The sequence below is a fragment of the Hakea prostrata genome, chromosome 11 (assembly GCF_041222555.1).
Source record: "Hakea prostrata isolate BN-2017 chromosome 11, UWA_Hpros_2, whole genome shotgun sequence".
Lineage (NCBI taxonomy): Eukaryota > Viridiplantae > Streptophyta > Magnoliopsida > Proteales > Proteaceae > Hakea > Hakea prostrata.
The window spans coordinates 6,668,575-6,812,753 of record NC_142610.1 but is presented as its reverse complement, the minus strand read 5'-3'; the positions used below and the strand labels follow the sequence as shown (position 1 = coordinate 6,812,753).

At 35.8% G+C, this 144,179-nt stretch overlaps 5 protein-coding genes and 1 long non-coding RNA gene across 6 annotated transcripts in view; all 6 read left to right on the top strand.

The window, feature by feature from the left end:
* Nucleotides 1-15,947, top strand: part of LOC148999814 (DNAse I-like superfamily protein) — a 16,869-nt gene extending 922 nt beyond the window's left edge. The window contains exons 3-10 of the mRNA XM_089139639.1: nucleotides 687-727; nucleotides 1,205-1,254; nucleotides 10,232-10,301; nucleotides 10,464-10,585; nucleotides 12,980-13,086; nucleotides 13,774-13,957; nucleotides 14,149-14,296; nucleotides 14,739-15,947. Of these exons, the coding sequence (XP_088995765.1) occupies nucleotides 687-727; nucleotides 1,205-1,254; nucleotides 10,232-10,301; nucleotides 10,464-10,585; nucleotides 12,980-13,086; nucleotides 13,774-13,957; nucleotides 14,149-14,296; nucleotides 14,739-15,047 (1,031 nt within the window). The 3' untranslated portion in view covers nucleotides 15,048-15,947. The remainder of the gene's footprint in view (nucleotides 1-686; nucleotides 728-1,204; nucleotides 1,255-10,231; nucleotides 10,302-10,463; nucleotides 10,586-12,979; nucleotides 13,087-13,773; nucleotides 13,958-14,148; nucleotides 14,297-14,738) is intronic.
* A 15,030-nt stretch (nucleotides 15,948-30,977) lies between these two features.
* Nucleotides 30,978-34,380, top strand: LOC148999813 (cytochrome P450 714C2-like). The gene is made up of 5 exons (XM_089140500.1): nucleotides 30,978-31,446; nucleotides 32,670-32,896; nucleotides 32,989-33,236; nucleotides 33,318-33,672; nucleotides 33,773-34,380. The coding sequence occupies exons 1-5, from the start codon at nucleotides 31,146-31,148 to the stop codon at nucleotides 34,220-34,222; spliced, it is 1,581 nt and encodes a 526-aa protein (XP_088996626.1). The 5' UTR covers nucleotides 30,978-31,145; the 3' UTR covers nucleotides 34,223-34,380.
* Nucleotides 34,381-52,860: 18,480 nt separating this feature from the next.
* Nucleotides 52,861-60,739, top strand: LOC148999812 (cytochrome P450 714C2-like). The gene is made up of 6 exons (XM_089140463.1): nucleotides 52,861-53,114; nucleotides 56,321-56,999; nucleotides 59,138-59,364; nucleotides 59,457-59,704; nucleotides 59,787-60,141; nucleotides 60,242-60,739. Exons 2-6 carry the CDS (start codon nucleotides 56,702-56,704, stop codon nucleotides 60,668-60,670), a joined length of 1,557 nt encoding a protein of 518 aa, XP_088996589.1. The 5' UTR covers nucleotides 52,861-53,114; nucleotides 56,321-56,701; the 3' UTR covers nucleotides 60,671-60,739.
* A 3,036-nt stretch (nucleotides 60,740-63,775) lies between these two features.
* Nucleotides 63,776-71,428, top strand: LOC148999811 (S-adenosyl-L-methionine-dependent methyltransferases superfamily protein). Its single transcript, XM_089140694.1, has 4 exons — nucleotides 63,776-64,034; nucleotides 67,227-67,686; nucleotides 70,066-70,310; nucleotides 70,713-71,428. Exons 2-4 carry the CDS (start codon nucleotides 67,238-67,240, stop codon nucleotides 70,949-70,951), a joined length of 933 nt encoding a protein of 310 aa, XP_088996820.1. The 5' UTR covers nucleotides 63,776-64,034; nucleotides 67,227-67,237; the 3' UTR covers nucleotides 70,952-71,428.
* Nucleotides 71,429-81,907: 10,479 nt separating this feature from the next.
* LOC148999810 (uncharacterized) lies at nucleotides 81,908-82,628 on the top strand. The gene is made up of 3 exons (XR_016170875.1): nucleotides 81,908-81,992; nucleotides 82,223-82,295; nucleotides 82,394-82,628. It is a non-coding gene; the product is annotated as an uncharacterized LOC148999810 (long non-coding RNA).
* A 19,147-nt stretch (nucleotides 82,629-101,775) lies between these two features.
* On the top strand, nucleotides 101,776-102,920 carry LOC148999809 (uncharacterized). Its single transcript, XM_089139096.1, has 2 exons — nucleotides 101,776-102,189; nucleotides 102,231-102,920. Exons 1-2 carry the CDS (start codon nucleotides 101,776-101,778, stop codon nucleotides 102,918-102,920), a joined length of 1,104 nt encoding a protein of 367 aa, XP_088995222.1.
* Nucleotides 102,921-144,179: the final 41,259 nt, after the last annotated feature.

Sequence of the window (144,179 nt, the reverse complement as noted above, 5' to 3'; positions counted from 1 at the left end):
ACTGTTATCTCACAAGCTTGCCATTGCTGAATCATATTAACCGCAACCAATATCTACTGCATACTGGGAAACATCTGGAACATATCCTTTATTTGTTGACTTTCATTACTTCTGTATGGGTTTCGCTTTGGATGGTTTGTACTCCTTTCCACCAATAATGGGTTTTTTGTTAAGCTTTTGTAACTATTACCATTTCTTTAATCCCAACACTTTATGGAACGGGATTACACCATGTCAAACTAATTTTATCGGGAAAAAAATTTGCTGTTAACATGTTATAAATCTTTTAATTCTGATATTGTTATATATTTGGATTGCTTTAGCTCATCTTGTTTCTTATTTTATTTGAACAATTTTATCTTCTTCTTTTTTTCCTTCCAACTAGGTAATTCTGATTTAAAAAAAATAAAAAATAAAATTTACATATTCTGAATTAGTTAAGTTTTCAGTAACCAGAAAGTGGCTATTTACTGGTTTAAACATATATGTACTTCTCCTGAGTACTCTCTCATGATCCATTTTTACTCAAGTGTACATTTCTTGTTCAATATTTTCATTTGAACATGGAGATGTTAACTACAATGTATTGAACACCATGTAAAATTTAATTTGGGAATGAAGTTTAACAAATGCTGGAGCTTATGATGTATCTCTGACTCTAAGTGCATTGAAATTTTATGTTCCAGGCTTCCGATTCCGTGTTGTGTCATATAACATTTTGGCTCAGGTATGCTAGATTTTCAGAATCATATATGTGATATTATTTAATTATTTTGGTGCCTTTTCAGTATGTTGTTCTTCTTCGTCTTCATTCTTTATTTTTTTCTTAAATTGTTTTTAGAGACATAAATAGCATGATTGGTAGTGTTTATCTCATTTACCCTTCTTGAGATCTGTACTGAGTTCTCTGCTGTTTTTAAACATCTTTACTTCCTTTTACATTTATCGTGCCAATTATTTAGTTTTTTAAGGTTGAACTGACACCAAACATATTTTATACCTAGTTTTTATTAAACTTTTAATAAGATATATGTTCCAAATAACCTATGAAAGAAGAACAATGATAAAATAGTGGAGGTACTGTAAGAAGCTGATCAGTGATCACATTTGGTGAAATCCAGGTTCTTAAAATATGAGTCTTCAGAGTTATATAACATTTCCATTGAGAAGTGATGGTAAAATTTTGGGTAATTCTAATCCGCAGGTTTATGTGAAGAGCTCTTACTTCCCACATTCTCCATCTCCTTGCCTCAAGTAAGACTTCTAATCGTTTGAATAAATATTATCTGTCACTTCATGCAATTTTAAGCTTTGAATTTCATTCGACATTGATGTGCTGCCTCACACGTAAGAGTGGTATATTCTGAGTGTAGGACTGCAGACATAGTTGGAACTGAGATATCAAGATCAATTATTTTCCATTGTTTAATTGAGACATTGAGATCAGGTTTCAGACTGCAAGCAAAACCCTGCCTCATAGATAAGGTTGCCACAACATAGAGAACTGTTTCTAGTGCTTGATGTCTAGATTGATTAGCTCTGTTATTTCAAGTTCAGGTTCTTGGTTGCACTTGGTGTGGTATTTCAAGTTCTGGTTGTTGGTTGCGCTTGGTGATTAAAGCTCCAAGTGCTTTAAAGCCTCTATTTAATACCCCATCATGGGCAATACAAATCAGATCAAGTTATTTTTAATTTTGCTGAAGCAAGTATTGGCTGCTGCATTCTTCTCCTATGTGACCTAAAAACCTATAGCAAAACCAGAATCTCCTACTGAGGTGTGGCTGCAGGTTAGAAGAAGAAACCGGAGAACCAGAAGAGAAGAAGAGAGAAGAGATTGAGAATGAGGCGAAGAAGAAGAAGAAGAAGAAGAAGAAGAGGCAGAGACGATTCTGCAGTAGTGTCATATCTGCCCTCTGATATGGTATACCTTTATTTATAGTCGAATGCTACAGCCCTAAACCAGACCTAGAATCAATGGGAATCCAACTTACTAATTCTAGATACATTCCAAAAATAAACCACTTCTAAAGTTCTAAATCTGTTCTAAAAAAGGAAACACAACTTGCTAGAAAATTTGTGACAGAATCTGCACTTCTAATTTTGTAGAGCACCTAAGCTTTTTACTTCTGTAATAGGGCCAAGTTGCTTGCTCTCTAGATTCCTTACTTTCCCTTTCTATCACATAAGAATCACAAACACCCCCCCTCTAGTTGGAGAGTATTGATCTCCAACTCCCAGCTTGCAGCATCCTTCTACAAAGGCTAGATAAAGTAAGGACTTAGTGAAGATGGCTCTAACTTGTTCAACTGAAGCAACATAGGGTGTAGCTATAACTCCTCTCATGACTGTGTCTCGCACAAAATGCAAATCCACCTCCACATGTTTGATCCTCTCATGAAACACTGGTTTATTGGCAATTTAGATTGCTATCTGATTATCACAGAACATCAATTGGCTTTCAACTTCAATGCCAACTGCTTTCAGGAAGGATCTAACCGAAAAATTTTCTGACACCATGTGAGCTGTAGCACGATACTCTACTGCAACACTAGGCCGAATTACTTAATTTGCTTCTTACTCCTCCAACTGACCAAATTCCCTCCAAGGAAAGTACAATAACCAAAGTAGATCACCGATCATGTGACCTTGCCTAATCTACATCTGAATAAGCACACGACTTTAGATGATAATTTCTCTTATACGCAAGCCCTTTTCCTGGAGCCTTCTTCCACTATTGTTAGATACGCATCACGACATCTGAATGAGGCTTTTTAGGTGAGTGCATGAGCTGGCTAACTACACCTACTGCATATGATAAGTCTGGACGAGTCACAGTAAGATATATAAGCTTTCCTTCCAACTGTTTGTACCTTCAGGGGTTCGCAAAATCCTCTCCTCTATCCTTGGTGAGTTTGAGATGAGGATCTATGGGTGTATCAACAAGCTACACCCAAGCATACCAGTTGCAGTCAACAAGTGCAGCACATACTTTTGCTAAGAATGGCTATCTCGTGAACACTTCGAAGAATTTCAATTCCAAGACTTACAGATGCCCTAAGTCCTTTATCTGGAGCTGGTGGGTACTAAGAGATTTCTTTACTTCATCAATGCCTGCATTATCACTCCTAGAAACAATGATGTTATCCACATAAATAATTAGTATCACAATTCCAAACTTTGCCTTTCTTATAAAGACATAATGATCCAAATAACATTGGGAAAATTCCACTTCAGATATTACAAAATTGAAATTTTCAAACCATGCTCTTGGGGATTGTTTTAGTTGCATAAATAGATTGGGGAAGTCGACATACTTTAGTAGAATTCCCCCCCTGAGCAACAAATCTAGGAGGTTGCTCCATATATACTTCTTCAGCCAAATCTCCATGCAGAAAAATATTTTTGACGTCTAATGGATGAAGAGGCCATTGTAAGTTTGATTACGCTTAGAATTCAAACGGGCTAGGGGGATAAAGTAAAAAAATTTTTACACCATAAGTTTGATTACACCCCTTCGCAACCAATCGCGCTTTAAGGTGCTCTACATATCCATCAGAGTTATATTTAATTACAAAAACCCAATGACATCTAACAATGATAATAAAATACACTTAGAATTGAAACGGGCTAGGGGGATAAAGTAAAAAAAATTTTACACCATAAGTTTGATTACACCCCTTCGCAACCGATCGCGCTTTAAGGTGCTCCACATATCCATCAGAGTTATATTTAACTACAATTTACAAAAACCCAATGACATCTAACAAGGTCCTTATCTGGAGGCAAATCCACAAGAGTCCAAGTATTCCTAGAATGTAGAGCCTCAATTTCACTCCATAACAGCTTTCCAACCTAAATTAGAGTGAGCCTTAGAGTATGTAGATGGAATAGTAATATAAGACATATATACCAAGGCTTTAATACTGAATAGACAAGCAAAAGGGTAGTAACATAATGAGAAATAAGATAGATAACATTTAAATGTTGAGAACGAGAATGCTTACCTTTCCTTAAAGCAATGTGAAGATCATCAGGATTATCAGACGTTGGAGGAGGATCTATAGAAGAAGTGATATCAACTGTTGTACCATCTGATTGTTTTTGTTTCTTTTGCGGATGATAGACTTGTATCAGTGAAAATTGAACTGGTACCTCATCTGAACTAGGAAATACAAGGAGGTCTTCAGGAGCACCACAATTTGGTTCTCCCTTAGGCAACTCCTTCGATCCTAGTATCTTAAACAACACCACCATGAGTAAATGGGGGGGGGGGGTCAAACTTATCATCTTTAGATAATTGATAATCATAATATGGGGTATCTTCAAAGAAAGTAACATCAATTGTAATAAGTTGACGCTTAGTCAAGGGGTCGAAAACTTTGTATCCTTTTTGGTATTGAGAATAACCTAGAAAATTGCACTTATGAGCTTTGGCTAGAAACTTATCTTTTGGTTGAGGTAAAACATGTGCATAACATACATAACCAAAAACTTTGGGTGAGATAGAAAATAGAGGTGACTTCGGATAAACAACTCAAAATGGTATTTCATCTTGCAAAACTGAGGATTGCATTTGATTTATCAAGGTACATGTTGTAAGTTTTGCATCACACCAATATTGCTTGGGTACACTTACATGGAACATAAGAGACCTTGCTACTTCCAACTAATGCTTATGTTTCCGCTCGGCTAAGCCATTTTGCTGTGGTGTGTACGAGCAATTAAATTGATGAAGAATGCCTTTAGTTGAACATAAATAAAAAATTGCATTTTGCATATACTCTAAAGCATTATCCTACGAAAAATTTTGACAGACGTATTGAATTGATTAGAAATTTCATCAAATAATAATTTTTAAAACTTCACTTTGATCCTTTATTAAAAATAACCAGATAAATAAAAAAAAGTCATTTACAAAAATAATAAAGTATTGAAAACCAAACCGATTGGGAATACGACCAGTCCCCCAAACATCATAATGAACTAAAGAAAATAAACTTGTCCTTTTAGGTTCAGTTCTAGCAGGAAAATTTGTCCTATGATGTTTGCCTAACTTACATGCCTCACACTTTATTGAAGAAATATTGTTGCCATTAGGAACTACCAACCTAAGCCTACTAAGAGAAAGATGTCCCAAATGATAATGCCACTCCAATGGAGACTCACTGTATGCCTTTGCAGCAGAAGTATCAAAATCGGTCAAATAGTCTAGCTCATCTTTCTCAATTCCTACACCAATCATCCTTCTATTATGTAGATCCCACAATTTAAAAAAGGATGAAAAGAATAATACATGACAATGTAAGTCTTTAGCAATACAACTGACAGAAATAAGATTCACTGTAAAGTTGGGAGCAAATAAGAAAGAGGAAAGGTTCAATATGGTAAAGGAGTCACACCACCATTATTTTCACTATTAGTCATAACAATAGGAGTAGGGTTAGGAAAGTTAGAAAAATATGAAAGTAGAGTTGTAATACCAGTTGTATGTTTGGATGCCCCAGAGTCTACAATCTAGGAATCCGAAGCATAAGACGTAGTAGATATACCCGTTTGGGCAAGATTGGAAGTGGATGTACTTTGACTCTACTCTAACTGTTGTAGGAACTGTAGGATTTGAATGAGGTCAACATTAGGAGACAAGGAGCTTGTAGAAGCCACAAGAGCGAACCTAGATGAGTTGTCAATGGTGTTTTCTCTAGTGGATGCTGTCATATTAACATAATTTTCTCCCCACTCAGGACGCCCATGTTTGTCCTAACAACTATCGTTTGTATGATTTTGTTTGCCACAATAAGAACAAAATTGATTACCTTTGGATAAGTTTGGAGGGGGAGTTCGACCTCCTCCCCTTCCGGTTCCTCGGCCATTGCCCCTTCTATGTGTGGATAAGAGCCATGGCCACGGCCAACAACCATTGCTGCATTCTTCTTGCTTCCTTGAGTACTTTTCTGTCCACTAATGTGCAATAATCTGTAGAAGGCATCACTCGAAGTAGGAACAGTTTCAGACTTCAAAATTTGACTTTTGCCTGTAGAAAACTCTGTATCTAAACCGGCCAGGAATTTTGAAACATAGAATTCAGCCCTATGTGTCTTTGAAGTTTACAGATTGGTTGTAAGGGGCTTATGTTGCTGCAACTCTTCAACTAATCCTTTAAATCCACTGCAATACTCCATCAATGAACGACCATTCTGAGAGCAACTAAATACCCGATCATATAGGGCATAAGCATGTAAATTTTTTTTTATTGACCAAAAGAATTGCACAAGTCCTCCCATATCTGCTTGGATTGTCATAAAACATAATGTGATCTGCAATAGGAGAATCAACAGTATTCCAAATCCATACCTTGATCACAACCTTTTCATGGGTCCACGTTTCATGTGCAGAAACAGCAGCTGCATCCTTCAAATCAACATCGGCACAATCTTCTTTTAAGTACTTTGATTTTCCTTGGGCATGGATAAATGCATACATTCCCTTTGCCAAAAGAAAATAATTTTTTGGCTCTTTTCAACTTAATACTTGTAAGTTGGAAGGATATACCTTCCTTGGATAGATTTTCAAGGGATTAGCCATCTTGGAAGCTCACAATAATAATTATGGACAGTATGAATGACAACAAACATGGGAGATGTAATTGTCTTCTTAGAATCTAATTCGTGTGAACATCACAATTACTGTTGCAGCTTAAGGCTGCTGCTGCCACACATGAATCACACAGAAAAAACACCAACAGATGGAAACTCAGGTGACCACAACCTCTGTAGAAAGGCTCTGATTCCATAAAACAAAACCAGAATCTCCTACTGAGGTGCAGCTGCAGGTTAGAAGAAGAAACCAGAGAACCAGAAAAGAAGAAGAAGAAGAGGCAGAGACGATTCTGCAAAAGTTTCTTCTCTGCACCCCATTACCTTTATTTATAGTTGAATGTTACAGCCCTAAACCAGATGCAACATCGATGGGAATCCAACTTAGTAATTCTAGATACATTTCAAAAATAAACACCCATCTTTAAAGTTCTAAATCTGTTCTAGAAAAGGAAACAGAACTTACTAGAAAATTAGTTACAGAATCTGCACTTTCTAATTTTGTAGATCACTTAACTTTCTAACTCTGTAACAGGGTCGAGTTGCTTGTTCTCCACTATTCCTTGCTTTCCCTTTCTATCACATAAGAATTGCAACAAGACCCCTTGTCTAGTGTTTCAGGTTTAGGCTGATTGGTTCCTTGATGTTCAAAGTCCAAGTTACTGTTGGTGCTTGGTGTTTGAAGTCCAAATTCCTGTTGTGGCTTTGGAATCAGTTGAGTGATTGAAGATTCATCATCGCCACAGGGTCTGAAAACATCAGGATCATTGGATACCAGGGAGCCACAGATCTTCCATACATGCTGTTGCCAGTGAGGACTGCTGCAGGAAGTAAGGAGATCCAGAGAACCCTAGTGCTCCCTGCCACTCTTCTCTTCCCTCTGTCCCCCTCTTTTAGTTTTCTTGATCTCCATTCAACCCCATCAAGTTTCCGAAGAACCTGACCTGCAAATCCACTGATCCAGCCTTTCACCCGTTATTTTCTGGTCCAATTTTACTCAAAGATCCCCCTCATTGAGATAGATACTCAATCCCACTTAGCAGCCCCTTCAAAAACCCAAAACTCTAGCCTCTTTCTAGATTTCGTTCCAATCATGAACCCGAACATTGTAACCTATATCTTGATTTCAATCCAATCATGAACCCAAACATTGTAACCTATATCTAAAGCTATCTAACAATTAGATTCCTTTCAAACTTTGATCACAGCCTCCCTATACGACTGCCTAAACTCAGCCCAGGTTTCATATCAATACAACCATTGAAACCCTAGTCCTTGTTTATCCCAACAAACTCCCGATAACACTAAGTGTTTTGAAGAGTCCTATCTCTGGTCACCAAAATTGTTTTAACTGTGAAACAGCCTCGTTTTACCCAATAGCCTATACAGGCTACCAATTTTAGCTAGAGAGGATATCCATCCCTAAACACTAAAAGACAGCCCTCATTGCAAATTCCAGTGTCCTAAGACAAATCTTCGTAACCTATATTTTTTAACCTCCTTCAATTTGGTTCTTTAAAAGATTCTGCAGCATTGGCCCTTAGTCTTTCTAGAGCTACACCATTAGTATTTTTCAACCTTTAGTTTTGATCTAACTGTTCATGAACATATTAAGTGATGAAAAAAGAACATGAAATTATTTAATGATTAAGGCTGCCTATTTAATGAAGTAGGCTAGCTTACAAAACTAGAAAGTAAGAAAATGGTAACTACTATACTTGGCAACTAGTGAGAAACTGAGAATAGAAATTTATGAAAATTTGAAAATAACTGGAATTAAAAACTACTAGGCTTTATAATCCAGCCACACATGAGAATAACTAAAATAGAAACTATTATTTAGTAACCAAGTACTGTTGAGAAAATGGTAATGAATATAGTTGGATCTTCAAGTTTCTGTTGCCACCCTACTTCTGGTCAGAGTTTCGATTCTGATGTGGTCCTCAGTCCTCATCAAGTATTTCACCAAGGTGAAATTAGGGGCTGTCACACATTTCATATGAAAAGTGTTTTGGTTCTTCATGTATTGTCCTACATCATGTTAGAGTTGATCTGAGATCAGTCCATGTAATAATCAATATTTCAGTTAAGTGACAAGGATTCAAAAAATGATTTTCATGAGACCAACTATTGATTTTGGAAAAACATCTGTGCCAAATCTTAAGCATTCTATCTGACAATCAGCACCATTAGGTCTGCATGCAATGAGTGGTCAGATGGGCATTTTTTTTATTTTATTTTATATTTATTTTTATTTATTATTATTATTTTTTAAGATTGTTATAGTTGAACAAAGTTTAGACTGTTAGTTCAGCCTTGCTAAGATCTCTAAGCAGACTGGATAGTCATCCTATCTAGCAAGTTGTTTTTCAATCATGCAAATTTCATGTATACAATTTTAACAATTGTGACCATTGATCATGTGCTCAACACGACCATTAAGTGGCAAAGATTCAAAAAGTAATTTGCATGACCTAGACTATTGGTGTAGGGAAAATCTGTGTGCCAATTCAGTCTTAAGTATGCTCTCTGACAATCAGCACCATTAGTTCCGCATGTGATGAAGGGTCAGATGGACATTCTTTTAAGATTGTTATAGTTGAACGAAGTTTAGACTGCAAGTTCAGCCATATGCTAAGATCCCAAAGCAGATAGAATAGTCATCCTATTTAGCATGTTATCTTTCAATCAGGTAATGAAATTTATATATACAAATTTTAATAATTGTGACCATTGATCGTGTGCTGAGCATGATTATTAGGTGTGTGGGATTATAAACAGCCCAAGTGCAACAATCTTTTTTGTGTTACTTTTTAATGACTTTTACTATTTTACGTAAAGATAGCCGACCCCATTTAGGTTGGACAGGGCTTCTTGTTGTTGTACTATTTTATGTGGAAAAACCCTTGTGTAACTGTATTAGCTGATTACTTAACTTTTGAGGGCTCTGAGCCAAATTGAAAAGTTGAGTTGGTCAATTGTCTTTCCAAGCTTCCAGAAACTTATATCAGGAAAGAATCTTATGGGATCTTAATTGCTGCCATTTAGCATTTGGGCACCAGATTTGGTGGGATTGTCTGCAGCATCATCCATGCGTGATTGAAATATTAGATGATCCTATGCCTCCATGTATCATTGTAGAGGTTTGAGATTCTCTTTTTAGAAGTCTAGGAAGGGAATTGAACACTAACTAGGAAAAAGCCCATGTATGACCAGCGATATGGTTGAGGTGGCCATCATATTTAGTAGATGAGCCTATGGGGGGGGGGTCCCAAATCATTCCAATTGGCAGTCCTTTTTAAATCATTAGTCAACATGCTCATAAATGAAAAGTTTGATGGAAATGTTTTGAAGTACAGGTTTGATGCAAACATTTTTCCCTTGGTTCATAGCTTGGATGTATTTTGACTATTTTCTTGTTGTAATATGGAAATTCTTTAGGAGTTCTTCCTTGCTTTAAATTTCCTTTGGTAACTCAAATGGCTTGGTTGTAATATCAGAAAAGTTTAAAATGGTAGGATTTTAGTACTTCCATATTGTATTGCTTGTGTGGTGGATGATTTTCTATTTCTTACTGGCAATTGTCAAGGTTGTGCTTTATGTAATTAGTTATTGAAGTACTCTTGTTCTTCTAACAGGTGGAAAGCTCGTTCCCAAGCAATTTTGGCTGTTCTTAAAAGTCTTGATGCTGACTTCCTCTGCATACAGGTCGCTACTTTTTTCTTTTCAATCATCATGTGTAACAAAAAACTTAATATTTCCTCTCAATGCATGCTTTTTCATTACTATTGTGTTATGAGTTTGTCCTCTCATTATTCACCCTTAAATTCCTGTTGATATGATCTTTATTAACAACCATATTTTAGCCAGGAATTGGATGAGTATGATAGCTTCTACAAACAAAAAATTGAGAGTCTTGGGTACTCAGGAATTTATGTTCAAAGAAGTGGACAAAAGCGTGATGGGTGTGGGATTTTCTATAGCGGCAATAGGTAAACTCAACTCTCTCTCTCAGCAATCGTGTTCTTATGGCTATGTAATCTGTCATCATTCAACGTGATAGTAGTTTTGAGGCTGGATAGTTCCTTTTTGAACGTCTCACCTAATTGGTTGGTTGTGCCAGATACAAACTAGCCTTAACTTTGGTACAAGTTGATGGGGGTGTTCGTGCCTAACTGTTTGGGATTTTTTGCATGACTGCCTGCCGAGGCTTGAACCCACATCTTTATGCATCTAGCCCAATCGATACTGTTGAACCCAACCCCTGCTACACCTCATTTTAAATGAGAAGCTTATATCTAAAAGAATCTGGCCACTTGTCCACTCAATTGTTATGTTAATTTTGCCATATTTTGTACTTATAAGGTTTTAAATATGATTGAACATACTTAAAAGAGGGCCTAGGTATCCTAGGCTAAAAGTATGTGGTGAAGGAAGCACTGAAGATACCTCCATCTCTCTCTCTCTCTCTCTCTCTCTATATATATATATATATGTGTGTGTGTGTGTGTGTGTGTGTGTGTGTGTGTGTGTGTGTGTGTGTGTGTATGCATATGTATATGTGTGTGCGTGTGTGTGTGTATATGTACTCACACACACACACATACTAGCACACTCTCATGTGCATATGCACATGACTTTTAAATTTTGTTATGATAAGACAGGATAACGTGGAATGCAGATTTCTGTTGGTAATTTTCCTTTTTGTCCAAATGCCTGTGGGCTTTTTTGTTTTGTTATGATTAGACAGGATAGTATAGATTTCTATTGATAATTTGTTATTTTGTCTAATAATATTTAGTTCTAGTTACTTTTTAAAGAAGATTTTTTTTGAGCTTTTGGAAGAAAGTGAAGGACAAGAGTTGGCGATGGATAGACAAAGCGAGTTGTTCGGGGTCATCCCTAGTTTGATTTGGAATGAGATAGAGAAGTTGGCCGAGAAGAAGAGATGAAAGATTATGAAGTAAAATAGTAAAAGCAGGAGATGCTCGAGTTAGATATTAGAAGGTTGTGTTTGTATGTGTTCATTGGAGTAAATAAATTAAAAAGAACTTTTTGGAAAATACATAATGTATTATCTCTATCTTAAAATAGACATGTACATACTATCTTAGTCGCATATACAGTGTTCACTCCTTTGCATTTAGGATATTGGTTCATCTTCCCTGGCCCCTCAGTTTGTGGTTGAAAAAATCTTGTTTTTTGGGAGTAATTGGTTTCCACTTTCAACTTTCTAGAACTTAAACCACCTATATCAACAATAACAAATCACAATCATCGTCCTCTTTTGTATCTTTACAAGGTTAATACTTTCTTTGTTACCATAAGATTTCTGAACCTGAAGTTCTGCTCCAATGGGGGATCATGAAGTGCCAACTCCTTCATAAATAAGTCTCCCAATTTTAGTGGGCTTTCTCATTGACTTTGACATTTAAATTTTAATAAGATTTGCATTATTATACCCAATCAAGAGTCATCAGCTTACACAATTTTAAAAAAAAAATCTATTCAAATTGGGATCTAAATTTAGTTCTTTGACCCTGAAGGCCTTCCCTGGTGAAGAAGAGTCCAAGTTTCTAGTTTTGATTGGTTATATTGTTGTGCTACCTCAAAAGTCTGAATGATAGGCCCAGTTGTTAATAGAAACTTAACATCTCATCATTTGCTTGAATTGGCGACAGACCTTACTGTGGGAGCCTTAGTAAATAACAAAACCACAAAAGAACCATGGCTGTTTGATTTCCATCTTCCTTCCCCCCTCTCTCCCCTAAAAGTAGATGAGAGAATATAAGAGAGAGAGAGAGAGAGAAAGCATGAAAGAAGGAATAAGAAATTGATAGCGACAGATAGATGACCGAGGACATTACTGTTACTGTAGTTGAACAGCCGTCGGACATTATTGATAACCTATGGCCTCAATTGGGTCCATTCCTCTCAAGCTACTGTATTGAGACCTTAACCAATGGAATAGGATCAATCCAGGCAAGCCTTGGATCAATCTACTTAAGATACCTCTTGGTCATAAATATCTGAATAGGATAATGAACTGTCCCCTGTGGATATCTTTGCTTTGTAACAGAACAATTAGGGGTTGGCTTGGTGCATTTTTGGAGATGCTGTCAAAACAGAGAAACTTTTTCTTCAACAATTGAAGAGCCAGTATCATAAATGACAATCATGACATGAATTATTTTCAGAATTATTATATTTTTCCTTGTAATTTGAAAGTTTTGAGCTACTTTGGTCATGCAATGGTATGTTATTGTTTTCGTCTTAAGGAGAAAAAGAATCATGAAGCGGTGACTTAGTGTTGCTCCTTTTGAAAATAGGGAGGAGAACTTTCTTGCTGTATCTGTTATCCAACTTTTAACTAGTCTTTCATTCAGTGCAGAACTGCTTTTAGAGGAGAAAATAGATTACAATGATCTTGTGGATTCAGTTACAAGTGGAAGTACAGTTGGCATGAATAGATCTGATGCAGTAGTTGATGGGAGTGAAGCAAGCTGCAACCTATGCTGAAGGTATCTATAGAGCCCAATGCTACTCTCTTGCTTTGCTTCTTTGCTTGGTTGCCCTTAACTTGTACATTGTTGTTTCTTTAAATCCTGGAGTTCCAACACTAAGGTGGTAACACAAAGCTGACATCACGCGCTTAACACACTGCTTTGTTCTTTTCCTATAATGGGATCAATTGAACACTCTCTCTCTCTCTCTCTCTCTCTCTCTGTGTCAATGACTGCTTGTGGTTGAGATGGAACTAAGGGTATCAATTTGGTACCATTATCCTTGGGTTTAATTACGAAAAAAATAAGTATATGAATAGGTGATTTGATGCCTTATTTTGTATTATTTGGACTAAGCAGCGTAAAAATGTTTTGTACCATTTAATACCGTGTAATATCGTACACATCCTATTTAGAGATACCATTTTCATACTGTACTGAAACCGTACTATAGCAGTGCCGGTACAGAAGTGGTTGGACAGAAGTAGATGTTATGTGGTGCGGTATGGTTTGGTTTTGGGTAGGCATTTTCTATACCGTACTGAAACCATACCATAATATCAAAATTGTACCACTTCACACCTTTAAATGGGGCTTACCGTGAACTCTTTCTTCATTGCTATCAGTTAGAATTTTTTGATTGCTTGCTGGCTATGTTATAAGTTGTCATGTTAGAGTACTTGTTTATTTTTGTCATGAACTTTTGTCAGGTTCACCAAAAAAAGATGGACTGAGCGACTCTGTTGATCCTGATGATCCTCGCGTAAGACTGAAACGTGATTGTGTTGGCTTGATGGCAGCATTTAAACTTAGGGATCCTTCTAACCATCTTGTTATTGTGGCAAACACCCACATTTACTGGTAAGTGTCCCTGAATCATAGTTATCATTAATCATTGTTTTTGACTTTTCTTCGTGCACCCAACTGTTTGGCAACCCTCCTTTCTGTAAATTCCAAACTTAATGAGCTTTCTAGCAGAGCTTTGGATACAGATGACTCTTCTTGCCATTTATCTTCTGCATTTTAGTCCCTTTGAATTTTTCATGTTGCAGGGATCCAGAATGGATTGATGTCAAGCTTGCTCAAGCTAAATATCTTCTATTTCGGTTGACACAGTTTAAGAAAGTTGTTTCAAATAAATTTAATTGCACACCTTCAGTTGTTCTTGCTGGTGATTTCAATTCTACCCCTGGTGATATGGTTTGTTTTCTATCAACATTTTCATCAGCTATTTTGATTTCCAAATGCATGCTTGTTTTTTTTTATTTCATATATTATACTCATTTCTATCTTCCTCTTGAAATATCCTGATACCATAAGCAACTACATAGAAGTTCCACAACAGAGTGTGCATTGGTGTGTGCAGTCTACTCTAGATTATTATGGCATTATTTCCTCAATGCAATGAGTCCCATGATCTGCAAGGCAACTCTGTATATATGGAAGATAGAAAGTATTGCTGAGTTATGTTCTCATTGTTTATTGTAAATCTGTAATCTTTATTTTAGTGGAACTATATTTTTGGTAATACTCCAATGCTGTACAAAATGAGGATTCCTTGCATAAATTCTCTGTAGAATCACTTGGAAAAGTATTCCTGGAAAAATAACCATCCTTATTTTTATTTATTTTGGTCTTTCAGGTGTATCAGTTCCTGATTTCCGAAAACTCATCAACCAATTCAATCCCAGAACATTCTGAAGAGGCATCAATTCCCTTATCTAGTGTCTATGCATTTGTTGGAGGAGAGCCACCTTTCACAAATTGCACTCCGGATTTCACTGATACTCTTGACTACATATTCTTTTCCCCGAAAGAGGGCCTGAGGCCGGTCAGCTTCCTCGAACTTCCAGGACCAAACTCTGGTGATGTAATTGGTGGATTGCCAAATTATCAACATCCAAGTGATCATTTACCCATAGGCACTGATTTTGAAATTATCAGGACTTGAAATTATTAGGACTTGAAACAGCCAGCAGTCATTCACTTGCAATGAATTATGGATAGGATCCAATTTTATGTATGTAGGACTACTGGATTTACCTTTTTTCAGGTGATCTCTTTAGCTTGGTAATTTCAATTCTTTGTATCATCAATTTTCTTAAACATGATTGATCAATAAACATTTATCTGCTTATTCATATTTATTTCATTGGGAGACAATACAAGTTGTTTATGTGATAAAGTCCATGCATAATTGAAGTTGATCTACCCACTTGACTTTTTATATCTTGCTCTAACAAATGCAAGCAGAGTTGCAAATTTTATGATTTCAGCAGATGGCTGTTCCTCTTGAGACTTTATTCTGGATTCTGGGGGGAAACAATCACAACATCAAGGTAAGAGTACTCATTTACTACCATGGAGTGCCTTTGATTAACCTTGCATCATCTTATTATATTAATGCAGTTTTAGATGGTGTAATTGGTAGCAGTAGAATGGTTGAAAATTGATGCTGGATATGTTTAATGACTCTTTTTCTGCATTCTCTTCCTTTCCAAGCTTGTATGGTGTCACATCAACTAATGGCTTCCTCTCTACCAGCTTTTTGAAACTTGGTCTGCAAGTTGGATACATGATAACTCAGTCATTAATAACTCATGGCTTAATACATTGAGGTTTACACTCCTTGTGGAAGGCAATTACTCCAAAGGAAACCTTTGATTTCCACTTGGGTATAGTGTTCTTGAATTTTACTAATTTGAAGTGCTATTAGAAAGAGAAATGACACTTCAACAAAATGAGCAAATTTGAAAGCTAAGATTAGATACGCACTTTTATCCAAACCAATTGGGAGAGTCAGTTCTCTATTCTTCAACAAATATAAATAAATACTTTTTCAACACCCCCCTTCCAAAAAAAATAAAAAGGAATGTTGTTACTCTATGGTATGAGAAATCGCAAGTTTAAGACTCCACGAATAGAAGTCATAGAACATCGAAAGATAGATGATATATCTTAGATCACGAGATTAAAGAAAGACTTACGGTGAATCCAGAGTTGTTTTAGTGATGAAATCAATACTTCTTAGTGAAGAGGTTGTGGGTTCGACTTTTGCAAAGGCATATTAATATCTCTATCCCGGCTTAGTAAGTCTTATGTAAAAAAAAAAAAAAAAAAAAAAAAAAACTTACAGAATTAATCGGATTAATTAAGTTTTATAATCACTAGTTTGGAAAAATTAAAAAGACCCCTATGTACTTGTCTCATTCTTGACCGCTAGGATTTAACTCTAAATTTGGTAGTTTTATGGATTTAAATCCTATAATAAATTTCCCAACTCCATGAATTATTTTCCTCAGTGGTTTATGATCTAATATCCCATCCCACTAAATAATAAAAATACTTATCAAACTTTGGCTAAATCAAAGAATCAAATCACTACTTTCTGATTACATTTACCATAATAAAACATCAGTGTGGTATGTTTAAAAAAAAGGAGGGATTTCTTTGTTTTTTGGAATGAGGTTCATTTGGGCAGCTTGCACGCACTACATCTTCAAGGTGCTTTTTATATATGTAATTAATATATGCGAGGCTTCGCCCTTGGTCCCGAGGGGATTCGGACTCTGACTTCTTATGTGGAAGCGTTGGTCTTTGTCAATTGAGCTACCCCTCGGGGTTATGTCACTAATTTCATAAAACGGTAAAATCAAAACATGGAAGAATGATTCTAAATAAAGATTTTTATTTTACATTTTCAAAATATATTTTTCAAATTTGCAACAATAGATCCTTGGATTTGGTTCATCCATCATCCCATCCCAAACTTGTCATCTTCCTTAAATAGTAGGAGTCGGACCACATGTTGAAAGGTTCTGTTACATTTATTTTGTTTTGCCGTATTTTAAAATTGAGCATGGTTAGAAAACATTTCTCATTGTTCGCCAGAGGTGGATCATCTCATTTTTTTTTCATTCCACATGCTGTCAGATTTGCTTTTCACCTTTTCATGTCATTTCTGGTTGGTCTTGGCTTAATCTTCTCTTTATTTTATTCATCATCTTCTCATTTTGCAATCAATTAGGGTTTTATTTTGCAATCAATTATAGAAACCCTAGGTCTTCCACTTCTAACCCTCCTCTTTCGAAACCCTAGTTCTCACATTGAAAATGGGTTTCATTCCATCGCATCTCTCTCAAGAATCTTTACGATTGGTGGTGAAGATTTGAGTTTGATAGTCTTTATTTGTTTGTTTTTTTTGTTCAACGGACTTTTATTTCCTAAATCCAAAAAAGAGAAAAAAGAAAACCCTCTTTTCATAGGGTTTGCTTTGTTGACCAACGCATTTTAGTTTTCATGTTTTTGGCAAAAAACACTTCTTAGTGAAGAACTCATGGATTGGTCTCTTCCTAATGGTATATATAATATCCCCTCTCCCTGTATGTAAAAAACTATCTTATACGAAAAAAATAAAATAAAAATTCATATACATTGAAGAAGATAAGGGGTATTTTGGTATTTTTAAATTATAATATGTAGAATAGGATATAATCGTAATTTTCATGTTTAGTATAGAAATCAGGGTACTATCTTTTGCCGAAATTTGGGTGAAATTTGCCAAATATCGCCCGGTTCGTAGAACACCGAATTTGTTTTCCAATCGAAACCGAAAACAACAAAAAATCGCCGAGATTTCGGCAATATATCGCAATTTCAGTGACTTTTTAGCGAGATATTGTTGAAATCTAAAGATATTTGCTGACACCAAAATATGCTTCCTAAATATTTTGCTAAAATTGCTTCTTCTCTTCTCCGGCAAAGGTGGGATTTTCAGTCCATGATGCCATTTTCAACTCCAAAGCACAAAACAAGAAAGAGAGAAAAACAAAAAACTCTATGCCCCAAAGAGAGGGATTTTCAGTCCATGATGCCATTTCTCAGCTCCAAAGCACAAAACAAGAAAGCAAGAAAAACAAAAAACTCTATGCCCCAAAGAGAGGCAGAAGGAGAGAAGAGAAAGAGGAAGAACAAAAAAAGAGAAAGAGGAAGAACAGAAAACGAGAAGAGGAGAAGAGAAAGAGGAACGCCGCAGACTTCAAAGTTCTTCATATTCACCTTCGTCATCGTCAGCAAGGGTAATCGCTGTTGATGCATCTTATTCCAGGTTCCCTTCTTCAAATCTTCATCCATGGAGTCTCGAAGCTTCAATGTTTACTCAGGCAAGATTGATTGTTTAGTCAATCTTGAATAGATAAGGCAAACGTTTCTGAGCAAACATTTAATGTTTAGAAAATGTCAAACAATAAAACAACACAAGTGCATGGCCAGGAAATGACACATAAACAAGTCTTATTCACACAAATATTTAATGGTTTTTTCTGCGTTGGGAGCCGTGTAAGCAGCCCATATCTAAAAAGAAACTGATTTAATTTCTCTTTTATGTCAGCGAATTTCATCTCCATATCGACGAATTCTCGGCGAACTTTCACCGGTTCGTTAGGTGTGAAAGTTGTCGAACTTTTGTACCTTGATAGATATACCACTAAGAATATATTTTTCTTTTTCTCTAATAAATTTAACAATCTAATAGAAAAGATGGTGATTACTAATTCAAAATACTTGTGGGGCATATGTGCTTTTTCATCATTTATTTTGAGGTGTCTAAATTTTTTCCAAAAAAAAAAAAAAATAAACAATGGTATGCAATCTTTGATCTTGACCAATCTACACAAAATTGGTTCTCATAATATTTAATATTAGATGCCTCTGAAAAATCAACATTTAGTGTCTATGGGCCTCCCTATATGTTCAATAGACTTGTATTCCCCTACCATAATTCAATGTACCCCCTCTTTTTTTTTTTCAATTTATAAAAGTGATTCCCCCTTTTATCTGGTCATAGTGAGTTGAAAATATGAAAACTTCTATATCATCCAATACACATTTAAAATACATCAAATGGTGGTCACTTACACTTAAATATGATAGAAGCATCATATGTATTTTAAAGATTATACTAATCTTAAGAGGTTGGTTCAATTGATAAAGATCAATACCTTATAGTATAAGGTCAATAGTATGAATCTCCTTGAAGCCAGGGACAAACCTGCCGTATATTTAAATAATTATAAAGATGCCTCCTTGAGAATGTAGTCAAGGTGCCAGTAAGTTGGCATAGATGAACCTCTTCCAAAAGAAATAAAAAGATTTTACTATTTTTTAAGATATATTAAATAATATACAATATTATAAAAGAAAATTTTTTGTAATGAATCTATATTCTTACTCTAATGGCTACAAGTGAGAATAAATCTCTACCTTTTAGGGGTATAAATTATAAACTAAAGATATGGATCTCACAAGTCACCTAATGAAAGATGGAGAACTATTCCCATTAAAATTATGAAATGAGTCAACTGGACTATCTCATTGATATTAGTTAAATCTCCCAAACCCCAAGGAGTTGGCTTATTTGACAAAAATCAACACCTCATAGTATGAGTTCAAGAGTTTGAATCTCTTTGGGGCCAATGTTAATCTGTATCCATAAAATATTTTTTTTCCTTTCTCCCTTATATAAGGGTTGATATATTTTTCTATTCTACTACATATTTAGAAAGAATGTCTACTTCTGGTCCACCTTGTCAGTGCTTAGAAGTGGAACCCCCTTTTAACTATATAGTCAAAGAGTGTAAAGGGATTAAAATCCTACATCATCTTATGAAAGATTGTCTATCAAAGATTGCAAAATGGGTCAACTTAGTCTGTCTCACTTATATTAATAAAATCTCCTTAAACATGAGGGGGGCGCACCTAAAATCAACACGCTCACTTATATTAATAAAATCTCCTTAAATATGAGGGGCTAACTGAGTAAGTAAATACCAACACCTTATAGTATGAGGTCAAGAGTTTAAATTTTCTTGAGATTAAGGGTTAACCCGATACATATAAAATAGTTATTCCCCTACTATTATTATATAAGAGTTGAGATCATTTAGTACTCCCTCACACCCTCCACATAATTGAGAAGGAGACATACTTTTGATCTTCCTTGTCAGTGTTTAGAGGTAGGTTCCCCTTTTAATTGTGTGGCCAAAGAGTGTGATGGGAACACAATCTTACATCGCCTCTATCTAAGATTGTAAAATAGACCAATTTGATTTGTCATTCTTATATTAATAAAATTTCTTTAAATCCAAGGGGTTGGCTTAGTTGGTGAAAACCAATGCCTCATAGTATGAGGTCAAGAGTTTGAATTTTTTGGGACTTAGGGTTAACCCTGTATATATGAAATAATTATTGGCCCTCAAAGTTAGTTAGACAAGCCCTCTATGTACATGGCACTATAATGTGATTACATATAAACCTCAAGCATTTGTACTTGACATATTTTATAGTCAATTCAATTTTTCTCTTGACTTATAAAAAAAAAAAAAAAAGTTATCCCCCCTTTCTCCCATATATAAGGGTTTTGATATTATAGTAATCCTCTTACACCCCTAATTCAAATTTTCTCTTAATTTATTTAAAAAAAAAAAAGAGTTATCCCCCCTTCTTCCTTTATATAGGATAGTACTTCTCTCACATCCCTCTACCACATATTTATAAGGGGTGTTAGTGCTTAGAAATGGTCGTTTTTCTAAGTAAATGTTAAATGATGTGAGGTGAACATAAACTTATGTCACCTTATAAAAGAGGTCTGTCTAAGATTGTAAAATGGGTCAATTGGGTTAGTCCTGCTTATGTTAATAAAATCTCTTTAAACTCAAGGGATTGTAGCTACTATTCCCTGCCAATTGATTGGCACTATTGATGATGCATGGGCCTTAAATAGCTAACTCCAGGACCCGAATATCAGCCATCTTCAGCAAGTTTGGGTAGATTACCAAGTGGATCACTATGAAGACTTTCTTGACAGTCAGCCTCTAGATAACAGTGACTATTATAGCTCAGATTAGTACTACGTTTTATTCAAAAGTATGAGTATTGTATTTTGGAATTTTACTTAAAAAAAAAAAGGATTGTTGCATTTGCATTTCATTTTGGTTTGATTGTAATTTGAGTTTAATTTTGAAAAGGGGTTCCACCTCTGAGCAATGATAAGATAATTAGAAGTAGACCCCCTTCCTAAATATGTGGCAAAAGATTGTGAGGGGAGCACTAGAAGATCTCAACCCTTATATATGAGGGGGAGAAGATAATTATTTCTATATACGAGACTTACCCCCTGACGTAAGGAAATTCAAACTCTTGACCTTATACTATGAGATGTTGATCTTAATTCAATTAGAACTATATCAAAATAACAAAAGAACTAGTATAACAGAAGATACAGAAATGAAAGCTTTTATTCTTGAAAACTGAACTCCCCAAATACAGAGAAGAGACCTCATTATATAGAAGGGAAAACTCAAATGAAGCTCAAATTACAACCAAACTGAAATGAAATGTAAAGGATGTAGAATGAACATAATCTTAAATTACCTTATGAAAGATGTCTATCCAAAATTATAAGATGAGCTAATTTGGTCTATCTCACTTATATTAATAAAATTTCCTTAGCCCCAAGGGTTTGGCTCATTTGGCAAATACCAACTCCTTAAAGTTTCGAATCTCCTGTAGATTAGAATTAGTTTCATATATATAAAATACCCATCCCCTCTCCCTTATATAAGGGTGAGATCCTATAATGCCCCCCTCAAATCCCTCCACCATATTTTTAGGAAATGTCATACTTCTGGTCCACCTTGTCAATGCTCAGAGGTGGGCACTTTCTCTAAATATGTGGTTGAAGGGTAGAAGGGAGCACAATTTTAGATCACCTTATAAAAGATGTCCATATAAAATAATAAAATATGTTAATTTAGTCTATCCCACTTATATTAATAAAATTTTCTTAACCCCAAGGGGTTGGTTATTTGACAAAGACTAACGCTTCATAGTATGAGGTTAAATGTTCAAATCTCCTTGGGGCCAACCCCACTTTAAGTGTATGCTTGAAAGGCATAGTAAAACATATTGCCGAAATTTGGCAAATTTTGGTCATTTTGGCAAGTAGCGAAGTTTTTTTTGACCAAAATCATGAAATGCAAAATATCGGCAAAATTTCGTGCATCGCTATAAATCGCTTTTCTCACTATATATAGCAAAAAATCGACAATATATTCACAAATTCTCACGATATATATTGTGTTGCTTTTAAAATTTAAGTGCACTTATATGTCGTTGTCAACTTGTCAGTCTCATATTTTAACATTCAATTTTAATTTTTTTTATTACTTTTTGAAAACCTAACCAAACTTTTCACCCTCACATAGTTCCAAACTCCATTTTAAATTTTAAATTAAATGTATTTTGATTTGATAGGCCTAGTAATAGAGGCTCTTATTTATTAATGCCACCAGTTCCCAATTTCCAAACATAGTTCCAAATTCCATTTTAAATTTTCTTCATTCATTGATCTTTGCTCTCTCTCTCTCCAAAAGTGATGGTGCTCTCTTTTGTATTAAGTACTTTCCTTGTGACACTCCTTTGAAGAAATAAATCAAGTTTTCTTAATGGAATGTGGATACTCTCTTATTTCTTAAGTCTCTTAATCTTTTTGGGAAACCCGAAAAGGAACCCAAGCAAGGTAAGAATGTGAGATCAAGGGCTTGTTTTTCTTCTTTTTTACCTTAATTTCATAGAGGAAGGATTTGAGATGGCATGCCTACAGTCGTGCCTCTACCATCTCCTAGGCCCTTCTATACTTTTTTGCATAGCATGCATATAGTTTAATACATAGATTAACATTTGTATATTCCTTAATCTTTCCTTAAGGAATAAGGCAAAATTTTAGGGTAAATATCAGCCGAAATTTCGGTGGTATTCATTTATTCGACAGTTTCTTCAAATGACGAATCAACAAATTTTGGCAAAAGTTCTCACTATGGTGAAAGGTGTAAATGGAGCAAAATCCTACGTCACCATATGAAAAATGTCCATTTTGCAAAATGAACTAACTTGGTCTGTCTCACTTATATTAACAAAGCATCCTCCAAATCTGAGGGGTTGGCTAAGTTGGTAAAGGCCAACACCTCATAATATGAGGTCAAGAATTCAAATCTCCTTGGAGTCAAGGGTTAGTCACGTATATATAAAATAATTTCCCTCTCCCCCACCTATATAAGAGTTGAGATTATTTGGTGCTCCCCTTACACTCCTTCACCACATATTTAAGAGTGGGGTTTACTTCTAATCCACCTTGTCAGTGCTCAGAGGTGGAGCCCCTTTCAAAGCATATGGTCGAAAGATATAAGGCGAGTATAATTCTATGTCACCTTATGAAAGATACCCTTGTAAGGTTGTAAAATGGGCCAACTTGGTCTATTCAACTTTTATTAATAAAACTATTTAAACTCGAGGTGTCGGCTTAGTTGGTGAAGACCGGTCAACACTTAATAATATAAGGGTTAAGAGTTTGAATCTAAATGGGGCCAAGAATTTGGAGTTCGAATCTGCGACCCCGACGGCTTTTCCACCCCAAAATACAGGGGGCCCAAAGGTGGGTGATGGGAGTTTTTTTTTTTTTAATATTTTTCAACTGTGGGGCTCACCAATTTTGTGGTGGTAAAACCGTCGGGGGTGATGATCCGGATTCAAGAATTTGCCCAGCATATATAACATAGTTATTCCCCCCTCTTATATAAGGGTTGAGATTCTCTAATGTTTCCCTTACACCCCTTTACCATATATTTAGAAAGGGAGCCTACTTCTAATTCACCTTGTCAGTGCTTAGAGGTGGAGCTTTATTCCAAATGTATAGTTGAAAGGTATAAGGGGAGTCTAATCATATGTCACCTTATAAAAGATGCTCATATAAGATTGTAAAATGGGCCAATTTGGTTTATCCCACTTATATTAATGAAATCTCTGATTAAACCTAAGGGGTGACTTAGTTGGTAAGACTGGTTGATACCTTATAGTATAAGGTTAAGAGTTTAAATCTACGTAGGGCTAAGGGTTAGCCCTATATATAATATCGTTATCTTCCGTCCCTTCTTATATAAGTGTTAAGATCCTCTAGTACTCCCCTCACATCCCTCCACCATATATTTTGGAACGGGGCTCACCTCTGATCTACTTTGTCGCTATTCAAAGGTGGAGCGTCCTTCTAAATATATCCTTAAAGGTATAAGGGAAACATAATTTTACATCACCTTATAAAAGATGTCCATCTAAGATTGTAAATTAAATGAGCTAATTTATTTTGTTTAACTTATATTAATAAAAGCTCTCCTTAAACGTGAAGGGTTGGCTCAATTGGTAAAAGTATGAGGTTAAGAGTTCGAATCTCCTTAGAGCTAGGTGTTGCTATGTATCCTTAATAGCTATGCATCAGTGAGATATTCTTCTTCACAAGATTTATCATGAAGACTAGGAGGCTAGTGTTATGGTAAAAAATTATGGCTCAAGCTAAGGAACCAGACTAGATTATTGGGTCAAGACTAAGGGCTAAGATCTGGGACAAAAGGATTTGTCCGGCATTTCTCAGACTTGCCACTTCTGCTGGCTTCATATGACTTCTCAGCAGAGAATAGGACAAATATGATACTCAACATATCTCTGTCCAAAGCTATTCACTCAGCATTAAATGGCATGACAAAGCTCTCAACTCAGCATTAATTGATGGTTCAAAGGGGCATTAAATGCTCTTGTTGACAAAGAAGTCTTTCACGTGGTCCAAGCTTGCCTTGGATATTGTATTTATCTTCTTGTCCCCTCAACTATGGGCATGAGTCACATCAAAACCAAATTTGATGTTGACATCTCAAACAAAGTCTCCAACTGATCACACAATCTAGATTGTTGAGCAAGCCATTTCAAGAAGTCATTTCCATCCCTCCATCTCATCAAATAAGCATCTAAGGGCTGTGAAGCAATCACTATCTCTTGAGGTATGGATCAAATATATAACCCATCACTAAGATTGAATGGGGTAAGCTCTGAACACTCCAGCCACCACTCCTTTGCTTTCTAATTCTTGAAGAGCATGATCTTCTTCATCTCTTCGGGTTTTCACTCTTCAATGGAGTCTTTAGTTTGTTGGCCTAAACTAATTCGATTGTCGGAGGTGGCTTCCTGTTCTCAAAGGCGGCCCACTTTCACTTTGTTTTTGTCTCAGGAGTAAGGTCTGGATCAAGAACGAACCATGGAGCTAAGACCATATTTTTCACACCAACATAATGGTACTGACAATTTCTTTGCAATAAATCATGAATTTATTGAATATAAATCCCCTAGGGCAAGAGTTTGGGGGAGGTGTGCGTAGAGTCACATGGGAGAGTAAAACCACACCCACATGGCCAGTTTTTTGCCCGACTGGTGGTGTGCATGAATTTTTACAAAAATTTACAAAAAAATAATTATATGGAGACTAAAAAATATACATATGCTAATCTAAATGCATGTAATGCAAAAAGGTATAGAGGGGTCTAGGAGATGGTAGAAGCATGATTGTAGGCATGCCATCTCAAATCCTTCCTCTATGAAATTAAGATTGAAAAGAGAAAAACAGGCCATTTGATCTCACATCCTTACTTTGCTTGGGTTCCCGAAAAAATTTAAAAGACTTAAGAGGAAAGAAGTAAGGCACTTACCATTAAATAAACTCGCTTTATTAAATAAAAGAGAGATTACAAAGGAAATACTAGTATAATAGAAGAGCACCATCATTTGAAGAGATTTCTTCAAAAGAGCAAAGATGGGAGAAGGGTTCATGCCTTCTTTATAATAGTCATACCTATTTATAGACAAATGGTAATAAGGCACACTTGACATTCTTACAAACAAAGTAAAGACAAATGACTAAATGACATTTTTTAGGGCGAACAAGCGAACAAACTGGGCGAACTTTTAGGGTAAATATCAACCGAAATTTCGGTGATATTCGATTATTCGACAGTTTCTTCAAATGGCAAATCGACGAATTTTGGCAAAAGTTCTCACTATGTTAAAAGGTGTAAATGGAGCAAAATCCTACATTACCATATAAAAAATGTTTATCTTGCAAAATGGACTAACTTGGTTTGTCTTACTTATATTAACAAAGCATCCCTCAACCCGAGGGGTTAGCTAAGTTGGTAAAAGCCAACACCTCATAATATGAAGTCAAGAATTCAAATCTTCTTGGAGCCAAAGGTTAGGCACATATATATAAAATAGTTATCCCTCTCTCCCACTTATATAAAAGTTGAGATCCTCTGGTGCTCTCCTTACACTCCTTCACCACATATTTAAGAATGGGGTTTACTTTTGATCCAACTAGTCAAAGGATATAAGGCAAGTATAATTCTATGTCACCTTATGAAAGATACCCTTATAAGGTGGTAAAATGGACCAACTTGGTCTATTCAACTTTTATTAATAAAATCTATTTAAACTTGAGGTGTTGGCCTAGTTGGTGAAGACCAGCCAACACTTAGTAATATAAGGGTTAAGAGTTTGAATCTAAATAGGGCCAAGAATTTGCCCAACATATATACCATTGTTATTCCCCCTTCTTATATAAGGGTTGAGATTCTCTAGTGTTTCGCTTACTCTCCTCCACTATATATTTAGAAAGGGAGCCTTCTTCTAATTCACCTTGTCAGTGCTTAGAGGTGGAGCCCTCTTCTAAGTGTATAGTTGAAAGGTATAAGGGGAGTCTAATCCTATATCACCTTATAAATTATGCTCATATAAGATTGTAAAATGGATTAACTTGGTTTATCCCACTTATATTAATGAAATCTCTCATTAAACCTAACAGGTTGACTTAGTTGGTAAAGACTGGCTAACACCTTATAGTATAAAGTCAAGAGTTTGAATCTACTTGGGGCTAAGGGTTAGCCCTATATATATAATATCGTTGAGCTCCATCCCTCTTATATAAGCATTGAGTTCCTCTAGTGCTCCCCTCACACCCCTCCACCATATATTTTGGAATGAGGCTCATCTCTGATCTACCTTGTCACTATTCAAAGTTGGAGCATGAATATGGTTAAATGTGTAAGGAAAATATAATTTTACATCACCTTATAAATGATGTTCATCTAAGATTGCAAATTAAATTAGTTAATTTATTTTGTTTAACTTATATTAATACAATTTCTCTTTAAACGTGAGGGGTTGGCTCAATTGGTAAAAGTATGAGGTTAAGAGTTCGAATATTTTTAGAGGTAGGTGTTAGCTATGTATATAATTATTTCTCCTCCTCCCTTATATAATGGTTGAGATTCTCTAGTGCTCTCTTCACACCCATTCACCACATATTTAGAAAGGTGGTTTACTTTTGATCAACATTGTCAGTGCTCAGAGGTGGAGCCCCATTCTAAATATATAGTCGAAAAGTGTAAGGGAGCTAAAATCATGTGTCACTTTATGGAAAATGTCCATCTAAGATTGTAGAATGAGCCAATTTGGTATATTTCACTTATATTAATAAAATCTATCTTTAAACTTGTGGGGTTAGTTTAGCTGGTAAAGACTAGCTAATACATCATGGTATAAGGTCAAGAGTTCAAATTTACTTAGGACTAAGGGTTAACCCACATTTATAATATAGTTATCCCCCTCCTCCCTTATATAAGAGTTGAAATCCTTTAGTACTCCCCCCACACTCCTCCATCATATATTTAGGAAGGAGGCTTACATTTGATTTACCTTGTCAATATTAAAAGGTGAAGCCCCCTTCTAATTATATGGTTAAATGGTGTAAGGGGAATATAATCATATGTCATTTTATAAAAAAATGTTTGTCTAAGTTTGTAAAATGAACCAATTTGGTTTGTCTCACTATGAAAAATCTCTCTTTACACTTGAGGGGTTGGCTTAGTTGGTAAAGACCAACACCTTATAGTATGAGGTTAAGAGTTCGAATCTCCTTGGAGCTAGGGGTTAATCTCATGTATAGTTACCCCTTCCTCCTATTACATAAGGGTTGATATTTTTTAGTGCTCCCTCACACCTCTTCACCACATATTTAGGAAGATGACCTAATTTTGATCCACCTTTTCAATGTTCAGAGGTGGAGCCACATTCTAAATGTATGGTTAAAGGTTGTAAGGAAGCAAAATCCTACATCATCTTATGAAAAATGCGCATCTAAGATTGTAAAATAAGTTTTTACTTATACTAAAAAAATCTCTTTAAATGCAAATGATTAATTGTATTGATAAAGACCTATACTTCATAGTATGATGTCAAGAGTACAAATCTCCTCCGGGCTGAGAGTTAGCCCCATGTATATAAAATAGTTATCCCCCTTCCCTTCCTATATAAGATTGAGATCCTTTAGTATGTTCATTTTACACCTCTCCACCATATATTTTGGAAGGGGGCTTAGTTCTAATCAAACTTGTTAGTAATTTAAGATAGAGCCCCCTTTTAAGTATATGGTTGAAGGGTTTAAAAGGAGTATAATCCTACATCAATTGATAAAAAATGCCTATTTAAAGTAAAATGGACGAATTTGTCTATCCCACTAATATTAATAAAATATATTTAAACATGAGAGGTTAACTTGGTATAGACCAACACCTCATAGTATGAGGTCAAGAGTTTGAATCTCTTTAGGCTCAATAATTTACACTACATATATCATTTTCTCTTATATAAGGGTTGAGATATTCGAGTGCTCTTCTTACACTCTCCCACCACATATTTAGAAATGAACTTACTTTTGATCCACTTTATAAGTGAATAGTCAAAAGGTATAAGGGGAACATAATCCTATGTAACCTTATAAAAGATGCTCATCTAAGGTTTGCAAAAAGTGCAAAATTGATCTGTTCCACTTATATTAATAAAATCCCCTTAAACTTGATGGATTAATATAGTTTGTAAAGACCAATACCTCATAGCAAGATGTGAAAAGTTTGACCTTGGGGCTTGGGGTAGCACAAAGTGCTCCCGGACGGGTTCCCGACCACACAAAACAGTGGGGCCCACGGTGAAAAACACTTTTTGGAAAAAACAAAAAAAATTTTAAAATTTCATCCGTGGGCCCCACTGTTTTGTGTGGTTGGGAACCCGTTGGGGAGCACTCTGTGCTACCCCGACGGGGTGAGGATCCGAATTCTTGGGGTTCATCCCATGTATAAAAAATAGTTACCCCCCCGGGGCGGAACCAGGATTCAATATTGGGGGGGGGCGAAGAATAAAAGTCTAGATAACCTTCCTGTTGGGAAAGCACTAATGCTTTTTCACAGTGTGGGCCCTTATAAGACCCATTGGTAGTCACACTTCTGAATTATTTTATTATATTAAGTAATAAGTCCACACATATTTTGTGGGGCCCACAAACATTTGAGAAAAATAGGAAAATTATTGATAATGATATTTTTCCAGACAAAATATAGGTAAATTAAAGCAACAATACAAAAAATATATATATACATGACTTCAACCTTAAGAAGTTAGATGCACCAAAATTTTCTTTAGTAAAATCAAAAATTTTTTTTTAGGTAGGAGATGCAAACAAATGGTAGTTAGTTGCCTTACTAATTATAGACATTTTATTCACAAAATAGAATCAAATAACAAAAATTGCTTAAGAAATAAAGAAATAAAGAATATAAAATCAAATAAAAAGAATAACAACAAAATGAGAAAAAGAGAAACAATAAATAAATTGAGAAAGAAAAGAGTACCTAATTGTAGAGAAGATTTTTTTCCAAATTTTCCTTAACCCACTTATAGAAATGAAAGAGAATAAATAGAAAGGAAAGAAGAGAAAGAAGAGAGACAAGAGAATAAATAAGGATTGAAGAGTTAGTTTCTAATTAGGAATGGCATTTTAAATATCTAATAAGATTTTTTTTTTCAAAAATTTCATTTAACCGACATTTATAGATAGAGAAGAGAATAAATTGAAAGAAAAGATGAAAGAGAAGAGAGGGGAGAATAAATAGAGATTGAGGAATTAATTTTTAATTAGGAATGACATTTATACCCATTATTTTACTTTTAAAATTGTTCTCAATTTTGAGAGGGGACCAAATAGTGATATGTTACATGTGGGAAGAGAAAATCTAGAAAACTTAAGGAAATTATATAAGAATGAAAAAAATTAAGGGAATTAATATAATTTTTTGAAAAATCCCCCAGGCCCCACTGTGGTTCCAATCTTGATTACCGCTCTCCCCCCTTCTAATATAAGGGTTTGGGATCCTCTACATGCTAGGGTAGAAGATAGTGTTCCTCTTTACACATATTTAAGAAGATGACCCATTTCAAATCCATCGTATCAACATTTAGGCTCCCTCTTAGGTGTGGGACAAAAAGGTGCAGAAAGAGCACAATTTGGATTCAAATTTTTTATACAAAACTATCCATTTAAAAAAGAAAAGTCTCTCATTTCTCCTTTCAACTCAATCGATTCATGAAAAAATAGAAACATAGTGAGGCTACGCCACCTGTACCATAAAGATAGGAAGCCTTGCAATTATTACTTGATATTTTTTATTTTAACAAAGACGCTTTATATATATATATATATAGGAAAATTGGGGATGGGATATTACATATGCCGTCGGTAAGGATTGAACCCACAATCTGTTCACTGAGAAGTGAAGTTCTCAACCATGCGTTATTCTTCCATCGGCTATTATTTGATATTTTTAAAAGGAAAAGTCAGCAGCCATTGAATGTGAAATAAATAGAATTTATCATTTTTTTGAAAATTAATAGAATTTTTTTATTTGAAGAAAATAAAGATAGGTAATTAATTTAAAAAACAAATACAAAGTTCAGTAATAAATATATTCCTTCAATTTTTAATGGTACTGAGAATTTCTTTGTGATAAATCATGAATTTATTGAATAAAAATCCCTTACTTGCGATTTTTAAGGATACAACGTATAAGACGGCTTTGAAAATTTTCTCAACAAAGAAACTCAAAAAGAAGCTTGAAAATCTACTGATGCAAAGAAACAAAATAGTAAAGAAGCGGCCTTTATGACTGAGAATTAAATATTCAGAGTGGATTATGAGCTGGGCAGGCAGAAAAATAACCTGCAAGTAGCAGAGACAGAGAGAGAAACAAGAAGGCGATTAACGAGAAAGGAAGAAGAAGAAGAAGAAATGGAGTTACTGTTGCTTCTGAAGATTTCTTTGTCAATCGGTTTGGTGGGTGTTCTGAGTTTAATTTTCCATGTCTATAATGTTCTGTGGCTGAAACCAGAGAGGCGTAGATTGAAGCTTCGGCAGCAAGGAATCGGAGGTCCTCAACCTTCTTTTCTTTATGGAAATATCCCTGAGATGAAGAAGATAGCACAGGAATCCAAGACGATGGTTGCTAAGTCATCTTCATCATCAACCATATCACATACTGATTGGCCTTTCATTCTCTTTCCCTACTTGGAGGAATGGCGAAACAAATACGGTGAGAATTTTTCTGACATTCTACTTTTTTTTTAAGAACACGAAAAAACTTTCAAAATATGTTTGGCAAATTAAGTCGCTCTATTTTTTTTTAATGAAATGACTACTGCCTCACCAACAAAATATAAGAAAGAAAAGAAACCTAAGGTGACTAAAAATTGATCATTTCTAGGCATGCCTGATTTGGGTTTGCTCATTCATAACCTAAAACTGATTCAACTTGATCAAGTCCAAGCCCTGTTTGACACTCCTACCTAGCAACAGTGGGGGGTGTGCAAGTTTGTCTTTGATTGTCCGAATCCATCCTAATTGTAGTCCGAAGGATGGGTCAAGGTTAGATCTTGGCTGGTTTGGGATGAGTGGTTGACTTAGTCAGACCTGCCCCATCTAGCCTTGCCACCTTGGAGGATATTTTTGATGAATGTTGGGTAATTGAAAGAAAAAATGGTGTGATGGTTGTGAGCTTTATGTGAGCTAAACCAGATTTATTTATAGTGTTTGTATTACAAGAGTTGGTATGAATAATACAAGGATTGAAACTAAGGTTACATTGTATCTTGTGACAATGAAATTTGTGTAGAACTCTGATCATTATCCTCAGAGGCGGATCTACCCCTGGGCTGCCCCCACCCCCTCCTCCTCCTCCCCCCCCTTTTTTTTTTTTTTAATCTAAAAATAAGCCCATTTCAGGCTTTTTTTGACTATTTTTTAGTCTTTGACCATCTTGTAGTGTGAATTATCATTACTTGCACCCGAAAAAAAAATCCCCTACTAACAGTGCACATATATGCCCAATAACTGACTGAGAAAGCAAATAAACTACAAAGCTATTTTGGACTTTTCAAATTTGAAATTAAGTTTTAAATCTTAGCTTATTATTTGGTATAAAAAGTGCATTACTATGCACAGTAGAGAGTTTTTCCCCCTTGCCCCTCTCTCTAAAAAAAAAATATATATATTTTTTTAAATAAAGGCAATTTGTAGAAATGTCATTACCCCTCCTCTCTGAAAAATGTTAAATCTTGGTTCCGTCCCTCATTATCCTTTATAGTAACAAATGAATTTATTATATTGTGGTTATGTAGAATGTTTTTCTTGCTCAACCTAGCTTGTAGGGTTATGGTTAGGCTTTAAAATATGACCCCCGCAAAAATAAAAAAAAAAAAAATCTGAGCTGAACCCAACCCTTGAAACAATTGTGAAAATTAATTGCATCCATCACAGGTAAAATGTTCGTGTACTCAACTGGTAACATACAGTTCTTATACGTGATTGATCCTGATGTGGTGAAAGAGGTAAGCCTCTGCACTGCTTTGGAGTTGGGGAAATCTTCTTATCTAGCCAAAGAACGAAAACCTTTATTTGGAGTAGGCATTTTAGTCTCAAGTGGTAAAGTATGGGCTCACCAGCGCAAGAGCATTGCTCCAGAACTTTACTTGGACAAGGTTAAGGTATGTTGCAGGTGATCGAGGGTAGAAATTAGTTAATTGGGTTTTATTGCATTTGTAGAGATCTAAGGATTCAGATCATAACTTACTTGTAGGGAATGATCAAGCTAATGGTAGACTCAGCTGAGTCACTGTTGAGAGCATGGGAGAGCAGCATTGAAGGAAATGGGGGAATTGCAAACATAAGAGTTGATGAACATTTCAGGAGTGTAGCTGCTGATATAATCTCCAGGGCTTGTTTTGGTAGCAACTATTCCAGAGGTGAAGAAATCTTTTTGAAACTTAGAGATCTTCAAACGGCCATGTCCAAACAAAGTCTACTCATAGGAATTCCTGGACTCAGGTACCATTGGATAGATTGCTAGTCTTTAATTCATTCTTGTAATTAATGGGTAATAATTCTTATACGTATGTTTGATGCCAGATTCATTCCTTCCAAGAACAATAGAGAGATATGGAGATTGGAGAAAGAGATTCGTTCATTGATTCTAAATGTGGTGAAGCATCGTAAAGGAGCAGGATATGAGAAAGATTTATTACAAATGATCCTTGAAAGTGCTAGTAATGATAACCAAGAGTTAAATAAAAGCGAATTCATTGTGGATAACTGTAAGAACATCTACTTTGCTGGGCATGAAACCAGTGCAACTACTGCATCTTGGTGCATGATGTTATTAGCTTTACATCCAGAATGGCAAGATCGTGTTCGTGCTGAGGTTGTAGAAGTTTACAATGGTCACCACCGACCTGATGCTGATATGCTCCGGAAGATGAAAACGGTATGTATTGTGCTGAAACTATATTTATATAGAACTCATCTTTAAAAGCTTGTTGTTGATGAGAAGAAGGTTTTTCTGAATCTTTACTACTGAAATGCAGTTGACAATGGTGATTCAAGAGACACTGCGTCTTTACCCTCCAGCAGCATTTGTGGCAAGGGAGGCCTCAAGAGACATGAAGTTTGGAGAAGTAGATATTCCTGAAGGTGTGAACATTTGGATTCCAGTATCAACATTCCACCATGACGTAGAAATCTGGGGACCTGATGCACACATGTTCAACCCAGAGAGGTTCGCTAAAGGAATCTATGGTGCATGTAAGCTTCCACACGCTTACATGCCATTTGGTATGGGGACACGCACTTGTGTTGGCCAGAATTTCGCTATGATAGAATTGAAGGTTGTTCTTTCTCTTATTCTCTTAAACTTCTCCTTCACGATTTCTCCTCAGTATCGCCCTTCCCCTGCATTTCGATTGGTTATAGAGCCTGGAAATGGGGTGGAGCTTTTTGTTAGGAATGCTTCACATGGAACTATGAAGTTCGACTGAAAAAAAGACATGGAAGTATGAACATCAATGGAAGAGGGGAGAGGAGTTTGTCTACTGTGAAGATTTGGATGTTAATTTTAAGTCCTGATGTAATCTTCTCTTTGAAATAAAATCTTCAACATGGAATGCTGGAAATAGTGCTTTTCTAGCAGATGATACTTTACATGATTATTTATTTCGAATTAGGATAATTTATCCTCTACTCTTTATCTTTGAAGATGGCGGACACCACTACCTTGACGCTCTGTCGATCATGCATTTAGAAAAGAGGTTCACTTCTTGACATTGACAAGATAGACCTTCCTTGAATGTGAGATAGCGAGTGGAGGAGGGGGGTTCAAGGTAATGGTATGGAGGATAGAAAAACATAGTTCACTTTTTTCTGTGTAAACATTTAGTAGATCATAATGGGGTCATTGAATTGGCATTACAGGTGTTGGTCTAAACTGTCAATCACCTTGTGGTTGACACTTGTTACAGGTGACTACTCACTTGGATTTAATTCGCTTTCCATTTAAGCACTTAGATGACCTAATTATGTGCAAGCAACACTCCAAGAGAATGGTCATGCCAAAGATGAGCATATCCTTGTTTGAAGGGGAGGAGAAAAAAACATTAGAGAATTACTAATTTTCTACCATCATTTGTTCAATAAATGGTCCCCAACCATATAGACATATTCACACCCTACCCAGCCGGATCCAGTCATATCCGAATACCCATGGGGGTGATATACCGCAAGACCTAGGTTAAGTGACAATTCTATACAACATATGATATAGCATAATTAAAATGACAAGAATAAATCAAGTTCAAGTATAAAGTTATCAAATCTAAATTATCAATAGATTACAATCATCCATTATAAAGTTAATTGTTGGTGCAACCTAGAGGGGGGGGTGAATCGGTTGCAACTAGTGGATTGTCCCATTTTTTTGGTTTGTGCGGAAATACAATGTCAATTGAAAATTCAAATGAATTTAAACAATGACAAGCAATCACAACACACGATTTATAGTGGTTCGACTTTACAAGTTTACTTTCACTCCTCTCTTGGCCTCAAGAGAGTATTCCACTAATGATTCTCTTTCAATACAATGGGTAGAGATCAAACCCTTACAATAATCTTTGTTACGGGGCAAGAGTACCCTTTACAATCTTTGTTTACCAAGTAGGGTAAGAGCACCAAATCAATCTTTGTTTACCAAGTAGGGTAAGAGCACCCAATCAATCTTTGTTAACTGGCAAGAACACCCAATCAATCTTTGTTAACGAGCAAGAGCACCCAATCAATCTTTGTTAACAGGCAAGAGCACTCAATCAATCTTTGTTAACGGGCAAGAGCACCCAAAGACCAATTCTAATATACCTAGACTAGAATTGAAATAGTTTACAAGAGAATGGTATTACCTTACAAGAAGTGTAACACTTTACCTCTTGTGTGAGTGTGATGCAATGAGAGTATATGCTCAAGATATGAAATGCATGCACCATCGACGCCTTCAATCACCTCAAGCTTGACTTCCACAAGCTTACTTAGTACCTTGGTATTGTTCTTCAAGGTTGAGTGAGGATGAGAGGCAAAGTACAATTGCTTCTTTATGATTTGAGAGCTTGAGATCACTTTGGGGAGTATTTGATCAAGGGTGGAGTTCAACCCTCTCAAATGAGGTGAATTGGGCTTATATAGAGAACCTTTGAGTGCCTAAACTCAATCCCCAACGGGTAGAAAACGGACATAATTTTTGTCCTGTTTTCAACCCAGACAGACATCCATTTGGAAAAGATCCGTTAAAAACTAGCTTTTATGGCTTAGTCAGGACCAGATGGTCGTTCGTCTGGCTTACCCAGACGGAATTCCGTTAGGACGTTTGGCCTTCTGTGACATGCATTTCTGTCACAAAACCCAGGATGGTCATCCGTTTGAGATGGTCATCCGTCTGGTGCACAGTTTTGCTGTCATAGTTTGGGACTTGGACTTGGCTTGGGTTTTTGGACTTTTTGGTCAACCCTAAGCCTCATACACCTTCCTACTATGTCCTAGGTTAGTCTAGTGACATGATATGCACATGATTACATACAATTACATGAGAGTGCATATGGAGGTGTCCTAAGTCCTAACTTCATCTAAGTGTTGATCATTGAAGTTCTTGAGTCTTCTTGTACTCCATTCTTCATGATCATCTTCATGTTCATCTTGGCATGGTTTTCATGTCCATCTTGGCATGATCATCTTGACTTAGACTTCTTGTCCATCTTCATGTCCATCTTTGCATGATCTTGGCTTGGGCTTGACTTGAGCATGAACATATGGCTTTGACTTGGAGTTGGTCCACTTGTTCTCATCTTGAACTAAAACAACCTAACTCAATATAGCCATTAGTAATTCATGTTTGTTATCATAAAAACCAATGGAGGCTGATGTGGCAAATGCTGACATGGCATTTTTCAACATTAATCAAAATGGATATTAGAGTTTAAAGGAAGAATAGTTTGTTTGCAACGACATTTAAACTAAACTGATTCTCTAATGGAATCCAACTCCATAAGAATAGTCCTGGCACGGGCATGAAACTCCATGCGAGTCTACATCTTCTTCAGTCACTCCTTTAAGAAGGTTTGTCGGCGATGAATCCTCCATTTGGAAGGAGTCCTCATAACTTGTAGTATATTCTAATAGAAACAAACATATAAAAGGAATGAGTTCAATAGAACTTAGTGAGGTCAACTCAACATCATATCATGCATTCGTCCACAAGATCCCACACCACACATATAACATGAATATCGATAATGTAATTAATGATAATGATATGATATATGAATTATTATGATATTATGCTCCTAACTCTATCATGAAGTCTCTATGTAGACAAACATTAAGTCGTACACCAGTCTCCTCTGGGCGGTTTCATTCACTCTCCCAATTGGGTTCTTTGCGGTTGTTGGGTCAAGTCAGATCAATCCGTGGCTGGGGTATAAGTCACCACTCTCTCACATCATCGTTTGGCATGAGAACTGGCGCGTGTCAAGGATTACTCTAGGCCCAATGCATAATCATACGGTCTCATACTACATATGGTCCAGATACTTCCCTTATGGCACCAACCAACTCGGTTCAGTGTCCTTTTCCACCTAGAAATGGGATCTTCAACGAGAGGCATCTGTTGGATTCCATTTCTCAACCCTATGGTCATCCACGTATAATGGATAGGATGTTCTCCATGTCCTCTCATAGGTTGGTTATAGGTCTTGAGCGCCCATGAGTCCTTATCTATTATATGCAACCCTATCATCTCATGATGATAGTGGGCCTGTTTGATGCTCATAGGACCTATCCACTAACATCACGAGTTAACTGTTTTCAATTCCCTTTACCGGAAGGGTAGTAGTACTCATGAGGTTATCTAGCCAAACACTTCTAGACACCTAGCATTCATGTACTTACATCTAGATGCATACTCATGTAAGTTCATTAGGGTAATGGGCGAACCCAAAACCCTAGTTGGTAAATAGATATAAGAGAATCTAAGTCTCAAAACCAATCCCACACATATTCTCATATCAGCATTCAAAGAATATTAAAAAATAGAAGCAAACATACTTTCTTACCTTTCATTCATGCAAAGTCACACACATAATCATAGGATACTACTAAAGCAAGGCAAAATATGAATAATGAAAATTAATTTAACATAATTAAATATGCAAGATAAGGTTAAGTATATTCCTCACCTTTCTAGTTAGTATAAACTCTCCAAAGTTCCACAAAATCACAAATTCGCCCACAAGAGTCGGTGATTATATTCACAATAATCCTAATCATATAAGAGAATTAATAAATATCAATTAGAAGTCAATTGGGTTTTAAAAGATATCCCAAAATCATCCCACAAAAACCCAATCTGTCATATGGGTTCAAACCCATCGTTCTCAACCTAGTTTCAATGAAAAGTCCTTATTTTACCACCAATTCGAAGTCGAATCGAAACGAAACTTTGAGAATGTATAACTGTCAACAATAGGGTCATAAAGGTACCACCAATTTGACCCAATTCGTTCTAAATAAAAAAGCCCCAAATTTGGCTCTCGCGAGTGCCCGCGGGGCGTCTCGAGAGCCAAAACGCAAAATCGTTTGCAACGATTCACACAAACTACTCAAAAACTAGAGGGAAGCACAAATACAACTATTTATGAGCATTCAATATACCTAACATGCTTCAACTATCGAAATCCAACATTCAAAGTGAAGAAACCCCACAAACCTATGTTTAAAGAAGAGGGTTTGAAGGATTCTTGCCTTTTCCAATTTCCAACATTCTCACGACGATCCGGGTCACAGTGCAACTTCAAGTGGATGAAATCCATTATTCTCCTTGGTTTCTCCTCCTCTCCAGCCTCATACTAGCATTATAAAATGCGTGTATGAGTGAATTGGAGCTTCAAATAGGGTTTTAAAACACAAAATCCTGATTCTGCCCCGTCACTTGGGAAGGGTTGTTGGGTCACCCAACTGGTCCATGTTTGGACTCCCATCTGGGGTTTGATTCCGGTGATTTTTGGTTTGAATGAAAGGTCTTTCGATTATCTTCATTTGGGTATATTTACCTCGTCGGTCTACGACGTGCCAAAATCGTCTTTTAATTCCTTCATGACTAACCTTCTCTCTCCTTAACCCCGAGGGGTGGCTCAGTTGGAAAAAGACCAACGCTTCCACATAGGAGGTCAGAGTTTGAATCCCCTCGGGGCCAGGGGTGAAGTCCCTTTCTATATTAATTATATAAAAGCTCCCCTGAGGATGTAATCGTGGTGCGCGCAAGCTGGCTCGGATGAACCTCAGATCCAAAAAAAAAAAAAAAAAAACCACCTTCTCTCTCCTTTTAAATTATAGGAGAGGTGTCAAGTCATCACTAGGTCCATCCACCAACATTGGGTCTACTTCTGTACCTTCGGGTTTGATTTGAATTGCCCACAGTTGTCGTTGACTCGAGTTTCGAGTTCGCGATCTTGAAACCATGGGTTAAAGGGTTAGAAATCCGGAGGATTTCACCCATATGACTGCCATCTTCCAGATAATAACCCCCAATGTGCTTAAACATTGAGCGAAAATGGCATATTAGAAATACTACTAAGGATATATTTGTCTTTTTCTCTAATAAATTTAACAATTTAATGGAAAAGATAGTGATTGCCAATTCAACATACTTGTGGGGGCACCTATGCTTTTTCATTATTTATTTTGAGGTGTCTAAATTTTTCCCCCAAAAAAATAAAATAATAAGTAATAATGGTATGCAATCTTTGATCTTGACCATTCTACACAAAATTGATTATCCTAATATTTTTATATATTAGATGTCTCTAAAAAATCAACCTATAGTGTCTATGGGCCCCCCACTATACGTTCAATAGACTTGTATTCCCCTCCCATAATTCAATGTGTCACTTTTTTAAAAAGAATTTATAAAAGTGATTCCCCCTTCTATCTGGTCACAATGTGAGTTGAAAATATGAAAACTTCTATATCATTTAATACACATTTAAAATACATCAAATGGTGGTCACTTACACTTAAATATGATAGAAGACTAATACGCTTTAAAAGTGCATCGTATGTATTTTAAAGATCCTACTAATCTTAAGGGGTTGGTTAAGTTGATAAAGATCAATACATTATAACATAAGGTCAAGAGTCTGAATCTCCTTGAAGCCAGGGACAAATCCGCCGTATATTTAAATAATTATAAAGATGCCTCCTGAGATGTAGTCGAGGTGCTAGTAAGTTGGCATAGATGAACCTCTTTCAAAATAAATAAAAAGACTTTACTATTTTTTAAGATATACCATGCAATATACAACATTAGAAAAGATAAAATTTTGTAATGAATCTAGTTCTTACTCAAATGGCTACAAGTGGGAATAAATATCTAACTTTTAGGGGTATAAATTGTAAACCTAAAGACATGAATCTCACAAGTCACCTAATGAAAGATGGAGAACTATTCTCATTAAAATTATGAATTGGGTCAACTTGGACTGTCTCATTGATATTAATTAAATCTCTTTAACCCAAAGGGGTTGGCTTATTTGGAAAAAAATTAACATCTCATAGTATGAGTTCAAGAGTTTGAATCTCTTTGGAGCCAAGGATAGCCTATATATATATAATATTTATTTTTCTTTCTCCTTTGTGTAAGGGTTGAGATCCTTTACTATTCTTCTCACCTTCTACTACATATTTAGGAATGAGGCCTACTTCTGGTCCACCTTGTCCGCGCTTAGAGGTGGAGTCCCCTTTTAAGTACATAGTAAAAAAGTGTAAAGGGATCAAAACCCTACATCATCTTATGAAAGATGTCTATCTAAGATTACAAAATGGGCCAACTTGGTCTGTCTCACTTATGTTAGTAAAATCTCCTTAAACATGAGGGGTTTACTGGGTTAGTAAAGACCACATCTCATAATATGAGGTCAATAGTTCAAATTTCCTTGAGGCTAAGGGTTAACCCGGTACATATAAAATAGTTATCCCCCTATTATCATTATATAAGAATTGAGATTCTTTAGTACTTTCTCACACCTCTCCACCACATAATTGAGAAGGGGGCATACTTTTGATTTTCCTTGTCAATGCTTAGAGGTAGGCTCCCCTTCTAATTGTGTGGCCAAAGAACATGATGGGAGCACAATCTTATATTACCCTGTGAAAGATGTTTATCTAAGATTGTAAAATATGCCAACTTGATCAGTCATTCTTATATTAATAAAATATCTTTAAGCCCAAGGGATTGGCTTAGTTGGCAAAAACCAATGCCTCATAGCATGAGGCCAAGAATTTGAATTTTCTTGAGACTTAAGGTTAACCCTGTATATATAAAATAATTATTTGGGATTCAAAGTTAGTTAAACAAACCATCTATGTACATGACATTATAATGTGATCACATATAAACCCCCCAACATTTTTATACTTGACATATTTTATAGTCAATTCAAATTTTCTCTTGAGTTATCAAAAAAAATAATAATAATAATAAAATAAAATAAAAAAGAGTTATCCCCCCTTCCTCCCTTATATAAGGATTTTACTTTAGTATTCCTCTCACATCCATCCATCACATATTTATGAGGGGTGTTAGTGTTTAGAAGTAGCCACCCCTTCTAAGTATATGTTGAATGGTGTGAGGTGAGCATAAACTTATTTCACCTTATGAAAGATGTCCATCTAAGATTGTAAAATGGACCAATTGGGATTGTTCTGCTTATGTTAATAAAATCTCCTTAAACTCAAAGGACTAGCTTAAGATCAATACCTCATAATATAAGGTCAAGAGTTTGAATCTCCTTGTGTTTAGGGTAAGCCCCGTATGTAAAAATAATTATCCCCCCATATATAAGGGTTGAGATCTTTTAGTGCTCCCCTTACAATCCTTCGCCACATATTTAAGAAGGGGGCCTTCTTCTGATTCATCTTATCATTGCTCAGATGTGGAGCCCCTTTCTAAGTATATGGTAGAAGGATGTAAGAGAAGCATAATCTTAAGTTACCTTATGCAAGATGTCCATCTAAGATTATAAGATGAGCTAACCTAGTCTGTCCCACTTATATTAATAAAATTTCTTTAGCCCCAAAGGTTTGATTCATTTGACAAAGACCAACTCCACACACTCACATAGTTTCAAATCTCCTTTAGATTATAATTAACCCCATATATATAAAATACACATCTCATCTCCCTTATATAAGGATGAGATCTTATAATGCTCCCCTCAAATCCCTTCACCACATTTTTAGGAAATGTCCTACTTCTGGTCTATTTTGTCAATGCTCAGAAGTGGGCACCCCTTCTAAGTGTGTGGTTAAAGGGTAGAAGAGAGCACAATCTTAGATCACCTTATGAAAGATGTCCATATAAAATTATAAAATAGGTTAATTTAGTTTATTCAACTTATCTTAATAAAATTTTCTTAACCCTAAGGGGTTGGTTAATTTGGCAAAGACTAATGCTTCATAGTATGAAGTTAAATGTTCAAATCTCCTTGTGGCCAACCCCACTTTAAATGTACACAGGCATTGTAAAACATATCGTCGTAATTCGGCAAATTTTGATAATTTCGGCAAGTAGCGAATTTTTTTTTTAATTTTTTTATCCAAATCGCAAAATGCAAAATATTAGCAAAATTTCGTTGATATATCGCCATAAATCGCTTTTCTCTCTATATATATATCGCCAAAAAATCAACAATACATTTACAAATTCTCACGATATATTGTGTTGTTTTTAAAATTTAAATGCACTCATATGTTGCTGTCAAACCGTCAGTCTCAAATTTCAACATTCAATTTTAACTTTTTTAAAACCCAACCAAGCTTTTTACTCTCATGTAGTTCCAAACTCCATTTTAAATTTTAAATTAAATGTATTCTAATTTGATGGGCCTAGTAATGGAGGCTCTTATTCATTAATGCTACTAGTTCCCAATGTCCAAACAATTATATATATAATATATAAGTATAGAACAAAGGGGCGAAATTTCAGGGCAAATATCGGCTGAATTTTTTTGCGATATTTACTGATTCGACAGTTTCTTCAAGTGGCAAACCGATGAATTTTGGAAACAATTCTCACCATGTTGAAAGGTGTAAAAGGAGCAAAATCTTACGTCACCATATGAAAAATGTCCATCTAAAATTGCAAAATTGGCTAACCTAATCTGTCTCACTTATATTAATAAAATCTCCTCAAACCTGAGGGATTAGCTGAATTGGTAAAGGCCAACACCTCATAATATGAGGTTAAGAATTCAAATCTCCTTGGAGCCAAGGGTTAGCCACGTATATATAAAATAGTTATCCCTCCCTCTCCCTCACTTATATAAGAGGTGAGATCCTCTAGTGCTCTTCTTACTCTCTTTCACCACATATTTAAGAATAGGGTTTACTTCTGATCCATCTTGTCAGTGTTCAGAGGTAAAGTCTCTTTCTAAGTATATGGTCGAAGAATATAAGGTGAGTAATAATCCTATATTACCTTATAAAATATACACTTCTAAGGTTGTAAAATTGGCCAACTTAGTTTATTGAACTTTTATTAATAAAATCTACTTGAACTCGAGGGGTCTTCATAGTTATTCTCCCTCCCCTCTTATATAAGGGTTGAGATCTTCTAGTGTTCCCTTTACACCCCTCCACCATATATTTAGAAAGGGGACCTACCTCTAATTCACCTTGTCAATGCTTAGAGGTGGAGCCTTATTCTAAGTGTATAGTTGAAAGGTATAAGAGGAGTATATTCCTATGTCATCTTATGAAAAATACTCATATAAGATTGTAAAATAGACCAACTTGGTTTATCTACTTACGTTAATAAAATCTCTCATTAAACCTGAAGCGTTGACTTAGTTGGTAAAGACTAGCCAACACTTCATAGTATAAGGTCAAGAATTTGAATCTACTTGGGGCTAAGGGGTAGCCCTATATATATAATATAGTTATTTTCCGTCCTTTCTTATATAAGGGTCAAAATCCTCTAGTGCTCCCCTTACACCCATCCACCATATATTTTGGAATGTGGCTCACCTCTGATCTACCTTGTCACTTTTTTAAGGTGGAGGGTCCTTCTAAGTATATGGTTAAAGGTGTAAGGGAAACATAATTTTACATCACCTTATAAAATATGTCCATCTAAGATTGTAAATAAAATAAGTTAATTTTGTCTGTTTCACTTATATTAATAAAATATCTCCTTAAACTTGAGGGATTGGCTTCATTGGTAAAGTTCAACATCTCATAATATGAGATTAAGAGTTCAAATCTCCTTAGAGTTAGGTGTTAGCTAAGTATATAATTATTTTCCCTCTTTCCTTATATTAGGTTGAGATTTTCTAGTGCTCCCTTCAAACCCATTCACCACATATTTAGAAAGGTGGTTTACTTTTGATCAATATTTTCAGTGCTCAGAGGTGGAGCCACATTCTAAATGTATAGTCGAAAGGTGCAAGGGAACTAAAATCATATGTCACCTTACCGCTCTTCGATCCTGATTTGCTGCCTTCGCACAACCGACCCGGCCCCATACCACTGACTATTCATCGACTAAAGTAAGAATCTCTATCTGTGTCCCAACCCATAAGGCTATTTCTTTGGTCAGACTCGATGACGAACAAATCTACTATAGGGGAGTTCTTTCTCATTTCTGTCCAGAACGAAGAGAAGGCGAAAAAGTGCCGCCGAAGCAGCATGAGCAGGCTTCTATTGCTACGCAACAATAGAGCAAGATAGCATTTTGCTCCCACATCTTTGAATTTGAGGGTAAAGAGCTCACTTGTTATACGGGATCCGACACATCCAGCAGAGCTAGAGGCTTTCCATTCTCAGTTCTACCGTATAGCGCCCGAAGTATCGATCACTGACCTGTTTTTAAGTCAGGCAAGCACATCTTTAGCGGTTCGATAACAAGAGAAAAATGTCCATCTAATATTGTAAAATTCGCCAATTTGGTCTATTTCACTTATATTAATAAAATCTATCCTCAAACTCGTGGGGTTAGTTTAGCTAGTAAAGACTAGCCAATACCCCATGGTATAAGGTCAAGAGTTCAAATTTACTTAGGAATAAGGGTTAACCTCAGATTTATAATATAGCTATCCCCCTCCTCCATTAGTATTCCCCTCACACTCCTCCACCACATATTTAGGAAGGATGCCTACATTTGATTAACCTTGTCAATACTTAAAGGTGGAGCCTCCTTCTAATTATATGGTTAAAGGGTGTAAGGGGAATATAATCCTGTCATTTTATAAAAAAAAATGTCTGTCTAAGATTGTAAAATGAATCAATTTGGTCCGTCTCACTTATATTATGAAAAATCTCTCTTTAAACTTGAGGGGTTGACTTACTCGGTAAAGACCAACACCTTATAGTATGAGGTTAAGAGTTTGAATCTCCTTGGAGCTGGGGGTTAGCCCCATATATAGTTATCCCCTCTTCCTATTACATAAGGGTTGAGATCTTTTAGTGCTCCCCTCACACCCCTTCACCACATATTTAGGAAGGGGACCTACTTTTGATCCGCCTTGTCAGTGCTCAGAAGTGGAGCCACATTCTAAATGTATGGTTGAAGGGTGTAAGGAAGCATAATCCTACATCACCTTATGAAAGATGCGTATCTAAGATTGTAAAATAGGTCAACTTGGTCTATTTTTACTTATATTAACAAAATCTCCTTAAATTCAAATAATTAATTGAGTTGATAAAGACTTATACTTCATAGTATGATGTCAAGAGTACAAATCTCCTCTGGGTTGAGAGTTAGCCCCGTGTATGTAAAATTGTTATCCCCCTTCCCCTCTTGTATAAGATTGAGATCCTTTAGTGTTCCTTTCACACCTCTCCACCACATATTTAGGAAGGGAGTTTAGTTCTGATCCACTTTGTTAGTAATTTAAGATAAAACCTCAGTTTAAGTGTATGGTCGAAGGGTGTAAGTGGAGCATAATCCTAAATAAACTGATAAAAAATGCATATTTAAGGTAAAATGGACGAACTTGGTCTATCTCACTTATATTAATAAAACATATATATTTAAACCCAAGGGATTAGCTTAGTTGGTATATGCCCAACACCTCATAGTATGAGGTCAAGAGTTTGAATCTCTTTAGGGCCAATAATTTGCACCACATATAGCATCTCCCCTTATATAAGGATTGAGATCTTCGAGTGCTCCTCTCACACTCTTCCATCAAATATTTAGAAAATGACCAACTTTTGACTGTTTTCTAAATGAATAGTCAAAAGATATAAGGGGAGCATAATTCTATGTAAACTTACGAAAGATGCCCTTTTAAGATTGCAAAAAGGGTAAACTTGATTTGTTCCACTTATATTAATAAAATCTCCTTAAACTCGATAGGTTGACTTAGTTTGTAAAGACCAACACCTCATAGCAAGAGGTCAAAAGTTTGACCTTAGGGCTTGGGGTTCACCCCATATATACAAAATAGTTATCCCTCTTCCCCCTCTTAATATGAGGGTTTGGGATCCTCTACATGCTAGGGTAGAAGACAATGTTCCTCTCACACCCCTCTAACACATATTTAGGAAGGAGGCCCATTTCAAATCCATTGTGTCGGTATTAGGCCTCCCTACTCACTATTTCTTTTCAGTATCGCCCTTCCCCTGCATTTTGATTGTTTATAGAGCCTAGAAATGGGGTGGAGCTTTTCGTTAGGAAGGTTGCTTCACATGGAACAATGAAGATCGATTGAAAAAAAGACATGGAAGTATGAACATCAATGGGAGAGGGGAGAGGAGTTTGTCTATTGTGAAGGTTTTGATGTTAATTTTAAGTCCTGATGTACTCTCCTCTTTGAAATAAAATCTTCAATAGGGAATGCTGGAAATAGTGCTTTTCTAGCAGATGATATTTTACATGATTATTTATTTCAAATTAGGATCATTTATCCTCTACTCTTTATCTTTGAAGATAGAGGACACCACTACCTTAACGCTCTCTCAACCACGCATTTAGAAAAGAGGCTTACTTCTTGACATCGACAAGATAGAACTTCCTTGAATGTGAGATAGAGGGGAGGACGAGGTTCAAGGTAATGGTATGGAGGATGGAAAAAGAGAGCTCACTTTTTCTATGTAAAAATTTAGTAGATCCTCATGGGGTCATTGAATTGGCATTGGTGCTGCTCTAATTTGTCAATCACCTTGTGGTTGACACTTGTTGCAGGTGACTACTAACTTGGATTTAATTAGCTTTCCATTAAGCACTTAGATGACCTGATTATGTGCAGGTAGCACTCCAAGAGAATGATCATGCCAAAGATGAGCATATCCTTGTTTGAAGGGGAAGAGGAAAAAGCATTATAGCATTACTAATTTTCTACTATTCATTTGTTCAATAAATGGTCCCCAACCATATAGGCATAGGATAGCCATCTTCAACATAAGAACCCCAAATGTGCTTAAACATTGAGCGGAAATGGCATATATATGAGCTACAAACATGAATAGACTCCCAATTTGACCATTATGACAAATAGTAATAACTATTTTGGTTTGTTACCTAATTGGTCATGGGCCTTTGTGATACATGTTTAGTAACAAGAGCACTTTTTGAATTTGAGCAAATTGCAATGACACCCCAAAATGGAGGCCTAAAAGCATTGACACCCCACTTTATATTTAAAAAACACAGAGACCTAAAAATTAGATTTTCATTGGATATATTAGTGTAATTTATCACTGAAAACCGTTGAGTCACTTTCTATTATAGAGATATTCTTGGAATTGAAATTAAATAAACAGTGATTTAATGGTTTTCCATGATAAATTGGACTAATATATCCAATGAAAATCCAATTTAAGGATTTAAGGCTTTTATTTTTAAACATAAAGTGGGGTGTCAATGCTTTAAGGCTTCCATTTTTGGGATGCCAGTGCAATTTAATCTTTTAATTTTTAGTCAAGTACCAATAAGGGTGTCAAAACCTAACCCAAACCGTTAAAACCGGACCGAAGCAGCTTGTTATAGCCCGAACCGGCTCAAACCGAAGCTTAATGGGCTGTGTTTGGACTGAACAACCTCAACCCGCACTGGTTTGGGCCAGCCCGTGTGTGGCCCTCTGGCCCAAACCCTTTGGCCCAAAACCAAACTAGCCCGTTAAACTGTTATAAATAAATAAATTTAAATGTAAAAAACAGGAAAACCCCCAAATATCCATTTGTTTTCCTTAATTGTTTTGCTTTGGAATATGCAAACAACAAGCCTGTCAAAGCCTTCGCCATTTGGAAGATGAGCTTGGTAAATATTTAGCAAGTGTATTATCATTTGAAAATCTTTTAATGCTTTATTTTGATCCATTTTTACAAGTGTCAGGAAAAGGGAGGAGAATAAGCAGAGACAACCCACAAAAATTCATCAAGATGCCAGCTTTCTTTTGTATGTTAGTTCTATAATTTTTACTTCTTTGCATAAAAAAAATTTTGGTTTTGAACACCCAACATAAGAGACTTGGAGAGAATTTAATGTTTATATGTATTTACATGCCTTTGAAACCCAACATAAGAGACTTAGAGAGAACTTAATGTTTATAGGTGTTCACATGCTCTTGATAAATTACACATATCAACAAGGTACTCAAAACATACTACTAGTGAACCCGGACCCAAACAATTAGTAAACCCAATTCTAAACCGTTAGTCAACTCGAAATCGTTATTTTCTTAATGGTCCGTGTTTGGGTTGAGTTTTTTTCAGCTGAAAACCGTTAGGCTCAGCCCGAAAGCAGCCCAACCCAAACCGTTGACACTCGTAAGTACCAATGACACTTTTTTCCATGTAACCAACTTTTCTTTTGTAATTTTTTTTACATAAGCTTGCTTCGTTTTTGTTGAAAATATGGCACATGTCCTTCAAAATCAAAATCTTAGATAGCTCAACTTAACATTTCAGTCCATCGTAAAGGTACATAATTAACTGCTTAAATTCATTTGTTAATATAACCATATTACCCATAGAGTAATAAAATGATCATGCAAGTATATATATATATATATATATATATATATATATATCCCTAATTCTCAAATCACATTTTTCATATGATTATGTCAAATCATCGAGAAAATATTAAGTGCGGAAATTTACTTGAATCCATAAGATTTAGAAAAGATTCGATTTGGATCGTTGATCTGAATCCCTGAGATTGAATGATGATCGTTGATTTTCCAAGCCTTGAATGCAAGCCCTCCTTTTTTGAAAAGATCTTTGATCTCTCTATTCTCTCTCTAATGACGGGAGTTAAAGAAAAAAGCAATGCATTTGGCTTGGGGACCATGACCCTTTTTATACTACTCAATATTGAGCAATTTCAATTACTAACTTAACCCATCATAAAGTTTAATAATTATATTGATTTCATAAATAACCTTAACTTGCATTTGGTCTCTAAATATAGGAGGCCACACTTTACGATGTTTTATAACTAACTGATAACTTTAATATGTTATGTTATAAGATAGCATAAATACACATTAATTTAGTTAATATATTGCCCATAAATTAGATTTTATTCTAACACTACAAACACAAATAGACTCCCAATTTGACCATGATGACAAATAGAAATAACTATTTTGGTTCATAACCTGATTGGTCATGGGCCTTTGTGATACATGTTTAGTAACAAGAACACTTTTTTAATTTGAGCAAATTGCAATGACACCCCAAAATGGAGGCCTAAAAGCACTGACACCCCACTTTATATTTAAAAAACACAGAGACCCCCAAATTCAGATTTTCACTGGATATATTAGTGTAATTTATCACTGAAAACCATTGAGTCACTGTCTATTATAAAGATTTTTTGGAATTGAAATTAAATAAACAGTGATTTAACGGTTTTCCATGATAAATTGGACTAATATATCCCATGAAAATCCAATTTAAGGATTTAAGGCTTCTATTTTTAAACATAAAGTGGGGTGTCAATGCTTTAAGGCTTCCATTTTGGGATGCCAGTGCAATTTACTCTTTTAATTTTTAGTCGAGTACCAATAACGGTGTCAAAACCTAATCCAAACCGTTAAAACCGGACCGAAGCGGCTTGTTATAGCCCGAACTAGCCCAAACCGAAGCTTAATGGGTTGTGTTTGGACTGAACAACCTCAACCCGAACTAGTTCGAGCTAGCTCGTGTGTGGCTTGCTAGCCCAAACCATTTGGCTCGAAACCAACCCGAAACCGAACCAGCCCGTTAAACTGTTATAAATAAATAAATATAAATGTAAAGATAGGAAAACCCCCAAGTATCCATTTGTTTTCCTTTATTATTTTGCTTTGGAATATGCAAACAACAAGCCTATCAAAGCCTTCCCCATTTGGAAGATGGACCTTAGTAAATATTTAGCAAGTGTATTATCATTTGAAAATCTTTTAATGCTTTATTTTAATCCATTTTTACAAGTGTCAGGAAAGGGGAGGAGAATAAGTAGAGACAACCCACAAAAATTCATCAAGATGTCAGTTTTCTTTTGTATGTTAGTTCTATAATTTTTACTTGTTTGTATAAAAAAAATTTTTGGTTTTGAACACCCAACATAAGAGACTTGTAGAGAATTTAATGTTTATGTGTATTTCAATGCTCTTGAAACCCAACATAAGAGACTTAGAGAGAACTTAATGTTTATAGGTGTTCACATGCTCTTGATAAATTACACACATCAACAAGGTACTCAAAACATACTGCTAGTGAACCCGGACCCAAACAATTAGTAAACCCAATTCTAAACCGTTAGTCAGCTCGAAACCATTATTTTCTTAATGGTCCATGTTTGGGTTGAGTTTTTTTCAGCCTAAAACCGTTAGGCCCAGCCCGAAAGCGGCCCAACCCAAACCATTGACACCCGTAAGTACCAATGACACTTTTTTCCATGTAACCAACTTTTCTTTTGTAATTTTTTTTGGGTATTTCGCCCTGGCCGCACTTTGCCATAATTCCTTTCAAGGCCCCCGTGGTTAGATTAGTAAGACAAGATAACATACTGTAATTGTGCACCCTTGGCCTTTATTTCTATGTTTACCTAAATAATACTTAATAATATATATATCTCTTTGCGGTCGCGGGGTGGTTCGTCCACCCGGCTTCACCATCATGAGACTCAGATGACCCTGCCCCACAGAAGAGTTCACACACGGATCCGGGCCCTGCTGCTTTCTGGTGGCGTCCCCCGTTTTCTCTCCGGTGCCTTCGTGTTCCTTCGGTTGCTGGTTTGCTTTTTTTGGGTGGTTTCTCCGGGCTTGTGGTGTTTTTGTTGGTTTTGTTCCTTTTTTCTTTTCGGTTTGTTTTTTTTCTTGGGGTTTTTTTTCTTTTTTTTTTTTTTTTGGTTTGTCTGTTGGTTCCTCCGGTCTTTTTTGGTTGCTTTTTTTGTTGGCTTTGTTGTTGTTTTGTGTGTGGTTCTCGTTTGGTTTTTCGCCGGTGTGGTGTTGGTTTGCGTCTTCTCGTGTTGGTTTGTTTGTTCTCTTTTCTTTTGTGTTTTTGGGTTTGGGTTGTGTTTGGTGTTTTCGTTTTGCTTGGTTTTCTTTCTTGGTCGTGTGCTCCTTTGTCCCCGCCGCTGGTGTTTGTTGGGTCCGATTTTTTATGTTTTTTTTACTTTTGTTTTCTAGGCCGGGTTTTTCGTCACTTTATTAACCGGTTTGTTTCTTGTCCTTATTTATCATTTCTTCCCGGGAGGCTTGCGCTTGCTGTGCCGGCCCCTCGGGGTCCGTGTTTTTTACATAAGCTTGCTTCGTTTTTGTTGAAAATATGGCACATGTCCTTCAAAATCAAAATCTTAGATAGCTCAACTTAACATTTCAGTCCATCGTAAAGGTACATAATTAACTACTTAAATTCATTTGTTAATATAACCATATTACCCATAGAGTAATAAAATGATCATGCAAGTATTATTTTAATCGGAGGGAAATTTGGTCATTGTTTTGGTAGAATAAATTTTGATTATTTAATATAAGGTAATATGGTAATATTAAAAATATTATTTAAAATTTTATATGAAGTGTGGATAAATTAATAAAAAATCATATTTACGATATAAAAAAAATTGTAGTGTAAAGTATAGAGGGGTGCTTTATAAGATTTTGATTTTATGAGGGGTGCGAAGTGTTTCTAATAGAAAAAGAGGAGACTTGTGTAAAAAGCTCTTTGTAAAATGATCACTTTTATGTAAGATTCAAAAAATAAATTGTAAATTTACCAAAAAAAAAAAAAAAAATTTTAAAAAAAATTCATCCTCATTGAGAGGCTAAACATTCTAACTTTATGATCTGCTTAACTTAGACTTCATTCGTAGAATCCTCTTATATTATTTTCCAAACACATGCTTCTTTATTTTCACTCACCCCTTAAACAATCCCTTAACAATAATATAAAGGTGGAGTGGGAAAAAAAGGTGGGAAAATTCAGGTGGACGCTGTGTGTGTGATTGAGGACATTCGGAGGATGCTCTCTTCTGAACCTTTATGGTCGGTTCAGTTTGTTTCTAGGTGGGCTAATTCTGTAGCCGATACCCTAGCTAGGAAGGCCCGGTCCATGGCTAGTAGGACTGTCTGGCCTATTTCCGTTCCTTGGCTTCTTAAAGCTTGTATTCATGATGTCTTGGGTTTTACTGGCCCTTCTTCTAACTAAAAATCAGTTCACCAAAAAAAAAAAAATTCCCTTAACATTAATACCACTCAAGGGTTCTTTTTTGGGTGCGTTGTTTGCTGGAATAAAGGTGGAGTGGGAAAATTCTTGAAAAAATATTTTTTAAAATTTTTTTTTATTTTTCTTATTTTTCTTACTTTTCCTAAAAATATATATTGTTTGGTTGCTTGAGGTGAAAAAGTGAGAGACAAACTTCCTTGAAGTGGGACCTACTACTATCATTTTTTTCACAAAATTCCTTTCATTTCCGTTCCTTCTTTCTCACTCTACTACACATAGGGCTCACTAAGTTTTTTTTTTTCTTCTTCCACTCCACCTTTATAAACAAATGCAACATTTGTTTCGTTATTGCTTTTTATGGAATTTTTTTTATTGATAACATTATCAGTTACCACGCATGTGGCCATGTGCCATGGTTCAACAAACGGTCAGTTTGAGCCCTTGTTGAGTAAAATTTTATCACTCCTCATTCAAGTTCGTGTTTTTCCATTTCGCTCAACCCTTCGTCTTCCTCTTCTATTTTTCTCCTCCATTTCCCTCTTCCATCGTCTGCTTTCACCATCTACGGGAAGGAATAATTCCCCTAGCTTCGTCCTCACTCCGGCTGCGTTGAACTAGGAACTTGTCAAGGCCGCGCTCAATCCATAATTGTTGCACTGGAAACACATCTAACAGTTGGTAAGCAGTTCTCTAATCACTCAATGGTACTGGAATTCTCCCCTGGTTCTGCCGACACTATAGATAATCACCATGGTTGTATTAAAGATTTATTTCTTTACCTTTTTGCTGCTTGTATTGTATCTTACAGTTCAGTTATCTGGGAGTGTTAGATTTATTTTTAATAAAAATCTAAATTTATAATATTAAGTTTCAAAATTAGTTTTTATTTTCCTTTGTTTTATTTGATTTGCTTTGTGTCTGACCCATTAATTGAAGGATGGTAATTAGGACCTTGATTATGAGACCCTTCATGACCATGATCATGGGTGGTGAAGTGGTTATGAATATATTGGAATTGATAAAGGAGTTTTAAAGACCTTGATCATGGATGATAGGTGAACTTATTTATTGGGTAAAATTTACTCAAATTTGAGTATATGTTTAGATTCATATTGCACCTCATGACTATTTATGGCCATTACCATGAGTGGTGTTAAGGTAATTGAATAGATTAACTCCAACACCATTGACCCTAGATTCCTATTGCGCCTTCACAACCATTCATGGCCATTACCATGAGAGGGGTCAAGGCAATTGAATAGATTAACTCCAATTTATGGCCATGAGGTGAATGTGATAATTAGTCTCCATTTAGTGAGGAAGGTTGGGTCAAGGTGATTTATTCTTCATTAGTAGAGAATTGGTTCTCCACTTGGTGGGAGAGGTGGGTCAGTTCAATTGAATGGCCCAATTCATTGCTCTAAGGGACTCAAAGGGGGTAAGGTGTGGTCTTGAATCTAAATAAACCTAACCCAATCCTTGCATACTATACAATTGATATACAACATACAGTTTATATAAATTTTACTTACTTTCTTGCAAAGTCTCTTTTCTCTCTTGATTTTATTTTGGTGTTGTGCTGTAACTTTTGGCTACTTTAAGGGACTAGAAGAACTGTTTCATCTTTTAGTTGGAGGTTGACTTATCTTGAAAGTGGTGGTGCAAAAGAACCCTTAGCAATAAGGTGCATCAATTATCTTAAAGGCAGTAGTCAAGGTGTGAGTCAACCTCATCTGTTGGTGGTTCGTTCAAATACAACATCAAGTTCTTTGGATCAGCTGAGGATCTTCAAATCTCAATTGCATTGCATTTTCATTTCTTGCAATTGTAAGAATTTATAATACAATTACCAACAGGGAGTTAAGCGTTGCAACAAAGCGACCAGAAGAATAATATTGTTTACCTGATCTACTGTGCAACATAGAAGAATAGACGTACTGAAATTAAGAAAATGATAGAAGATAAACAAACGTACATGAAATTTAAAAAAAAATGATAGAAGATAGACAATCATAATTCAAAAGGACCGCTCCGTACTGAGTGCTGATTTTTTAGAGAGGCCACCAGAACTCTTATCTCTCTTCGGATCATTAGAAATCTCCCATATTGATGAAGAAACTGTAGAGATGTTTCTGTTTCTGGTGCTGGAGCTGGATTCAAGTTTGGATTAGAATTTAATGTCTTCCGTGTAAGCATCTGTATTGAGCTTCTCAAATCTATTTGGATCTACTATAAATACCTGAGGAGTGTCAGCATAAACTGTGTTGGGCTTAATCACTTGTTTCTGTGGGAATGAAATAGAACTTTCCCTTGCCTACTGGCTCTTCGTTGTCTTTGAATTATGAGAGATGGTTGCTTCGGAACAAGCCATTCATTCCCTTTTGAAATTTTCATTAAAAAGGTAATACAGGGCAGCAGGGGCAATTTGAGGGGGCGTGTGTTAGTACAGGTGAGTGGTAGCAGTGGAAGGGTTCAACATGGCTTTTGGCATATGGAGAAAAAAATGGAAAGATTATCATTCAGTGGACTAGATCGGGCTTAACCGGAGAAGGAAACACAGCCTGCTGAATTCTACAATAAGCTTCATTAGTAGAGGGGACCTTCTCTCCTGGTAATGACTGGTTGAGGATCGGAGTCTTATGCATATTGAGACTCAGCAACAAGGAGTTCAGCGTGTTGAGATCTAGGAACATCAATGTCAGTGGAGAGTGCTTGATAGACATTGAGTTCCTCCCACATACCTTAACCATACTGTAGTAATCAGAAAAAGACACCCCATTCCACATAAAGAAAATCTATTCTTCATACAGATCATAGATCCTGGACATATTCTTGTCCTGCAAAAAGATCTATTTGAGTTCATCCCAGACACCTTTTTAGTTTTCTGAAGCATGGCTTCAATAGGGATGGTGAGTTCCATACTACTGCATCACTAGCACAATACAGTAGCATTCTAGATTCCCAACCCTTATACTTGTCAGTATTTGCAGCATCTGGGGTCATTGTCACATAATCCATCCTGTGTTTTGCTTTAACGTAGACTTCTACAGCCTCTGCCTTGAGTAGAAAATTGGAAGCATCATTCAACTACTTTTTTTGGGTAAAAAAATCATCATTCAACTTCATAGAGTTTATTTGGGCATTGAAGGCATTAACAGAAGGTTCAGAGTGTGCTACTACATGGCATATACGTATATATAATCAATAGGGAAATGCCTTTCTTGATTATAGATTTCTGAACTGACTTGGGAGGTGAAATTATAAAGAAAATAGCTTGAAAACAGGACTGAAACTATATTATCTTTTCCTGCATAAGTACTAGAAACATAGTAATCATGAAGCCAAGCAAATAGATTTGTAAGTAGAGGCCATCAATTGCTGGTTCCTTGAGTGAACCAGGACAAACTGCATCGTCTTGGGGTAACCTGAAAATTGGTTCAAAGTTTGACCCGGCAAAGCACATATATGTTGGCAAGTCTTCCGTTGCTCTACTAGTGACATATGACAAGGTCATTTATTTCTTATCTAGAGTTGTGTCTTAAATGCTTGTTCTTCATCATCTAGACAAAAAGCTATCATGTTGATGAGCATTAAAAGACGGATATGTCCCTTATCCCCTTCACGTATAAAAGAAGAATCAGGGATATTGGTTGTGCTACTGTAATTTTAGTTCTATGATTCACTAATTTTTTATTTTCTCCGGGAGGAATTCAGTTTAATCTTTTTGTAATATTGATCAGTACATTTAGATTGTTAAGCATCTTTCGTTCATGTTGTTGTTCAAAATATGATGTATAATTGTTCCTGAAATCCGAGTTGGTAGTCAGCTAAAAGGTTCAATGAAACTGTGCTTATGTGTGTTTTCTTGGTTTCCGGTGATGAAGATATAACAAAGATGTTGCCTAAGGATTCGACAAAGAAGATTTCCTTTCAGCATTGTATAAGTGAAGGGGATCTAGTAATCGTGTATGATAGGCATGACAACATGAAGGCCGTCAAGTAGAATTTATTGCTTGCCATTTTTAAGGATACAACGTATGAGAGGGCTTTGAAAATTTTCTCAACAGAGAAACTCAAAAAGGAGTTTGAAAATTTACTGATGCAAAGAAGCAAAACAGTAAAGAAGCGGCCTTTATGACTGAGAATTAAATATTCACAGTGGATTATGAGCTGGGCGGGCAGAAACATAACCAGCGAGTAGCAGACAAAGAGAGAGAGAGAGAGAAATAGGAAGGCAATTAACGAGAAAAGAAGAAGAAGAAGAAATGGAATTACTGTTGCTTCTTAAGATTTCTTTGTCAATCGGTTTGGTGGGTGTTCTGAGTTTAATATTCCATGTCTATAATGTTCTATGGCTGAAACCAGAGAGGCGTAGATTGGAGCTTCGGCAGAAAGGAATCGGAGGTCCTCAACCTTCTTTTCTTTATGGAAATATCCCTGAGATGAAGAAGATAGCACAGGAATCCAAGACGATGGCTGCTAAGTCATCATCATCAACCATATCACATACTGATTGGCCTTTCATTCTCTTTCCCTACTTGGAGGAATGGCGAAACAAATACGGTGAGAATTTCTTTTCATTGCCAACTTCATTACCTGCAACTCCCATTTTTTTCTGATGATAAGAGCAATCCAAGGCGATGATGTTTGTTTGGCTTTTAGATTTTAATTTCATTTCCCCTGTTTCATTCCCACGAATTCGGTTTGATATGGTTTTTAGTGCGCTTTCACCATTTCTATCTTTAAGCTTTGAAGTTTTGCTGCACTTATCATTTGGATTCCCAATTCATTTCGTCGAATGCCCCTGTTGAGTTTGTTCACCTTGTCGGTTCCAATGGAACCTGGATCACCTCCCTATATGGGGAGAATAATTTGCTCCTGTTGACTCTTTTCCATCACATGATATTGGTGGAGCCTACTTGTAGATATTAGAAAATTTCAGAAGAAAAAATTTTAGTAGGACTTATGTGGGCCCACTCCCTACTGTATGGTTCAAAGCATCAAGAGAGCACATTGTTATGATGTTATTATTACTTAGTAGTGGGGTGTCAGAAGACCATAAACCTGATCAAATTCAGATGAAGGAAGAAAATTCAGATTCTTAGGGTGCATTTGGTATAGGTTAGGGAATTGTTTTCTGACATTCTATTTTTTTTCAGAATACGACAAAAATACCAAAATATGTTTGGCAAATTAGGTCTCTCTATTTTTATTGTTTTTAATGAAATTACTACTTCCCACAAACAAAATATAACAAAGAAAAGAAACTGAAGGTGACTAAAAATTGATAGTTTCTAGGCATGCCCGATTTGGGTTCGCTCATTCATAACCTAAAACCAATTTGACTTGATCAAAACCAAGCCCTGTTTGACACTCCTACCTTGCAATAGTAGTAGTGGGGACTGCAAATTTTGCTTTGATTGTCCGAATCCATCCTAGTTCATCTTGCACCTAAACAAGTTCTCTGCTTAAAATTGTAGTCTGAAGGATGGGGCAAGGTTAGATCTCAGCTGGTTTGGGATGAGTGTTTGACCTAGTTCGACCTGCCCCATCCAGCCTTGCCACCTTGGAGGATATTTTTGATGAATGTAGGGTAACTGAAAGAAAAAATGTTGTAATGGGCGTGAGCTCCATGTGAGCTAGACCAGATTTAGTGTTTGTATTACAAGGGTTGGTATGAATAATACAAGGATTGGAACTAACGTTACATTGTGTCTTTTGTGACGATGAAATTTGAATAGCACTCTGACCATTATCCTGAGAGGCGGACCTACCCCTCAGGGGGCGGCCGCGACGAAGGAACCACCGCACCTTAATCGGCGGACGGACCCGGTTCGGCGGCCGGATCGGTGAACGGGTATTCGGACTTCTATGGGCTGATAATTGATACGTTTTCAACTCTATTTCTCTTACCTTTTTTTGTGAGGGCGTTGATTTTTTCCTTTGGTACTTTTGGAATCTGAATAATCCTATCTGGTTTTTATAATATAAATCTATGTACTTTCGGTTTTTCGGCGGTTTTCGTGGGGTCCTTCCGTCCTTTCGCGTTCGTCCCCGTGCGTGCTCGGCTTTCGTTTCCATTTACACCCCCAGCTGCGCCCCCCCCCCCCCGTTTAAAAAAAATCTTAAAATAAACCCATTTCAGGCCTTTTTTGACTAGTTTTTGGTCTTTTGACCATCTTTTAGTGTGAAACATTAGTACTTGCACCCCGGAAAAAACATCTGCTGCTGTGCACAACAGTGAACATAGATGCCAAATAACTGGCTGAGAAAGCAAAGAAACTACAAGGCTATTTTGAACTTTTCAAATTTGAAATCAAGCTTTAAATCTCAGCCTGTTATTTGGAATAAAAAGTGCACTGCTGTGCACAACAAATGATTTTCCCCCTTGCACCCGCCCAAGTAAGAAAATAAAAAAATAAAAAAAAATTAAAAGGTAAAGGCAATGTCTAGATGTCATTACCCCCACCTCCCATAAATGTTAAATCTTGGTTCCGTCCCTCATTATCCTTTATAGTAACAAATGAAATTATAGATTATTTTATTATATCGTGGTTATGTAGAATGTTTTTCTTGCTCTACCTAGCTTGCAGGGTTATGGTTAGGCTTTAAAGTCTGAGCTGATTCACCCCCCAAAGAAAAATCTGAGCTGAACCCGACCCAGTTGCAACAATTGTAAAAATTAATTGCATCCATCACAGGTAAAATGTTCGTGTACTCAACTGGTAACATACAGTTCTTATACATGATCAATCCTGATGTGGTGAAAGAGGTAAGCCTCTGCACTGCTTTGGAGTTGGGGAAACCTTCTTATCTAGCCAAAGAACGCAAGCCTTTATTTGGAGAAGGCATTTTAGTCTCAAGTGGGAAAGTATGGGCTCACCAGCGCAAGAGCATTGCTCCAGAACTCTACTTGGACAAGGTTAAGGTATGTTGCAGGTGATCAAGGGTATAAATTAGTTAATTGGGTTTTATTGCATTTGTTGAGATCTAAGGATTCAGATCATAACTTACTTGTAGGGAATGATCAAGCTAATGGTAGACTCAGCTGAGTCACTGTTGAGAGCATGGGAGAGCAGCATTGAAGGAAATGGGGGAATTGCAAACATAAGGGTTGATGAACATTTCAGGAGTGTAGCTGCTGATATAATCTCCAGGGCTTGTTTTGGTAACAACTATTCCAGAGGTGAAGAAATCTTTTTGAAACTTAGAGATCTTCAAACAGCCATCTCCAAACAAAGTCTACTCATTGGAATTCCTGGAGTCAGGTACCATTGGATAGATTGTTAGTCTTTAATTCATTCTTTTAATTAATGGGTATTAATTCTTATATATGTTGTTTGATGCCAGATTCATTCCTTCCAAAAACAATAGAGAGATATGGAGATTGGAGAAAGAGATTCGTTCATTAATTCTAAATGTGGTGAAGCATCGTAAAGAAGGAGGATATGAGAAAGATTTACTACAAATGATCCTTGAAAGTGCTAGTAATGATAACCAAGAGTTAAATGAAAGCAAATTCATTGTTGATAATTGTAAGAACATCTACTTTGCTGGTCATGAAACCAGTGCAACTACTGCATCTTGGTGCATGATGTTATTAGCTTTGCATCCAGAATGGCAAGATCGTGCTCGTGCAGAGGTTGTAGAAGTTTACAATGGTCAGCACCAGCCTGATGCTGATATGCTCCGGAAGATGAAAACGGTATATATTATGCTGAAACTATATTTATATAGAACTAATCTTTAAAAGCTTGTTGTTGATGAGAAGAAGGTTTTTCTGAATCTTTACTACTGAAATGCAGATGACAATGGTGATTCAAGAGACACTGCGTCTTTACCCTCCAGCAGCATTTGTGTCGAGGCAGGCCTCAAGAGACATGAAGTTTGGAGAAGTAGATGTTCCGGAAGGTATGAACATTTGGATTCCAGTATCAGCATTCCACCATGACCCAGAAATCTGGGGACCTGATGCACACATGTTCAACCCAGAGAGGTTTGCGAAAGGAATCTATGGAGCATGTAAGCTTCGACATGCTTACATGCCATTTGGTATGGGGACACGCACTTGTGTTGGCCAGAATTTCGCTATGATAGAATTGAAGGTGGTTCTTTCTCTCATTCTCTTAAACTTCTCCTTCACTATTTCTCCTCAATATCGTCCTTCCCCTGCATTTCGATTGGTTATAGAGCCTGGAAATGGGGTGGAGCTTTTTGTTAGGAAGGTTGCTTGACATGGAAGTATGAAGTTCGACTGAAAAAAAGACATTGAAGTTTAAAGATCAATGGGAGAGGGGAGAGGGGAGAGGGGAGAGGGAGAGGAGAGAGGGGAGAGGGAGAGGAGTTTTTTTATTGCATAAGGTTTTGATGTTAATTTTAAGTCCTGATGTACTCACCTCTTTGAAATAAAATCTTTAACATGGAATGCTGGAAATAGTGCTTTTCTAGCTGATGATATTTTACATGATAATTTATTTCGAATTAGGATCATTAATCTTCTACTCTTTATCTTTGAAGATAGCGGACACCACTACCTTGACGCTCTCTTGACCATGCATTTAAAAAAGAGGTTCACTTCTTGATATTGACAAGATAGACCTTCCTTGAATGTGAGATAGCAAGTGGAGAAGGGGGATTCAAGGTAATGGCATGGAGGATAGAAAAACATAGCTCAGTTTTTTCTCTGTAAAAATTTAGTAAATCCTAGTGGGGTCATTGAGTTGGCATTGGTGCTGACCTAAATTGTCAATCACCTTGTGGTTGACACTTCTTATAGGTCTAAGGCTACTCACTTGGGTTTAATTAGCTTTCTCTTTAAGCACTTAGAAATGACCTGATTATATGCAGAAAGCATTGCAAGAGAATAGTCATGCCACAGATGAGCATATCCTTGTCTGAAGGGGAAGACAAAAAAAAAAAAAAAAAAAAAAAAAACAATAGAGAATTACTAATTTTCTACTATCATTTGTTCAATAAATGGTCCCCAACCATATAGGCATATGACAGCGGAAATGGCATATGAGCTACAACCACCAACAGACTCCCAATTTGACCATGATGACAAACAATAATAACTATTTTGGTTCATAACCTGATTGGTCAAGGGTCTTTGTGATCCATGTTTAAGTAACGATAGCACTTTTTTTAAAAATTTTTAGGTGAAGTAATTATAACGATAACACTTTAATCCAGATAACAAGCTTTTCTTTTGTAAAAGATTTTTTTTTACATAAGCTCTCTTCATTTCTGTTGAAAATATGACTATCTCCTTCAAAATCAAAATCTGAAGAAGCCCAACTTAACATTTCACACCATTAGTGAAGGTACATAATTAACTTCTTAAATTCATTTGTTTATGTGACCATATTATCCATAGAGTAATAAAATGATCATGTAAGAGTTATTTTAATCGGAGGGAAGTTTGGTCATTTTTCTTTAGAATAAATTTAGTCATTTAATATAGGGTAATATGGTAATATTAAGAATATTATTTAAAATTTTATATTGAATATAAATTTTATATGAATTTATCAAGTGGATAAAAAAAAAAAAAAAAAATTCATATTTACAGTTAAAAGAAAATTGATAGTGTGAAGTATGGAGGGGTTCTTTGTAAGATTTTGATTTTAGGAGAGGTACAAAGTGTTTCTAATGGAAATGAATGAGGCTTGTGTAAAAAACTCTTTGTAAAATAATCACTTTATGTGAGATTTTAAATCAATTAAAAATCAATTGAGATCAACTTAAGAAAACTCATCTTCATTCAAAAGCTAAACATTCGAACTTTTTGATCTGCTAAACTCAAGAGTTGATTCTTTAGAATCCTCTAATATAATATTCCAATTTTCAAACAAGGGGAGTTCTCGGGTTTGCACCCATCCGAGGCCACCTATATTGGTAATACCCCCTTAATATAAACTCGTTGACTACAAAAAAACTAAATCCAATCAAGGGTTTCTTTGATTTTCAGTCACCCCTAAACAACCCTACATTACCACCCCGGGTTCTTTTGTTTTGTTTTGGGAATTTCAACTACCCTCTAATTTCTGGTAACTTCCTTGGTGTTTTTTTGATAAATTACCATGCTGGCCTGGTTCAACAAGGTCAATGAGCCGTTGGGTAAAATTTTATCACTTTTTTTTTCTTTCAAAGGGGAAAATTTTATTCAGACAAATGCCTCCAAGCAAACGTTGTTGTTGGAGATAAAACCAGAGTTATCAGTCATAAACAAAGGTGGAGACTGCCACTAGATTCTATGTAAGCCTAAAACCTTGGCTCCTTTGGCTATGAAATCAGTTGAGCCATTCAAAGTTCTATCTACAACTTGAAATCTAATAAACTAAAAAGCAAGAGAGATTTTCTAGATTTATAGTAGAAAGCTGGCTCCCACCCAATTAAATGTAGAAGAAAGGCCATTCAAGGCACCAATGGTGACCTTGCAATTAGATGAAACTTTCAATCTCCGAATGTGAATGGATTTAGCGAGCAGGAGTACCACTTGTATTCTTTCAAACTCTATAGAAAGTGAAGATGAGCTATAACATGTTACTGCTTGAGAAGCTACAAAACACCCAAATTTGGGTCCCATAGAACATAGCCACGCCCTCCTTTGTTATCTACAGAATTCCAACCACCATTTGAAAAAACCAGTATAGCAATTGGTATCTACTTCTTATTGGATCGCATTGTGTGGAGAAAGAGGTGAAAAAGTAGTATCTCTTCGATCAATGAATAATATTTCAGCAACCTGGAAAGCCCACCGAGAAAAGACCTGTGAGATATGTATTTGTAAACCTTTAAAAAGAGCAGCATTTCGCGCAATCCAAATAGTCCAACATAAGGTGGACCACAAAATATCCGCATACTTGTCACTCAAGTCATCATTAGTCTCTCTACCCATAGACTAGTTTCTAAGAAAATAGTTAACAATCTCCCAAATGGAACTCTTAACTTCAAAACTCCATATCTGTACATTTTTCACCACACCCTTATACACCCTTATGTCCTAATTAGTTTGATATCACAAGTTTGATGATTGGAAAAAAAAAAAAAAAAAAAAAAAAAAAAAAAGAAATTATTTGGTGAAAAGAATAAAAGAAGCTCATTGTCTTTCTTTTTGGGCAGAAAAACTCGACAATCTGTTTTTGGCAAGAAAAAAAGTCACTATTATTGGTAACATTTGGGTTTTTTTTTTTTCTTTTTTCGGTAGATTACTAACATAGTTGAGTGATGAACTGATGATGCAAGCAACCCCGAAAGCACTTAAGCTAATAAGCAAGTTATTGCACTGAAAAGACCAAATTACCCTCCTAGATAAAACCCTACCACACGGTTACACGCCCCCTTCTTCTTCGTCCTCTTCCCGTCTTGCATTAACGTCTGCTGCACACTCCTCTTCCAAGTTCGTGTTTTTCCATTTCGCTCAACCCTTTCGTCCTCCTCTTCTATTTTTCTCTTCCATTCCATCCTCTGCTTTCACCATCTACGGGAAGGAATAATTCCCCTAGCTTCGTCATCACTCCGGCAGCGTTGAACTAGGAACTTGTCAAGGCTGCGCTCAATCCATAATTGTTGCACGTGAAAAACATCAAACAGTTGGTAAGCAGTTCTCTAATCACTCAGTGGTGCTGGAATTCTTCCCCTGGTTCTGCCGAAATTATATATGATCACCATGGTTGTATTAAAGATTTTTTTTTTTTTTTTTACCTTTTTGCTGTTTCTAATGTATCTACTGTTCAGTTATCTGGGAGTGTTAGATTTATTTTTAATAAAAATCTAATTTTATAATATTAAGTTTCAAAATTAGTTTTTTTATTGTTTATTTTTATTTTATTCTCCTTTGTTTTAATTGATTTGCTTGTGTGTCAGACCCATGAATTGAAGGATGGTTATTAGGCCCTTCATGACCTTGATTATGAGACCCACCTTGATCATGGGTGGTGAGGTGGTTATGAATGTATTGGAATTGATATAAGAGCTTGAAGGACCTTGATCATGGATGATAGGTGAAGTTATTTATTGGGTAGATATTGAATAGATTAACTCCAATTCATGGCCATGAGGTGAATATGAGAATTAATCTCCATTCAGTGAGGAAGATTGGGTTAAGGTGATTTATACTTCATTAGTAGGGAATTGGTTCTCCACTTTGTGGGGGAGGTGGGTCAGTACAAATGAATGGTCCAATTCATTGCCATGAGGGACTCAAATGGTGTAAGGTGTGGTCTTGGGTCTATATAAGCCCAACCCAATCTTTGCAAACTATATAATTGATGTACAATATAAACTTGCATTCTTTTTTACTTACTTTCTTGCAAAGTCTCTTTTCTCTCTTGAGTTTATTGTGGTGTTGTGCTGTAACTTTTGGCTCCTTTGAGGGACTAGAAGAATTGTTTCATCTTCTAGTTGGAGGTTGATTTATCTTGTAATGGTGGTGCAAAAGAACCCTTAGCAATAGGGTGCATCAATTATCTTAAAGGCAGCAGTCAAGGTGTGAGTCAACCTCATCCATTGGTGGTTCATTCGAACACAACATCAAGTTTCTCTAGATCAGCTGAGGATCTTTGAATCTCAATTGCATTGCATTTTCATTTCTTGCAACTGTGAGAAGTTATAATACAATTACCCAACAGGGAGTTAAGCGTTGCAACAAAGCGACATCAAGAAAGATTGACTTGTAATATACAGCAAAACCTGAACTAGTCTAACTTCAGTAATACACTTGTGGTCATCAGTTATGAATTTAAACCAGAAGAATAATATTGTTTACCTGATCTATCTGTGCAACATAGAAGAACAGACGTACATGAAATTAAGAAAATGATAGAAGATAAACAAACGTACATGAAATTAAGAAAAATTTGTAGAAGATAGACAATCATAATTCAAAAGGTCCACTTAAAGAAAATCCGTACTAAGTGCTGATGTTTTAGAGAGGCCACCAGAACTCTTATCTCTCTTCGGATCATGAGAAATCTCCTAATTGATGAAGAAACTGTAGAGATGTTTCTGTTTCTGGTGCTGGAGCTGGATTCAAGTTTGGATTAGAATTTGATGTCTTCCGTGTAAGCATCTGTTTTGAGCTTCTCAAATCTATTTGGATCTACTATAAATACCTGAGGATTGTCAGCATAAACTATGTTGGGCTTAATCACTTGTTTCTGTGGGAATGGAATAAAACTTTCCCTTGCCTACTTGCTCTTCATTGTCTTTGAATTATGAGAGATGGTTGCTTCGGAATGAGCCATTCTTTTCCTTTTGAAATTTTAATTAAAAAGGTAATACAGGGCAGCAGGGGTAATTTGAGGGGGCGTGTGTTTGTACAGGTGAGTGGTAGCAGTGGAAGGGTTCAACATGGCTTTTGGCATACAGAGAAAAAAAATGGAAAGATTATCATTCAGTGGACTAGATCAGGCTTAACCGGAGAAGGAAACACAGCCTGCTGAATTCTACAATAAGCTTCATTAGTAGTGGGGACCATCTCTCCTGGTAATTACTGGTTGAGGATCGGAGTCTCATGCATATTGAGACTCAGCAACAAGGATCAGCGTGTTGAGATCTAAGAACATCGATGTCAGTGGAGAGTGCTTGATAGACATTGAGTTCCTCCCACATACCTTAACCATACTGTAGTAATTAGAAAAAGACACCCCATTCCACATAAAGAAAATCTATTTTTCATACAGATCGTAGATCTTGGACATATTATTGTCTTGAGAAAAGATCTATTTGAGTTCATCCCAAACACCTTTTAGTTTTATGAAGCATGGCTTCGATAGTGATGGCGAGTTCCATACTACTGCATAGCTAGCACAATACAGTAGCATTCTAGATTCCCAACCCTTATACTTGTCAGTATTTGCAGCATCTGGGGTCATTGTCACATAATCCATCCTGTGTTTTGCTTTAACGTAGACTTCTACAGCCTCTGCCTAGAGTAGAAAATTGGAAGCATCATTCAACTATTTTTTTGGGTAAAAAAATCATCATTCAACTTCATAGAGTTTATTTGGGCATTGAAGGCATTAGCAGAAGGTTCAGAGTGCTACTACATGGCATGTACATATATATATATATCAATAGGGAAAATGCCTTTCTTGATTATAGATTTCTGAACTGACTAGGGAGGTGAAATTATAAAGAAAATAGCTTGAAAACAGGACTGGAACTATATTATCTTTTCCTGCATGAGTACTAGAAACATAGTAATCATGAAGCCAAGCAAATAGATTTGTAAGTAGAGGCCATCAGTTGCTGGTTCCTTGAGTGAACCAGGACAAACTGCATCGTCTGGGGGGAACCTGAAAATTGGTTCAAAGTTTGACCCGACCAAAGCACATACATGTTGGCGAGTCTTCCGTTGCCCTACTAGTGATATACGACAAGGTCATTTATTTCTTATCTAGAGCTGTGTCTTAAATACTTGTTCTTAATTGGGCTTTGATTTTGAATATATGCAATTTCATCATCTAGACAAATGGCTATCATGTTGATGAGCATATAAAAGACGGATATGTCCCTTATTTCCTTCACGTATAAAAGAGGATCGAGGATATTGGTTGTGCTACTTTAATTTTAGTTCTATGATTCACTAGTTTTTTATTTTCTCTGGGAGGAATTCAGTTTAATCTGTTTGTAATATTATCAGCACATTTAGATTGTTAAGCATCTTTCCTTGATGTTGTAGTTCAAATATGATGTATAATTGTTCCTGAAATCCAAGTTGGTAGTCGGCTAAAAGGTTCAATGAAATTGTGCTTATGTGTGTTTTCTTGGTTTCCGGTGATGAAGATATAACAAAGATGTTGCCTACGGATTCAACAAAGAATATTTCATTTCAGCGTTGTATAAGTGAAGGGGATCTAGTAATCGTGTATGAGAGGCATGACAACATGAAGGCCGTCAAGGTCTGCTGTGGCTCTGTGCTTCAGAATCGATTTGGAGTTTTCCAACATGCAGACTGGATTGGAAAGCCATTTGGGTCCAAAGTGTTGAGCAACAAGGGTGGATTTGTTTACCTCCTCGCCCCAACCCCAGAGCTGTGGACTTTGGTTCTAAGCCACAGGACTCAGATTCTGTACATTGCAGATATCAGCTTTGTTATCTCATACATGGAAATTGTTCCTGGCTGTGTGGTTCTTGAGTCAGGCACAGGAAGTGGGTCTCTCACCACCTCACTCGCCAGGGCTGTGGCTCCTTGTGGACAAGTTTACACGTTTGATTTCCACGAGCAAAGGGCTGGATTGGCTAGGTAACTGAGAGATTGAAACATTGGTACTTATCTTCTACCCTTGAAGATATTCATGTATTCAGTTTATTGCATTCTGAGTTCCATTAGCTTCAATTTTTCTCCACAGTTCTACCAATGCCTTCTTTAAATCTGTAGTTTTCATTTACTAATTCAGTTATGGACTCAAAAGGGGTAACAGTAAATCAGTAATTCAGTCTTTTAAGTTTTAAGACCTTCAAAATCGAAGCCAAGCAGTCGTGAATGTCTCCATTGGTTTGCTATATAAACTTGTCTGATACTCTGGTCTCTGTGGTTGCCTTAGCTATCTATTCTTAGAATCTATTCTGGGCCTTTGGCACAGATAGTATCCTAGGCCCAAAAATCTTTTCTGCAGAACTAGGTTCTGAGAATTGGGTTCATAGGATAGGCTTTAAGCCGCTTTTCAAATTTATGAGAAACACTCAGATTTTGTGGTCTTCAAAAGGCACATGAGCTGGTCCAGAGATAAAAGGTGTGGACCCATCATCTATTTGGAACCAAAACTTACTAATCCGTTTACTCGATGCTGCAACTTATCGTTCTCTACAACTGACATGCAGCATACAGTTAAGTCTCCTTCTTCGTCTGTCTGCCACTCTGCGTCCATTACCCATATGAAACAGCAACAGCCGGAAATGTCTTCTATGAATCACTCTCCTTTCCATTCCTCTGTCTTAGTAACTAGTAGCCACTCTCTGTCTCTCTCTGTGTGTGTGTGTGTGTGTGTGTGTCTGTGGTCATGGTATGTGTAAATTTTGAGTTGCACCATGAGTGTCAGCAACAGCTGGCAACAGCTCACCAGGCTGTCACCTCTCTGCAGCTCCCCTCCACCCTTAAGCACCATTAGATGGGAACTATTTTAGCCTTTTAGGTAAATAAAAGCCTTTCAATTGCAGTCTATTAGATGTACTTCTCTTTTCTAATTTTGAATTTGCTACCAAACCTTTTCCATTTCTTGCTGAGAAATCATTCCAAGACTTTATTCTGCAAAATACCATAATAGGTTCTGAGAAATTATACCAAACAGAGCAAGAGTTTAAAAGTCAGCTCATTGTAATGACTGAGATACTGCGTTGGATATTTTGAAGATGGGTTTCTTTCTATTTCATTAGGGCATTCAAATGTTGAATCTTGCATGGGGCTATGGAAATTAATTGGAGAAGAAAAACCATCTGATTTTTCAACGATTGATTTAATCTGGTTGCAACTTGGAACAAATGCTTAGGTCAAATTAAGGACTGCTTCAGTTGTAAGGAACCTGAAGATCTGCTTAAATTTCCCGAGTGCTTAAAATCTCAATAATTAACAAAGAGGGCATTGGACTAGAACACTGGAACCCTATCTGGTTGACAGTTTTTGTCCGTTTGTTTCTTAAGCAAGTGTTTGTTCATTCGTTTCTTGAGCTTAATTGGTAATTACATTGTGTACATTGTGAGATTCTATTTGTGTCCTCATCATTCCTCCTTGGCAATTTTAGATATGTAAGACTTCAGCAAGTTCTTTGTGTCATTAAAGACCACAAAAGTTTGTTTCATTGTTGTGAATTTCATGGTGTCTAGGAATGTGGGATCGCTTTGACCTAGATTTTTTTTTGGTCGACAACGTAAACACTTTGACCTAGATCAACCTTGGAAGAATGAAATACATTGCAATATATCATATTTTTCTGGTCAAGTGGTTTGAAGGCTGAAAAGAAACTTATAGCTATCGACCCACAAATTTGTTGGGATGTGATTTATATTGATCCTCCCTTGCTCAACAAGCTCAATTTCATCTTTTACTGCTCCCCTTCCCTCTCCCACAAGTGCCTCACCTCCAAGAGGTAAAAAAAAAAAAAAAAAAAAGGGAAGTTCCAAAGTGGCCATCTTCTACTACAAAGGTATTCAAGATATAAGGTTTTTTATCTCATTTTTGGATATAAATAATTAATGGATGCTTCCTTGTTAACAACTGGATATAATTTGCTGTTTATCATTTGTCACCTGCACCCGGCTGGTAGAGCCATATTAGTTGGCCCCTGTATTTTAACATTTGAGAGATGAATTTGACTCATAGACACCTGCTTACCTTGATGACCCCTACAATTCCATGTAACATGGGTTTCATATTGTTTAACTATGTTGAATGTACCCATTGATAGACCTCGATGTGTTAATAGCTGAAAGGATTGTCTCCAGCTCATGAAACAAGTTGATCGAAATAAAGTGATTAAGTTCCTTAAGTACCTCATGTAACTTTATGACACCTTGAGATATTTTGAATTGAGGTAGGCGGTCTTGCTGGAGATGAGTTTCTTAGGCATGCAGCAGGCTATATAACTACACCATGATTTCATGTGGTATACTCTGTTTTACTCAACAGAGAGGATTTTGAAAAGAATGGATTGAGCAACTTCATTACGGTTGAAGTTAGAGATATTCAAGGCAGTGGGTTCCCTGAAAAGTTATGCGGACTTGCGGATGCTGTCTTCCTTGACCTCCCCCAACCATGGCTGGCCATTCCTTCTGCTGGCAAAATGTTGAAGCAGGATGGAGTTTTGTGTTCTTTTTCACCTTGCATTGAGCAAGTTCAGCGTTCATGTGAGAGTCTCAGAACAGACTTTACCGGTATGTGCGTTATCTCAGCTTGTTTCTGCAATTTTCGTTTTTCATCTGGGATACTCTTACACAGTGAGAATGGTTGCCCTGGTAGGAGCAAGGTGTTAGAATGAAGATGCATAGTGGATAAATTGATGTAGTTATATAGGTCGCGTTAACATTTTCCAACTGTGTTACTCATCGCATGTGTGATGCCATTTTTATAAATTATTTCATTCTCTCACATTCCATTTTGGGATATTTATGCAGTAAATAGATTACTTTAGCCTTAAGGTATAGTGAGAGGGAAAGAATATTTCCTTTGCCTTTTTATTTTTTTTTTTGGTTTCTAAGTAATTAATTATAAATTTTTCTAACAATACATTTATAACCAACTATTGAGCTTCCTCGTTGTTTTACCTGTTTCTGTAGATATAAGGACATTTGAGGTCCTCCTTCGCTTGTATGAAGTCCAAGAAGTTAAGAGGGAGTACTGTGGAGATGATGATGGTGGTTCTCTGTCATCACCTCCTTGCAAGAGGAAACAACTTTCAAGTGGAAGAAGTAATGGGAAGGAGAAATCTGATGCCAACACAATCATGGCAAGGCCGTGTGGCGAAGCAAGAGGTCACACTGGCTATTTGACATTTGCAAGACTCAAATGCCTATAGTTGGAGGTGAGACTACCATTCCCTTTCCTCTTTTAGCTGGGATGTAGATGATGTTGGTTTCACCTTGAGAATTTGATTCAAGCCTCATGAAAATTTGAATGGATGGAGAAAATGGTCCATTACAGTACCAAAAACACAGGAAGGGCTGAGAAAGAGTAAATTTTGGTTAGTGCTGGTGGGGAATGCCACTTTACCTCTTTTCTCCTTAATCACTAATATTTTGCCATGTGAATTATTTTGAAAACCACTTTGGAACTGTTAATGAAGTGTCCAGGAATTGGAACTATTTCTCCTTGGAAATATTTGCATGTCACATTTTACAGTCTTACAGGCATCTTGTCCTTGCTAACCTCTTTGCCTGCATTCATTAATCATTTACATGAATCGGAAGGCCTAAACATTTTTCTCTCAGTAGAGATTTCCGATCCAAAAACATCAAAAAAGGAGAGTAGGCTGCCCTAAATTCAACAAAAGACCCCTTCAAGTTTACCACATATCCAGGTTTTATGTTTTGGGTTCACTTGGACAAGGGAGTCAGAGAGTGAGGACTCCTATGAACAAATCAACAGAGAATTTAGCTAGTTTACAGTCCCTTGTTGCAATCCCATCTGCATAAACCAGGTTTCTGTTGGGAAGATTATGTAGAACTGGTAAAATCAGGCGAAATTATTGTTCATTTTTAGATCCTCTATCGTTCAATTCCAGATATTTAAAACCTATTATGCCTGGGTTTGGCTCTCCTCCTTAGTAGCATTCAACACTTTTTCAGCAAAAGAAGATTTTGAGGTTTGAGAGATTCTCCATATCCTGAAAGGACATTAGAGATCATTTATGTAAAATGGCCTACATGTCTTTGTAGGATAAATAAAATTAGAAGAACATACCTATAAAAAGAGCACACATATGACAAGCCATGTTTTATTGGGGTTTAACAAACAACCCATAATGGTCTTTTGACTCTCACTCATGCTAGCTTGTATGTGGTCGATTCTGAATGCATTTTCACAAATCCAAGCATTCTTGAGACATAAATTCACATAAATGATTAACAACTTCAATTTATAATGATAGTGAAACACGAACCCACATTAAAATATACATAACACATACATCAAAATATCAAATCTCAGATACAAGTAACGTGCAATTGTGCAAGAACAAAGGCATCCCTTCGTCATAAACTCTGAAAAGAACTGAACATAATCTAGTACTACTGACATGTGTGTTGCATCATCAACAAATTGAAGGTAACACATCGTAGGATATAGGCTACCAAATGATGTACAAGCAACAGTACCCACTAATCCACTATCATACAAATAGAATGGTGCTGCACGTAGGATTATAGTTGCTACTGGTTAGGTTAGAAGAAAATCTCATCAGTAAATGACAATGAGATGTTCGCCAGTGTTTTTGTTGAGGAAAAGCCTTGATTTGAGGTAGAACATGTTCAAAATGATTAAACCCCAACCCCTCCCCCTTGTAGAAATCAAAGAAGCAAATAGCTCTTGGTCAAAAATTTCAATCAGACCTTGCTTTTGTTGTTCCCCAACCTGAAGGATCACCTAGACATAGGGCATACGTATAGGCACCTTAGTGGCCTAGCTTGTTGGTGTCACCCAAGATTCAAAAAGTTGTTCCATGTCGCCGTATCGGTGACTGGTGACACCACCACCAACATGGCTACATATCACGATATGCGGACAATATTTGGAAGGGGTGTCGATGAAAAATTGATCCCTAGTTTCAAGGGGTATTTGGGTCATTTTAGTCTGAATTTTGTTTAATAGACTAATTTGAGGCCAATAAACACATTGAAAGTGTTATTTTGACCTAAAACATCACCAAAACTAATGTTCTTAATTGACACATGTTCAGGTGTATGCGGGTGAAACTGAAAGTCTTGATAACTTGTGAATTTGTATGAAATCCGGCTTGATTGACACAAACAATGTAATAGTCGGTGATAACGAAGCAATAAGTATTCGTAAACATCAAATATCAAAGTAAAATAATGTTAAAATGCAAAAAGCAGGAGAGAGAAGCGACATTGGTGACATATAAGTGACATTGATGAAAGGTCGGAAGAGGGTGTCGTGTCACTCCACTCCGACATGATGATATATCACCAATACATCTAACCATGTTGTCGCGTTGCATCTATGCCCCTATCAACACCTTTGGCCTTCTAGATACCACAACTATTGGGAAAACAAAGAAATAAAGTGCTTACTTCATTTCAATTGTTCTATAATAAAGAAGTTCCTCCTACCAAAAAAAAAAAAATTCCTTTACTTATATATTTTCAATTGGTTCCCTTATTGCTGGTGGATGATTCTGACCATTAGCAGGTAAGAAAGAGGGCCGTTGTTGCCAAATCACGAGCTTGCACATTGTGTAGGGAATGTATTTGTGGCAATGACTGGGAAAAGCGTGTGGCACTAAGACATACTAAAGACCACTTTATGAGTGCATTAATAATTAATTTGACATAATATCATTGTGAATATGTTTTTTTTTTTTTTTATTGAGTAATTTTCATCTGGACCATATGAGGTTTGGTTTATGTCATCTTTAGTCCAAAAAAACTGAGATTTTGCATCTGCCTCCCTTGTATAATAGAAAAAGTCAATTTAAAGACAAATTATCACTTTTATGTATCAATTTAATGATTTATGGTTGGACCAATAAAATGAAATTTCTAGGTTCCGTTTAAAAAATACCCAATTGGTAATATATGTACAATTACCATAAGTGATTACTATTCTAGCTACCATATAATCGAGTATTTTGCATATCGAATATTTGGGAAAGACATGAAATGATTTGAAATAGGATAGTAGAAATAATAGAAAAAGAAGTGGTTTTTGGATCATTTGTTCTGTATGCGCAAATAAAAATCACCTTGACCCGGAGTAGAGCATTAACCTAAAAGACTTGAAGAGGCCCATTCAAGAACAAGAAATTTACATCATTGATTTTGATTGGCTCTCAATGAGAGATTAGATCCATAAGTTAAGTGAATTTTTTTATTTTTATTTATTATTTTACAGTATTTTATATTATAGGGGGTCAAAATTTATCTTTCTTAAAGAATAAAAGAAAAAACCCTTTCATTAGGAGTTAAAACACCTACTATGAAAAAAGAAAGAGGGCTAGAATTGACGCATTGGGTGTTTCTTTTCACAATTTTTTTTGAACTATATGCATCCAAAGGTGTATGTACGGTTCTTAAAGGATATTATATTTGTCATAATCAATTGACTTCATTGTGAAATTTTTTTTTAGGACAAGAGATTAATAGCAGGATCTCGAATCAATCTATTTGTCTCACGTTATCTTTTAATTTTTATTGATTGAGACTTTTTTCCCCTGGAGAATAATAAAACAAGTCAAAGTTGTATTGCTCGAAACCTTCTCAAGCACGAAAATTGAATCAGTTTATTTTCTAAGAATGATAGAATGACTTGATTAGTCAAATGCTTTTGATCGTTTTTCCATACTATGAGATTGTTAGGACGCCAAAAATAGTTTCCTGTCCCGTTAAAACATGTGCATGCGCTTTAGGGCTTTTGATTTGTCCTAGGGAAAGCTTTACTTACTTGCCTTCATCCATTTGTTATGTGCAAAGAAATAACATATCAATGTCCATTTTTTCTTAATGAACAATCATTCCATTATTTGCATGACATTAGGTTATAACAATTAATTGTCCAAATATTTTTCACTATCATTTTCAACTTATATTTCTTTTCTCAATAACTTTAACGTTATGTTAGAATTTGATAAAGAATATGATACAGGAACTTCACCATAGTAAGGCATGGGAGGAAACCAACATTAACCTGCGGTTCTCTTGGTATATTTTAATCTTATGATTATTTGATCTATAAACATAAATATGGGTGTTTGGTATGCTTTATTATCTCCATTTTTTTTAAATAATATAAAATAATACAAAATTCATAATAAAGGTTGTTTATGATTTATTGGGATAAAGAGTTTAATTTTGAGAAATGTATTTAACATGTGTTTTAATGTTACAAAATTAAGGGTAAAAATGTATTTTTATATAATTTTATAAGATTTGTTCACATTTGACGTTCCTTCATTGTTGACAGCAACTATGGCTCTATATTTGCACTCAAAGATAGAGTTGTATGCCTTAAATTTTTTCTCATTTCACAAATCTATATTGTATATCTTCTTAATCTTTCTCGCTTTTGTTTCCTCTTAAGTCTTACCCTTCCTTCTCACTTATTCTTTTTGTTACGAATGGTGAAAGTAGTTGGTGTTGTTGGATTGGGGTTATCTTTGTCAAAGGCTTAGGGAGATTTGTATTTGGGTTTACTTGGGTGAACCGGTTTATTATTTGGACTTGATTAAACTCGGTTTTGACTCAGCGAGTCAACTCGCTGATTTCGGTTCGGTTCGGTTTAATTTCTGATTTCGATTTGATTCAATTTTTGATTTCGATTCGGTTTAATTTTTGATTTCGATTCGATTCAATTTCTGATTTCAATTCGGGTCAATTTTTGATTTCGGTTCGGCTTGACCTAATAAGATTCTGATTTTATCAGACCGTTTTTTATTTCCTGGTTGAACTGATTTAATAAATAAAAAAAATACAAAATAAAAAATCAGAATACTATATGTTTAGTATTTTTTTATTTCTGACTAAACCGTATGGAATTTTGAAGCGTTCTCTTGGGTTTTATGTTTTGGACCCTTCCGAACGCAATGAAACCATTTTGAAGACCCAATTCTACCCCTACATATGTGAAATATGATATATATATAATGTTTTGGTTGAGCCGATAATTTCGAATGCTATTTATTTAGTATTTTTTTTAATTTCTGGTTAAACTGTAAGGAATTTTAAAGCGTTCTCTTGGGGACTTATATTTTGGACCCTTCCAGACACAATGAAATCATTTTCAGGACCAAATTCCACTTCTATATATATGAAACATGATATGACATGTTTATGGTGTGTATGTAACTTCACCGTTGGGTGAATTTTTTAATATGATTTTATCATATGGGTTTGTATTGTGACCATATTTTATATGATATTATACAATTGCAAGATATCTATCATGCATGCTTTTAAAAACTTTTGATTACCTTTTAGTAATGATGGAATTTTTTTCATACAATGTATTAGTATGTGTTGTAATTTTATCGGCACTCCAACTTTTTTCCATTATGTTTAAAATTACAACTAATATCATGTTGTGGGTAATAGAAAGTATATCATAATATGAGAGAGTTATATGGGCTTGATTGTGGGTGACTGCCAAAATGGCACTCATGGTTAGGTCTATGGAATATCAATCATATAATGTAATGAGATGTCACTTTGTGTCAATGTGTCTTTATACACCTTAAGGTAATAATTGCGTATTGACATTAAGAGGGGTGACACATGCAACATTTGGTTGAGAGTTGACTAATCTAATAATTTTATACACCCAAAGGTGGTAAATTTTTGAAGGTTGGAACGTTTTCATGGCCGCTGATGTGTAAGGAAGTATCACAACTGTATGTTATGAATTCTGCCCAAAAGTGTTTTCATGATGATATATGTGTACTCTATAAAGTGATGCACTTATAAGTTATATGTTACCCACATTGTGATAATAAAGTGATGTACTTATAAGTTACATATTAATGTGCTAATAAAGTGATGGAGTATCACAACTGTATATCATGAATTTTGCCTAAAGGTGTTTTTATGATGATATATGTGTACTCTTTAAAGTGATGTAATTATAAGTTATATATTACTCACATAGTGATAATAAAGTGATGTACTTATAAGTTACATATTAAAGTGCTAATAAAGTGATTGAGTATCACAGTTGTATGTCATGAATTCTGCTCAAAGGTGTTTTCATGATGATATATGAGTGCTCTTTCTAGTGATGTACTTATAAATTGCATATTAAAACATATTAAAGTATTCATAAAGTGAGGGAGTATCACAACTGTATGTCATGAATTCTGCCCAAAGGTGTTTTGATGATGATATATGTGTGCTTTTCTGTTAGTCACCTTTTCTGTCTATAATAATATGATTGTTATTGAGATTCTTATAAAGTCAAACTTCAAGAAATTGTAAATGATATGTTGTAGATAACTACATACTCTTGGTTACTGAGAAACTGATGGATATGACTCATAAGAGTATGAAGACAGAAGTTGATTTACACTTAAGAGGTAAAAAATAATTATGTCTACTTTTATTGCCCATTAAGAAATCCACCAATGAACACTTGAAAAATTGTTTAACCACTGAATGCACTGTTTTGAAATTGTTGAATGCAGTAGCACAAAGATACTAAATTTCATCTAGTGTTGAAATAAGTATATTTCTGTAAGAGTTTTTTTTTTTTTTTTTTTTTTTTTTTTTTTAATTTATTTATTATTATTATTTTTTTATATCATAAAGTGTGATGGTTTTGAAGGAGTTAGGGATTATTTCATTAGGATGATTATTTTTCAAGATAAAACTCATGATTCCTAATGTTTCTTTTTATTACCCCTACTATTATCCATCAATGCCCTTTGCATCCTCTACTAATTTTGGAATTATAAAGACCAATACTTTTTCTAAGAAGAAACTTTGTTCTTATGAGCATCAATATTCATAAAATGTTCAGGGTAAAGATAAAGAGTCTGATCAAACTAACAATTTGGGACCTATGAAAACTTCCTTATAAATAGAGATGATTGTTGCTCCATTTTTTTTATTATTATTATTATTTTTTAATTTTTAAAAATTTTTTTTTTTAATGTAAGTAGAAGTTGCATTGAGTATAATGTCTGGTTAATTAAGTGGGAAAATAAAAGTTATGATTCTTTGGTTCTTATTTGAAGATCTGATTTTCTCTTGTCCCATTCGGTCCTGGTGTCTAGATAGTGATCTTTATTCCGCCACCTTGCGTATCAATTATTATTTCATCATATTTATTGATGACCACTCTTAACATGGTTTTTGTACTTAATTAAGGAATAGTCTAAATCTCTGAGATCTTCAAGAATTTTTTTTTAGACTGAAGTTTAGATATTGTTAGATCTGACCGGGGAGGAGAGTATTATGGCTTAAGGACCCATTCGCCAAATACTCCACAGATTCGGACATAGTTGGTCCGTTCACTATTCTTGATAATCCCGAGCAAAATGGTGTAACCGAAAGACTTTATCACACTCTTGTGGACATAGTGAGGAGTATGATAGGAAAACTATTTTGTCTGAATTTTTCTTTATAAGGTGAAACCCTGATAACAGTCTTTATATCCTTGATTATGTTCCTTTCCAAATATGTTCCTTTGACTCCCTTTTCCATTGCAGATTATTCATAAATTTAACTTGAACAATTTTAGCGTTTGAGTTGTTCTGCAAATCTAGGGTTGTATAATCCAGTATTGCAGAAGTTGGAACATAAAAGTTTCGTTTGAGTTGTTCTGCAAATCTAGGGTTGTATATCTAGTATTGCAGAAGTTGGAACATAAAAGTTTCGTTTGAGTTGTTAACTAGCTACAATTTTTTAATCGAGTATTAGTCCCTTCTAACTAGTTTTTCATGTGCGAATATAAACGTTATTGTGTGTGCACCGTGGTAATAAATATATGTATAGATGTACTTGTAAAAGTGTAACTAAAAATTGTAGTAATATGAACAACTTTTTACTACAATATCCAAAACCACAGTAATATATTACTTCTAACGGCAAAAGTATAACTATAGTTATGTAGTGCAGTAATTTAAAATACTTTTAACAACAAAACTCAAAACCATAGTAATAAAAAAAATTGTAACTACGGAAACAAAACTACAACTAAAAATTGTAGTAATATGAACAACTTTTTACTACAGTATTCAAAACCACATTAATATATTACTTCTAACTACAAAAGTATAACTACAGTTATGTATTGCAGTAATTTAAAATATTTTTAACTACAATACTCAAAACCATAGTAACAAAAAAACAATGTAACTACGGAAACAAAATTACAACTAAAAATTATAGTAATATATGAAACTTATTACTATGGAATTAAAAGTGTAACAATATCAATTTTTTAGCTACTAAAACATAACTACCTTTTGGAATTCTAGTAATATAGTTTATATAATAGTTGCAGTATTTAAAATTGTGGTAACAATTCTTTTTAGTCATGAAATAGAACTGCGGTTAAAAGTTATAGTAAATACATTCCCTTTAATTAGAAAAATATAACTACAATTATGTATTGTAGTAATTTAAGATATTTAAGATTATAGTATTAAAAAAAAAAAAAAGTTATAACTACGACAACAACACTGAAGTTAAGAATTGTAGTAATATGAGAAACTTATTGTTGTGGTAATTAACAATGTAGCGACATCGAGATTTTAATGACTAGGATAAAACTACATGTCCAATGGTGGAACCCAAGCCCGACCGGACCCTACCAAGGTCAAGTATTTTGTAACCCTAACTCACCCTTTAGGTCGAATTTGCTTGGGCTTAGGGGGATTAGGGCCGGGTTGGGTCAAGCAGGCTTTCTTGACACCCCTACATTTCAAACATGGAAAGAGGGTTACAGAAAAACTTCAAAATTTTTAGAAGGGGACCTTTTCCATTTGCTCCTGGTTAGGAAAATTTCTTTGAAGGAGATGAAGGGTTTTACTCTATTAACATTCATTATAATCCATCTTTCAATGGAACAAACCTTGAAGATTCGGTGTTTTACGGTCAAGGGATTCCGGAGGTCGGTCATTTTTTGTTATTTTTTCCACATATTTTTAGTCTTTATGTTGGATTCTTCAGCAACTTCATCTTCTCATTCTTCACTATTCGAAGGTTATTCATTTTATAGGATTTCTAATAGGGGTGAAGAATCGAACTCGATGTAGGGTTTTCAGAATTTTTAACCATTCGGGTTTTTTCATATGAGGCAAGTATGGGTTAAATGGGTATTTCCTGGAGGCTTTTATACTTAAAAATTATCAATTTTGATCTCAACCATTAAATTGGTATTTTACATGTGTTGACAAATTATTATTATTATTTTTTTCTAAAGAGACTTCAAAAGTAAAAAATTCCGTAGACAACATTTTGCCTTCCGCGCGCTAATAGTTTTCGCGTTCCGCTAAGGTCCTCTCTCCCACTCCTCCGCTATACACTCGATCGTCTCTCACTACTAAAGCTCAGAAATCCTATTATCATACCTATTGGGAAGTTAGGGCTTTGCCTTCCATTGATTGTTTCTGTCATATACTAGTGAGGGAAGACAAACAACACAAGCTGCTGCGGAACTCTTTCACGGCTCATCAGAGGTAACTCTCCATTTTTTTGTTTGTTGAAACGGTAGAAGTGGAAGAAAAAGAAGAGAGCTTGAAGAACGAAGGGGTTTTTGGGTTAGTATTTTTCGTTTTCAATCTCATTCTTCAATATTCGAATGATTTTTTTCAATCTCATTCTTCGAAGGGGTTTTTTCTTCTTCAATCGAAGGGATTTTTTTTTATTATATTTTTTATATCATCCTTGCTTCATCCATCTTCTTCAATCGAAGGGTTGGTTTTTCATGGTTTCCTGGTATCGCAACAATTTATGAAAAGCAGAAGAAATCCAGAGGCGCATCACCACCTCAAAGGGTTTTTTCCTCTTCAATCGAAGGTTTTTTTTTTGTCCTATTCAGTCTCATTCTCAGTATCATTCTTCAACTCGAGGGCTGTGAAGGTTTAAGAAGACTCTGCTAGCTGCCTGTTGCAAATCCTTACGTGAATGAAAGAGGTTAGTGAATAGAAATGGCAATTTTAGACAAACTAGGTAGAATAATCCAGAATATTCTCTGTTCATTTTTTTCTTTCTGAACTGAAGAATCAACACGACTCTGATTTGTTGTTTGCTGTTCGATCGCAGGAGTCAGAATCTCAAAGCTTCTTCCATTTGCAGTAGATAGTATTGATCTCCTACCAATTCCAACTTTTGCAAGGTGAGTAGTACAAATCTGTAAAGCTTCTTTTACCTGTTCTTACCTTTATTTTATCGTGTTTGAATGCTTTTTCATTCCTCTCTTTACTATTATTTATTTCTTTTTACTTTAGGGTTGTGTGTAGTTCTTAGCAGAAAATAACACATATGAACATAATGCACTTGAGAGGATACTAAAGAACTCAAGGAAACTTGTTTAATCCATTGGATATATAGATGCATCTTCAATTGATAGTTCTGTGCTAGATCTTTTGCAGTGGTACGTATAACCTTCTCAAATGATTATACTTTTAGAAGCTCTCAATGGTTACCACTAATTTAAATTTGGTGGAACCCATGTTTCTGAAAGTCTTTGAGTCCCAATGGCTTCTACTGCTAGATGACTCTGTTTACCAACCCTGATTGGTCATATATCTTGTTGGATTGTCAGTTCTCTGTGGTATTAAATCCCTGATTTCAAATCTGATTTTGTATTTAAGGATTGGATTATCGTTTTGAACACACCCACCCACAGTTCTAAAACCTTATCTTTGTGTTATTTCCTGGAATCCTCTTTTTAGTTGAATTTCTACTTCTACTCTGTTTTAGAATCAATTTGATATTCTGTTTCAGTGTAGTATTCTTATATTATTTTTGATATTTGTCGGTGTTAAATCTATAATTTGATTGCTAGTTTGGCCTCCATGAGATTTGCCATTGGTATAATTCGTGTATGAAATTCTATTTTTAAAATTCCTATCCTGTTAGGAAACCCTTATGCCTCTGGATCACATCATTGGGTAAGACTCATCTTTTGAATAGAGCTACTGTTAGCAATCCTTTCAATTCTTGACTAGAGTTTCATTGCACTCACAGGAGTTTCAGAGAGCCAGCAACCGTCTCCAGCATCTCCAGCCCCTCTCTGATGGTTTTCTCTCGGCGAAGGTGAGGGGTCACCTTCTCATTTCTCCCTCCGATGCCTCCTTCCCCCCCCTTTCTCAGGTGTTAAAAAAAGATAAATATAGATGCATTCAAGGATTAGGATTGGGAGCTAGGCTTGCCTCTAAGGAAAAGGTAAGAGAAGATGACCATGAACAAGTTACTTTCCTGAAAAATAAAGTTAATATGTTAGAAGCTTAAGTCAGTTGTTAAACAATCAAATCTAGGTTGTTAGATGGAAGATTTTTCATCTGAAGAACAGGTAATGTTATTAAAATTTAATCAATCTCTAAAGCTTATTTTATTCCTAGAACTCTATGATTCTTATTGATATTCATTTTGCAAATATTGTATCCTTGTGATAGGGGCTTAATCACTTTAATAGTCATGAAATAAGTCACTTTTTTAGGAGCAATGATGCATCTTGTTCTCATGAAGGTAATATGATATTCTAAATTATGGGGGTTTTTTTTTTATAATTTTTTTACAATATTGATTAATTGTTATTTTTTTAAATTTTTTTATATTGATTGCAGGATAATTTATTAAGAAGTCGATTCAACCACTGCAGAGTTCCACATATCATAGAGCAGAGAGACTTGGATCGATTAGTTGATTCTTGTGTGTGTGTGTTTTTTTTAAGTACACTTTGAGCTTTAGCACAGACTCTTTTTCTAGATTTGCAGTTATTCTAGTTTGAGTTAGTTGGATGACAACTAACTTCTTTTTTTATCTTTAAATTTTTAATTGATTTGTATGGATTTCAAATGACAATGAATTCAATAAATATAAATATTGTTTCCATATATTTGTTGCAAAGAAATGTATATCTGCTGATTCGTGTTTATATATGTTATAGTATTTATAAAGAGTTTGTAGTTATAAATTTTATAAAACAATCCACACTAATATAGGTACCAATAGATGATCTGTGGATACATTTGCAGAATAAAATCTATCACTACATTTTCATTGTGGATGAAATACCTACAAATATTCCACACCTATAGCATTGCAGCAGAAGTTAATATACTGAAGCTATAGATTGGCCACGGAAATGTAAGTTGCTACAATGTGTATACCAAAATGTGAGATGCAAAAACATCCGCCGCTAAAAGATATAGCCACGGAAATATTTGGCACTACAATATGCGTAGTTAGAAGTTAGCCGCGGAATATCCACAGTTATATTTTCGTAGCTATAGGATAGCCGCGGTAAAATCTGCAATTATATTTTTTGTAGCTACATGATATATAACCATGGAATTATCTGTCACCACAATATGTGTAGGTAGAAGTTAGATGCGGAAACATCCATGGTTATATTTTTCGTAGCTATAGGATAGCCACGGAAACATCTGCAATAATATTTTCCGCAGCTAGATGATATATAACTACAAAAATATCCGTCGCATCAATATGTATAGCTAGAAGTTGGATGTGGAAACATCTGTAACTAACAATCCGTAGCTATAGATATAGCTACAGAAAGACCTGTAACTAAAAAACCATAGCTATGGATAACCTTATACATGCAATATTTTATGTGTAGCTACTGCGTTTGCGACGGAGCCTGTTGCGACAGATAGTAAACCGCATGTAATCCGTAGCTATAGGCTATTACTACGGATTTCTTTACATTTTACTACGGAAAAGTCTGCGGCTATATGCCCTTTTTGTTGTAGTGATAAAAGTTTTTCCTTGCTAATTTGTTTTTTCCATCTTTGTTCCAGACCTTTATGCTTTTGCAACATTCAAGTTGATCAGCCATTTTCGATGAAGAGAAGGTTGTAAAATACAACAAATCCTTGCAATTCCTTGCAATTATGTTGTCAAAAGTTGGATTTGAACCCACGCCTTCTCACGAGGACCAGAACTTGAGTTTGGTGCCTTAGACCACTCAGACATCCTGACATTAATGAACATTACTATAACATTGGCATTATGGTTGACCCAGTTACTAGAAAGTTGTCTTTAATCTTTAATTAGATTTGTGATTGGGTGCAACGAGATATATGATATTGTTGATGAGACATAATGATGTTTGGAAGCTTGTTAAGTTGCCTAAAGGCTTTAAACCCATTTATTTTAAGTGGGTGTATAAGACTAATAAATATTCATGAGGAAAGCTTGTAAGGTTTAAAAACCAGACTGATAGCTAAAGAATTTACTCAGAAAGAGGAAGTTGACTAGTGAAATTTTCTCACCTATCTCTTCTAAGGATTCTTTCAGAGTTATACCAGATGGATGTGAAGACTGCCTTTCTGATTGGAAATCTTAATAAGGAAGTCTATCTCTTTTAGCCTGAGGGTTTTGCGGTTGATGATCTTAATCATCTTGGTGTAGACTCAAGAAGTATAATTTGTGGTTTTAAGTAAACTTCTAACTATGGTACTTAAAGATTGATAATGTTGTGACTTCATTCAATTTTGTTGAAAAACTTGTAGATCAATATATATATATATATATATATATATATATATGGCAAGGTCAGTGGGAGAAATTTTATCTTTCTCATTATTTATGTTGATAATATTTTGCTCACTAGTAGTGACGTTGGCCTACTACATAAAGACCGAGCAATTGTTATTTGAGAATTATGATATAAAAGACCTTAGTAAGGCATCTTTGTCTTGGGCATCGAGATCTATAGGATTGTTCATGCTATTTATTGGATCTTTCTCAGAGGATATATATAATTTATATTTAAAGAAGTTCAGTATGCTAGATTGCAGACTTGAGAATGTTTTGATTCTCAAGGGAGATAGACTGAGCTTATTACAGTTGCCTTATAAAGGATACTGAGAGAGAACAATTGAAGAAAGTATCTTATCTTGAGATACTTGAAGAGAACAATTGATGATATGATAATCTACAAGCTTGTTCCAACCCTATATCATTAGGGTATATATATAGATTTTGACCTTGCTAATTGTCCAGATAATAAGAAGTCCACTTTAAGTTGTTTTCCTTGATGGCAGGAGGGATACTATTGTGAAAAGTGTGAAATAAGGTAAAATTACTTATTTCATTATATAGGTTGAGTTTGCTACATGTTATGGGGCAGTTACTCAGATTGTTTGACTAAAGAATCTTATCAGATAATTGACAGTTCTATTTAAACATCGTGGATAGACCCATCAAGTTGTACTGTGATCACAATTTTGTTGTATTGTTTATTAACAGCAAGAAATGTGTGATCATATGGTCTAAATACATGATGGTCAAGTATTTGACTACTAAAGAAAAAGCTAAAGAAGGTGACACCACAGTAGAGCATATTTGTACAGATAATATGGTTATAGATCCCCTAACTAAGGGTCCCTGCCCAGATGTCTTTGATAGACATGCAGTAACTATGGGTTTAGGAGGAACCTTAGATGCGGTTGTTTAGTGGGAGTTTGTGAATTTTGCTCTATTGTGTAGTAAGATATTATATCAGTACTTGTCTCTTGTATGCATTGATAATTTATTTGAATTCAATAAAGTTTTTTGTTGACATATTAATGTTCACATTATTATCATGTTGCATGTTATGAAAGTCTTAAAGTATGTGTTAACCTTAAGCAAAAGATAAGGCATTTATGTATTAACCTTAAGGTGTGTCATGTAACACATAAAGTTAAAACTTGAGTTATAAAGATGACACAGGTTCGAACCATAATGGACATACTTTGATGGCATTGAGTCACAGGTTCGTGGGAACCGTAAAGTATATTCTCTCATGGCATTGATTCAGGTTCGTTGTAGCCATAAAATGAGAGATTTGGACTGACAACGGAATGACACATGAGGCTTTCTATCAAGTGTCATTAGTTGCCACACTACCATATTGCATCCATTTTCAGTAGAGTTAAGAGTATTTGTGACCATGGATGGTCTTGTGTCGCTTAAAAGATGCAATCACTGCCATGATTCGGTACTTAAGGTTCTATGTGAAAGGATTAAGTTTTAGGATTATCCTCGACCCAATATAAAGTTGTACACATAAAGGTCAAAATGTTTTCAACATGTTTTTTCAAATGTTTTCCTAAAACAAAAGAGATGTTTTGTTTTTTGCTCGACTGTGTCACAATCAATATAGCCCAAGTGGGAGAATGTTAGAATATTAATTAAATATTCCACATAAGATGGGCTTTATCGATTGTGTTACACTTTGATATGGTTTCTTATTGGTCTAATATGGGTAATATACGGTTACTAAAACTCTTATATAGACTGACTAGTATGGGCTAATAGGGACCGTTAGATCTTGATGGACGATCTAACGGATTTGCCTATATAAATGATGCTATAGATACCCAAGAAGATTTTTTTATATTTTATATTTTATTTAATATTATCTGAGGTTCATCGGGCTAGCTTGCGTGCACCATGATTACATCCTCAGGTAGCTTTTTATATCAATGCAAAAATTAAATGTTTACTTTTATATATATGCCGCCGAGTGGGTGCGAACCCACGACCTCCCCATGGGAGTGCAGGTCTTGTACCAACATGATTTTATCTTGAAGACCAACAACCCATCAATGAACAAATTATTTTGCACATTTTTTCATTTTTAGTACTCACAAAAGAACCTAGATCTTGTAATAAAGGAGTTTTATTATGTAGTCCATGTGTAATTGAGAGGCCAAACAATCACTCAAATCCTAGCAATAACAAGTGGAACATTATAATTAGAGTTTGGAATCAAATCGGATGAGCATTTGACAAAGTCACCTGACCTGACCTGAGAAGGGCCTGTCAACCACCCCTAGGCTGCTAAAATGCCCAGCTCTCCTTGTTGATCATTTTGAACACCTAGCTTTGAGGGGGTTTGGGGGCTCATCTAGAACGAAAAATACACCCCAACAACACTTCCAATAATCCCCATCAAGATGCCTTTGCAAACATCCCCAGATTTCCAATGTTGTCAGAGATAGGATTTCTTTGAGAGAGGATACAGAGGAAACAACAAGACAATATTATTGCACCCAACACCATAACTACCATCAATCAATTCATTAAACCAACAATAAATGTGGGAAAAGTTATTGGAAAATGAAGGAAGATGGTTTTCTTACCTCAACACGCTTTCAACCAAGTGATTGGAGCTTTGGCATTGCCCAAATCTCTAAGAATCTCACCAACTCCAAGTCTCTCCACCCCTCTTGAGCTCTTAGCATCCAAGAAATATAAGTAATTCATTAATGAGGATTATAAGCTATAAAATACGGTTTCCCAAATTAAAATTCTGTTTTTTCTCTTTTCTGGGTAGGTGGCGGTTTGCTCAATAGATCAACCGCCCCCTCAAAATATGCATTGTGATGGGGTTTTCAGCAAGGTTCATTTGGTACGTAGACTTACCTAACCTTACTTAGCTTGATGATAACATCTACTTGGCTTGGGGACCTTCCATCCTTGGTTTCCATGCATGTGAAATTCATCCTTCAAAATCTTCTAAGTTGGCTTTAGATCTTCTTCCAAAGTCATTTAAAGTGACTGAGTCATCAACTTCATCATTTGTGTCAATGGGCTTTACTCCCGATTCCATGGTCTTAATTCGAATTTCCCACGACTGCCTTCTACTGGCACTCCGGGTTCTCAAACTTTCAAGATGGACTTTTGGGTTATAATTCTAGAGGATTTCACAATTATAGGCATAATGGCGTGCCGTTTGATCCTTAAACGGCAGACTGTTTAACTTTGAAATGGTAGGCCTTTAGCTTTCTTGTTGTTTTGATGTTTCAAACGTATGGAACTTGAGAGAGTTAGGATATTGAGGTGCCTAACTTATTCAAACGGGCGAATCAACTCTAATTCTCTCCTTAAGTTCAACAAACCTAGTCTCACTTAGGGGTTTGGTAAGTATGTTTGCCAATTGATGGTTGGTGACTATAAACTCAAAGACAACCTCACTCTTTTGTATGCAATCCCTAAGGAAGTGATGCATAATATCTATATGCTTGGCTCTATAGTGAAGGACATAATTATTGATTAGGTTTATTGCACTAGTGTTATCACATTTGATGTGACATTTAGATAAACTTATAGTTTAGTAAAGTTTGCTTCATGCATAAAATTGTGCATAACACTTTTTGGCCGCTATGTATTCTACCTCGGTTGTGGAAAGAGCCACACAATTTTGTTTCTTGCTAAACCATGACACAAAACATTGCCCAAACAAGTAACAAGTCCCACTTGTACTCTTCTGGTTTTACTTATTTATTTGTTTTTATAGATAATGGTGTTACAGAATCACGTGTCAAAGATTTATTTGAAGTTCAAAGTTATAACAACTACTTAAGTTTATATCGAAAGAGAAGAATGTGGTGTAGATTTAGAAGTGTGCATGTCTTGAGGTTTCTTAGATCATTTTATGTAGAATAGTGCTTGAGCAGATTCTGAATAATTGTACACTCATATATTTGGATTTGAAGAAAATAAAATTGAAAAACCATAATAATGAGACAAGAGTCTTGAAATTAAAATTTGAAAGTAAACGTAGGTCAATTAATCAGGTTACCTTCCGGTGATGCATTCATATCTTGACTAAAATTTATTATTCCACAACTCTCAAAATACTTTGTTACAACTTACAACTACCTAAGTTAATATCTAAAGAGAAGAATTTGGTGTTGATTTATAAGTGTGCATGTATTGAAGTTTCCTAGATTCATTTTATTTAAAATAATTTGATTCTTGATTATTGTACCATCATATATTTGGATTCGAAGAAAAGAAAATTGAAAAACCATAATAACGAAAACAAGAATCTTGAAATTAAAAGTTGAAAGTAGATGTAGGTCCAATCATGTTACCTTTCATGATGCATTCATATCTTAACTAAAATTTATTATTATACAATTCTCAAAACACATGTTTGAGATCATATAGTTTTGAATTTCAATTTTGTTGTATTCCTTAAATTCTTCATCTATCAAGTTATCGTGTTTCTTCTTTACTTCAAGCCCGTTTTGGTGGTTTGTTCTACTCCTTTTTTTTTTTTTTTTGTCTATTTTTTATTCTTGTATTGAATATATTTGGTTTCATCCATTATGGCTGTTACACAACTTTCCCCTCGTAAAAGAAAACCAAATAAAATGAGTTGAATTTACATCAAAGTACCATAGAAAAAAAGGAAACAACTATAAATTGGATCCAACTGATTATAATTATATTGAAACGACACATAACACATAAATAATAAAAACCGATCTATTATCAAAAAGACATCATTCATTTGTTATTCATGTGAAAAGAAGCACTACATGCTGTTTGCATGATTTTTTGTTGTTAGAATTTGCATGATATTCACTTATAATGTTAATTGTCCAAAATATTTTCATCATTGTTTTATGAAGTTTTTTCTTTGTACTTTAAAACTTATGCCAAATACAACAAAATATTAGGGATTAGGTCACCACTCTCTCACTTCACCATTAATATGGGAACTGGCAAGTGTCAAGGATAACCCTAGGTCAATGCAAGGTCATAAAGTATCATACTACATGTGGTCCAAATACTTTCCCTCTTGCCTAGTGCCTTTTGGTCCAGTATCCTTCTCCACCTAGGAATGATATCCTCAATCGGAGGCATCTGTTAGACTCCTTCCAGCATTCCTTAACCCTAAGTTCATCCACATATGTTGGGGCGGATACTTCTCATGTCTCCTCACGACACTCAAACCGTCTTGTAGACACCCCATGAGCTCAACCCTAACACATGCAACTTTACCATCATATAATGACAGTGGGCCTGCTCGATGCACATAGGATCAAACCACCGTCACCATGGATCACTCGGCTTCCATACCTCTGCCGAAAGGGTATTGGTACTCAAGGATTCACTAGCCAACACATTTAGACACTTATTGACCATGTACCTAGTAGGTCTAAGTAAATGTAAAATCACCAGGATAATGGACGAACCTACAACCCCAATCGGTCTATAAATGCAAGTGGACAGTGTCCTACCATCCAATCCAAATACGTCATAATCACAATCATCATTCATTTAAGTTGAATAGTAAATAAACACAAACATCATATTACCTTCCATTCATGCAAAGTCTCATGCATTTTATAATAAATATACAACATCGATATCAATGAGAGTTTATAATGAATCAAATAAACAAGATATGGCAATGTATTTCCTCAACTATGAATGGCAATGATAATCTTTAAGGTTCAATGGAATCCACAAAAAGAGTGCAAGTGACCCAAAATAACCCTAGAAACATAAAGATCAAAATGGGTATCGATCCGGGATCAACCGGATATCAAAGGGGCCAAAAGACACACCCAAACCAAGGGGTGGTTGGATAGGCCTACTGGGGCCCGTTGACTGCCCACCCTAGGGGTTGTGATCAAGTTTGGTTGATTTCGAACCTTTCTTGAAATCAACTCACTTGGGGGTTTTTGGGACTTTAATGGGACACTGGTATTGTCCAAAAAACACCATTCAATCATCCCAACAAGTCTCCAAACGAAAATGCCCAATTTGGCTCTTAGAAAGGTCTATTTTGTCTTAAATGCAAAGGTTGCATGAACCAACATTCAAAGGGGTTGGGAGACATAAATAGAGACAAGATTGAGTATTCATTACTACCCAACATCAACAACCAGCACAACATTGCATTTAATCTCCATAACTACCTTCAAAAGTTGTTGGAAAAGAGGGTTTCATGAGTGTCTTACCTTTACAAGCGTTCACCACGATGAATTGCACTTCGACACTTTTCCACGTGCAAAAATCCCACCAAACTTCGAGTTCTTCAACACTCCCAAGCTCTCAGCCTCCTTCTAGCACAAATAATGCGTTTATGAAGTATGAGAGATATAAAATAGAATTTTAAACTGGAATTCCCAAAATTGCCCTAAATCTAGGAAGGGGGCGGTCGATCTAGTTGTGCAACTGGCCCCAATTGACCGGCTCTCTATCTCCTTTATTGGAAGACCGATTCCGATGGGCTTTGGAGAGTAGAAATTTCTAACTAAAGCCTCAATGTCATACTTTACCTTGACATTTGAGTCTTCTAGCATAAAACCTCCTTTTAATGCCCTCCAGACTAATCTTCTCTCTCTTCTTGAACTCCATTAGAGTGACCAGGTCTTCTTCGTGATCATCCACTTCCATAGGTTCGATTTCCAAACCCTCGAGCTCAATTCAAATGGTCTAGAGTTATCTTCTACTCAAATTTCAGGTTTACGGTCCTGATATAAAGTAGTTAACGAGTTATGATTTTAGGGGATCTCACAATAGAAATTGATTTAAATTGAGTTGACTAGACAAAATGGTGGGGTGAAGTTCAAATTGAAAATTAAATAGCAAATAGTTAAAAATATAAGAAAAAATGGCTTTATTTTGTATAATATAAATGGGGTCAGGAACATGATTTTTTCTAGAAGACTAACAAACCCATCAATGAACAATTTTTTTTGCACATTTTTCAATTTCAGTATTCAAGAGAGATCTAATAAAGGGATTTCAGTATTTGATCCTTCCTCAATCAAACAACTACTTTTGTTGCAGATATTTCCTATTAATGTTAAAAGAATGGCTGGAAGCCTAGCAACACTTTTAACTGGTTTGGAGCATGGTTTGTTTCTTCTACTTTAAAATTTATGATAACCTGAAGCTCTCACGGTAAGGAGAAATCATGAGTTTATACTTCTAGTTTAGGGTAGGTTGCCTTGTTGATCACTTCTAACAGTGGTTGAACTTACATGTTTGTGTGGCTTTGTGATTTTTCAGGTACCTTCATCATCTACACAGTAGTTAATATATTGGGGCTGCTGTTTATTATTGTCTTTGCACCTGAAACAAAGGGACGATCTCTAGAACAGATTCAAGCTGCCATTAACCATTCAAATTAGGGAAGTAAACAACCATCAAAAGGAGGAGAGTTTATAGTTTGCGGTTTTTTTTTTGGGGGTGGTGGGTGTAGTAAGAAGTTGGATGTTTTTTAGAGAAGTTGTAATTGTTTAGATTTTTGAAAGTTTTATTGATTTGTTGTGAAATCCTTGGATTTCTAACCCGTTAGCCCATGATTTCAAGACCGCGAACCCGGGCCTCGAGTCGGCTACAACTGTGGACCATTTGAATCGAGCCCGAAGCTTCGGAAGAGGACCTAATGATCATGGATGAACCTAGTGATGATTTGATAACTCTCATGGAGTTTAAAAGAAGATAGAAGGTTAATCATGGTGGTGTTAAAAGGGCGATTTTGGCACGTTCATAGATCGGCGATGGAGAATCCAATTGATGCGAATAAGGTATCAAATCGAATATCGTCAAAAGACCTTTCCAACAAGCGAAAAATAACCTGGTGCGTTTGGGGGTCTAACCATGGACCAGTCAGTTGGGCCAGTTGGGTGAACAACCCCCCACCCCATTTTCTGTTTAGGGGCAAAAACGAATTTTTGAATTTTTAAGCCGTATTTTATGTTTTAACTAACCCATACCGCATTTTCTTTATGCTAGAATGAGGTTGAGGCTGCGGGAAGAGGAGAAACCAAGAAGAAGAGTGGTTCTCATCCTTCCGAATGTGTTTTGTGATTCGAATATTCGCGAAAACTTTAAAAAATGTGAGATTTCTTTAATCCTTCTCTTAGGTACAACTATGTGGACAACTCTCTTCTCTTTATTCGTGGAATTGAGGTTGTTGGAGCATGTTAGGGTTATTGTTACCTTTGTTTTCTTGTTTTATTATCCTTTCTAGTATAAGAGTCAATGGTGTGATCCCTTGCTAAGGTTGATGTATTTTGACTCTTCGAATCATTTATGAGAGCCAATTTGGGGCTTTTAGATCTAGATTAAATGGACCAAATTGAGAACACCCTTATGATTTTTTTACTGCCAATTAGATTTCCTAAAGGTTTCGTTTCGTTTCGTTTCGACTTTAATTCAAGGGCGAAATTATAACTTTTAGCCAATTTAGGTTAAAAAAGCAAGTTAGAACCTAATTTTCTATTTGGGATTTTATGGGAATATTTTGAGATATTTTTCTAAACCCAAATTAACTTTTATTTTATTTTTGTTAATCCTCTTGCATGATGATTAGGTTTATTACCTTTTGTTACCTTCTTGTGAGAAGGAATTATTGATCTTTAGAGAAATGAATCTAGTTGGAATGTGAAGAATAACGAACCACATTATATTTAATTAATTGTTATTATTTTATGTCTTTTGTTAAATTTAAATTGCTGTAATTTCTGTTTATTTTACTATATTTGTGTGTGACTTTGGACGAAAATAAGGTAAAACTATTATTTATGATGTTGCTCTTTGCCTTTAAATTAATTATTATTGTTATGAGAATGGAATGTATATGTAAGTGAAGGTGTGAGGAGGAATATTATTATTTTTCTACCTTGTATTTTTCACTAGGGTTGTGGGTTCGCTCATTACCCTAATAACCTTATGTGGTGCCATTAAACCCAATTGCATGATTTATAGGTGTATAGAAGGGTTGGGCTAAGAATCCCTATGAGTATTACTACCCTTTTGGTAGGGGTATTGAAGCCGGTTAACCCGTGATGCTAGGGGCTGGGTACTATATATCGAGCAGGCTCACCATCATCATAGAGAGGTAGGGTTGCATATAATAGATAACGGTTCCTGGGCGCTCAAGACCGGTAATCAACCCATGAGAGGACATGGAGATCATCATGTCCATTATATGTGGATGACCACTGAGTTAAGGAATGTGATCAATAAATGCTTCCCGTTATGGTTGTTCCCCAACTTCTTTCCCCCTCGTAAAAGAAAACCCAAATTAAATGAGTAGAATTTACATCAAAATACCATAAAAAAAGGAAAACAACTATAAATAGGGATCTGAAACAACACATAACACACAAAAAATAAAAACCGATCTGTTATAAAAAATGCATCATTCATTTGTTATGCATGTGAAAAGAATCACTACGTGCTGTTTGCATGATTTTTTGTTGTTAGAATTTGCATGATATTCACTTATAACTGTTAATTATCCAAAATATTTTCATCATTGTTTTCTGAAGTTTTTTTAATTTTTAATTTTTTATTATTACTTTAAAACTTATGCGAATGGAATTTCATAATACTAGGGTATTGGAGGAAACCAACATTAATGTATATACCCAGACATTGAAAAAAATATGTCTAAGTATAAATGCAACTAGATTTAATTAAAATAAAAGAACAGAGCAAAGTGGTCGACGAAAATGCCAAAGAAGTTGATTATAACGAAGGTATACCTAGTTCTAAAAAACCTATTGATATTTATTATTTGACTATATTTAAGAAATTATTTCTTTCAAAATTCCAAATTTTCTAAAAGATATAAAATCAGAAAGTTTAAACTACTTATTTGATATAATTGGTTTTTAATTGTGTTCTTATGGTATAAGAGTAGAACAAATGGATACTGTTCAGTTGGGAGGCAATTCAGTTTTTAGAGTTTCTGCATATTTTCCAAAATATTCTCTTCATAGTGTCTAATACATATCATAAAGGCCAAAAACCTTGGTCCAAGATGATGAAATTTTTGGCTTCAGATTAATCATAGAAATGGATTTAAATTGAGTTGAGTAGTCAATGGTAAGGAAAAAAATTGGAATTGAAAATTGTTTTGCTTTTGGTATGGCAATGGGATCAAGGTTACTTACATTATGTTTGAGAATAAGTATATTTTACTATGAGTTGATTTATACCTTTTTTATTTCAAACCTAACAATCTACCAAATGAACAAATTTTTTGCACCCTTTTGATTTTGAGTTTTCATAAAACATCCTAAATCTTGTAATAAAAGGAATTCTGAAAGAGCAATCGGAAGGCATAGTCATTGGGTTAGTTTCCATTTTGAAAGTTTTTGTTCTTAAATCATTCCTTTAAAATTAAAAATTTTTAGTGCAAATGTCAACATGTTCAATATCCTTTGACTTTTCATGTTTTGGATTGAATACTAATGATGAAAATAATGCTACCATACAGAGCTCTGAACATCTTGCAAAATTTGTCATGATTTCAATTGTCACAACTTCAATTTGAATTTGGAGTGCAACAACAGCCAGGTTTCTAAACACGACACAAGTACATCAAAACGGCACATTTGACAGTTTTTCTTTTTGTTTCAATCTTTATCTCTTAGATCTTCGGGATTTTTTCTGTTAATTTCAACATTTTTTCACCAGCTGAATTCTGTCTTGTTGATCTCTGAGTACCTTGATGTTTAGATAGTGAAGAAACAAGTTTTCATTTGTTGTAGATAAAGTATCCGAGTTTTTGTTTGAGGATCTTCTTGAATATAGATGAACTCAAACAGGAAAAATCTGCGTGAGTGGGAGTTAAAATTGTAAATCTAAAACTGAAAATGTCGAAATATAAATAAAAGAATTTACATTTGCATATATGCCTCCATTTTTTAACCCATACCGTGGATCGTTTATTATTACATGACAACCATTTAACAGCATCAGTTGAAAAAAAAAAGAAATTAAAAAAAAAATTATAAAGGAACCACCAAAGGTCAACTCAGTTAATAATGACCAACATGTCCAAACAGGGTGGTCTGGGTCTGATCCTGCCTGATGGTATATTAATAGTCCTATTCCCTCATTCTCTGTAAGTTAATATAAAGTACCTTTTAAAGAAAAACTATAAAATGTATTTTGATTAGAAAAATGACAATAATGTCTTTAATTATTTGTTTTAGATAGCAAAAGAGAGGCAAATGCAAAACTTTATTTTGCTTGAGTTACAAATGCTTTGGATCAAACCTTAGGGGGTCATATGAAAAGAGTCTAGATCCTCTCCCTATAGTGCTCCCCATTGCTTGTGGATCACAGACTACGAGGGGCCCCAGGACACTGGTGATGAGACTTAAGGATACTGGTGATGAGACTTACTTTTTAATTTTTTTTCTTTTTATTTTTCACTTATGGGCCCCATGTATTTGTGGTTATAAAACAATCAAGGGAGAACTCTGTGCTATCTACACTTAATGAAAATCACCTAATTTTTTTTTTTAAATGAAACATAAACATTTTATTATATTCTCAAACAAAGAAAGAGAAAACACCCTCAAATTACAAATGGCCTAATAAAAGCAGGTGCTGAAACCACACTCTTGCTAATCGAGCCTAGGAGCACCTGCAGCCAGAAAGTCAGCTACTACAGTTTTAGAGTGTTTAATAAATCTGAATAGAAGCGATGAGAAATCGTCAGATGATCACACCTTTGCCCCAATACCGTTTTCCTCGCAAGCCAGTTAGCATGCTTCCATTGAAAATGAATGCTTTCAGCCATGGTCAGCTTAAAATTAGTCAATTTCAATAAATGAATGTTAACACAAAACGAAATACTAAGAAATAAAATAGAAAACATGATATTGAAACAATAGTCTCCATGATGCAGTTTTTGATATGTTTTTCTCATTGATATAGTCTTAAAATAAAAATTGATGGTTGGATGAGAATACTAGAAAAAGAAATAGAAATATTAAAAATCGAAAACTGTTAACCCTTACTAAAATATAATTGGTTGAGGTTTATATATATATCTTTTTCAATTTTATCAGATATCTCTCATGATATTTTATTTAAAAGAGTTTTTTACATGTAGGTCTTTTAATAGAGTATAAAAACTAATGTTAAGTCTCTTTAGTGCAACAAATTACGTTTGGGTTCTATAGCAACTAACACCATCTTTCATCGTTAAGTTTTTTCAAATTTTAAACTTAAAAAGACAAAAATATCCGTCATATTGTTTAATTACCAAAATATCCCCCTTTACAAATTCTATTTTCGTTCCTATACCATGGGTCCTAAATACCCAACCAAGAACTTGAAGTGTATTAGTTTTAAGTTTGAACAAGGCTTGCATTTGATTAATGGTTTTAAGAGTTGGGTAATTGATTGAGACGCACCTCACAAGCATACAAAGCACATTTGCACCTTCAAACAATATCAGGATCAAGATCCTGCCGATAAAAAACAGTCCAGGCAAACTTGTCAGATCAGCCGGTTGGAATGAATCACCAAACTGTTCGTGTCAGATTTCATCTGGGTTAGCAATTGGACGAGCGTCCATGTCCAACTGATGGTATTCATTTAGAAGTTTTTGCTATTGCCCAAACAGGGAAGCAAGCTAATGGTTGTTTGTGGGCATATCTTAAGCGATGCTAAGCATTTTCCCATTTAAGTTACACAGCATGAATGTATTACGTACAGTTATTTCAGGATGCCAATGGTGTGCAGAAGACAAGGAATAAACATGATCTGAACGACAGAGAGTTGATTATAATTGGCTATTTATATCACCAGAAGAAAAGGTGCGGTGACAATGATGATAGTTATATTCTGGAAACTCTGGAAGCATGATTCCAGCACTGTGCTTCCGTGCAAACATGATTCTTAACAGTTAACACTCTATATTTACCTATATAGATGATTATCTGAAAAATATAATACGTAAGTGCCTCTGATATAATAATGTTCCATACTGTTTGTTGCAACGAACCAATTCACTATAAGGAACAAAATCAGTGACGAAGGGTTTGGCTCTCCGATGGCAGAATCGACACAGGCTTTTTGCACTGAAATCTTAATATGTCATCAATCACCCAGTTCTGAAACCATTAATCAAACCCGAAAATCCTGTTGGAACTTGAACCTGGAATATCAGAACGTTGGTATAACAATAAAACAGAATATTTAGGCCTAACTGAGGGGTATTTGGATCATTTTAAGTTTGAAATTTGAAGAAAATTTAAGTGTGGGAGACACTGTTAGTTGCCCTGGGGCACAGACATAATTTATTGAACTAAGAGAGCTCAATATTAATTTATGCTCTACTAAGAGAACCTAAGTTCACATCCTACAATTCCCACCCATACGATTCCTTAAAATTTCTTTCTAGGTTTGTGACACGTGGCAGTTAATTATCCAAGTGTTAAAATTTCTTTCTAGGTTTGTGACACGTGGCAGTTAATTATCCAAGTGTTAAAATTAGAATACAATTAGGAATTGAATCCAATAAATTCCTAAATTTTATCTCAATTTTGTCCTTTTTTTTTCTTGAGGCTCATTTTTAGGAATTTATTAGATTCAGTTCCTAATTTTGCTCATTGTTTTTCGTAGTGTTCACCCATTGTCTTGTTGAAGAACACCCTCTTCTTTTACTCAAAATAAATAAATAAATAAATAATAGAAAATAAGAAGTGAAAACCACTGCATGTCAACAACACACCCTTGTATCTAACTCTATCCTCCCCTTCTTGTGGAAGGAGACATAGACATATGCTAGAATGTGTGACACAACTCTAGTGAACAAGGAAGTGATTATCAGCCATGATCGGCTATCCCTTCTTCTATGCTTTGTCAGGCAGAGGTTGCAGGCAGTACGGAAGGGCGATGGTTTTTCCAGGTTGATGTAGCTTTCCAGGATTTAACAGGTTGCACTGGCTTAGGGATTGGTGGCTTCAAGGACGGGGTCTTAAAGCTTGGCATGTTCTATTCCTGGGTTGGCTTCTTCAGCCTTTGAAGGTGAGGCTTTAGCAGCAAGGGAAGCAGTCAAGTGGGCCGTGGAGCAGGGGCGGACCTGCATTGGGGCCAGGGGGGCCATGGTCCCTCGGATTTTTTAAAATTTGTTATAAATTCCTTAATTTTCTGGTTTATATGTTAATTCATTTATTTTTCTCCAGCTTTTTCTCTTTCTACATGTGAAATGTCACTATTTGGCCCCCTCCCAATATTGAGAACCATTTTTAAAGGTAATATAATGGATATAAATGTCATTCCAAATTAAAAACTAGTTCTTCAACCCCTATTTATTCTCCCCTTTCTTCTCTCTCATGTTTTCTTCCTATTTATTCTCTTATCTTTTTATAAATGTGGGTTAAGGAAAATTTTTGAAAAAAAATCTTATTAGGTATTCAAAATTTCATTCCTAATTAAAAATTAACTCCTCAATCCATATTTATTCTCTCCTCTCTCATATTCTCTTTCTATTTATTCTCTTCCCTTTCTATAAGTATGGGTCAAGGAAAAATTGGAAAAAAATATTCTCCACAATTAGGTATTCTTTCTCTTTCTCAATTTATTTATTGTTTCTATTTTTTTATTTTTTTATTTGATTTTATACTATTTTTTTCTTTATTTCTTTTACAATTTTTGTTATTTGATTTTATACTGCGAATAAAATGTCTATAGTTAGTAAGGTAAAACTACCATTGGTTTGCATCTATTAACAAAGAAAATTTTGATTTGTGTATGACTTTCTAGGGTTGAATTCATTTTTTTTTTTTTTGCTTTAATTTATCTATATTTGTCAAAAAAAATTATTATCAATAATGGGCCCTACAAAATAAGCATTAGTGCTTTCCGATGGGAAGATTATCTGGATTTTTATTCTTCGCCCCCCCCCCCCCACTTTTGAATCCTGGGTCCGCCCCTGCCGTGGAGAATGATCTAGCTGAGATTGATCTATGTTGAAAACGTAGAAGAGAAGGTAGTTGAAGAGAGAAAGAGAGAGAGAAGAGTTCAAGGAGAAGGAGAGAGAGAAAGACAGTGACATTAGGATTTACATGGTTAGGTTAGGGTTTTAATCGTCGCGGCCATCCTTCCAACGGCCATTCTGAATGGCCGCCACATTTCAGCGGCTGAAATCTCAACCGATCTATGTTGAAAACGTAGAAGAGAAGGTAGTTGAAGAGAGAAAGAGAGAGAGAAGAGTTCAAGGAGAAGGAGAGAGAGAAAGACAGTGACATTAGGATTTACATGGTTAGGTTAGGGTTTTAATCGTCGGCGGCCATCCTTCCAACGGCCATTCTGAATGGCCGCCACATTTCAGCGGCTGAAATCTCAACCGACACTAGGATTTACATGGTTGGTTCGGTCCATTGTTTTCTTTTAAGTTTTTAAATAAAATAAAAAATTTAATAATATGTTATAACCTAATTCTATTCATTCGACAGAACGGAAGTAAAAAAATCGATCACCGTCTTCTCTCTGTAGAGAAGAGTCGTTCCATCAGTGTCTTTTCTGAAAAGAAGAGTCATTCCATCATCGAACTTACCTTTGCTAACTTATTGACTTTGTCTAGTTCTAGGCAAACAAGACGGCAAGACCCAATTGCAATTGAATTGTTTGCTCGAAGATACTTCTCGATTGAATTGTTTGCTCCATAGTACTTATTGTTTGCAATTACCTGCCAAGAACAATGTCAACGCCATTCTTGGAGTTAGGAAAAAAGAATTAGGTACAATCCTGCTTACCTCTGGAGCTACATAACATGAGAGCCACATGCCCTTGATCAGGGGCGGACCTAGGATTCAAAAGTGGGGGGGGGGGGCGAAGAATAAAAATCCAGATAACCTTCCCATCGGGAAGCACTAATGCTTATTTTGGAGGGCCCATTATTGATAATAATTTTTTTTGACAAATATAGATAAATTAAAGCCAAAAAAAAAAAAAAAAAAAAAAAAAAGAATTCAACCCTAGAAAGTCATACACAAATCAAAATTTTCTTTGTTAATAGATGCAAACCAATGGTAGTTTTACCTTACTAACTATAGACATTTTATTCACAGTATAAAATCAAATAACAAAAATTGTAAAAGAAATAAAGAAACAAATAGTATAAAATCAAATAAAAAAAATAAAAAAATAGAAACAATAAAAAAATTGAGAAAGAGAAAGAATACCTAATTGTGGAGAATATTTTTTTCCAATTTTTCCTTGACCCATACTTATAGAAAGGGAAGAGAATAAATAGAAAGAGAATATGAGAGAGGAGAGAATAAATACAGATTGAGGAGTTAATTTTTAATTAGGAATGAAATTTTGAATAACTAATAAGATTTTTTTTCAAAAAATTTCCTTAACCCACGTTTATAAAATGATAAGAGAATAAATAGGAAGAAAACATGAGAGAGAAGAAAGGGGAGAATAAATAGGGATTGAGGAACTAGTTTTTAATTTGGAATGACATTTATATCCATTATATTACCTTTAAAAATGGTTTTCAATATTGGGGGGCAAATAGTGACATTTCACATGTAGAAAGAGAAAAAGCTGAAGAAAAATAAATGAATTAACATATAAACCAGAAAATTAAGGAATTTATAACAAATTTTAAAAAATCCGGGGGGCCATGGCCCCCCTGGCCCCAATGCAGGTCCGCCCCTGCCCTTGATAGGAAAATTCTTGAAGCTTATTAAATGAAGAATTGATACAACACTTGCTTATGATCTTCATTTTTGTATTAGTCAATGTGCTGTATTGGTCTCAGTCGTTCAACAGGAGAAACCGAAAATAACATGTATCTTGAACAAATCATTGTCTCCTTCTTAGGTTTCAAAAATCAGACGTAGGAGACGATGGTGGACGTTCAGATGGGAGATGCACAGCATGGAAAACACTAGATTCAAGCACTAGATGCAATCAAGACTCTCAATCGATCCTACCAGCAGATTTACTTTCAAGAACCAATCGATTTCACCCAGCAGATTCAGATCTCAAAGAAAAAAACCTGTTGTAAAAGTGCGGAAACAGGTTCTTACCTAAACACACAGTTGTGCATCTCTCCTTCCATCAACAAACGAAGCTTGATAGCTTCTTCACCTCATCAATTCTTAGCAAAAGAAGTGATTTTGGGATCATTTGTCTTGTATGTGCAAACAAAAATACCTTTACCTTATTAAATCAGTGCTGGCAGGGATCGTCTCGTTTTGGTTAAATGTCATTCCTATTCCTAAGGGTGTCATTAATCAATTGGAATCCACTTTTGCTCGATTCTTGTGGAAGGGTGGCTCAAATTCAGGCTACAGCAAGGTCTCTTGGCCCTTGATTTGCAATCCGGTACGTTTGGATTCTTGTTGCCAGTAATCACACGTGTTGGGGCACTTATGTGTTGAATTGGTGGTTGGGGAACTCTTTTGTGTGGTCGATGGCGGTGCCTAGAGATGGATCTGCGGTGTTGAAAGCCATCCTAAATACTAGAGACTTGGCTCGTAAGTGCATCCTTTACAGAATTAAGAATGGACAGGACACTTCTCTGTGGTTTGATCCTTGGTTATCCAATGGCTCTCTAGCCCTACAAAATGATCTAATCGTGGAAGCGTTGGGGAGACGGCAGAGCGATAAGGTTTCTTTGCTACTTGATGCACATGGGCAATGGAGTTATGGTGGCAGGGATTTGAGGATTAATGCTCGTTGGGAGGAGATTGTCTCTACTAGGGTTTTTCCTCGGCTACTGCGAGACTCTCCAAAGTGGCTATTAACTTCAAGTGGGAAATACTCTCTCAAGACTGCTTATGAAGTGGTTCGTCTGAAGGGAGAGAAGAAGGCTTGGGCTAGGCTCGTTTGCGTTTCAGTTTTATTGCCTGGTTAGCCATTCTGCAGCGTCTTCCAACATTAGACAAGGTAATAGCTTGGGGTGGCTGTGAAAATTCGGTCTGTTGCATCTGTAAAAATGCTGTTGAGTCTCATGACCATCTGTTTGTTGGGTGTGAGTATTCTATTGCTGTTTGGTCTAAGCTTCTCCAAGTCCACGGGTTTGTTTATACTCGGAGAAACTCTTGGAGTGAGGAAATCGGATGGGTTGTGGAGAGGTTCACCGGTGATGATTTGGTTAGTCACATTCGCAAGTTCAGCTTTGGAGTGTTCGTCTATCGGATTTGGGCAGCAAGAAATAATGTGGTTTTTCAAAATGGTCATGCTGTAGCTGAAAGCACGTTCCAACATATTTTAAGCGATGTTCGAAATAGGTTTTCAAGGGGCGCTTGCATGGTGATTGATTCCCCTGCTAACCGTGAGTTTTTCCACCGATGGAAGATTAAGGTGAAATTTCGGCTCCCAGTGGCAAGGGCGGTAAAATGGATTTCTGCTCCGAATGGGTGGATCTCAGTGAACTGTGATGGATCTATTCGGTCTGCCCTTGGTGGGTATGGTGTTCTCGCACGAGATGCAGCGAGAGCTGCTATGTTTGCTATAGCAGGTGCTGTGTTTGAAACAAATATATTGGTAATGGAGCTGAAGGCGATCCTTCGCGGCTTACAACAAGCATCTGATTTAGCCTATACTCGTGTCTAGGTGCGGTCGGATTCTCAGGCTGCTGTGGTAATGGTATGGGGCAAGTATAGCATTCCTTGGTTTGCTCAAGAGTTAGTCGTAGACATTCGAGACCTCTCGCAACAGTTCGACTATTGTGTTTTTCATCACCACATTCACCACATTCGGGAGTTAAACACTGGTGCTGACCTTTTGGCGAGATTTTGTCACTTTGTAAATGAAGCTATTTTCTTCCCTCCTAAAATTCCGGATGACCTTGCACGGTTAATCAGAAATGATGTGGATGGGATGTCCTATTATCGTATGTAATTTTGTTTCCGTTATTTATACAAAGCTACCTTTTTCCCCAAAAAAAAAAAAAAAAAAAAAAAACCTTTACCCGATGTAGAGCATAAATCTAAAAGACTTGAAAAGGCTCATTCAAGAACAAGAAATTTACATCATGATTTTGATTGGCTCTCAATGAAACAATACATCAATGAGAGATTAGATCCATAAGTTAAGTGAATTATATAAATACTACAGTATTTTAAATTATAGGGGGTCAAGATTTATCTTTCTTAAAGAATAGAAGAAAAAGCCCTTTCATTAGGAGTTAAAACACCTACTATGAAAAAAGGAGGGCTAGAATTGACACATTGGGTGTTTTTTTTTTCACAATATTTTTTTGAACTATATGCATCCAAAGGTGTATGTACAGTTCTTAAAGGATATTATATTTGTCATAATCAATCGAATTCATTGTGAATTTTTTTTTAGGACAAGAGATTAATAGCAGGATCTCTAATCAATCTATTTGTCTCACGTTATCTTTTGATTTATTGATTGAGACATTTTTCCCCTGGAGAATAATAAAACAAGTCAAAGTTGTATTGCTAGAAACCTTCTCAAGCACGAAAATTGAATCAGTTCATTTTCTAAGAATGATAGAATGACTTGATTAGTCAAATGCTTTTGATTTTTTTTTCCATAAATAGTTTCCTGTTCCGTTAACACACGCGCACACGCTTTAGGGCTTTTGTATTGTCCTAGGGAAAACTTTACTTACTTGCCTTCATCTATTTGTTATGCGCAAAGAAATAACATATGAATGTCCATTTTTTCTTAATGAACAATCATTCCATTATTTGCATGACATTCAGTTATAACAATTAGTTGTCCAAATATTTTACACTATCATTTTCAACTTAATTTCTTTTCTCAATAACTTTAATGTTATGTTAGAATTTGATAAGAATATGATACAAGAACTTCACCACAGTAAGGCATGGGAGGAAACCAACATTAACCTACGGTTCTCTTGGTATAGTTTAAATTTATGATTATTTGATCTATAAACATAAATATGGGTGTTTGGTATGCTTTATTATCTCGATTTCTTTTTGAAATAATACAAAATTCATAATAAAGTTTGTTTATGATTTATTGGGATAAAGAGTTTAATGTTGATAAATTTATTTAACACGTGTTTTATCGTTACAAAATTAAGGGTAAAAATGTATTTTTATATAATTTTATAAGATTTGGTCACATTTCACATTCCTTCATTATTGACGGCAACGATGGCTCTATATCTGCGTGCAAAGATAGAGTTGTATGCCTTAAATTTTCTCTCATTTCACAAATCTAAATTGTATATCTCCCGAATCTCTCTCTTTTTTGCTTCCTCTTAAGTCTTATCTCTTCCTTCTCACTTATTCTTGTTGTTACAAATGGTGAAATTAGTTGATAATCTACATTGTATATGACAATTTTATTTGGTTGCATGAATCATGTCTTGTTGCTCCTCGGAGAGATGTGTGATGATAGAATCTAGATCATTTGCATCACCCTCTAATTTGCCTAGCCTACATCATAGTCATCTTTTTTTCTCTCTGGTGGCATCTGATTCATAGTTATATTTTGATTTTTGCAGATAATTCCACCAGTGCGTTAGCACGTTGGGTATGGACAATGTATATATTATGTGTGTGGGTGATCGTTAGTATGACTTTAGATTAGAAACTGCGAATGCATGTTTGCAATGGATGGGAAATCAGAATATCCAGCATATTGAATTTTGGAATAATGAAAGTGTAAAGGGTAATCTGGGTATATCACTTGTGTTATTTGGTTTTGGCTGAACCGGTTGGTTCACTTACTTGTACATGGGGCATTTGGGCTGGTTCGTTTCATTAGTGTGCAAAACACAATTGAGTTCTGCGATTTGGGGCTTCTGAGTTCTCTCTCTGGTTTCGTTCATGGCGGCTTCTCTGTCTCGGTTTCTTGCTACGATGCTTCAATGGTGAAGGATCTTTAAGGAGGTAATAGAGGGCTTTTGTTCGGCTCGGTGAGAGGGAGACTCGATGGTGATTTGAACCCAAATGGTTGCCATATACTGTGACTTCTATACCTTTCATATTTCCCTTGATTTCTGTAATTTTCTACAATTAATAGTGGATCGGATTCTATTTAGAGTCCCAGAGACGTAGGTTTGAAAGAACCGAACTCCGTAATGAATTTCTCTCTTCATCTTCTTGTATAAATTAGGTAAATCTCAAACGATCGTTGTTGTTAGGGTTAACAGATTATGTTTTTCCTTATTTCAATTTGCTAAATCAAATATGAGAATCATCATATGCAATTACAGATAAGTAAATGAATTAAGGGAATAAAATTCTGTGATATCAAATTGGCATCAAAGCCTGTGTTTGCCTGTGATTCAGTGATTAGATGGAACTGAGTTAGGGTTTTTTGAATGATTTACATCTAATTTGATTGCTTTGATCTCATATGGTATGTAAGTTGTTGCAATTTATGTTTCAGACCATGTATATATGCTTCTGCTGCCTTATACTATATCCATATGCATTCAGCTCTTATGAAATGATCTGAATTTTAAATTGTTAGTATGTTAACCTATGTATGAGAAGCAGTTCTGATATGGTTTGAGTGGGAGTAGTTAATTTAAATTGTCAGATTTATGGAGTTGTCTGGTAAGATGACTTGCATCAGTTTTGTTTGCTTGATTATATCATGTTAGCAGTTGGATTTTTATGGTCATTGTGCTTTGTGATTAGACATCTTCACATTTAGTTGGAGTCTTATTCATTATTTGTATTTTGTGAGTTGATCTTGTATGATCAGAGTTGTTGAGTCTTTTTGAGTTTACTTCCTTTCTTATTAATGGTTGGTATCTACTCTAGGTGACTTGAGTATGTCTAGTTGTTGACTTGTGCCCTTCCTTGTGGTGAATGGGTGGATAGGTCCTGGTTGAGTAGTGGTAGTAAACTAGTGATGGATTAGGAGTGGGATTGCCTTTTGGGTTTGTCTAGATTATTTTCATCTTGTTGTTAAATGTGAGGCTATAAGAGTGTTTGCAATTTTGAGTTACTCCCATCATTATTTTAATGGGTAATTGGATACTTGTTGTCTTTCTTTACACTCATGTAGAAGAAAGAACTATTTTGCAAATTCTTTAGGCATTTTAACAACTGAATTGAAAATATGACTTGTTAATGAATCCTGTTGTGGTTTCATTTGTATTCCCTTGGCATTGGTATATAAGACTTGATGTTTGAGTCTTGTGCATTGTATTTTTGCATTTAGGTTGACAGTTGCCTCTAGTTTCTCATTTCATTTTTTTGTGTCTATATTTGCCTTTATGTGGTTTACATATTGGTCGCATGTTGTATTCCTTTGGGGAAGTTTTAAAATCAAAATTTGAAATGAAAGTACTTGGATCTGTTAGGAATTTTCCTAAGTTTTGGAATCTACCTGGTTGAAGGGGAGAGATTTATGCTTATTTTTTTAGGTTTTTATTCCTTGATAAGGATCATTAGAATTTTAACTGTTGGAATTTATTTAGTTAAAATTTCTTTAGTTGTCATGTGTTAAATATTCTTTGATCATTGTCATGTTCTATATATTTAAATGTTTATTGTTCAAATCTCTCTTCTCTAGTTGTTAAGTTCTCTTATATATCATGTGATATGTTTGAGACTTGACTTGACTTATATTGTAAGCATTTGTATAGATTCATGGGCTGTTTTGGGATTATCAATTTTATCTGGATCCATGTTGTTCATCTGTTGATGGTTGTAAGGTTCTGTTAACCTAGGTTGTCTTTGGGTATCACCATGGATTTCTTTGAAGTTTATACTTGTCTCTTGTTTAAAGTCTTACTTGTTTAAATCATATATTTATTATGCTTTGGTTGGCATGAGTAAGTCTATGTGTTGGGTTACTACCTCTTGTGGAGATTGTATACTTTGTTTTTTCATTTATCTATGGTGTGGTGATGTCCAGGTATGTCTTGTGTTTTATCAGGTTTGCATATGTTGCAGTTTTACGGGAGATGCTGCCCAATTTTTTATGACTCTTGTTCTGTGTGTCTCTTTTGTGAGATATATGCCTGGTGTGTGCATGTGTATTCTCCATGTTTATATGGTTGAGTTGTGAACTATGAGTTATTGTTTATGGGTTTTTCTACCTGGTGCATTTTGTTGCATGGTGTGCCTGCATTGAGTACTTTAGTGTTGCATGGTTAGTGCATGTCTAAGTATTTTGCATATTTTATTTGCTTTGTACTGTGATCTCTTTGCTTTTGTTTGTGCAGGTACACTTGGACGATGATGGTTGAAGCCCAATCTACTATTGTTTAGATTTACAGATTAAGGGGGAGATTTGTAAGGGGTAATCTGGGTATATCACCTGTATTATATGGTTTTGGCTAAACCGGTTGGTTCACTTACTTGTATATGGGGCATTTGGACTGATTCGTTTCATTAGTGTGCAAAACACAATTGAGTTCTACGATTTGGGGCTTCTAAGTTCTTTCTCTGGTTTCGTTCATGGCGGCTTCTCTGTCTCGGTTTCTTGCTATGATGCTTCAATGGTGAAGGATCTTTAAGGAGATAATATAGGGCTTTTGTTTGGCTCGGTGAGAGGGAGACTTAATGGTGATTTGAGCCCAAATGGTTGCCATATACTGTGACTTCTATACCTTTCATATTTCCCTTGATTTCTGTAATTTTCTACAATTATAGTGGATCGGATTCTATCTAGAGTCCGGTAGACGTAGGTTCGAAAGAACCGAACTCCGTAATCAATCTCTCTTGTCATGTTCTTGTTTAAATTAAGAACTAAACTCCGTAATCAATATCTCTTGTCATCTTCTTGTTTAAATTAGGTAAATCTCAAACGATCGTTGTTGTTAGGGTTAACAAATTATGTTTTTCCTTATTTCAATTTGCTAAATCAAATATGGGAATCATCATGTGATTACAGATAGGTAAATGAATTAAGGGAATCAAATTCTGTGATATCAGAAAGGTCCTGGTTGAGTTGCTTCCCTATCCTAATGAGCACTCTCTGCACTGTTTTCTGTTACCATTCCTTTTTTATTTAGGCCCAAGCTTTCATTGTGTGTCTCTAATTAAGGATGACTTGCCATATAAATATGCGATATGCTATTTTGACCAAGTTATTGCTCCATTATACAACTATCCAAGGAAATCCGCCAAAGTTTCCCAGCACTGTCTCTTCTTAGTGGACTACTGGACTTAGTCAGTTGGACCATGAATGCAAACAACCCAGCAGGTAAAAGTTTGTTGTAGCAGGAGTTTTATGCCCAGATTTTCTCTTCAGAGAACAACAGCAATAGAAACGAACTCATTGACAGTCTTAGGAAACTTAACCTTGTTGACATCCAGGCTTTCAATTCGCATAGAAACACCAGATCTATAGCAAGACCCCCGACATGTTTCGATAGGCATCGCAACGTAATACGGATTAGATGCCCCTAACATCACTGATAACAAATTGAGTGATCCCATTAGAGAAATCAAAAACCAGTAACCACACATAAGAAAAAAAGCAGTACTAGACAGCCAAGCAAAGAAAGTCACAGTTTCAAACAAAAAACCAAGCCACCAAATGAAAAGGTAGAAGTAGTTTTGGAAGGGAATAGAGAAGGATGCAGGAATCAACCCAACAATAACTAAGACTGGCTCAGATCTGGCACAATTTTATATCAATTGCTGTTCTTGCGTGCTTATCTGATGAATTATTCAAAATCCAGATAATTGCAATCCATCTAAACCTCTATTTGTAAATATTCAGATATGTTTTAAGTAACCAAGTGTTTTTCCTTTGCGTTATCAAAAAAATATATTACACAACTACGTTCTTGTTTAATCAAGTTTGGCTTCACAAAATAATAATAAATATATAAAGCTACACTTAGTCCTAAAAATTCTAATGACATGATTTTATCTTGAAGACCAACAGCCCATCATGATTTTATCTTGAAGTTCAACTACCATCAATCAATTCATTAAACCAACAATAAATGTGAGAAAAGGTATTGGAAAATGAAGGAAGATGGTTTTCTTACATCAACACGCTTTCAACCACTCTCGTATTTCTGTGTGAAACAAAATGCATCGATCACACGGGATTTTTCCAAAAAAGGAGGAAATTTTTCAACCATTACTCCTCGATTGGATTCTGTGAAAGCCAAGGATCGAGAGGATTGAAAGGAGGAATATGGGCCCTTCAAAGGGAAGGAGCTAAATGCATTCTTATCAAAAAAGAAAACTCCTTTCTGGCAATCAATTGCTGCTTCAGGGAGGTTGGTTGCATATTCATTTATGCTCCCTCGCTCGCTGTGGAAATTTTCTGGTCTCAAATCCTCCACTTCATCCAATCGTACTTACCCTTCATCATTGTTGGGATTTCACGGGTGTTGACCCAAGAAGATAAATTAGGAGGGCCTTTGCCTTCCCTCTCTCCCGCTCTCAAATCTGATCGTAGTTTGGGCCTTCAAGAAATCTCATCTCCAAGAGTCCAATTCACTTGGTCAAACAAGCGACCCCCAAACCGACCAAAGAGCTGCCGGTTGGGCCTCTCCTTCGTGGATTGCCCTCTTCCCCAAGGTCTTACTAAAGCGCCAACTTCGGATCGACCACAATCCTATTTTTCTCGTCTTATAGCTCCCAATTCCCCAAAAGGAAACTCTTTCATTTCCAAAGGCATGGCACTTCCATCCGCTCTTTGGCGGCGTTGACAGCATGGGTAGTGAGGTAGTTTCAATTTTGAATGTAAACTTGCTAATCTCTCTAGATCCTTAATTCGGATGGTCTGTTTTTGGAAGTATCGATAATATCTTTCACCAACTATCCGAGAATTGAGGTGCTTGACGCCCTAGACCGGCGGGATGCAATCAGGCCAAAACAATCGATCTCATGGGATCTAGCTGCGGGAACAGTTCGGTTTCGAATCAAGGTGTACATTCGGGATGGGGCGTACGGTACTATCATCTCTCTTCTAAATTCATTTGCATAAGAGAGGATTGAGACATTGAATACAAGGGAGCTTGTATCTTCACCATATGATTGCATCTGCTTTTTCGATACATGCAAAACTTGTTCACATCCTCAACACCATTGGACCCATATTTCATTGAATGTTTATTCCCGAATATGGCTACTACGGTCCATCTGGAAGGAATTTCCTCAACCCCATCCATGGAGGAATTAAGAGCGGTCTTCTCCTTGGATCCTCACAAGCCCCGGGTGGATGGGTTCAATGCCATGTTCTATCAAAAACATTGGAATCTAATTAGTAGAGACCTCTTGATTTTGTGCACCTGTTTTTCAACAAGTCATCCCTCCCCTTTGGAACAAATCATACACTCTTATGCTTCATCCCAAAAGGAAAACCCTAGAGTGGTAGATGACTTTAGACCAATTAGCTTGTGCAATGTGAGCTACAAAATTGTGGCCAGTTATTGGCTCGAAGATTGAAACCTCTCCTGGACCATTTCATTTCCCCTTGTCAAGGGGCCTTTGTGGCCAATAGACAAATCACGATAACATTTTCTTGGCTCGGGAAATCTTTCATTTTATGAGAAGACTAGAGGGGGATGGGTTTGTTGCTCTCAGCTAGATATGTCTAAAGCTTATGATAGAGTATAATGGAAGGTCCTAACCAAACTTTTGAATTCCTTGGCTTCGCCACTGGTGACACTCATTCACAGCTAATCTCATTAGCCTCCTTCTCAATCAAACACAATGGTAGCCCTTACTTCGGTTTTTAGGATCACGGGGCTTAAGGCAGGGATGCCCTCTTAGCCCCTACCTCTTCCTCTTCATCATGGAAATCCTGTCTAGACTATTGAATGAATCGATCTCTCAACTTGTTTAGAGGCATCAGTAGCAAGAAGAGCCCCTGAAATCTCTCATCTCTTCTTTGCTGATGATACCTTTCTTTTCTGCCGAGCAAAACTGGATGATGCCTTAGCCCTAAAGCTGTTCTAGAACTCTTCTCGACATTCGGGCCAAGAAATTAATTTTGAAAGTGGGGCCTTCTTTAGCGAAATGTACCCCGGGGATAAGGCTGCAATTATTTCTGCCCTAGGAATCAATGAATTGAAAAGAATCTGTTTATTTGGGTACAAACTGATCCATGGCGGTCTAAAATGAAGGAGCTACAGGTTGTAATCAACAAAATGAAGAAAAAATGGCAACCGGAAGGCTTGAACCTATCTTTCGCAGGGCGAGGAATCCTGTTGCAATTTGTTCTCCGGCCACAATCAATGTACCAAATGCAATGTTTCAAATTCCCAAATGCTCTGTGCAAGAAAATTGATTCCTTATGCCAAAATTTTGGTTAGGGAATCCAACAAAGGAGAACAACTGACTCTCATTTCATGGGATCGATGCTGTGAAGCGAAAGATAAGGGTGGGTGGGTTTCAAGAAAATGGAGGAAGTTAACAAAGCTCTCTTACTCAGCAAGGATGGAGAATGCTAAAGAACCCGGACTCATTATGGGTGCGGACACTAAAGGCAAAATACTTCCCAAACACCACACCATTCGATCCAAAGGTGAAAGAAGAAATGGATCATGGACGTGGACAGTGTCCGTGGAATATTACCAACACTGGAGAATATGGTATGGAGAAGATAGGAATGGGAGGAACACATCTTTTTGGTTTGATCCTTGGATCAAAAATCCGGAAGATCGTACACAACTAGAACCGGATCGTCAATGGGAGAGAAACAATTCAATAGCTCAAGTGGTGGGCTCAATCAATCGCCCGACGGGGAGTTGCCTCTTCCTCTAAACCTTCATCTGTTCCACCTCACTAACCTCGGTCCGTCAAATGAAAATGATACATGGATGTCTCGATCTCAGTATGGGGATTTCTCTGTCAAAATGGCAAGAAAACCCTTACGCAATTAAGATCAACATCTCTTTCTTCTAATTACACCACTTGGTGGAGGTTCTTTTGGAAACTACCCCTACACCCCAAACTTAAGACCTTCTTTGGCGTCTTTTAAATGCGGGATTACCAGTCAAGGCAATACTTGCACAATGGAAACCAATATCCCCGTTGCGAACTTTGTGGAAATAGTGTGGAATCTGCATGGCATGTATTCCTTTCTTGTGAATGGCGAAAGGATTTGGGCAGCTGGACCACTTGGATTGCGACGGAAAGACTCACAAATTCATCGATCGGTGATCTATGCAACTCCTTTATCGTGCGTAGGGAGGGATGGCAACAAAGATGGATGGTCTCCGTTTTATAATTAGTTGCTATTTCATATGGAAAGAACGGAATAACAAAATCTTTAATAAAGATAACCCCAACCCCATCGAGTTCTAAACAACATAGCAAGGTGGATCCAGGTTTAAACATCACAACACAAGAAAATGTTGAAAACTCATTTCACCAAACACAAGCCACCTCTCCGAGCCAAATACTTGCTTTGTAATAATTTAACTAACTTAAATCTTTGTCCGACTTTATTGTGTGCGGGGTATATAATGCGGATTAGGTAGCACGGATGGAGTATGGGAATAGTGCATGAAGGGCGTTAAAGCTTCTCGCGGAGGATTAGGAACGGAAACATCGTTGCGCACTCTTGATTGGATTAAAGGAAGGGATACATCATGCATTGCACCAGAATATTAAAATACAAGATATCTGGTGCAACAACAAAGAAGTTCGTGATTTACTCATGCCAATTAATCACATCAAGTGGCCAATATCTCAAGTCCCAATTTTGGTAAACATACTATCTAACATTAAGGATGCAAACCTTAATGATTTTTCTGACACCATACTCCACCAGTGGCTTTTATATTTGGCATTTAATTCCTCTTTAGACTTTACAAGGTCAAACACTATAGACCCTACTACATTATGTATTTGCTATCTTAATTAATATCAAGCTTTGTTTTACTATCAAAATAAAAAAAAAACCCCGCGTTCAACCAAGTGATTGGAGCTTTGGCATTGCCCAAATCTCTAAGAATCTCACCAACTCCAAGTCTCTCCACCCCTTTTGAGCTCTTAGCATCCAAGAAATATAAGTAATTCATTAATGAGGCTTATAAGCTATAAAATACGGTTTCCCAAATTAAAATTCTGCTTTTTCTCTTTTCTAGGTAGGTGGCAGTTTGCTCAATAGATCAACCGCCCCCTCAAAATATGCGTTGAGATGGGGTTTCAGCAAGGTTCATTCAGGAGACTTACCTAACCTTACTTAGCTTGATGATAACATCTACTTGGGCTTGGGGACCTTCCATGTTGGGTTTAGTAATGAAAATCAATTTATCTTTGTTTGAGTTCAAATTTGAATTTGATGGGTCCCACTTAGTGTTAAACATGGGTTAGGTGTTTGGTATCATTAAGAGGGCCTTGTGAGAGATAATGGGGTGAGAAAAGGAGAGTATCTAGGGAGTTCTAAAGTGGGTTTTGAGCAAAAACGGGATTGCACTTTTGTGGTCTTCTTCTTGTGGTTTTGCAAGAAAATGGTTTCTTCTCTCTTGTATTCTTCTCCATTGGAACTCTATTGAAGCTTGAGCTTGGATTGAAAGGTTTTCTTCAAGAGCTTGAGGTGGATGGGTATTTTCAAGGAGGTTTGAATAGTGGTGTGAACGGTTGAGGTAATATTGTGTTATTCTCAAATCCTGTACTATTTTGAAGATTAAAATAGTGAAATCCCACCCTGTGGATATAGCTAATCTTGAATTTTTTGGATTAGTGAACCACGTAAAATTCTTGTGTTATTTGCATTTCTCGTTCATTCTTGTGGTGGTTTGTTGTTCATTTGCTTTGTGATTTTCTTCAATTTATATTGCACAAGATCCTTGGTTTATTTGTTCATTGGGGTGACTTGTTTAATTACCCGGTTCCTCAGATTGGGTCTTGTCTTCTACATTCCATCCTTGATTTCCATGCATGTGAATTCATCATTCAAAATCATCTAAGTTGGCTTTAGATCTTCTTCCAAAGTCATTTAAGTGACTGAGTCATCAACTTCATTATCTGTGTAAATGGGCTTAAGTCGAATTCCCACGATTGCCTTCTACTGGCACTCCGGGTTCTCATACCTTCAAGATGGACTTTTGGGTTAGAATTCTAGGGGATTTTACAATTATAGGCATAATGGTGTGTTGTTTGATCCTTAAATGGCAGACTGTTTAACTTTGAAATGGCAAGCCTTTAGCTTTCTTGTTGTTTTGATGCTTCAAACGTATGGAACTTGGGAGAGTTAGGATATTGAGGTGCCTAACTTATTCAAATGGGTGAATCAACTCTAATTCTCTCCTGAAGTAACCTATTCTCAGTTAGGGGTTTAGTAAGTATGTTTGCCAATTGATGGTTGGTGACTATAAACTCAAAGACAACCCCCTCTTTTGTATGCAATCCCTAAGGAAGTGATGCATAATATCTATATGTTTTTTTTTTTTGGTAAATAATATCTATATGCTTGGCTCTATAGTGAAGGACATAATTATTGCTTAGGTTTATTGCACTAGTGTTATCACATTTGATGTGACATTTAGCTAAACTTATAGTTTAGTAAAGTTTGCTTCATGCATAACAATTGTGCATAACACTTTTTGGCCACTATGTATTCTACGTCGGTTGTGGAAAGAGCCACACAATTTTGTATTTTGCAAAACCATGACACAAAATATTGCCCAAACAAGTAACAAGTCCCACTTGTACTCTTCTGGTTTTACTTAATTATTTATTTGTCTTTATAGATAATGGTGTTACAGAAGCACGTGTCAAAGATTTATTTGAAGTTCAAAATTATAACAACTATTTAAGTATGCATGTCTTGAGGTTTCCTAGATCATTTGATGTAAAATAGTGCTTGAGAAAATTCTTAATAATTGTGATGAGGAAAGAATAAGTAAGCTTAAAACCAGTCCGTTTTAAGCCCAAACCGACCTAGATCAGAATCAGCTCGGTTTGAACCAAACCCGACCAGCTCGGATCAAGCTAAACCGACCAAGTAAAGGTCGGTAGAAGAAATACAAAGGCTGAATAACAAGGTAGGTCTGAATAAGATTCTAGCCAAAGTAATAGTATTCAGTCACAACTCAACTACTCGTATTTGAGTAGGACTCAACGACTAAGAGTCAGATCACAACCTAACTAGGGTTTGAGTCTCACTCAAACTCGTACATGGAAAATCTATAAAAAGGTAAAGGAGCACAAGAGAAAGGTACGCTGAATAGAATTATCACTATTCGTATTATTATTGTTCATTACTTTCTTGCCTTCCTTAGTCGGATTTCTAACTAGATCATCGGAGGTGAAAACTCGACCTCCACGGTCAAGCTCATCTGTGCAGGTTTAACCGGCTGAAGGGACGAACAGGATTGTGCAGCAACAATTGGCGCCGTCTGTGGGAACTTGATCAAAATGCTATTATGAAGACGAGATCAGGTTTGGTAATCGAAGAGGTGTCTGGTGGAGAAAAGGAGGTCGACCAGGTTGGGATGGAAAAAATTCCCGAACTCCAGATTCAGCAAGATCTCCAATTCTCCCAGACACACCAACAAATCCATATGCGACAACGCATCAAATTGTCGAAGTTCAAAAGGAACAAGTTGAGATGAGAAAAGAAATCTCATCCTTAGGCGAGTTGATCAGGATGGCCATACAACACATAATTGCTCCAGAAGCAGATTCTCAAAAAAAACAAAAAAGTCTCGAGGAGAGCAGGCATAGCCGACCACCCGTGATCGACCAAATCCCTCAACAATCTCAAAAAGAGCTGGCAAAATCTCAAGCCGCGAAAGAGGTTATTCCAAAAAAGAATCCCCCGGTCAACGAAGACGGAGATCGAGGGAGCGGTACAGATCTAGCAAAAGCTTCAAAGGACAAAAAGAATCATAATGGTTCAAAGAAGCGGGATGACGAGATGAATAAGCGCATCGCCGACCTTGACGATACAGTCAAAAAAGCGTTAAAGCTTGGAAAAGAAGAGCTATACGCCGTCTTACAGGAGGACCCTTTCGTCAAAAGTGTCTTGGAAGCAGAGATGCCAATAGGTTTCAAATGTCCGACCTTCAAGGCGTACGACGGATCGAAGTGTCCTAAGCACCATATCACCCATTATAAGTCTGTCATGTCTACTTTTAGACATAATGAGGCAGCCATGTGCTGCAGTTTCCCAGCATCACTGACCGGAGCTGCATTAGATTGGTACCAAGCTCTGCCTCGTGGCACAATAAAAAGTTTCGAACATCTAGGTCGGACTTTCTTATTGCGTTTCCAAAGCGGAGTAGAAACCAAAAAAAGAGAAGACGCCTTGTTCGCTGTAAAACAAGGGCGAACAGAGTCCATTAGAGATTTCCTTGAGAGATTCAATAAACTAACCATTATTGAAAATCTGGATGAAAAGATAGCTTTCCACGCCTTGTACCAAGGACTCACCGAAGGCCTACTTGAGAGACTTTTGAATGACATGCCTGAAACGTATAACGCTCTCCGTGAAAGATGCCACAAGCAAGCGGAAATATCAGAAACAATTGAATCTCGAAAAAAGGAGCATCCGACCTTGGAGGCAAGAGCGTACAAAGAAAAGTACCAACCTGTCAGAAGATCGACCATAAACCCGACCAGGGATGGTCGACCTGAACAGGAAAGGTTACCGGCCATGAGGAGATCGGAAATCCTGATGCAGATTAAAGATCGAGGAATCCTCCAACAGCCCGAAAAGTTACATTCTCGACCAGAAAATCGGGACAAAAGCAAATATTGCGACTTCCACAAAGATCACAGACACTGGACAGATGACTGTCGACAACTAAAAGAAGAAATTGACAGAATCATCGATCAAGGGCGGCTCGTAAAATACCTCAAACCTACCCAGCCTGATCAAAAGCAAGTAGAAGGGGGTAGGAAGAGGCATAGATCTCGGAGTAGAGAAGGACGCCAAAACAAGTCCCGACCACGAGAAGGAGGAGATAATCAAAAATGACCACCAATATTTACTGTATTCGGTGGTCCAACTGAGGAGTCCAGTAGACAAGCCAAAAGAAAAGCACGATATGTGGGGAATGCCGAGCTTGAGAAACCAGGTGAGAAGATCACTTCAGAACCAATCACCTTCTCAACCAAAGATAAGCAGGGGGTAAACACTCCCCACGACGATGCCCTTGTCATCAAAGTCACTCTGGCCGGAACAGAGGTCCATAGAGTCCTAGTAGATACTAGGTCATCAGCAGATATCTTGTCGTTAGAAGCTTTCCAAAAATTACAGCTAGACGAGAAAATGCTGATCCCTTGTGGGACGCACTTGTACGGTTTCACAGGAACCTCAACCCGAGCAGAGGGCACCATCAGATTAGATCTTCGTATTGGTGAACACCCCAGAGACAGGGTCGTCCAAACAAATTTTATGGTCGTTCGAGATTTGTCAGCTTATAATATGATCTTAGGACGACCAACCCTTTGTACCCTGGAGGCGGTAGTATCATCCTTACACATGAAGATGAAATTCCCAACAAAAAAGGGAATAGGAGAATGTTCCGCCGACCAAAAGAGAAGCAGGCAGAGCTACGCCAATTACATGCGAAAGAGAGTAAAAACAAGCTCTACCATGGCGGTCGAAGTCAGAGATGATCGTGATGAAGAAAACATGCAAAGAGCCGAACCGGTAGAAAAATTAGAAAAGATTATGCTGAATTCAAGGGAAGATCAGGGAACTATGATCGGAGCAGAACAAGAAGAAGGATTTAAAAATAGTCTAACCAGCTTTCTACAGAAAAATACTGACGTCTTTGCATGGTCAGCCGAAGACATGCCCGGAATCGACAGAAAAGTAGCCGAGCACAGGTTAAATATTGACCCTCGTGCAATTCCAAGAATACAAAAAGAAGAAATTTTTCTTTGGAAAAGCATGAGGCAATCCGAACAGAGGCTCGAGCTAAAGCAATCGGATTCATTAAACCCATCGACCACCCAACTTGGTTGGCCAATGTGGTGATGGTAAAAAAGGCCACCGGAAAATGGAGAATGTGCACAGACTATACCGACCTCAACAAAGCCTGTCCGAAGGATTGTTATCCTCTACCAAGGATAGACTTGCTCATCGATGCAACCGCCGGCACGAGATGCTCGGTTCATGGACGCCTATTCAGGATACAACCAAATCTTGATGAACCTAGACGACCAGAAACACACAGCATTCATGACAGGCAGGGATAGTTATTATTACAAAGTAATGCCCTTTGGTCTAAAAAATGCTGGGCAACCTACCAATGAGCGGTCAACAAAATTTTCGAACAGAGAGATAGGCGGAATATGGAGGTATACGTTGATGACATGCTGATAAAGAGCACATCTCAAATCAACCATCCGAAGGACCTAGCGAAGTCTTTGAGGTACTCCGAGCATACAAAATGAAGCTTAACCCGTAAAATGCGCTTTTGGAGTATCTTCAGGAAAATTTCTGGGGTTCATGGTATCCCAAAGAGGAATAGAAGCTAATCCGGAGAAGATAAAAGCCATACAAGAGATGAAACCACCAAAAAGCATCAAAGAAATACAAAGTCTCACTGGTTGGGTAGCAGCCTTAAATAGGTTCATAGCCCGGTCAGGAGAGAGATGCTCACCTTTCTTTCAAGCCTTAAAAAATATTTCCAAAAAGGGAGTACCAGAATGGAGCGAGGAGTGTCAACAAGCTTTCGAACATCTGAAAGAGAAGCTGACAACTCCACCCCTGCTCGTACGACCGACCACAGGAAAGGAACTGATCGTCTACTTGGCAACTTCACCCCTGGCTGTTAGTGCAGTACTCGTACAAGATGAAGGAAAACAGCAAAACCCAGTTTACTATGTGAGCCATGTGCTCCTTGATGCCGAAACGAGATATCCAGAAGTGGACAAGCAAGCCTTGGCCTTGGTCATAGCAGCCAGAAAACTGAGACCATATTTTCAGTCGCATCCTATTGCAGTATTAACAAATTTTCCCTTGAAGAAAATACTGCACCGACCAGACCTGGCCGGAAGACTGGTATCATGGGCAGTTGAGCTAAGCGAGCATCAAATAGAGTTCCGACCAAGACCAGCTATTAAAGCTCAGGTCCTAGCTGATTTCATCCTTGAAACTTCTGAACCAAAGCATGAGCAAGAAGAAGAGGCCACTTCCGAAAGCATCAAAAGATGGATACTTTCAGTGGATGGTTCTAGCAACGCACAGGGGAGTGGAGCGGGATTGCTCCTTATCAGCCCAGGAGGATTCCAAATACGGTATGCACTACGCTTTCAATTCAAGGCCTCAAACAATGAAGCAGAATATGAAGCACTGATAGCAGGTCTTCATATAGCAAAAGCCCTTGACATTCAGAACATCGAAGTTAGAAGTGACTCGCAACTAATTGTGAATCAAGTGAACGGGCTATATGAAGCAAAAGAAAAAAGGATGACAAAATATCTGACCATGGTCAACCAATACAGACAATTCTTCAAAAACATCCAAATCCAACAAGTCCCTAGAGCAGAAAATGAGCAGGCAGATGCCTTATCTAGGTTGGCTACGGATGAGATGGAAGCAGACCCGGTCGTATATATGGAAGAACTACAGTTTCCAAGCATCAATCTGACCGACCAGATGCACAAACAGACCAAGCACGGTTGGATGACTCCAATAATCAATTATCTGGAAAGTGATTTACTACCAAAAGATCCAAAAGAAGCTAGAACTATAAAGCAAAGAGCATCGATACACCGTCAGAATGATAAGTTATACAAAAAGTCTCTCACCCGACCATTGTTCGATGTGTAGGGGCTCCGAGGCGCTATCATCCTAAAAGAAATTCATGAAGGAAACTGTGGAGGCCATATAGGAGCCGAGCCTTGCAGACAAGGTAATAAGGCAAGGATACTATTGGCCCACACTACAACAAGATTCGAAGGCTCACGTCCGCAAATGTGACAAGTGCCAGGCACACGCCAACATACCCCATGCTCCCCCAATGCCTCGACATCAACTCTCTCTCCGATTCCATTCGCGAGATGATAGACCCGTAGGAAAACTACAAAAGGCCACGGAAGCAAAGGTACCTGTGGTGGCTCTTCTTTACTAAATGGGTGGAGGCTAAGCACTCTCCATCAATACCACCAGATGAAAATTCATCACACATAACATCATGTATCGGTATGGTATCCCAAGAATCGTTGTCACACCCTCATGCTGATTCACTTTCTAAATAGCAGTATAGACACCTTGTCTTCAGCATATCCACGAGCTGAGTGGAAGTTACTATAGATCAATTTGGAAGGATTAAAGAAAAGATTGGACCTCTAAGCATGGTGAAGAGTTACCAAGTTCTCTTCCAACTCCCGACACCACCCAATCTCCATTCCCAGCTATAGTCGCCTTCCATAGAAGTTAAGGTGATCTACAGAAGAAGTTCAACGAGAACACAAGGATAGGCAAACATAGACTTCTTGGGAGTCAGTAACACATATCGATTAGGAATACCAAAGACGCATTCAACACATTACATGAGGTTAAATCCAATTCTCCTTCTCCTCCAAAAATCATCTTGATCCTACAAATAAAGCTTGCTCCAACTGAAGGACCTCATTTAGTACAACGTTGCCCGAGCTACACCCGATCCAGACCCCAACTATACCTCGACCTATTCAAACCTGAGAAATACTATATAGTATGCCTCACTTTTTTTCTTTCTCATCTTTAAATTTTTAGATACTCACTATAATTGTGATTCAGACATTTTGATTTGAATAAATTTTTGAATTTCTACATATCATTCAATTGCTATAATACTTGCAGATGTCTGTTTGACAAACACTGTTCATCAACCACCTACTAAGTCCAAACCCTAAGTCACTTAGAACCTACTGGTAAACACCTAGTCACTTACAAACCCTAAGTACTTAGGCACCACCTACTAGGTAACCAAGACCCTAGTCTTGCACAACCCTAATCACTTACACCACTTTAAAACCAAAGCTAAGTCACTTAGCACCAAAGCTAAGTCTTTAGCCACCACCTACTAAGGTCACCAAAAGCCCTAAGTCACTTAGGCACCAAAAGCCCTAAGTCACTTAGGCACCAAAGCCCTAAGTCATTAGGCACCACCTACTAAGTAAAACAAAACCCTAAGTCACTTAGGCACAAAAAGCAACTTAGACATACAAAGATTTAAACTTTGTGTTCGGAAGAAAGGAGTAACAATTGACGAAAACATCCTATAGATTAAAAATGCCTTTCTATTTCAACAAGAATGTTACATCAAGCCTAAAAAGAGGGCGTCATCAACAAAAGACATTTAAAGGCCATACATACAAAATAGTCTTAAAAAACTCTAAAGTTTCTCTTTTGATTTTTGAGCTGCGAGATAGGTACCCGAACTACCACCTCGGCGGATCCCTTATCCGTAAAATCAGTCACTTCAACTTTGAGGCTTGAACCTGGTGTCAACACATCGTAATCTTGAGATCCTAAATTCCGGATCAATCAGGTTCCGATTGGATAGATCCAAATCCTTAAAAGCTGCAATAAGACCCCGTGTATGACGCCGAGCATATATATAACCGGGTCACCACCTTGGTCATAAATTTCCCAACCTCTGTTTAACCCACCTCTTTATCACCTCGACGGCTTAAATATCCTCGAAACACAGGCTTTCTCCTCAATGACCTTCATCAACTTAGCAACTTGATGTGCTTTCTAACTTAGCTCAGACTAGATATCTCACTTCCTTACCACCGGTGTTTCTCCAGGATGTCTGACTTTTCTCAAGCTCCAACTTCATTCTTACCCTTCCAGCCACTTCCCTCCTCGAGCATCAACCTTTTACTTTCTTCCTCTTCAAACTTTTTGGCATCCAAGATCAAGTCCCGACAGTCTCTTTGACCGTTCCATGCACAGCCATTCTACACCGAAAATACAAGAGTTTACAAACACCGTATAGAAAAATAACTTTCAATACAGAAGAAAATATCTATACCTCACGAATCCTCCTTGAAGCACCAAAACTTTGAAGATATTCAAAGTAGAAGAATGACTCACCACCATTCATTCACCTACATGAAGACTCACCCTTGAATACCAAGATTCCATCCCCCTCTTGATTTCATCCAAGACCACCCCCGGCTCTTCCCTCCTCCTGGATCATTTCACCCTTTTTGCCCGGGCGTTTACTGACAGACTCTTATCCTTTGATCTCTTCTTTTTTTTCTCCACCTACTCTCATCTCCCCTCATCTCCGTTTAACAGTGTTCAAGCCACTTTCAACCCTTTTTTTAAAACCTCCATTCTTGTCCTCTCCTTTTGGGTTTTACTTCTATCTGTGGGTTCTTTGCTCTTTCTTTTTTTACCGACCTCCTTCCCGTTTACAAAAGCCCCAAAAACAGATTATGTTGCGCCAACTATTTGGCGCTAACATTCCTGGGCACATCCCGAACTGATTGAGAGTTTCAACAAAAATTGGATGTACGGGAAGCCTAAAACCACTAACAAAGGCATCCTGATACACGGCGTATTCACCCGAGAGGGGGTAAGTGAGCACGTTCATGAGAAGTTGGGACCCTGATCACAAAACTATCAGGGATAGCATACCTAGCTCGGACAAGTTCCAGATCACTCTCAGTGAGCTCGGAAGGGTAGAAGCTGGGACCAGAACTGCTAGGATCAAAATCCACATGTTCGGAAGTCCTAGGTCGGGTTTTCTCAAAATCAAGCTCGGATGGAGAAAGATTGTTTAACCATCTGGTCCTATTGGTGTTAAACCGAGCTCGAATACTTAAAGACCTGAACTCATCATCACTAAGGAAGTTCGGACGGGTACCAGGAGACAAGCTCGGATCAAAAGAAGTACCACTCTCAGTATCACTGTACCCAGAGGAACAAACTTCATCATCTCCTGGTCGAACAGTTTCTTGCTCAGAAGATGAACGACTAGAAGAAGGCTTAGAAGGTCTAACAGCTTTCGTTTTAACACCCATCACTAAACTATGGTTACAGTGGCATAAATGGAAAAAAACGACAAGCAGAGACCAGAGAAAAGGAAAAAGGAAATACGCTCAAAATATAGCATAAAACAGAAAACAAATACCATAAAAAGATTTGTGGAAAGAAAGGGAACTCACTTGCAAAAGGAATCAAAGAACAGAGCCTTCGTGAAGTCTGAAATGAAGTTCTAAAAATCCAGCAACCTTCGTCTTCTCCACAAACGCAAGCACAGTGAAAAGTGAAATGGAAGAGGGAAGGACAGAGTTATATACTTCCTAAAAACATTCAAATCTAATGGATGCAAAAGGAGAATATAAAAAGTCCTAATCTAATGGTTTTAAGGCCATCTATATCTAACGATCTTAGACAAGGTCTCTTCATGAAGATTCTAATCCATCGTTGATGAACTAGATATGAAAACGGTTGATCTTCTCAGATTTTTTGAAATCAGAAAAGGTCATTATTAAGGGAACCACGTGTCCAAAAAGAAGGACATGCCAAAAGTCGTGCGCAGTCATTACGGTGCAGCAGTTTGTCAGGTGACGTCAGCCCCATAACACCCCACAAATCACCTCCCAGAAGATTACAAGTCAAGCTAGTTAGAAATACGTAGATGTTCGACCAATAAAATCTCTAAAGCACGAACAAGAGAATATTCTGACTACAGAGATTGGGGGGCTTATGATGAGGAAAGAATAAATAAGCTTAAAACCAGTCCGGTTTAAGCCCAAACCGACCTAGATCAGAATCAGCTCAGTTTGAACTGAACCCGACCAGCTTGGATCAAGCTAAACCGACCAAGTAAAGGTCAGTAGAAGAAATACAAAGGCTGAATAACAAGGTAGGTCTGAATAAGATTCTAGCCAAAGTAATAGTATTCAGTCACAACTCAACTACTCGTATTTGAGTAGGACTCAACGACTAAGAGTCAGATCACAACCTAACTAGGGTTTGAGTCTCACTCAAACTCGTACATGGAAAATCTATAAAAAGGTAAAGGAGCACAAGAGAAAGGTACGCTGAATAGAATTATCACTATTCGTATTATTATTGTTCATTACTTTCTTGCCTTCCTTAGTCGGATTTCTAACTAGATCGTCGGAGGTGAAAACTCGACCTCCACGGTCGAGCTCATCTGTGCAGGTTTAACCGGCTAAAGGGACGAACAGGATTGTGCAGCAACAAATTGTATACTCATATATTTGGATTTGAAGAAAATAAAATTGAAAAACCATAATAATGAAACAAGAGTCTTGAAATTAAAATTTGAAAGTAAATGTAGGTTAATCAGGTTACCTTCCGGTGATGCATTCATATCTTAACTAAAATTTATTATTGCACAACTCTCAAAAGACTTTGTTACAACTTACCACTACGTAAGTTAATATCTAAAGAGAAGAACTTCGGGGGGGACAATTCTTTAACTCGGTGTTGATTTAGAAGTGTGCATGTATTGAAGTTCCTAAATTCATTTGATTTAAAATAGTTCGATTCTTGATTATTGTACCATCATATATTTGGATTCGAAGAAAAGAAAATTGAAAAACCATAATAACGAAAACAAGAATCTTGAAATTAAAAGTTGAAAGTAGATGTAGGTCCAATCACGTTACCTTTCTGTTGGTGCTACTTTTGCCGATCGCCTTTGAACCGAAGTTTCTCGCACCGAACTCCTCAGATCTGATTCGATCTGGTTTGCTCCTTGATCAATCAACCTCTCACTCCTGAAAGAAAACAGAATCACGGTAAGAAACGGAGCCGATCGTCTTGATCGGCGTCTCGTCTCCGACGATCTAGTCAGTATGGTGTCGATGGTGTTCACAGAGCTCTCTCTGGAGCTTCTGGAATGCTAGTAATGGAGTTCAATCAGAGTGAGCTTAGAGTTTTGGTTGATTTCAGAGACTTACCTTCTCACGGATCTTCCCTCGCTTTTATCCTGGCTTTCCCGCTTATAATACTCTTTAAATCATGGCCATCAGATCATTGCTCCTCTTTGGACGTCTTCGATCATCTTAGCTTTATCTCTCAATTGAACCCGATTGAGATTGGTTTGACCGGTACAAACCGGCAATGGATATATTAGTTACAACACTTTCCATGATGCATTCATATCTTAACTAAAATTTATTATTATACAATTCTTTAAAAACTTTGTTTGATCTCATATTAGTTTTGAATTTCAATTTTTGTTGTATTCCTTAAATTCTTCATCTCTCAAGTCATTGTGTTTCTTCTTTACTTCAAGCCCATTTTGGTGGTTAGTTATAATCCCTTTTTTTTTTTTTTTTGTGTTGTCTATTTTGTATTCTTGTATTGAATATATTTGGTTTCATCCGTTATGGTTGTTCCACAACTTCTTTCCCCCACGTAAAAGAAACCCAAATAAAATGAGTTGAATTTACATCAAAGTACCATAGAAAAAAGAGCAAATTGCACTGGCACCCCAAAATGGAGGCCTTAAAGCACTGACACCTCACTTTATGTTTAAAAAGCACATAAACCCCAAAATTGAATTTTTATTGGATCTATTTGTCAAATTTATCACTGAAAATAGTTAAATAACTGTTTATTTTCAAAAATATCCCTAAAATAAGTCATGTCTGAAAGGTTTTCAGTGACAAATAATGAAAATCCAATTTTGGGGTGCCAGTGCAATTTGCTCTAGAAAAAAAAAAAAAAAGGAAACGACTATAAATTGGATCCAAATGATTATAATTATATTGAAATGACACATACCACATAAAAAATAAAAACCAATCTATTATAAAATAAATTAAAAAAAAAGGAGGCATCATTCATTTGTTTTTCATGTGAAAAGAATCACTACGTGCTGTTTGCATGATTTTTTTGTTAGAATTTGGATGATATTCACTTATAACTGATAATTGTCCAAAATATTTTTATCATTTTTTTTTAAGTTTTTTCTTTTTACTTTAAAACTTATGCCAATGGAATTTCATAATATTAGGGTATTGGTGGAAACCAACATTAATGAATCCACCCAGATATTGAAAAAAATATGTCTAAGGTATAAAGGCAACAAGATTCAATTAAAATAAAAGAATGGACCAAAGAGGTTGACAAAAATGCCAACGAAGTTGATTATAATAAAGGTATACCTAATTCTAAAAAGCCTATTGATATTTATTATTTGACTATATTTAAAAATTTATTTTTTTCAAAAGGCCAAATTTTCTAGAAGATTTAAAATCAGAAAACTTGTGTTTAAACTACTAATTCAATATAATTGATTTGTAATTGTGTTTTTATGGTATAAGAATAGAACAAATGGATCCTGTTTGAATGGAAGGCAATTCAATTTTTAGACTTTCTGCGTATTTTTCAAAATATTCTCTTCATAGTGTCTAATTAATGCATATCATAAAGGCTAAACTTTGGCCTGAGATGATGAAGTTTTTGGCTTTAGATTAATCATAGAAATGGATTTAAATTGAGTTGACTCGTCAATGGTAAAGAAAAAATTCGAATTGAAAATTGAGTCCAAATAGTTTAGAAAAGAATAAAAAACTTGTTTTGTTTTTTATATGGCAATGGGAGCAAGGTTACTTACATTATGTTGAGAATAATTTTGTTTTGACTATGATTTGATTTGTACCTGTTTTATTTTAAACCTAACAATCTACCAAATGAACAAATTTTTTGTACCATTTTGATTTTTAGTTTTCATAAAACATCCTAAATCCTGTGATAAAAGGACTTTCTAAAAGAGCAATCCGAAGGCATAGTCATTGGGTTAGTTTCCATTTAGAAAGTTTTTGTTCTTAAATCATTCATTTAAAATTTAAAATTTTTAGTAGCAAATGCCATCATGTTCAATATCCTTTGACTTTCATGCTTTGGGTTGGATACTAATGATGAAAATAATGCAACCATACAGATCTCCGAAATTCTTAATACATTCATCAGGATTTCAACAGTCACAATTTGAATTTAAATTTGAAGTGCAACAGCAACCAAGTTTCTAAGCAAACGACACGAGTACCTCATAACAGTACACCATAATAGTTTTCTTGGTTTTAGTGTTTACCTCTTAGATCTTGAGAATTTTTTTTTTTTTAAATAGCGACTTTTTTCACCAACTAAATTATGTCTTGTTGATCTCCGAGTACCTTTATTTTTAGATAGTGAAGAAACAAAAATTCATATGTTTGTGAGAAAGTATCCAGAGTTTTTGTCTAAAGATTTTCTTGAATATGGATGAGCTCAAACTATGGAAAGATTTGAGTGCGAGCAAGAGTTAAAATTGTAAATCTACAACTAAAAATCTCAAAATATAAAATAAAATATTTTACATTTGCATATATGCTTCTATTTTTTTTAACCCGTACAATTGGATAGCTTATTAATACATGACAAACATCTAATAGTAACACTTGAAAAAAAGAATAAAAAAAATTATAAAGGTACCACCAAAGGTCAACTCAGTTAGCAATGACCAACACCTCCAGCAACTAGGTCAGGGTCCGCTCCTCCCTTATGGTATATAAATAGTCCCTATCCTTATTCTTAGTAAGTTAATATAAAATACCTTTTAAAGAAAAACTATAAAGATATTTTGATTACAAAAATGACGATAATGTCTTGAATTTTTTTTTTCATTACCACAAGAGAGGCAAATGCAAAACTTTATTTTGTTTGAGTTAAAAATGACACGGATCCTTTAGGGTCTGAATCCTCTAAGCTAAAGAATTAAATGAAGCTGTAAGCTAAGGCTTTTGTATGGTCCCGAGAAAAACTTCACTTCTTAGCCTTAAAGGTTTGAAGCATCAATATCTTGTATTGTGTCAACCATGTGATTCTAATAGGACTTGTCATTTCGTATGGAGTATTGTATCATGCTGGTGAATACATTATATTGCAATCCAATATGTATCCAAAAAAGGAAGAAGAAATGTAACAATATGTATCATGTCGGTTGTATCCAATAGTATGAATACATATTGGCTAGTATAGTATTATCTTGTAGATACTTTAAACTTTGCTCATGTTCATGCATTTGTTATGCATAGAAATAACAAATCAATGCCCTCACTGCCTTGTTTGCATGATATTTTATAGCAATTAATTTTCCAAGTTTTTTTTTTATCATCACTACTAACTTACATTTCTTTACTCAAAAAGTAAAAGGTTATGTTATAATTTGAAAAATGAAAATGGAACTTTATGGCAGTAGGGCACTGGAGGAAACCGACATTAATTAATATAAACAGTTGAAAATATGTCTAGATACAAATACAAAATTTCTAATTATACTGAAGGCAATGAAGGCGATCTTTGGAGAATAAGCCAAAAGTGATGGATTAAAAGAAAGGTGTGCTACTCGTTCCAAAGCTATTGATATTTTTATTATTCTATTATATTTAGGAATTTTTCCCTTAACTAGTTTTGACCAGGTTTGAATTATTCTACCAAAGACAAGTCTAAACTGCTAATTCTATTAATTTTTTATAATGGTATTTCTATGATAGATATTCCAAATAAATTAATCCTACATTAGAGATACACATCATTTGCAACTATAAGGGTATCAATTATCCTTCTGCGATTTAAGGAGAGTTCAACACTTAAACATTGTCAAATCCAATGATGGGACATGTTTCTTAAAAACAAGGCAGCCGTAAGAAAAGTGCAATAATTCAAAAGAGTATTACTGCTTTGTTTTAGGAAACATGCTCCACCGTTGGAAGTGCCAATATCCATTAGTTAAATTCCCTTGAGGAGTAGATGGATGGCTGATACCTATATGCCTTGCGAAGGATGTGAAATCATGTACTGGAGGCAATTCAATCTTCTAGAGTTTTAATATATGTTCTGAAATATTCTATTGATAGAAGTTCACACAGAAAACTTGACCCTAGATGATAGAATTGGTTTTCGATTAACAATAGAAATTGATTTAAATTGAGTTGATTAGTCAAAATGGTGGGGGGATTCAAATTGAAAATTAAATAGCAAATAATTGAGAATATAAGAAAAATGGTTTTAATTACATGAACATGATTTTTTCCCCATAAGACTAACAACCCATCAATAAATAAATTGTTTTGCACATTTTTTTTATTGCAGTATTCATGAAAGATCTATAAAGGGACTTTAGTATATGATGGAGCCCATTACCTACAACGAGTTTCCTCCATTTCTTTTCTATTCATTTATACAAATAGAATCAAAACTGATGGTGCTTCCAAGAGATCCAGGGGTTAAGTGTAATGATGGTGCGTCTATCAAGCATTCATATATTTGAATTCTAAGGAGAAAAAAAAAAATAATGCTTTCACATAGGAAGTTAGAGTTCAAATCTCCTTGGAATCAGGGGCTAAGCCTCACCTATACTAATTATAAGAAGATCAGATCTCCTGAAGAGGATGAACCTCAAATCCCCAATAAATAAATAAAATAATAATAATAAAACAAAATTTTAGATGATGCATTGATAAATCTAATTTTCTGTAAAATTTAAAACAAAAACAAAAACAAGATGGTTGGATGAGAATATAAGAAAATAGAAACAAAAATATTATAAATTGTTATGGAACATATGGGATCTACTGATGCACCATGATTTAATTTTATATTTGATGCCTCCGGATGAACAAATAAATATCTTTCCTTCTAATTTCATTTTTATTTGGGGGCGTTGGTTCATGGAAATCTCAAGCGTATAGAATTCATCAAATTATGGTTTCAAAATACTTAAGAAATGGTTGATCAATGGAGCCAACAACAACTGCGCCTCAGCTCAATTGAATTGGACTTTTGGGTTAGAATTCTAGGGGATTTTACAATTATAGGCATAATGGCGTGTTGTTTGATCCTTAAACGGCAGGCTGTTTAACTTTGAAATGGCAGGCCTTTAGCTTTTTTGTTGTTTTGATGTTTCAAATGTATGGAACTTGGGAGAGTTAGGATATTGAGGTGCCTAACTTATTCAAATGGTTGAATCAACTTTAATTCTCTCTTGAAGTAACCTATTCTCACTTAGGGGTTTAATAAGTATGTTTGCCAATTGATGGTTGGTGACTATAAAGTCAAAGACAACCTCCCTCTTTTGTATGCAATCCCTAAGGAAGTGATGCATAATATCTATATGCTTTTTTTTTTTTTTGGTAAATAATATCTATATGCTTGGCTCTATAGTGAAGGACATAATTCTTGCTTAAGTTTATTGCACTAGTGTTATCACATTTGATGTGACATTTAAATAAACTTATAGTTTAGTAAAGTTTGCTTCATGCATAACAATTGTGCATAACACTTTTTGGCTACTATGTATTCTACGTCGGTTGTGGAAAGAGCCACACAATTTTGTATTTTGCTAAACCATGACACAAAATATTGCCCAAACAAGTAACAAGTCCCACTTGTACTCTTCTGGTTTTACTTAATTATTTATTTGTCTTTATAGATAATGGTGTTACAGAAGCACGTGTCAAAGATTTATTTGAAGTTCAAAATTATAACAACTACTTATTATTATTATTTTTTTTTGTGAAAAGATGAAATTTCATAAAACAGGGAGGCAAGAAAAACACAAGACGTCTTGAGAACATAACTCAAGAAGCCAAGGCTCGAAAATGGGCCACACTGTCTTACTTGCCAACAACAGCGCCCTCCTGGCTAGAGCATCGGCTACACAATTAGCCTCTCTAGAGGTAAAACAAAAAGACCACCTAGGAATCTCTAGAGGTATAACAACTACTTAAGTATGCATGTCTTGAGGTTTCCTAGATCATTTGATGTAAAATAGTGCTTGAGCAGATTCTTAATAATTGTACACTCATATATTTGATTTGAAGAAAATAAAATTGAAAAACCATAATAATGAAACAAGAGTCTTGAAATTAAAATTTGAAAGTAAACGTAGGTTAATCAGGTTATCTTCCGGTGATGCATTCATATCTTAATTAAAATTTATTATTACACAACTTTCAAAAGACTTTGTTACAACTTACCACTACATAAGTTAATATCTAAAGAGAAGAATCTGGTGTTGATTTAAAAGTGTGCATCTATTGAAGTTTCCTAGATTCATTTGATTTAAAATAGTTCGATGCTTGATTATTGTACCATCATATATTTGGATTCGAAGAAAAGAAAATTGAAAAACCATAATAACGAAAACAAGAATCTTGAAATTAAAAGTTGAGAGTAGATGTAGGTCCAATCACGTTACCTTTCCATGATACATTCATATCTTAACTAAAATTTATTATTATACAATTCTTAAAAAACTTTGTTTGATCTCATATTAGTTTTGAATTTCAATTTTGCTGTGTTACTTAAATTCTTCATCTCTCAAGTCATGGTGTTTTTTCTTTACTTCAAGCCCATTTTGGTGGTTAGTTCTAATCCTTCTTTTTTTTGTTTTTTTTTTTTTTTTTTTTTTGTCTATTTTGTATTCTTGTATAGAATATATTTGGTTTCATCCGTTATGCTTGTTCCACAACTTCTTTTTCCCTTGTAAAAGAAACCCAAACAAAATGAGTTGAATTTACATCAAAGTACCATAGAAAAAAAGGAACAACTATAAATTGGATCCAAATGATTATAATTATATTGAAAGGACACATAACACATAAAAAATAAAAACTGATCCATTATAAAAAAGGCATCATTCATTTGTTATTCATGTGAAAAGAATCACTACGTGCTGTTTGCATGATTTTTTGTTGTTAGAATTTGCATGATATTCACCTATAACTGTTAATCATCCAAAATATTTTCATCATTGTTTTCTGAAGTTTTTTCTTTTCATTTTAAACTTATGCCAATAGAATTTCATAATACTAGGGTATTGGAGGAAACCAACATTAATGAATCCACTATGTCTAAATATAAATGCAACAAGATTTAATTAAAATAAAAAAAATGGAGCAAAGTGGTTGACGAAAATGCCAAAGAAGTTTATTATAACAAAGGTATACTTAGTTCTAAAAGGTCTATTGATATTTGTTTTTTGATTATATTTAAGAAATTATTTTTTCCAAAAAGGCCAAAGTTTCTAGAAGATTTAAAATCTATTAATTCGATATAATTGATTTGTAATTGTGTTTTTATGATATAAGAATAGAACAAATGAATCCTGTTCGGATGTGAGGCAGTTCAAATTTTAGAGTTTCTGCATATTTTCCAAATAATCATAGAAATGAATTTAAATTGAGTTGACTCAGTCAATGGTAAAGAAAAAATTCGAATTGAAAATTGAGTCAAAATAATTTAGAAAAGAATAAAAAACTTGTTTTGTTTTTTATATGGCAATGGGAGCAAGGTTACTTACATTATGTTGAGAATAATTTTGTTTGACCAATATTTGATTTGTACCTGTTTTATTTTAAACCTAACAATCTACCAAATGAACAAATTTTTTGCACCCTTTTGATTTTTAGTTTTCATAAAACATCCTAAATCTTGTAATAAAAGGACTTTCTAAAAGAGCAATCCGAAGGCATAGTCATTGGGTTGGTTTTTGTTTCGAAAGTTGTTGTTCTTAAATCATTCCTTAAAAATTTAAAATTTTTAGTTGCAAATGCCATCATGTTCAATATCCTTTGACTTTCATGCTTTGGATTGGATGCTAATGACGAAAATAATGCTACCATACAGAGTTCCGAGATTCTTAATACATTCATCATGATTTCAACAGTCACAACTTGAATTTGAATTTGAAGTGCAACAATAACAAAGTTTCTAAGTAAATGACACAAGTACCTCATGACAATTTTCTTGGTTTTAATGTTTACCTCTTATATCTTGGGGATTTTTTTCGTTAATATCAACTTTTTCACCAGCTGAATTATATCTTGTTGATATCCGAGTCTCTTGATTTTTAGATAGTGAATAAACAAGAATTCACCTGTTGTTGAGAAAGTATCCAGGGTTTTTGTTTAAAGATTTTCTTGAATGTGGATGAACTGAAATCAGGGAAAGATTTGAGTGCGAGCGGGAGTTAAAATTGTAAATCTATAACTAAAAATCTCAAAATATAAAATAAAATATTTTACATTTGCATATATGCTTTTGTTTTTTAACCCATACAGTTGGATAGCTCATTAATACATGACAAACATCTAATAGTAGCACTTGAAATAAAAAAAAAATTATAAAAATACTATCAAAGGTCAACTCAGTTAGAAATGACCAACACCTCCAGCAAGTAGGTCAGGTCCGATCCTCCCTTATGGTAAGTTAATAGTCCCTATCCTTATTCTCAGTAAGTTAATATAAAATACATTTTAAAGAAAAACTATAAAGGTATTTTGATTACAAAAATGACAATAAAATGTCTTGAATTATTTTTTTTCTTCGATTACCACGTTAGAGGCAAATGCAAAACTTAATTTTATTTGAGTTAAAAATGACACGGATCAAACCTAAGGGGGTCAAATGAGAAGAATATGGATCCTCTCCCCAAAGTGCTCCCCGTTGCTTGTCGATCATAGACCACAAGGGTCACAAGATAGTAGTGACAAGTCCTATTTTAATTTTTTATTATTATTATTTTTCACTTATGAATAGGGGCGGAGCCAAGATTGAACAACGGGGGCCAAATATATGTGGGCCAATGCGGGACTTACTGTGGGTCCCATCTTAGAATCTTTTATTATTTTGACATGGGGTTTACAGTAAAAATTTAGGTAAATTAATAAGAGGACTTTAGAAAATCATGAAAGAAAAAGGCGAAAAAGAAATTGTGGGAGAAATTATAAGAAAAAAAAAAGATTTGAAGTCTATTAACTAAATATGGGATAAACACTTAATTTATCATAAATTAATTAAAAAAATCAATGATTATGACTACCCAATTAATAAAACTTACAATTGGGAGACTCACCCACCATAGCAATGTGTGCGACGCGGGTAGAACACCCCGGGCTTGGCAACAAAAAAAAATAAAACTTACAACTTAAATTGCTATTAGTAGGATTCGAAACTTTATGAGAAAGTTTAGGGATTAAAAAATAAAATTAAATGATTACAAACAAGGAAAGAAAAAACAACGAAAGAAAAAAAAAAAAATAAAAAAATTATGCTTTATGAAAAGAATACTAAAAAAATCGTGAGTGAGAGAGAGAAGAATAATTTGATAAAGAGAGAATAAATACCTAATTGAGAAGATTTAGGAAAATTTCAATGTCTGCTAACTACTCCAATATTTTGTGAGATGTGCGAGATAAAAAAAGGAAAGGAAAAAAAGAATAATAAAAGAGGAGATTCATTAGAGAATAAATAGAAATGAAAATATGAGAGAATATGTAGGGAGAAATTCATGGACCTTGAATTAATTTTTAATCAGAATTTAACATTTTATTCCTTAAAATTGGGGATTTAAAGATAATCATTGACAATCATTAAGAATGACATTTCTACCCATTATCTTTATCTTAAATTTTTATTTTTAATTTTTGAAGGGGGTTAAATAGTGGTATTTCACATGTAAATGAGAGAAATAAGGAAAAATAATAGGAATGCTTAAATTTTCAAAAAATCCGGTGGGCTTGGCCCCTTCCGGCCCCAACTCTTATGAACCCCATGTGTTTGTGGATATAAATAAGAATCACCCGATTTCTTTATTTTTGAGGAACATAAACATTTTATTATATCCTCAAATAAAGAAGAGAAAACACCCTCAAAATACAAATGGCCTAATAAAATGTTGGGGGTAATTGTATTACAAATTATTCAAACATATAAAAATGAAATTGCAATACAATTAAGAGATGAAGATCTTTAGCAAATCCGAAGAGCTTGTAGTTGCAACCGAATGAACCACCGATCAATGAGGTTGAGTCACACCTTGAGTGCTGTCTTTAAGGTAATTGATACACCCTACTACCAAGGATTCTTCGCACCACCACCTCCAAGTTAAAGCAACCTCCAACTAGAAGATGTGGTAGTTCTTCTAGTCCTTTCAAGGAGCCAAAAGCTAGAGCACAACACGTAGACAACTCAAGAAAGAAATGAACTTTGTAAAACAAATAATGTGAGTGAGGAGTGTCACTACATCCACACCACATGCAAGGAAATGTTGGGTTTATATAGGCCCAAACCACACCTCCTCACAATGAGAGAATCAATTCTCCACTAATGGAGAATCAATTCTCCACTAATGGAGAATCAATGGTTTGTCCCTCCTCCACTAATGTGAATAAAACCCCTTGACCTAACCTCCCCACTACTTGGGGAAGTAACTCTCATATTCACTTCTTTGGAATGAATAGGCTTTAACTCATTCAAAGACCTTAACCCCCACTCATGATAATGCCCATGAATGGTCATGAAGTTGAAATGAGAAATGAAGGTCAAGAATTAAAATTTGAGTAAATTCCACCCTTCAAGTAATCTCCACCACACCACCATGATCAAGACCATTAAGACACATGACCAATGTCATGAAGAGCCTCATAACCAAGGTCATGAAGGGCCTCCTTTACTCATGGTGCCTCATTGCCACCCTTACCTCATGGGTCCCACACACTAACAAAATAATTAAATAAAAGAAATACAAAAACTAATTTTGAAACTTAATATAGATTTTTAATAAAAAAAACCTAACATAAAAGCAGATGGTGAAACCACACACTTGCTAATCGAGCCTAGAAGCACCTGCAGCCAGAAAGTTTGCTACTACAGTTTCAAAGTGTTCAATAAATCTGAATAGAAGAGATGAGAGAACTCGTCAAATGATCACACCTTTGTCCTTGCAATCCAGTTAACATACTTCCATTGAAAATGAATGCTTTCTCAACCATGGGTCGTCAGCATAAAATTACTCAATTTTAATAAATGAATGTTAACACAAAATAAAATACTAAGAAATAAAATTGAAAACATGATAATGACACAATAGTCTCCATGATGCAGTTTTGGATATGTTTTCCCATTGATATGGTCTTAAATAAAAATTGATGGTTGGATGAGAATACTAGAAAAAGAAATAGAAATATCAAAAATCGAAAACTTTTAACCCTTACTTAAAAAAAAAATTGGTTGACATTACATTTTTCTCTTTCAAATTTTATCAGATGTCTCCGTACATATATTTTTAAAGAGTTTTGTACATGTGGAATATTAAAGGGTTTGGAATTTTCTGTAGTTCTGGGAAAAGCAAGCTGAAACAGTGGAGAGAGACATACAACACTAAAATAGAAGCCAGGGAGGAGACCCTTGAGGTAGAAATTGTAGGAGACTAAGGCTTTGCTTGGTTACTTGAGGAGATGCTCTGATTCAGTTCTTTGGATTTAGAAATGAGGAATTTTAGGAAGTCATGGAAGAAGAGAGAGAGAGAGAGAGGGGGCATGAGGGAAACCTTGTGCATATGCCATAGCGCAACGTGTATGAATTGTTTTTGGCTTGATTTTTGCTGGCGATGGCCAACATAGAGAGGCTTCTCAACAACACTGGATTTTATAATCTTGAATTAGAGAATTTTCTGTTTCAGATTCCACCTTCACAGAAAAAGCCATGTTAATGCATACATAATTTAGAATCCAAGGTACGGATTGAATGAAGAGATTCAATCCATGACGAGAAACAAACCTCTTTGGATCGACAGCTAGTTTGCGAGTCCTCTTCGAATAGACACCTGAATTGCCAGACCTCTTTCATTGTCACCTTAGCTTTGTGGCTTAGAATTCGACAAATTTACAAAATCACACATGTATAGTCACCTACTAACACATGTTTTTAGATGTTATCTCTTCGAGTTTTCAATCTTCTTACAAAGACATAATCTAGCTGGTGATATTTGGTGGAACTTATAATTTTAATTAAAAATCATTCCCCACCACAAGTTTTCATATCACCTTTAAATCAAGGTGGCGGCCAAATGCATTTGAAGCATAAGTCATTTTCTTTTCAAATAAAACTAGCCATTCTATTAGAAATGTCTCTAGAGAAGAGACTCCACACATAAATTTACATGACGCCCACAATTTTGGGTTTACCATGTATAAAATTCAATGGCCGAACATTGTCATGTGTCCTCCATGGGTCATGAACCCACACATAGTAATACTAATTGAATTATATTACATAACCATACTCTCATTAATAGCCACTTAGGCATAGCCAACTTTGACTTTAATAATTTCCGTCACACCCTTCATTTGTTCAAGAATTTCCATGATTCTCCATAGTCATGGATATCAAAATCCAAGTCTTTTTATTTTATTTTATTTTATTTTATTTTATTTTTATTCCCAAAAATCATGAGAACTTGACCAGAAACTTGGGAATAGAGACATCTCAAAACCTTTAATAGATGAAGTCCCACTTGTAACCATGTCTAGCACAATCAACAAGGCAATCAAGCAAAAGCCCTGGATGGGCAAATCCAAGAGGCTGCCAGTTGCATAGAAGTAAACAAACTTTGATGGTAATCCTATAAGCACCATGCCAGTTGATCTTCTATTGCTATTATATTCATGAGAAGCTTGTCACCTTCTAGAATTTGATTCTTATAGGAACTAATCCTTCGAAACTTAATAATGACATAAGGGAAAATTCCTTTACAGAATAACCTACTTGAAAAATCACCAGCCTAACATTTCCACATGTAGGTCGAAGGCTTTACTTGCATTGCAAAACACAACCTCCCATATATGATTGCAACAAGGGAATCCAACATGTTCCAAACTCGTTGAACATCATAACATATGATATACAAATATATGTACTTTGCTAATTTTATCTAATAACATCAAGATAAGGAATCCATAATCATTTAATACCAGAAGGATCATAGGACTTTCCAGAAAGTATTATTGAAAATGACACGATCTGCTTCGTTCTCCCAAAAAGTATATTTCCAATCTTTGTCAAGCTAGGGAACCAATTAAATTGGTTGAGCTGAGAACACTGCCTTGCCATGAGGTTAGTGGCATTAGAGTTGATTTTCTTACTTATTGTGATATTTTAATTTAGGGTAATTTTCATCTGGACCCCCTGAGGTTTGGTCCAGGTCACTTTTAGTCCAGTTTAAGTTTTCTTTTGCAGATGGCTCCCTTGTGGTTTCAAGAAATGATTAAATAAGGACATGCTTAACAAAAATAGTTAGTTTAATAAATTTTGTGACAAAAATACCCTTGTGTCCTTGGACTTCTTTTTATTATTTTAATTTACTAAAATAAGTATTGCTCTGCAACTTTACAGCTGAAGGAAGAAGACAAATAATCTGCTTTAAATCCATCATTTTCTTCAATACGGGTTTTGATCTTTAACTAAAACTGAAAACGAACTTCTTCTTTCACACGACGCCCGGCCCGTGTCTCTCTCTCTCGTTAAGTAGAATCGATCTGCTATATCTTGTGCTGTCACCCTGTCCAATGGACGCATTCATGGATGAAGAATTATCTTTGTAAGAAACCACCAAGTTATCAACAGTTTTGTCAACCTCGAAAATGAGACCTGAAGAATCTTCAGTCAACTTCTGCTTGTATTCAATAGATTTCCACTAACAACTGTTTTTTCATCCTTAAAGGACTAAACCTTCTTGGGGCACTTCAGATTATTTAGTTTTCCCTTGTCCCCGTGAAGTATAAGTCTATAAATGCAAGTGGACAGTGTCCTACCATCCAATCCAAATGCGTCATAATCACAATCATCATTCATTTAAATTGAATAGTAAATAAACACAAACATCATATTACTTTCCATTCATACAAAGTCTCACGCATTTTATAATAAATATACAACATCGATATCAATGAGAGTTTATAATGAATCAAATACACAAGATATGGCAATGTATTTCCTCACCTATTAATGGCAATGATAATCTTTAAGGTCCAATGCAATTCACAAAAAAAGAGTGCAAGTGACCCAAAATAACCCTAGAAACATAAAGATCAAAATGGGTATCGATTGGGGATCAACCGGATATCAAAGGGGCCAAAAGACAAACCCAAACCAGGGGGCTGTTGGATAGGCCTACTAGGGCCCGTTGACAGCCCACCCTAGGGGTTGTGATCAAGTTTGGTTGATTTCAAACCTTTCTTGAAATCAACACACTTGGGGGGTTTTTGAGACTTTAATGGGACACTAGTATTATCCAAAAAACACCCTTCAATCATCCCAATAAGTCTCCAAACAAAAACTCCCAATTTGGCTCTCAGAGAGGTCTAATCGGTCTTAAATGCAAAGTGTTGCATGAACCAATATTCAAATGGGTTGGGAGACATAAATAGAGACAAGATTGAGTATTCATTACTACCCAACATCAACAACCACCACAACATTGCATTCAATCTCCATAAATACCTTCAAAAGTTGTTGGAAAAGAAGGTTTCATGAGTATCTTACCTTTACAAGCGTTCACCACGATGAATTGCACTTCGACGCTTCTCCACGTGCAAAACTCCCACCAAACCTTGAGTTCTTCAACACTCCCAAGCTCTTAGCCTCCCTCTAGCACAAACAATGCGTTTATGAAATATGAGAGATATAAAATAGAATTTTAAACTCGAATTCCCAAAACTGCCCCAAATCTAGAAGGGGGCGGTCGATCTAGCTGTGCAACTGGCCCCAATTGACCTGCTCTCTATCTCCTTAATTGGAAGACTGATTCCGATGGGCTTTGGAGAGTAGAAACTTCTAACTAAAGCCTAATCAATGGCATACTTTACCTTGACATTTGAGTCTTCTAGCATAAAACCTCCTTTTAATGCCCTCCAGACTGATCTTCTCTCTCTTCTTGAACTCCATTAGAGTGACTAGGTCTTCTTCGTGATCATCCACTTCCATAGGTTTGATTTCGAACCCTTGAGCTCAATTCAAATGGTCTAGAGTTGTCTTCTACTCAAATTTCAGGTTCACGATCCTGATATAAAGCGGTTAACGGGTTATGATTTTAGGGGATCTCACAATAGAAATTGATTTAAATTGAGTTGACTAGACAAAATGGTGGGGTGAAGTTTAAATTGAAAATTAAATAGCAAATAATTAAAAATATAAGAAAAAATGGCTTTATTTTGTATAATATAATGGGGTCAGGAACATGATTTTTTCCAGAAGACTAACAAACCCATCAATGAACAATTTTTTTGCACATTTTTATTACCTAACTTGATGCAAGATTTTGCGGGATCGACCTGCTCGGACCATCCCCCTTTTCAGTTTGAGAAAGATAGATCCAATCCATTCGTTCGTAGAGCTATTTACTCGATCGCAGACATTTCTGGAACACCCCTAACAAAGGGGCAAAGAGAAGTAGAGTTGATTCCTTTGTGTACTTGACTCGGGAACCACATTGGATTAATTCATTAGCCTTTATATCCCATAGTATCACCGACTCCGGACTCACTATCGCTGTAAAAATTACTTGACAAAATCTGTCTAGTGATCTTCTTTGTCCATCATCTGATCTTAACTGTTAAAATTTTCATGCATAACTTCTTCATTTACATTATTTGCTAAGTTTTTTTAGTCATTATCTGTATGTAGGTTCCGACCATGGCTATTGAGAAAGTCTTCATTGCAAATAATACATCAGTCATCCGAGATGAAGTTCTTGCCCACAGGTTGGGCCTTGTTCCTGTCGAATTTAACGGAGGCTGTTTGAGTTTATGTCAGTTTTTTCTCAAATTTACTTTGCTGTATCATTAAATTACCATGTTTCATTAGGAGTTAAAAAACCTACTATTAAAAAAGAAAGAGGGCTAGGATTGACACATTGGGCGCTTTTTCACAATTTTTTTTTGAACCGTATGCATCAAAAGGTACGTGTATCTACGGTTCTTAAAGGAGACTATATATATTTGTCCTAATCAATCGACTTGATCGTGAAATATTAATTTTTTTAGGACAAGAGATTAATAGCAAGATTTTGAATCAACTTATTGGTCTCATGTTATTTTTTTATTTTTATTGATTGAGACTTTGTTTTTTCCCCCTGAGAATCACAAAACAAGTCAAAGTTGTATTGGCAGAAACCCTCTCAAGCACGAAAAGTTGATCAAATCATTTTGTAATAATGATAGAATGACCTGATTAGTCAAATGTTTTGGATCATTTTTCCATCCTATGAGAATGTTAGGACGCCAAAAATAGTTCACTATTGCATTAACACATGCGCTCTAGGGCTTTTTTATAGTCCTAGTGAAAGGTTTACTTAGTTGCCTTCATCCATTTGTTATGTGTAGAGAAATAACATTTCATGTCCATTTTTCTTAATGAACAATCATTCCATTATTTGCATGACATTTGGTTATAACAATTAATTGTCAAAATAATTTTTCATTATCATTTTCAATTTATATTTCTTTTCCCAATAACTTTAACGTTATGTTAGAATTTGATAAGAAGTATGATACAGTACAGTAAGACATGGGAGGAAATCAACATTAATCTAAACGCTAAGATATTGACAATATGCCTAAGCACAAAATAGGAAATTTTCTAATTACATTAAAGGCATGGAGTACAATCTTAAATAAAAATGTCAAAATGATTCATGGTATGTTTTACAATTTTATTTTGGTTGCATGAACCATGTCTGGGCAACAACAACAAAAAAGAAAGAAACTGAAGTGCAGGAAGAGCAGAAGACAAAAGGAATTATTCTATCAGATATATAGGTTGTAATGGGTAAAGACTTTATCCTTGGGGGTAATTTAAGATAAAAAACTTTGATTAATATCTGAGGGGAGATGGAAGATTAAAAAAGTGAGGAACTAGAAGGCTGTGTGGGGTAATAAGTGTGATTTATAACATATATAGACATGTATGATGTAATTAAAGAGTTAAATAGATCAGATATATCCCTTCAGAGTTAAAATTACAATATCTGAATTCATAACCATTTAGATTTCAAATGCATATGGGTATTTTCAGAAGTTTTTTATTCGATAAAGAATGCTTCTAAACAGATATGAATGTTGATGGAATTTGAATTTTCAACCAACCATTCCGATTCCTACTTGAAATATATGAACTAGATGTTCATACTCTTGACACCCGGGATTCTCTTCCAAGGTGTTTGTATGCAGGTTGCCTGGAATACATCCAAGATGATGAACATGATTTCAACACTTGAATTGATGCTACTACATCATTAAGACTAAACTATTATTGATCAAATAACTAAACTATGAAATCAAATTCAATCTAACAGATGATGGAGATTAAAGTAAGATTTTTCACAAGTTCACTTTCATTCTCGGACTTTGAAGTGTCTAAACTTTGCTGATAGGAACATCGGGAATGGAAGTAGATGATTACTCCAATCATTGATTTTATGGATTTTGCTTGGCTCCAAGCAGTGAATGTTCAGGATTAAATCTTTAATGTTTGATTAAATCCTTACTGTGAATTATCAGCATGTGCAACAAAAAACTCTTTTTAAGTGGTACTGAGTTGGTTTAATAGCTTTAATTCGGACCGTGGATCAGCTTGTTTCAAACCAAACAAACCAAATATTAAAAATCCTCTTTTCATTTTCCTCTTCTCAATCGTAAATGGGAAGACAAAAGAGCACCTCTGCAAGGTAAAAATCCTCTGAAAGAACCTACTTCTGGTGGTGGTGTTGTTATCTGAGAGAGGCTGATGATGACGCCAACGCCAAACCTGCGGACCGGACCGTAAGAGGGAGGAGAAAATTTCAAATACATTTTTTCGTTTGAATAAATTAATCAAAAATATTTTTTTTTTCATTAGAATAAAGCGTATCTTCAATTGCTCGAGCTCATTTTTCCTATTAATAAAATTTCAGACCAAGTTTAATCATGCTTCTCATTGTTTTTATTACCTAACTTGATGCAAGATTTTTCTGTAAAAATTACTTGACAAAATCTGTGTAGTGATCTTCTTTTTCCATCATCCGACCTTAACTCCTACATTTCTCATACAGAACTTCTTCATTTACATTATTTGCTAACTTTTTTTAGTCATTATCTGTATGTACGTTCCAACCATGGCTATTGAGAAAGTCTTTATTGCAAATAATACATCAGTCAACTGAGATGAAGTTCTTGCCCACAGGTTGAGCCTTGTTCCTGTCGAAGTTGATGGAGGCTGTTTGAGTTTATGTCAGTTTTCTCTCAAATTTGCTTTGCTGTATCATTAAATTACCATGTTTCTTTTGTGACTGCTATCTGTAAGAAATAATATCTGTTCCAGGTCTAACTATGCACACCCTGCTCTTCTCCCTCTCTAGTTGATGTTGTTGGCTACATGCTGATAATCTAAGGTTAATGCAGTGAAAACAGATGCACTGAAGTGGCTGCCAAATGGTAGTGAATTTCCAATATCAACTGACAGCCGTAGTGTAAACCCTTCTACCAGACAAGACCAAAAACCTATACTTCCTTCACTTGTAGCCAATATTCCTTGCCAGAATTTGTTAACAATGCAATTGCTCCTAAGCATGAAGACATTATTATTGCTAAGCTTAGACCAGGCCAGGTAATTACGTGGTTAATTCATTTTTTTTATTAGCCACATGTATTGTTCTGATTTTATTCGAAGCTGGAACACATTTTACTAGCGCTCTAGTGAAATCATTGGTATAGTAGGATGTAAGGTTCTAAATCTCTGTTTTGACCAGCCTTGAAACCGAGGCATTCCAAATTTTGATCATAAATCTCGGTCGAAACTTGGTACTTTTTCCAGCTTAGCTTGACACCAAACTTTGAGGCCCACAAGTTGTGTTTTTTTAGCAGATTTTCTTTTGTGGTGCCTAGTTTGGTTGCTTGAACGCAATCCATGCATTAATTTTGAAAAACGGAACACTCAAACTGCAGGTTGTGGAGTTATGGTTTTGATCCAAGTTATGGTTATGTATGTTGTTCTAGGAAATGTGAGCTTGGTCATTTATATGGGGGAGCAGAGACAGGGACAAGGGTTTTGCCATGGGACCCATATTGCTAACTTTGTTAAATTTACCTGTTTATTGAGTTGTTGGAACAGTTTTATGAATCCACGTCAGGTGTAAATAACATAACTGGAGGGGATCAGCGTCAGGCTATGGCCCCTCCATCTTTGGAT

Bases quoted from the DNA above. Each gene is read 5' to 3' on its own strand.
- LOC148999811 (XM_089140694.1), top strand. From the start codon at position 67,238: ATGTTGCCTACGGATTCAACAAAGAATATTTCATTTCAGCGTTGTATA. The intron at 67,687-70,065 runs GTAACTGAGAGA...TTTACTCAACAG, and splicing joins CAAAGGGCTGGATTGGCTAG to AGAGGATTTTGAAAAGAATG. The intron at 70,311-70,712 runs GTATGTGCGTTA...CTGTTTCTGTAG, and splicing joins TCTCAGAACAGACTTTACCG to ATATAAGGACATTTGAGGTC.
- LOC148999809 (XM_089139096.1), top strand. From the start codon at position 101,776: ATGGCGGTGCCTAGAGATGGATCTGCGGTGTTGAAAGCCATCCTAAAT. The intron at 102,190-102,230 runs GTTTGCGTTTCA...GCCATTCTGCAG, and splicing joins AGAAGGCTTGGGCTAGGCTC to CGTCTTCCAACATTAGACAA.
- LOC148999812 (XM_089140463.1), top strand. From the start codon at position 56,702: ATGGAATTACTGTTGCTTCTTAAGATTTCTTTGTCAATCGGTTTGGTG. The intron at 57,000-59,137 runs GTGAGAATTTCT...CATCCATCACAG, and splicing joins GGAATGGCGAAACAAATACG to GTAAAATGTTCGTGTACTCA. The intron at 59,705-59,786 runs GTACCATTGGAT...GTTTGATGCCAG, and splicing joins ATTGGAATTCCTGGAGTCAG to ATTCATTCCTTCCAAAAACA.
- LOC148999813 (XM_089140500.1), top strand. From the start codon at position 31,146: ATGGAGTTACTGTTGCTTCTGAAGATTTCTTTGTCAATCGGTTTGGTG. The intron at 31,447-32,669 runs GTGAGAATTTTT...CATCCATCACAG, and splicing joins GGAATGGCGAAACAAATACG to GTAAAATGTTCGTGTACTCA. The intron at 33,673-33,772 runs GTATGTATTGTG...ACTGAAATGCAG, and splicing joins TGCTCCGGAAGATGAAAACG to TTGACAATGGTGATTCAAGA.